The following is a 121,555-nucleotide window of genomic DNA, read 5'->3' as shown; positions in this document are numbered from 1 at the left end:
AATGTAGTGCTCCCTCAGTACTGCACTGAGGTGTCAGCCTAAATCATTCAAGTTGTCTTAACTCCTCGAACCAAATTCACAATCAATATCTGATAATAACTGAAATGTGAAATGAAGTTTTATTGAAGTGTTATTCGTTTCCCCATTTTGTGTATTATAGAGGGGCAGGGGTTTATTGTTTTAATTTCTGTTATCCTGCACTTGCCACTATAACCTTAAATAACTTTTTCTGTTGTAATGTCTTTAGAATGACTTCACAATAATCACAGTGTTTAGACAACCTTTTCTTTCACATTTTGAAATTTATGCTGAATAGAACTGATATTTTCAAAGAACAAAGAACAGTACAGCACAGGAACAGGCCATTCGGCCCTCCAAGCCTGCGCCGATCTTGATGTCTGTCTAACTAAAACCTTCTGCACTTCCGGGGACCGTATCCCTCTATTCCCATCCTATTCATGTATTTGTCAAGATGCCTCTTAAACGTCGTTATCGTACCTGCTTCCACCACCTTCCCCGGCAGCAAGTTCCAGGCACTCACCACCCTCTGTGTAAAGAACTTGCCTCGCACATCCCCTCTAAACTTTGCACCTCGCACCTTAAACCTATGTCCCCTAGTAACTGACTCTTCCACCCTGGGAAAAAGCTTCTGACTATCCACTCTGTCCATGCCACTCATAACTTTGTAAACCTCTATCATGTCGCCCCTCCACCTTGTCGTTCCAGTGAAAACAATCCGAGTTTATCCAACCTCTCCTCATAGCTAATGCCCTCCAAGCCAGGCAACATGCTGGTAAACCTCCTCTGTACCCTCTCCAAAGCCTCCACGTCCTTCTGGTAGTGTGGCGACCAGAATTGCAAGCAATATTCAGATCAATATTTAGATATCAGGTATTATCAAGTTTGTTAATCTATTTCATTCATGTAAGTATAGTCTTTGAAAGTATATCTGAATAACGTCAACACAAAGTGTCTGAAGTATAAATGTTACTGGTTTCTTGTCCACAAGTTACATGCAGCTTCCCGTCAATTAGTTACAGATGTCTGGGTCACATGAGATAGATTCTAACTAGTTAACAAATAGAGATTAAAATATGCCTCTTATTGTATAATGTATAAACAGGAATGTTGCTATCTTATACTATCTTTGAATAGTATTTAAATATCCATAACTGACTTCAATAATTTTATAGCTATGAATAGTCAGATCTGTACTGAACTAGTGACCTGGTAGGACACAGTCCCTTGGGTAACACATCACCTAAAATAAATATCGTCCGGGCAACAAGCTAAGAGAATTAAGAGCATGGATCTGAGCTTTAATAAGCTCCCAGACACAATTCCTTCATAATTATTTACAGCATCAGTGGGAACTCTGATTGATAGAGGTGTTGCCATGGAGAATGCACCAGTTAATGGTGACTGACAGTTAACTGCCGAGCTTTGTTTGAAATTTAAACCAGGCAGCTTGACTCTGATTGGTCAAGGCATTGCCCTGAGGAATGGACCAGTGAACCAGGGTCCATTTGCCAACCAATTAGCACTCTCTTCTCATCCAGTATCAATTTGTTCTTTCCCCTACATTGGTATTGTTGTGAGTTGTCCTGATGAGTGCAAGATGGAAAGCTTCGACAAAATGTCTATTTTCAGCAATACTCAAGTTCTGTACTACCAAACAACTATTAATTTATTAATGTTATGTTGATGACAACACAAATGATTTCATTACTTTTGTAATGCAGCACAGTTTTGGATTGGGATATAATTTGATATGCACCATGTGTTCTGCAACAAAAACAATATTTCAGGAAAAGTTTCATAATGCTTATATATCGATAACTCTCTTAAGTTTGTTCAATGAACTGAGTAGATGTTTGGATCTAGAACTTTTAAAACTGGTAACTGTTTGTTTCCAGAACTCTTTTAAACTGTGTAGATGTTTGGATCTAGAACTCTTTAACTGGGTAGATGTTTGAATTCATACTTTTTAAATTGCGTAGATGTTTGGATCTAGAACTCTTTTTATTAATGTTCTATTAAGCGACTCTTGGATAGGTACATGGATGATAGTAGAATGAAGGGTATGTAGGTAGTTTGATCTTAGAGTAGGTTAAAAGGTCGGCACAACATCGTGGGCCGAAGGGCCTGTACTGTGCTGTACTGTTCTATGTTCTATGTTCTTTAACTGGGTAGATGTTTGAATTTATACTCTTTAAACTGCGTAGTTGCTTGGATCCTGACCTGTTAAACCGGGTAGATGTTTAAAATGCTGGTTCTTACACAATGCTTACGGGATGCAAAGCAAAAATGAAAAAGGATGCAATGCCGTCCCTTTGCAAGTGTTTATCCAATTCCCTTTTGAAAGTTACTATTGAATCTGCTTCCACCGCCCTTTCAGGCAGTGCGTTCCAGATCACAACAACTCACTCTTCTGCCAATAATCTTAAATCTGTGTCCTCTTGTTACTGACCCTCCTGCTGGTAGAAACACTTTCTCCTTATTTGCTCTATCAAAACTTTTTTATATAGATTCCCCAATAACCATGTCACCGCTCCTCCCAACCCCATCCACTGTCCAGGAGACTACGTGGCTCTGGGTGGGGTAGGGAGTGTTTGTATTGTGACGCACAAAGCAAGACAGTCTTATGGGAGCGGATGGATGAACAAGTTGGTCTTTTGCCGTCTGTCATTTTGATCTGATTGTTATGTATTATGAAGCTTTGTTCCTGTTGTGTAATTCCCAGTTGACGTGTCTCCAAAGAGATGTCGAGTGCTACACACACGGGGGAAGACAGTCTCACAGCCATTAAGTTGGACCCCAAACTTTAGGGGGGATGTAAGGCCTTGGAGAGAGTGCAAGGAGATTTAGCAGAATGAAATCTGGGAGGAGGACCCTCAGTTTTGTGGAGAGACTGGAGAAGATTGTTCTGCTTAGAGCAGTGAAGGTTAAGAGAAGATTGAATAGAGGTGTTCAAAATCATGAATAGTTTTGATAGAGTAAATTAAGAAAAACTGTTTTCACTCACAGGAGGGTCAGTAACCAGAGGGCACAGATTTAAGAGAATTGGCAAAAGGACCAGAGGGGGAAGATGAGAATTTTTCTAACGCAGCGAGTTGTTGTGATCTGGAACGCGCTGCCTGAAAGGGCGGTGGAAGCAGATTCAATAGTAACTTTCAAAAGGGAATTGGATAAATACTTGAAGGAGAGAAAAATACAGGGCTATGGGGAAAGAGTAGAGGGCTGGGACTAACTGGATAGCTCCTTCAAAGAGCCAGCACAGGCACAATTGGCTGAATGGCCTCCTCCTGTGGTATATGTTCTTATAATTCTATGATTCTATGAAAATCAATTCACAAAATAAAGGGCTGAATTTTTCAAGCAGGGAAGGGGCCCCACGACGAGGAACAAAAGTGAGAGCCGACCCTGTGCCGGCAGGCGGCGAGATTATGGGGCGTCATTTTGCCGATGGTGGCCAGTTAAGATGGTCGGCGGTTTGGCAGCCTCAGCAGCACCATTGCTGGCAATGTAAGTTTTTTTCAGCAAGCTAGAGCAAGGAAGGCAGGCCCTGGCGATCGGGGGGTGTGTGTGGTGGAGTGGGGGTGGGGGGTGGGGAATGCTGCAGGGACATGTTCCAGCAGCAATGCCTTAGCTGTGGGGTCAGCCATTGCCGTCAGGGGAGCCCCTCCATGGGCAATGGAGTGGCCATTAAGGAGGGCCCCTCCCCCACCGCGGGAAGCCGTCAGGATTTACCTGGTCTCCAGATGTGGTAGCGGCCCCTCCTGATACTGGCAAAATGCTGGCAGGGATGGGAGGTGGCCCTTAATTGGGCATTTAATTGCCTCAATTGGCTGCCCAGTAGGTGGCTGCCATACTGTGGTTCACGCCGTGGCAGTGGGAAGACCTTGGACTCCCCTCCCGACGCCTTCCCCCGTCATATTACCATCCCTCCTGCCTCTCAGCCCACCTCCAAAAGGCTGGTAAATTCCAGCCCAGAATGTGGAAAAATTCCTCCCCGACCCCCTTTAGGCAATGAGTTCAGGAGACCACGTTACCTCAGATTAGATTATAAACCTTTACAGAACACTGGTTCGGTCTCAACTGGAGTATTGTGTCCAATTCTGGGCACCGCACTTTAGGAAGGACATGAAGGCTTTACAGAGGATGCGGAGAAGATTTACAAAAATGGTTCCAGGGACAAGGGACTTTTTTTTTTAACTCTTTGGGCATCACTGGCAAAGCCAGCACAGCAGTTAAGAGTCAACCACATTGCTGTGGGTCTGGAGTAACGTGTAGGCCAGACCAGGTAAGGATGGCAGATTTCCTTCCCTAAAGGATATTAGTGAACCAGGTGGGTTTTTATGACAACTGATGATCCGCCAAAGACTTGCAGGTGATCGGTAAATTGGCCATTGTAAATTGTCCCTAGTGTAGGTAGGTGGTAGGGAATATGGGATTACTGTAGGGTTAGTATAAATGGGTGGTTCTTGGTCGGCACAGACTCGGTGGGCCGAAGGGACTGTTTCAGTGCTGTATCTCTAAATAAAATAAAATAAAATAAAATAAATAAACCATTACTGAGACCAGCTTTCAATTCCATGTTGGCGTTTGAACCCGTGTTCCCAGGGCATTAGCCGGGGCCACTGGATTACTAGTCCAGTGACATTACTACAGCACCACCATCTCCCCTCCTTAGACAAGCGAAGGTTGAGAGGAAGTTTGATAGAGATGTTCAAAATCATGAAGGGTCTAGACAGGGTAGACAGAGAGAAACTGTTCCCATTGGCGGAAGGATCGAGAACCAGAGGACAATTATTTAAAATGATTCTGTGTTCCCTTAGTAAAGCCTTCATATCCTTCCTAAAGTGTGATGTGCAGAATTTGGACACAATACCTCATTTGAGGCCGAACCAGGCGACATGGGGAAAACCTTTTTACGAAGCGAGGGGCTACGATATGGAAGTGTGGTGGAGGCAGATTTAATCATGGCTTTCAAAAGGGAAATGGATAAGCAACTCAAGGAAACATTTTTACAGGGCTACAGGGAAAGGGCAGAGGAATGGGACTAGCTAAATTACTCTTGCGTAGAGCTAGCGCAGGCTTGGTGGGCCAAATGGCCTCCTTCTGTGCTGTAACCATTCTATAATTCTGTGATCCTATTGATAGTGAGTATCCACTTGTACGGGTCAAGTGAGAAACAGATCCTGCTCTCACTTGAAGGAATTCAGCTCTTCTCCAGATCTGTCCTTACATAACTAGCAAGCATTACCCCTACTCCTCCCTAACTTATACAGTGGAAATAACTGGTCCACTTAAACACAGTCTAGTTCCTTCATTATGCTATAAGCCTCACCTTTGAATTTCCTATGTTTGCTGTTACCCACTAAATCAGGGTGCCAACAATGGCTCAGTCAGTAGAACTCTTTGAGTCAGAAGGCTATGGGTTTAAGTCGTATTCCAGAGACTGGAGCTCAAAATCTAAGCTGACGGTCCAGTACAGTGCTGAGGGCATGCTGCACAGTTGGGAGTCCTGTCTTTCAGATAAGGCATTTAAACATCTGTCCTCTCAGGTGGATGTAAATCACTATTTCAAAGAACAGCAGAGAAATTCTCCCTGGTGTCCTGGATACTATTTATCCCTCAACCAACTTCACTAGTGCAGATTATCTGGTCATTATTTCATTGCTGTTTGTGGGATCTTGCTGTGTGCAAGTTGGCGGCCCTGTTTCCTACTTCACAACAGTGTCTAGACTTCAACAAGTATTTCCTTGGCTGTAAGGATCAAGAAAGGCGTCACATAACTGCATGTCTGTTTTTCTAGAGGCACCTCATTTGTATTAATAGTTAGTGCTAGGATTAGAAATCTCTCTAGCGGCAAAGCTGTTTGAATGCAGTGTAGCTGACATTGAACACTCTCAGCTTTCAGCAGTTTATTTCAACAATATGCTGGCAAAAGTTTCTCCGCAAAATGTGAAATTTTACAATTCATAGGATGAAACCATCAATTCGAACAAACCCATTGCATTTTGGATGCATCTGAACTTCACTAATCCACCTTGTCAACCTGAGAGCTTTCTACTGATCATTATCTGGTATCGCCAGAAAAAGCACCCTTCATTCCTGCGTCCTTTCAAATTACTGCCCCAGCTCTAACTTCCCTTTCCTCTCCAAAGCTCTTGAATGCGTTGTCGCCTCCCAAATCCATGCACGTCCTTCCTAGAACTCCATGTTTGATTGCCTTCAATCGGGTTGCTGTCCCTGTTAGAGTACTGAAATGGCTCTTGTCAAAGTCACCTATGACATCCTATGTGACTGTGACAAAAAGTAAACTATCCCTCCTAATCCTTCTCGACCTGACTGCAGCTTTTGACTCAGTTGACCACACCATCCTCCTCCAATGTGTCTTCTCCATTCCCCAGCTGGTTGCAACTGCACTCACCTGGTTCCATTCTTGTCTATATAATCGTAGCCACTGTATCACTTACAATGGCTTCTCTTCCTGCTCCGCACCGGTACCTCTGGTATCCCCCAAGGATCAATCCTTAGCCCCCTCCTATTTCTCACCTACCTGCTACCCCTTGTCAACATCATCTGAAAACACAGTTTCAGTTTCCACATGGATGCTGACTACACACAGCTCTCCCTCACCACTGGGCCTCTCGACCCTTCCACTGTCTCAAAATAGACTGTTTATTTGGCATCCAGTACTGGATGAGCAGAAATTTCCTCCAGCTAAATATGGGGAAAGAGCAAAGCCACTGTCTTTGTTCCTCACCACAAACTGTGTTCCCTAGACACCGACACCATCCTCTCCCTGGCAACTGTCTCAGGGTGAACCTTACTTTGCAACCTTGGTGTTATATTTGATCCTGAGCTGAGCTTCCGATCAATATCCTCTCCATCACCAAAAACTGCCTAGTTCCACCTCCATAACATCGCCCAACTCCACCTCTGCCTGGGATAAGATATGCTGAGGCTAATTAAATTGGGTCGATACTCTCTGGAGTTTAGAAGAAGGTCTGTTTGAAACATACAAGATTCTAAAGGAGCTTGACAGGGTAGGCACTGAGAGGTGTTTCCCTTGGTTGGAGAATCTGGGACATGGGAATCAAGGGATATGGGGAGCAATTGGAAAAGTGGAGTTGAGGCAGAAGATCATCTATTGAATGGTGGAGCAGGCGCGTGGGGCCGAATGGTCGACTCCTGCCCCTATTTCTGATGGTCTTATGCCTCAGCTCATCTGCTGCTGAAACCCTCATCCATTTTCAATATTTCACAAAAAATGTTCAATTGAAACCATTATTAATTCCACTAACTTAACAATTTGGCTTACTTCCAATATGGCTCCTGGGCTATAAGCTCCCTAGGAAGCTCCCTTGCTGTTCAACTCTATCCATGGCCATCTGCTCCCATTCTTAGTGTTTTCTCCCCCAATCTACCCTCTTAAATTGTTTAAACTCCCCTGGTTCCTTAATCAGTTCATTTTAGCCCTAACTACAAGCTAACAGCTAGTTTATGTTACCTGGGCCCACTGCCCTCCCCCAGCCATACCTGCTCTTTGTTTTCCTCATTGAGCACTAAATGGAATTGAACGTAATCCGGACGAAATTGCCAAGTACAGCTGGTGATACTTTGATCTCCGATCCTGCTGTCTTCGCCGTCCAGAGTGTCCGCGGCCACGGCGTGCGGTAAGTCCATTGTAAAGAAGAAGGAGCAGCAGGACCCTAGGGCAATAAGACTATCACAGAGGGGAAGCCTTGCGAAAAAGGTGCCCCGAACATGCAAGAAGCCACGAACGCCTCCTCAGCCGCAACTTCAAAGCGCCCGCAGGAGATGGCTCGGAGAGCATCTGCAGCGCACTGTCGCCGAATTCCTGCTGGTACCGGCGCCCAAGGATGTCGCTCACCTCCCGGAGGACGCGGATGAGCTTTCCCGGCGTCGATGGTGGGAACTGATGAAATGGTTTATTACCTGCACCCCCTTCCCCCCCCACTTCCCCTTCCCAGCTCACCCCCCCCGCACCCCCTCCCCTCCCCCCTCGCAACCCCTTCCCAGCTCCCCCCTCGCACCATCTTCCCCCTTCACCCCCTTCCCCTGCACCACCCCATACCCCCTTACAGCCCTCTTCCCAGCTCCCCCTCGCACCCCCTTCCCTCCACCTCTCCCCCTCGCACCCCCTCCTCCCACCGGCATCATCCTACACCTGTGTAGGGGCCCTAACAACCCCACTGCCTTGTGGGCGTCTCAGGAGAGACCAAGGCTAAGGGAGTAAACCCTAACAGAAAATCCGGAGTGGAACCCCGTAGGCGGTCATGTGTCACCTTTGGCATGTTTCCGGCAGTTCCTGCAGCCATACCGGTGCCAAACGTCGTGCTCTGCACTCCTTTGGACCCCACCAGAAAGGCCGAGAGGGGGGTTTTGACGCTTGGGCAACTCTCAACCTCCATTCATTCGCTCAGGCATGCGCCATGGAGAGGCCACTCCATAGTCGCTCCACAGCGACTGAAACAGCGCGGAAGGCAGCAGTTACGGGTTATAAGTCCAGCTCAATTGGCGTAGAGATTGGGCGCCACGGGTTGCCTTTGTCGGTGGGAGAGGTCATCGCACCTCACTGGACAGCTACCGCCCGCCTCAAACCAGGCAGCCCTCGGTCAATAAGGTTCTGTCCCACCACAGTCCACCTGCTTCAATGGGTGCTTGGAGCTCAAGGTCATTGCCCGAAAAGTGGACTGATACACCACAGCAAACAACACGAAAAAAGGAAAGAAGGTACCAGCCCTTCGCTTTGCAAGCTGGAACGTCAGAACTATGTGTCCTGGCCTGTCGAAAGACCTTACACAAATCAACGATTCTCGGAAGACCGCCATCATTAACAACATCATTGAGTAGACTCAATGTAGACATTGCATCACTTCAGGAGACACGCCTCCCTGCGAGTGGATCTCTAACAGAGCAAGACTACACCTTCTACTGGCAGGATAGGGATCCTGAAGAACTAAGACAGCATGGAGTGGGCTTCGCCATCAGAAACACTTTGCTCAGCATGATAGAGCCTCCCTCAAATGGCTCGGAATGCATAATGTCCATCCGACTGCTCACCGCCTCTGGTTCAGTACACCTACTCAGCATCTATGCTCCAACACTCTGCTCCCCACCTGAAGCTAAAGACCAGTTCTACGAAGAACTCCATAATATCATTAGTAGCATCCCCAAGACCGAACACCTGTTCCTGCTGGGGGACTTTAATGCCAGGGTTGGGGCCGACCATGACGCATGGCCCTCCTGCCTTGGGCGCTATGGCGTTGGAAGGATGAACGAGAATGGACAGAGACTGCTTGAGTTGTGTACCTATCATAACCTCTGCATCACCAACTCATTCTTTCACACTAAACCCTGTCACCAGGTTTCATGGAGACACCCAAGATCGCGTCGTTGGCACCAGCTGGACCTCATCGTCACAAGGCGAGCCTCCTTAAACAGTGTTCCAATCACACGCAGCTTCCACAGTGCGGACTGCGACACCGACCACTCCCTGGTGTGCAGCAAGGTTAGACTCAAACCAAAGAAGCTGCATCACTCCAAGCAGAGGGCCACCCACGCATCAACATGAGCAGAATTTCTCATCCACAGCTGTTACAAAAATTTCTAAAATCACTTGTAAAAGCCCTTTAAAACACTCCCACAGGGGATGCTGAGACCAAGTGGGCCCACATCAGAGACGCCATCTATGAGTCAGCTTTGACCACCTACAGCAAACGTGGGAAGAGGAATGCAGACTGGTTTCAATCTCATATTGAAGAGCTGGAACCTGTCATAGCCGCTAAGCGCATTGCACTGTTGAACTACAAGAAAGCCCCCAGCGAGTTAACATCCGTAGCACTTAAAGCAGCCAGAAGCACTGCACAAAGAACAGCCAGGCGCTGCGCAAATGACTACTGGCAACACCTATGCAGTCATATTCAGCTGGCCTCAGACACCGGAAACATCAGAGGAATGTATGATGGCATTAAGAGAGCTTTTGGGCCAACCATCAAGAAGATCGCCCCCCTCAAATCTAAATCAGAGGACACAATCACTGACCAACGCAAGCAAATGGACCACTGGGTTGAGCACTACCTAGAACTGTACTCCAGGGAGAATGTTGTCACTGAGACTGCCCTCAATGCAGCCCAGCCTCTACCAGTCATGGATGAGCTGGACGTACAGCCAACAAAATCGGAACTCAGTGATGCCATTGATTCTCTAGCCAGCGGAAAAGCCCCTGGGAAGGACAGCATTACAGAGTGCCAAGCCTGCTATAGTCTCAGCACTACATGAACTGCTTTGCCTGTGCTGGGACGAGGAAGCAGTACCTCAGGACATGCGCGATGCCAATATCATCACCCTCTATAAAAACAAAGGTGACCGCGGTGACTGCAACAACTACCGTGGAATCTCCCTGCTCAGCATAGTGGGGAAAGTCTTTGCTCGAGTCGCTTTAAACAGGCTCCAGAAGCTGGCCGAGCGTGTCTACCCTGAGGCACAATGTGGCTTTCGTGCAGAGAGATCGACTATTGACATGCTGTTCTCCCTTCGTCGGATACAGGAGAAATGCCGCAAACAACAGATGCCCCTCTACATTGCTTTCATTGATCTCACCAAAGCCTTTGACCTCGTCAGCAGACGTGGTCTCTTCAGACTACTCGAAAAGATCGGAAGTCCACCAAAGCTACTAAGTACCATCACTTCATTCCATGACAATATGAAAGGCACAATTCAACATGGTGGCTCCTCATCAGACCCCTTTCCTATCCTGAGTGGTGTGAAACAGGGCTGTGTTCTCGCATCCACACTGTTCGGGATTTTCTTCTCCCTGCTGCTCTCACATGCGTTCAACTCTTTAGAAGAAGGAATTTTCCTCCACACAAGATCAGGTGGCAGGTTGTTCAACCTTGCCCGCCTAAGAGCGAAGACAAAAGTACGGAAAGTCCTCATCAGGGAACTCCTCTTTGCTGATGATGCTGCTTTAACATCTCACACTGAAGAGTGTCTGCAGAGTCTCATCGACAGGTTTGCGGCTGCCTGCAACAAATTTGGCCTAACCATCAGCCTCAAGAAAATGAACATCATGGGACAGGATGTCAGAAATGCTCCATCCATCAATATCGGCGACCACGCTCTGGAAGTGGTTCAAGAGTTCACCTACCTAGGCTCAACTATCACCAGTAACCTGTCTCTAGATGCAGAAATCAACAAGCGCATGGGAAAGGCTTCCACTGCTATGTCCAGACTGGCCAAGAGAGTGTGGGAAAATGGCGCACTGACACGGAACACAAAAGTCCGAGTGTATTGGGCCTGTGTCCTCAGTACCTTGCTCTATGGCAGCGAGGCCTGGACAACGTATGCCAGCCAAGAGCGACGTCTCAATTCATTCCATCTTCTCTGCCTCCGGAGAATACTTGGCATCAAGTGGCAGGACCATATCTCCAACACAGAAGTCCTCGAGGCGGCCAACATCCCCAGCTTATACACACTACTGAGTCAGCGGCGCTTGAGATGTCTTGGCCATGTGAGCCGCATGGAAGATGGCAGGATCCCCAAAGACACATTGTACAGCGAGCTCGCCACTGGTATCAGACCCAACGGCCATACATGTCTCCGCTTTAAAGACGTCTGCAAACGCAAAATGAAGTCCTTTGACATTGATCACAAGTCGTGGGAGTCAGTTGCCAGCGTTCGCCAGAGCTGGCGGGCAGCCATAAATGCGGGGCTAAAGCGTGGCGGGTCGGAGAGACTTCGCAGTTGGCAGGAAAAAAGACAGAGGTGCAAGGGGAGAGCCAACTGTGTAACAGCCCCAACAAACAAATTTCTCTGCAGCACCTGTGGAAGAGCCTGTCACTCTAGAATTGGCCTTTATAGCCACTCCAGGCGCTGCTGCACACACCACTGACCACCTCCAGGCGCTTACCCATTGTCTCTCGAGACAAGGAGGCCAAAGAAGAAAAAAAAACAATTTAAAGTAAAAGAATAAACAGTCTTGTTATAGGAACAGGGGGAGGCAATTCAGCCCCTCTAGCCTGTTCTACCATGCAGTTAGTTCATTTCTGATGTGTATCTCAACTTCATCTACCCGCTTTGATTCTGTAACCCTCAATCCCCCGACCTCATAAAAAATCTCACTTTTTGAAATTTTCAATTGACCCCCAGCCTCAACAGCTTTTTGGGGGGAGAGTTCCAGATTTCCACTAACCGTGAAGAAGTGCTTCCTGTCATCACCCCTGAACCGCCTCGCTCTAATTTTAAGTTTGTCCCCCGTTGTTCTACTCTCCCACTACAGGAAATACTTTCTGTCTACCTACTCTTTCAAATTCTTTAATTACCTTAAATATCTCAATTAGATTACCCTTAATCTTCTATCAGAAAAATCATTGGAACTTTCGGAGAGGTGTTTGAACACCATGAACAATACGGTCGACTTACACTCTATTGGATTGCAAAGAGCTCGGGCAACTCTTAAAATTAGCTTTATATTCCTGTATTATCTGCATTCCTCCAGCAGGGGACAAGGTTTTACAGTAAGTGGTGTCACTTCAGCCTCCACAGATAGGAAAACCACAGCTGCCAGATCTCAACAAAACCTTTCCTTTTTACAGACACCACCAACAACAACTTGCATTTATATAGTGCCTTTAACAGAGTGAAACATCCTCCGGCGCTTCACAGGAGGTTTATCAAACAGACACTGAGCCACATAAGGAGATATTAGGGCAGATGATCAGAAGTAGGTTTTAAGGAGTTTCTTAAAGGAGGCAGAGAGGTTTAGGGTGGGAATTCCAGAGCTTAGGGACGAGGTAGCTGAAGGCATGGCTGCCAGTGGTGGAGAGATTAAAATCGGGAGGCTCAGGAGGCCAGAATTGGAGGAGTGCAGATATCTCGGAGGGTTGTAGGGCTAGAGGAGATTACAGAGATTGGGAGGGCGAAGCCAAGGAGGGATTTGAAAACAAGGATGAGAATTTTAAAATCAAATTGTTGTTTGATTGGGAGCCAATGTAGATCAGCGAGCACAGTGTTGATGGATATGGGACTTGGTATGAGTTATGACACAGGCAGCAGTGTTTTGGATGACCTCAAGTTTATGGAGGGTAGAGTATGGAGGCCAACCAGGAGTGCCTTGGAATAGTCAAGTCTAGAGGAATCAAAGGCATGGATGAGGGTTTCAGCAACAGATGAGCTGAGGCAGGATTAGTGATGGAACAGATATGTGGCTGGAATATGACACCCAGGTTGTGAACAATTTGCTTCAGCCTCAGACCATTGCCAGGGAGAGGGATGGAGTCAGCGGAGAGGGAACGGTGTTGGTGGCTTTGTCCTTCCCAATATTTAGTTCAAGGAAATTTCTGCTCATCTGGTACTGGATGTCAGGCAAGCGGTCTCATAATTTAGAGACTGTGAAGGGGTTGAGAGAGGTGGTGGTGAGGTAGAGCTGAGTGTTGTCAGCATACATATGAAAAGTAACGCTGTGCTTTCGGATGATGTTGCCGAGGGACAGCATGTAGATGAGAAATAGGAGGGACTAAGGTTAGATTCTTGGGGGACACCAGAGGTAACGGTGTGGGAGCTGGAAGAGACGACATTGGAAGTGATTATCTAGCTATGATTAGATAGATAGGAATGGAACCAGGCAGTCCCACCCAGCTGGACGACAGTGGAGATGTGTTGGAGGAGGTGGTCAACCGTGTCAAAGCATGCAGACAGGTCTAGAAGGACAATGAGGAAACGTTTACAATGGTCAGAGTCACATAGGATGTCTTTTGGTACTGTGGCAGGGGCAGAAACCTGATAGGAGGGTTTCAAACATGGAGTTCCAGGAAAGGTGGGAAAGGGTTTGGGAGCCAACAGGATTTTCAAGGTCTTTGGAGAGGAAAGGGAGGTTGGAGAGGGGGTGATAACAGCAGATTTAATGGAGAGAGGGACAGTACCTGAAGAGAGAGAAGCGTTAATAATATCGGCTAACATGGGGACCAGGAAGGGAAGTTGGGCGATCAGCAGTTTAGTGTGAATAGGGATGAAGGAGCAGGAGGTGGGTCTCATGGGCAAGATAAGCTCAGAGAGGGCATGAGGGGAGACTAGAGAGAAACTAAAGAAACAATGCCAGTTCTGGGCTAGGGCAAGGGAACGACAGAAGAAGTCACAATGATACAATGATAATGCAGTTATTGACTAATTACTTTCTATTATTGAGTCTGCAACAGACTCAGACATGAGGTGAGGAAAACCCCCAGTGGTGGAGAGCTTTGGGAACCATAGGTCCAATGTCACCTGTTCCTTCCCAGCATCACTTACAACTTTGCTGATGTCGCAAGCCTAGAACCTTCACTTGAGTTTCAACAGTATAAAAAACACTCATCCATTTCTTTCCAGATTACGCTAGGGTTTGCCAGGCCTCCAGGATTTCACCCTAAGGTCTCCAGGAATGAAAAGTGAATCTCACTGCTGTGAACAACTCAGGAGAAAAATCATCGGGTCCCTAAAATAAATAGAGGTTATTTTTACTATCATTAAACAAGTTTGTTTACTGGTTATAAAACTATTGGAGGTGGGAATAAAGCCTATTTGACTGACAGTCAAGATTCATCCAATTGGGTAACAAAAATTTTAGTTGCTTTCCAAATAGCATGGGAAGGCAGAGGGGTGCAAGGATGGACATGTTATGTGACCAATGGCAGGAGAACGGGGGCGGTCAGTTGCTGGAGAGAGGTCATGTGATGAAACCTCCTGGAATCTGTCCAACCAGGGCTGGCAACTGTGCCTACCTATCTCAGCTTGTTTTCAGCACTTGGCAATGCTGTGTAAGTGAATTGTAGTTACTTTCACTCTGTTCCCCAGCGAGTACTGTTCTGGGATGGAGGGAGTTTCCAGTAGAATGTTCTAGGTCAATATAGATTCAAGGATAGCTGCCATAAGTTACATCTCAAGGTCAATACTTGGAAAACAATACATTCTTAGTACTTAAAAGTTTGTAAACCTAGGCATGCGGTTTAGTCAAGTGCCTTATGTTATCTTTTAAACTATTCGCACAGTCCGGAGTAGAGGAGTTTAAAAGTAACCCGTGTGCAGGTTAACATATTATAGAGAGTGCAAAAATGGATATCAAAGCATTAGAGAAGATGCATGAGACCCAGAGGGCTGTGGATGCTCAGTCATTGAGTATATTCAAGGCTGAGATTGATAGATTCTTGGAAGCCAAGGGAATCAAGGGATATGGGGATAGGGTGGGAAAGTGTGAGGTAGAAGATTAGCCATGATCATATTGAATGGCGAAGCAGGCTTGGCTGACTCCAGCTCCTATTTCTTACATTAGTGAATACAAGAGATATCCATCTGGGTCAGTAGGATGTTGGATATAACCTTTGGGCATCAGTGAGACTTGAAGAACAACAAATTGGGGCATCACATCTCAGGAAAGATTATTGGGCCTTGGAACATAACAGCGGAAATTATTTGAATGATACTGGGCCTTAAAGGGCTAAGTTTTGAAGGCATGTTGCATAAACGTGGCTTATATTCGCTAGACCCACAACCTTCCGAGATATCTGCGCTCATCTAATTCTCTTGAGCATCCCCGATCCATTGGTAGCCGTGCCTTCAGTTGCCTAGGCCCTATACTCTGCAATTCACACCCTAAATCTCTCCGCCTCTCTACCTTGCTTTCCTCCTTTCACACGCTCCTTAAAACCTACCTCTTTGTCCAAGCTTTTAGTCATCTGCCCTAATATCTCCTTACGTGGCTCGGTGTCCAACGTTTTATAATGTTTCTGTGACACGTCTTGGAATGTTTTATTACATTAAAGTTGTTGATGTTGCGTTTAGAAGGTTGAGAGGTGATTTAATTGAGATGGTTTAAAATGATAAAGAAATTTGATAGTATAGGGAAGAATCATTTCCTCTGGTGACGGGATCATGAACAAGGGAACACAATCTTAAAATTAGGGCCAGGCCATTGACGACTGAAATCAGGAAGGGCTGTTTCACACAAAAAGTATTGGAACTTTCTCCCTCCCTCCCTCAAAAGGCTGCGGTTTCTGGGGTCAATTGAGATCTTCATGACTGGTATTGGTTGGTTTTATGAGGTAAGAATATCAAGGGATATGGAGCAAAGGTGAAGAAATGGAGTTGAAGTGCATTGAATAGCAAACAGGCTTGAGGGGCTAAATGGCATCCTCCTGTTCCTACGTTCCATTGGAGATAGAGGTGGGAGACAGTTTGAGGGCTCTCCGGTTCTTCCTTGAACAGAGGCCCAATCAGTCCCCATCCACCACCACACTCCTCCGCCTGGCTGAACTTGTTCTCACATTGAACAACTTCTCCTTCAACTCCACTCACTTCCTCCAAGTAAAAGGTGTTGCTATGGGTACTCGTATGGGTCCTAGTTATGCCGGTCTTTTTGTGGGATATGCCGAACATTCCTTGCTCCAGTCGTACTCAGTCCCCCTCTCCCAACTCTTTTTCCGGTACATTGATGACTGTGTCGGTGCCGTTTACTGCTCCCGCCCCGAACTGGAAAACTTTATCAACTTTGCTTCCAATTTCCACCCTTCTCTCACCTTTACATGGTCCATCTCCGACACTTCCCTTCCCTTCCTTGACTTCTCTGTCACCATCTCTGGGGATAGGCTGTCCACTATTATAAGCCCACCGACTCTCACAGCTACCTCGACTACACTTCTTCACACCCTGCCTCCTGTAAGGACTCCATTCCATTCTCCCAGTTTCTCTGTCTCCGACGCATCTGCTCTGATCATCCTACCTTCCACAACAACGCTTCTGATATATCTTCCTTTTTCCTCAACCTTGGATTCCCCCCCACTGTGGTTGACAGGGCCCCCAATCATGTCCGGCCCATTTCCCACACCTCTACCCTCACCCCTTCCACTCCCTCTCACAACTTCGACAGGGTTCCCCTTGTCCTCACTTTCCACCCCACCAGCCTCCAGATCCAAAGGATCATCCTCCACCATTTCTGCCACGTCTAGCGTGATGCTACTACCAAACACATCCTCCCCTCCCTTCCCCTGTCAGCATTCCGAAGGGATCCTTCCCTCCGCGACACCCTGGTCCACTCTGCTATTACCCCCACCACCTCGTCCCCTTCCCCCGACACCTTACCCTGCAATCGCAGGAGGTGTAATACCTGCCCATTTACCTCCTCTCTCCTCACTATCCCAGGCCCCAAACACTCCTTTCAGGTGAAGGAGTGATTTACTTGTACTTCTTTCAATGTAGTATACTGTATTCGCTGCTCACAATGTGGTCTCCTCTACACTGGGGAGACCAAACGCAGACTGGGTGACCACTTTGCGCGTTCAGTCCATAAGCATGACCCCGAGCTTCCTTTCGCTTGCCATTTCAACACCCCCCCCCCCACCCCGCCGCCCTGCTCTCATGCTGACATCTCTGTCCTGGGATTGCTGCAGTGTTCCAGTGAGCATCAACGCAAGTTCGAGGAACAGCATCTCATTTATCGATTAGGCACACTACAGCCTCCTCTTGCCCCATCCCTTTGCCCCCACTACCGAACCTGACCTATGGCCCTGTCCTGATCCCCATTCCCAACCAAATCCCCCTGGCTCCGATGTTGACCCTGACCCCTGGCTCTAACCCCCGATCTTGACCATAACCCCCAATCCCTGCCCCGACTCCCAGCCACTATCTACCGGTCCTGTCCTTAACCACCCCCCCCCCCCCCTATCCTGCCCCCATTCCTGACCCTGACCCCTGGTTCCAATGCTGCCCCTGACCCCTGACCCTGATCTTTGATCCCAGTCCTGATCACTAGCCCCAAACCCGGTGCTGACCCTTGGAGGGACAAGAGTGGGATGAATTAGATAGCTCCATATCGAAAAGCCAGCACAGGCACGATGGGCTGAATGGCTGTGTAATTTACCAGCTCCCAATGCCAAACTTCTATCTACATAGCTGGATGAATTCATGTTTGACTGATTGATATCAGCAAAATAAAACTTTCACAGTCAGAAGCCCAGTGTGTGTGTGTTTCATTTTTTTTCCCTGTCTCTCGTTCTCTGAATGGACGAGTTTGTTTAAACACACCCCGACCCTCCTCCAGGAGCTTTACACAAAACCCTGAGCTCCTTTAACGTGCCAAGTTCAAACCCAACTAAGCAAGCCTTCAGAAGGGAAAGTCGAAGGGGAGCCGTGAGTAAAATCTTTTGAAAGTTATAACCTCAGTTGTGCTCCTTATTTCTAAAACCAGGAGAACTTTCTAAAGTCCTCGAAAAGGAGACAGAACACAGATCTGAATTATAATCCTAGTTTTTAACATCGCATTCTTCCGGTTTGCTTTATGAATTTAGACCTTGATCTTTGCGGAGTGAAGCAGTGTTTAAATCCTGGGTTTGAACTGGAGCTGTTAAATTCTACACTGGGATCACTTTGATTGACACTCTTCTCACTGACAAAATTAACATTAAAATAATCCAGTCTCTGTAAAGTACCCGCTTCTGTATTTTGACCGGGTGTATTACTGGAGACGGCTTGCTGTGCTTTGTTTTTAAATAAATAAGTCTGGGAGGAAAGGGCTTCTGGATTGAAAGATAAATTAACACATACTACCAGTATAGAACATGCAGGAAGTGCCACAGTGAATTAGCTGCCAAACCTGTTTTCAAACAACTTTGGATAGCTCAGACTTCTTTTTAAAACATTCTTTGAGGAACAGTTGACAGCTCTGTTGCCTGAAAAGTAACTTTTTCAGGTCTTGGAGATTATTTCAGATCCCCAACTGTGACCCCCCCAAAACAGGAAAGGTCGTTCAAAATTGGCATCAGATACAAATGGGGAAAGAGGACAATTTGCTCATTCATTTGTAAAGAGAGACTTGCATTTATTTAGTGACCTCGGGACCTCCCAAAGCGCTTTACAGCCAATGAACAGCAGTCACTGTTGTAGGAAAGGCAGCAACGTCCAGCCTGACCCGACCTGAGTCCGAATGCTGGTCAGGTCTAGTTGGGTTCGGGTCGGGTACTTTGAGACAAAATATAAAAGCAAGCAAGTTATGGTGAGCCTTTATAAAACACTGGTTTGTTCTCATCTGGAATATTGTGCCCAGTTCTGGGCACCACATCTTAGAAAGGATGTGAAGGCATTGGAGACAGTGCAGAAAAGATTTAAGAGAATGATTCCAAGGATGAGAGACTTCAGTAATGAGGATTGATTGGTAAAGCTAGGGTTGGTCTTGGAGAAGAGAAGGTTGAGAGGAGATTTGAAAGAGGTATCCAAAATCATGACGGGTCTGGACAGAGTAGATAGAGAGAAACTGTTCCCATTGGCAGAAGGGTCGAGGACCAGAGGACACCAATTTAAGGTATTTGGCAAAATAACCAATGGCAAGAGGAGGAAAACATTTTTTATGCAGTGAGTGCTTAGCATCTGGAATGCACTGCTGGAGACTTTGGTGGAGGCAGATTCAATTGTGGCTTTCAAAAGGGAATTGGATAATTACCTGTAGAGAAAGAAGAAATGCAGGGCTAAAGGGAAGGGGACTAGCTTTTACAGAGAGCTAGCATGGACATGACAGGCTGAATGGTCTGCTCCTGTACTGTTACCATTCTATGCCTCTGCACTGGGGCTTGAATTCACAACCTTCTGACCCAGAGCTGAGTGTGCAACCAACTGATTCACAGCTGACATAAGGGTTCAGTTCCAACAGATGGGTCCTGCCTTATGACAGGAAAGCAGTCCTTGTTCCTTACAAGAACAGAGAGGGCTGGAGAGACTCAATGGGTCAGGCAGCACTTGTGGGGAGGTCAGATGTGGGAGGCAGGACGACGTAAACAATGGGGGGAAACGGCGAACAGTGAGTGAAGGAAAAGTATATAAATATACCAACAAGTCAAAGGAGACCGAGGATAGGTCTAAAAGGTCCCTTAGAAAACTTTTCTAAATGCTGGAGAAGATATTAAGTGCCTCATTTAATATTTATTGTGAAATAGAACTCATCTGTGGGCTATAGTCACCTGCATTCGTTGTGGTGTAGAAACACCCACTGTGCTGTTAGGAAGGGAATTCCAGGATTTTGACCCAGCGACAGTGATGGAACGGCGATATAGTTCCAAGTCAGGATGGTGTGTTGCTTGGAGGAGAACTTGCAGGTAGTGGTGTTCCCATGCATTTGCTGCCCTTGTCCTTCTAGGTGGTAGAGGTTGCAGGTTTGGAAGGTGCTGTCTAAGTAGCCTTTGTGCATTGCTGCAGTGCATCTTGTAGATGGTACACACTGCTGCCACTGTGTAATGGTGGTGGAGGGAGTGAATGTTTGTGGATGGGGTACAAATCAAGAAGTTGCTTTGTCTTGGATGGTGTCGAGCTTCTTGAGTGTTGTTGGAGCTACACCCATCCAGGCAAGTGGAGAATATTCCATCAGACGCCTGACTTGTGCCTTGTAGATGGTGGACGGGCATTGAGGAGTCAGGAGGTGAGTTAATCACCTCAGAATTCCTAGTCTCCTACCTGCTCTTGTAGCCATGGTATTTATATGGCTACTCCAGTTCAGTTTTTGGTCAATGGTGACCCCAGGATGTTGATGGTGGTGTATTTAGAGATGGTAATGCTGTTGAATGTCAAAGGGAGATGGTTAGATTCTCTTTTGATTGAGACAGTCATTGCCTGGCACTTGTGTGGTGCGAATAATTCTCAACTGAGAATCCATAACCCTGTGAGTGAAGAAATTTCACCTCATCTCAATCCTAAATGGCTGACTCCTTATCCTGAGACTGTGCCCCTTAGTTCTAGAATCTCCAGCCAGGGGAAACAGCCTCTCAGCATCTACCGTGTCAAGTACCTTAAGAATTTTATATGTTTCAATGATATCACCATTCAATATCAAAGACACTAAGCCACAGTTCCCAGAATTACAGGACTGTGTAATACAGTGAGCCAACATTTGAAACAAAATTTCTACCATTGATGCATCTGGGAAGCTATGAAATGTAATGTGTAGGTTGTTTAAATCAACACTCCAAATCATCCCGTTTTAACTGCAAAATCCTGACATCAAACAGCAGCCAAGGGAAAAAGTATTGTTCACAATATCCTGAGTTCAAATCCCACCACAGCAGTTTGAGAATTCAAATTCTGTTGAAAAGCAATCTGGAAATAACCTGGCATCAGTAAACATGACCAAGAAACTGTTAGATTAAAACACAACTGGATCACTAATGTCTCATCGGGGAAGGAAACCAGCTGTCCCTACCTGGGGCTGGGCTGATCTGTCTTGTGGTTTTTTTGTCGAGATTCATCCCAAGCAGCTCTGATACACAGGACTCAGTGCTGTACGGGCTGTTCCCAGGGACGCACACCGAGACAAACATCAACTGCTGCTGGAGGACCATCAATACGGTGAAAGACGCTCTTTGGTCTGCCTGAAACTTGCTGGTCTTCCAGCGCAAAGAGTTGTCCACGACCGAGTGTTGCAGACTGGCACATTCCAAGGTCCAGGACTACGTGCTGAGGGACGCACTAAAGCTTAGGGCAGCAGCAGCAAAGGCTCAAATGGGGAAAGACCACTGTGTAAGGTCCTCCCACCAAAGTGAACTGAGGGGCTGGACCCATGGGATACCCCTCGGGCTGTATACACCAAATATGATTTTGCTGTAAAATGTACAAGGCAGGTAAAATGGAATGGAAAGGTTGTGAGACAACTCACTCCTGTATCGAAGAAAACTGATTTCCTTTGCACTTTTTGGAATGTCAACTTGGTGCTGTTTTGAACTATTTTGTAATGCATTTTTTTACAGATTTTGGAGCTTGCTGTGTGCAAATTGGTTGCTGTGTTTCCTACATTACAGCAGTGACTAGATTTCAAAGGTGCTTCTCTGGTTGTGAAGTGTTTTGGGACGTTTGTGAAAGACGCTATGTAAATGCAACTCTTTCTTTTTATAATTGATTCCAGTCCCACACCAACTCTTAACTGCTCTTTGAAGTCCTCTGAGCAACTTACTTAGTTTTATTGCAGTTTTATTCTCAAGGGCACCTTGGGAAGGGCAACAAATTCCAGCCTTACCAGTGATGCTGAAAATTACTAAGATTAGAAGACAACCTTCACCAAGGAAGGAAGGATGTTAGGTTTTGTGAAAGCACTGTTCTATTTTTTGATACAACACAAGTTTGTTGTTGCATTTACACTGCCTGATGAAATCCTCTCACGCGTGACTGGTAAATGCATTGTTGCAGTGTGGAACTACACCCTGTTGATCAGGAACAGTCCTCAGCTTCTGTGCTGACTGAGCTGATCTACAGTCGAATTTAGCATCGATGGGTCGGATGCAACACAAATCAGCTGGGTTGCTTGCTCCTGAAGTGTCTGCATGTGTTGTTTAAGGACAAGATCAGGATTTAGTCTGGTGACCTATAAGCTGTCAGTTGTGGCTCAGTGGAGATTGCAATCATGGAACTAGGCAATAATGATGCATGGAATGGGCTGTTCATTTCTGTCATATTCCCTTTTTCTGAAGAGTGAGAGAAAGCACAGGATTACTATGGAGGGTGAGCTGTCCCAGCATTCATAGCAACAATGAAAACCCTCTATTGAAACTATAGGCTTGTGCACTCTCACCTCTAAGGCAGAGGGCTCTGGATTCAAAGTCCCACTCCAGAGACGTGAACATGTAATTCAGGCTGGCACTCCCAGTGCAGTACTGAGGGAATGGTGCACTGTCAGAGGTACGGTCTTTTGGTTAGGTGTTAAAGGGAGGCCCTGACTACCTTCTCAATTGGACGTAAAAGCGCCCAGGGTTAGTGTTTCACAGACGAGCAGGGGAATTCTCCCTGATGTCCTGGCTAATGTTTAACCCTCTATCAACATCAATAAAACAGATGATCTTGTTATTATCAGATCGTAAAAACGAAGCACCGCAGATGCTGGAAATCTGAAATAACACGGAAAATACCAGAAATATTCAGCAGATCAGGCATTATCACATTGCTGTTTGTGGGAGCTTGCTGTGCGCAAATTGGCTGCTGTGTTTACTACATTGCAGCAGTGACTACACTTCGAAAAGTACTGCATTGGTTGTAAAGCACTTTGGGAAGTCCTGAGGTTATGAAAGGTGCTATATAAATGCAGGTCTTTATTTCTATGGTTGGCATTTCAGTTGAGGCTTATACATGATGAATGAACGGATCAGGACTGTTGGAGTAAGGAACACGGGAGAGAAAATGTTGCATTTTTTGGGTAGGGGTCACCCAGATATTTTCAGGGGAGCAAGAAAACATTGAGGTGTTGACATGAATATGCCATGGCTCAGATCGTTTCGTCAAACATTTTTGGGGTAATTTACACCTTCGCCAAAGTTGGTAAAGGAGCAGTAGACGACCTGCGCATAAAACACCTCTCCCCATTTTCCTAAACTTTCAGTCCGTTAATGGAAATGAAAATCTGGCGGTGTGTATAAGGAGCAGTTGATCCGCTACTGCCGGTTTCCTGTCCTCAAAACCTACCTCCCACTATTTTTTTAATGCACCAGTTTCTTTTTCTCTCTCTCTTGTCTTCATGGCCAATCATCTAATCTCAGGGAGGGAGGGTTTGTGCCTGTCAGACTCTGCCAGATTCAATCAGAACCTTATGTGAGAGTTTGCAATCCCCAAATTGGGAAAACGTGACATATGGAATTTTATTTTTTTATTTTATTTAGAGATACAGCACTGAAACAGGCCCTTCGGCCCACCGAGTCTGTGCCGACCAAGAACCACCCGTTTATACTAACCCTACAGTAATCCCATATTCCCTACCACCTACCTACACTAGGGGCAATTTACAATGGCCAATTTACCTATCAACCTGCAAGTCTTTGGCAGTGGGAGGAAACCGGAGCACCCAGCGAAAACCCACGCGGTCACAGGGAGAACTTGCAAACTCCGCACAGGCAGTACCCAGAATCGAACCCGGGTCTCTGGAGCTGTGAGGCTGCGGTGCTAACCACTGCACCACTGTGCCGCCGATTGTTGTCGTTCATTTCTGCCAGACTCCCGTGTTCCCTTTCCCTGGGGAACGGTAGCATCATGGTTATGTTGCTGAACTAGTAACGCAGAAGCCCGGACTAATGCTCCGTAGACATGAGTTCACATCCCACCACGGCAGCTGGAGGAATTTAAATTTAAACAATTAATAAATCTACAACAAAATGTTAGTCTCATTAATAATGATCAAGAAACTACCAGATTTCTGTTAAAAACCCATCTGGTTCACTATTCAGGGGAGGAAATCTGCCGTCCTTAACCAGTCTGACCTACATATAATTCCAAATATTCGTGCCTGGCAATGGCCATCTCCAACAAGAGAGAATCTAACCATCTCCCCTTGACATTCAATGGCATTACCATCGCTGAATCCTCCACTGTCAGCATGCTGGGGGTTACCATTGATTAGAATCTGAACTGGAGTAGCCATATAAATACCGTGGCTACAAGAGCAGGTCAGAGGCTAGGAATCCTGCGGCGAGTAACTCACCTCCTGATCTCCCAAAGCCTGTCCACCATCTACAAGGCACAAGTCGGGAGTGTGATGGAATACTCTCCATTTGCCTGGATGGGTGCAGCTCCAACAACACTCAAGAAGCTCGACACCATCTAGGACAAAGCAACCCGCTTGATTAGCACCCCATCTACAAACATTCACTCCCTCCACCACCGACGCACAGTGGCAGCAGTGTGTACCATCTACAAGATGCACTGCAGCAACACACTGAGGCTCCTTTGACAGCACCTTCTGAGCCTGTAACCTCTACCAACTAGAAAGACAAGGGCAGCAGATGCATGGGAACACCATCACCTGCAAGTCCCCCTCCAAGTCACACACCATCCTTATTTGGAACTATATCGCCGTTCCTTCACTGTCGCTGGGTCAAAACCCTGGAACTCCCTTCCTAACAGCACTGTGGGTGTACCTACCCCACGTGAACTACAGCGGTTCAAGAAGGCAGCTCACCACCGCCTGCTCAAGAGCAATTATGGATGGGCAATAAATGCTGGCCTTGCCAGTGACACACACAACCCAATACCAGATTAAAAAAAAGACGGAGAGAATGCAAGACCTTGCTATGATGGATGAGCTAGCCCAACATTCTGAGATAGGCTCTCACTTCCATAGCCATTGTCAAAATTCTCATTGAAATGGAGGGGGGTGAAGAGAAAAATGAACAATTAAAATGGAAGTGAAAGAAAGAAAAGGAGAGAAAGAAGCAAGAAGGAGAAAAGGGAAGTGGAATTCATCAATTTCACTAGGATGATCCCTGCAGCCTACGTGGAACAAGTGGCCTTAATCTACGTTCATGTTTTTTTCAGATTCTCATCCTTATTTTTAAACACTCCATGGCTTCAGCCCTCCCTATTTCTTTAACCTGCTCCAGCTCTATAATCTTCTAAGATCTCTGTGCTCCTCCAATTCTGACCTCTTGCACACCCTTGATTTTCCACCACTGTTGGCTGTGCCTTCAGTTGCTGAGACTCTAAGCCCTGGAATTCCCTCCCTTAAACCTTTTCAGCTCCCTATCTCTTCCTCCACATTTAAGATGCTCCTTAAAACGTATCTCTTTGTCCAAGCTTTTGATCACCTTTCCTAATATCTGCTGCTTATATGACGCACTGTCAAATATTTTTTGATAATCATTCCTGTGAAGCACCTTGAGACGTTTCACTATGTCGAAGGCACTATATAAATGCAAGTTTTTGTTGTTGTTTGTTACGCCTTTGCTAAATGTCTCGAGATTGAAATTCATGCAGCAGGGGATTTGTCTAACGCTGATGCTTCTACGTTATATTCCACCCAAAGCAAGGAGGCGTGGTGTCACTGTGGCTTCACTTTGCACTTTCTCGAACCTTTGACTGTCAGACAACTGTAATCAAGGGATTGTTTGAGTTTCCTCCCATCCATTGTGTGAGGAGAGTTGTGTGTAATATTTCCATTGCTACCAAGAAAAGTATGGTAGTCATGCTAAACATTTACAATTAGCTACAATTAGCTGGTTTGGCCTCAGCTGGGGTATTGTGTCCAGTTCTTGGAACTACATATTAGGAGGGAGGCCAAGCACTTGGAGAGGGTGCAGAGAAGATTTACTGGAATGGGATGAGGGACTTCAGTTACACAGAGAAACCGGAGAACTTAGGATTGTTCTCTTTAGAACGGAGAAGGTTAAGAGGAGATTTGATGGAAGTGTTCAAAATTATAAAGGGTTTTCATAGAGTAATAAGGAAAAACTGTTGTCATTGGTGGGAGGGTGGGTAACCAGACAGGACAGATTTAAAATCATTGTCAAATGATCTAGAAGGTGATGAGAATTTTTTTTACACAGTTGTGATCGGGAACGCACTGCCTGAAAGGGCGGTGGAAGCAGATTCAGTAGTAACTTTCAAAAGGGAATTGGATAAATATTTGAAGTGGAAATATTTGCAGGGCTGTGGGGAAAAAGCAAGGTGGGGGGTGGGTGGGGGGGGGGGTGGGATTAATTCTATAGCTCTTTCAAAGGGCCAGCACAGGCAAATGGGCTGAATGGCTTCCTTTTGTGCTCTATGATGTTACTATTTAAAATTACTGGAGCACATTGTGTACCATTGATACGAGTAATTATTTTGCTAATTGCATCATTCTATCAGATCAGAACACCAAGCAAGTTATGAGTCCCTTCTCTTGACCTCTGCGGCTGTGTCAGATCTCCCACGACAGACACAATTGCAGTAATTTGCCCCTGCAGAATTCTTAAGGAAATACCCCAGGATCCACCTCAAAAGTTAAAAATAGCCTGCCAGCTGTGGGCTTAGAAAATAGCACTCCCGTTTCCAAGCCAACACTTTGTGGGTTCAAGCCCCTATTTCAGAGACCTGAGCACATAAGCCAGGCTGACACGCCTGTTGCAGTACTGTGGGAGTGCTGCACTGTCGGAGATGCCGTTGTTCAGATGTGACGTTAAGCCCATCTGCCCTCCCAGATGAATATAAAAGATCCCATGGCGCTATTTCGAAGAGGAGCAGGGGCCAGTGTCCTGGTCTCAACCAACGTCACTGTTTATCTGCTCATTATCACTTTGCTCTGTGTGGGATCTTGCTGTGCGCAAATCGCCTGCTGCATTTCCTACATTACAACAGTGACTACATTTCAAAAGTACTTCAATGGTTGCAGTTTGCTTTAAGATATCCTGAGGTCATTAAAGTTGTTATTCTTCCTCTTGCAAGTTCTTTCTTTCTGAAATGCTGGAGCTGTACAGATGAAAAGGGTTTCAGCTATGACCCGCAGCCTGGGCTAAGTTACCAGGCCCCAAATAGATTTTAAAATGAGCCTGAGGTAGGGGGAATAACAAAGTCCCAGTTGGTTCCCACTGCCTGTTTAGTGAGCCATGTTGAGGTATCAGAGGGCAGGGTCAGGCTCAGTTACAATAAACCTACACTCCGAAGGTGTATTTGCATGAGAAGGTCACCGGTCCATTGAAGAAAGAAAGAAGGACTTGCATTTATATAGCACCTTTCACAACCTCTGGTTGTCTAAAAGAGCTTCGCAGCCTATGAAGTGTAAGTCATTGTTGTAATGTAGGAAATGCAGCAGTCAATTTGCACACAGCAAGATCCCACAAACAAGCAATGTGATGATGACCAGGTAATCTGCTTTAGTGATGTTTGCTGAGGGATGAATATTGGCCAAGACACTGGGGAGAACTCCCCTACTCTTCCTCAAAATAGTGGCCATGGAATCTTTTTTATGTCCACCTGAGAGGGCGGATGGGGCCTTGATTTAATGTCTCATCTGAGAGACAGCACCTCCGATATTGCAGGGCTCCCTCAGTAATGCTACTGGCATGGTCAGCCTGGACTACCTGTGCAACCTTCCGACTCAGAGGCAAGAGTGATACCCATGGCAGCTGAGAGCAAGAGCAGAAACCGTGGCTGATGTTTCCCTTCCTTAGATCAAAGGTGCCAAAACCAATTCTGGACCTCAACACAGCTGATCACAGCCCCACCCCCCCAACCACAATCCCACCCCTGGCCATTCACTGAAGTGAACAGAGATCGGGCAGCTTGTATAACGGACAGCTAATCCATTAGTGTCTGTGTTTGCCCAGACGCGCAGGCTAAAATATACACCTTTGTCTCAGTACAAGTTTAGAGAAATAAAAATAAACTCTCCCAGTGTCAGAGTTGGCTGTGGAATTGAACAGTAGAAGTTTTACAAGCTAAGACATTTCTAACCATGTTTCATTAAAGTATCAGATTCATGCTCTGAGGGGTTAAAGACACTCCTGATAGCACTTAGACTAATGTAGACAATATGGCCACCATTAAAATACTTTGAATCAAACAGTCTCTCTTGCCAAATAAGCAGCGACGTGTCAGAGCATGTTTCTGGCATGAACAGGCAGGACAATTGTTTCATAAGAACATCACACAACATAGGGCACAAGTGGGATATCTAGGAGACAAACGATCACAAGGATTCGTGACCCAGAAATTACAAGCAATGTAATTTCACCAACTCAGGATGCCCCAAAGTACTTAACAGCCAATGAAGTACTTTTTAAATGTAGTCACTGTGGTAATGTAGGAAATACAGCTGTCAATTTGTGAACAGAAAGATCCCACAAACAGCAGCACGATAATGACCGGATAATCTGTGTATTAGTGATATTGGTTGAGGGATAAATATTGTCCGAGGACAACTCCCTGCTTTCCTTTGATATAGTGTCTGTGGGATCTTTTACTTTCACATGAGAGGGCCTCAGTTGAACATCTCTTCCAAAATACAGCATCTTCAACAGTGTAGCACTCCCTTAGTAATCATAGAATCATTGCAGCACAGAAGAAGGCCATTTGATCCATCGTGTCCGTGCTGGCTCTCCTAAGGAGAAATTCACGTACTGCCACTTCCCCGCCCTCTCCCCACATCCATCAACAATCTCCTTTTCAGATATTTAGAATATTTAGAAAATGTAGAAAAATTTAAGGTCGCTCCGCCCATCGTGTCTGTGCCAGCTGAAAAACGAACCACCCATCCTAATCCCATTTCCCAACACTTGATCTGTATCCCTGGATGTTACAGACTTCAGGTGCATATCCAGGCACCTTTTGAATGAGTTGAGAGTTTCTGCCTCTACTACCCTTGCAGGCACTCACCACCCTTTGGCTGAAAACATTTTTCCTCATTTCCCTTCTAATCCTTCTACCAATCACTTTAAATCTATGCCCCCTGTTCACTGACCTCTCTGCTAATGTAAATAGCCCCTTCACCTCCACTCTCTCCAGGCCCCTCATGATTTTGTACATCTCAATCAAATCTCCCCTCAGCCTCCTCTGTTCCAAGGAAAACAACCCCAGCCTATCCGATCTTTCCTCATAGCTGCCATTTGCCAGTCCTGGCAACATCCTCGTAAATCTCCTCTGTACCCTCTCTAGTGCAATTCCATCCTTTCTGTAATGAGGTGACCAGAACTGCACACAGTGTTCAAGTTGTGGCCTAACTAGCGTTTTATACAGTTCCAGCATAACCTCCCTGCTCTTATATTCTATACATCAGCTCATAAAGGAAAGGATTCCATATGCCTTCTTAACCACCTTCATCAACCTGTCCTGCTACCTTCAGAGATCCGTGGACATTCACTCCAAGGTCCCTCACTTCCTCTACACTTCTCAGTATCCTCTCGTCTATTGTGGTATTCCTTTGCCTTGTTTGACCTCCCATTTGTTAGAGTAAGCATTTGATTAGTCTATCCCCCTATAAATGTACTGCCCAGGAAGTGTCAGCCTAGATTTTTGTGTTCAAGTTTCTAGGTCCCTCTTGAGCCCAGAACCTTCTAGCTCAGAGACAGGAACGCTACACACTGACTGAGTCACAGTTGACTCCAATCCGTTGCAGTCATTTGCAAATAACAATGACATTGAGTCAAAATGTAATTATTCATAGTTTATTTAATAGAATGTTGTCTCCTTTCATTTTCTCTCCAATGTTCCCCAGTGTATTGGCTCAGTCAGTTCTTGAGGCTCCTGTAACCTCACCCAATAGCAATTCTCCATGCTGAGATTCGTCAAATCCCATCTGAGATTTGAAGGATGCCTCAAATGTGAAATAAAAGCCAACAATTATATAAAATACCGTTGAGCTCAGGGTTTGTGAACTGACTGAGCTATAAAGGAGACTGAGGGAGCCGCGATGTTACAACAACTTGCATTTATATAACTTCTTTAATGTAATGCAATGACCCAAAGCACATCACAGGAGCGTAATCAAAATTTGACCCCGCATAAGGTGATATTAGTTCAGGTGACCAAATGTTTGGTCAAAGCTGTGGTGTTTAAGGAGCACCTTATAAGAGGAGAGAGAGGTAAAGAGGTCATTGAGTCATTGAGTTTTACAGCACAGAAACAGGCCCTTCGGCCAAATGCGCCTGCGCCGACCATCAAGCACCTGTCCTAACCAATCCCATTTCCCTGCACATGGCCCATAGCCTTGTATGCTATGGCGTTTCAAGTGTTCATCTAAATACTTCTTGAACGTGAGTGTTCCTGCCTCTTCAGGCAGTGTGTTCCAGAGTCCAACCACCCTCTGGGTGAAAATAATTTCTCCTCAACTCCCCTCTCAACTTTCTGCCCCTTACCTTAAATCTATGCCCCCTAGTTATTGACCTCTCCACTAAGGGAAAAAGTTTCTTCCTATCTATCCTATCAATGCCCCTCATAATTTTGTATACCTCAATCAGGTCCCCCCCTCAGCCTTCTCCGCTCCAAGGAAAACAACCCCAGCCTATCCAGTCTGTCTTCATAGCTGAAATGCTCCAGCCCAGGCAACATCCTGGTGAATCTCCTTTGCACTCTCTCCATTGCAATCACATCCTTCCTATAGTGTGATGCCCAGAACTGTACACAGTACTCCAACTGTGGCCTAACTAACGTTTTATACAGCTCCATCATAACCTCCCTGCTCTTATATTCTATGCCTTGGCTAGTAAAGGCAAGTATCCCATATGCATACCTAACCACCTTATCTACCTGTGCTGCTGCCTTCAGTGATCTATGGACAAGCACCCCAAGGTCACTCTGAGCCTCTGTACTCCCTCGGGTCCTACCATCCATTGTATATTCAGGTAAAGAGGTTTTGGGAGGGAATTCCAGAGCTTAGAGGAGCTGAAAGCACAGCTGGCAATGGTGAAGCAATTAAAATCGGAGATGCAAAAGAGGCCAGGTTTGAAGGAGCGCAGAGATCTTGGAGGATTGTAGGCCTCTGGAAATTAGAAGGATAAGGGGCATTCGATCAAAATTTTCAAGATATTAAGGGGAACATAAGAACATAAGAAACATAAGAAATAGGAGCAGGAGTAGACCATTCAGTCCCTCAAGCCTGCTCCTTCATTCAATAAGATCATGGCTGATCTGTCCCAGGCCTCAACTCCTCTTTCGGGCCTGCTCCACATACCCCTCGACTCCCCGAGATTTCAAAAATCTACCTCTTTAAATACATTTCGTGACCTAACCTCCACAACTCTCTGAGGTGGAGAATTCCAGAGATTCACCACCCTCTGAGAGAAGAAATTCCTTCGCATCTCAGTTTTAAATGTGTGTCCCCTTATTCTGTAACTATGTCCCCTAGTTTGAGAATCCCCCGCCAGTGGAAACATATTCTCAACATCTACCCTATCGAGCCCCCTTAAAATCTTATATGTTTCAATCACCTCTCATTCTTCTAAACTCCAATGAATAAAGACCTAACCTGTTTAGCCATTCTTGATAAGTCAACCCCTTCATCTCAGGAATCAGCCTATGAACCTGATGAAGTCGATAGAGAGAAACTATTTCTGCTGCTTTGGGCGTCTAGAATTAGGGAACATAAACTAAAAATTAGAGCCTGGCCTTTCAGGGGTGAAATTAGTAAGCATTTCTACACACAAAGGGTGGTAGAAGTTTGGAACTCTCTTCCATATATGGCAGCTGATGCTCAATCAATTGTTAATTTTAGATCTGAGATTGATGGAATTTTGTTAACCAAAGGTATTAAGGGATATGGAGCAAAGGGTATATTGAGTTAGATCACAGATCAGCCATGATCTTATTGAATGACAGAATAGGTTCAAGAGCCTGAATGGCCTGCATCTGTTCCAATGTTCCTGTGTTCCTTATGTTTAAATGCTGAGTATGAGGGTAAACTATTTGGGGAAAAATAAATTGATGTTTACTGTATCCCTCTTTTGCAGGCTTGTATTTATAACCAACTTAATATCATGTTGCTACTGATTTCTGGCACTTTTAAGGCCGTTTTTGGACTCATGGCCTGTTATTTTAAAGCTCCTTCAAATCCTCTATTTTGCAGCCTAGTAATTTTACAAAGTTTTATACCAGTTCTGATGATGTTAACTTCATGGCCCCATTCCCGAAGAGTAATCACTGATGTAATGTATGAAAATTCAGCAACCAATTTGTGTGCATGAAGATCCCATAAACAGCAATGAGATAAATGACCGTTCATATTTTTCGGTGATGTTGGTTGAGGGATAAATATTGGCTCAGGCTACAGGGAGAACTCCCCTACTCTTCTTCAAAATAGTTATCATGAGATCTGAAAGGGCAGACAGAGCCTTGGGTTTAATGTGTCATCTGAAAGACAGCATTGCCAACAATGCAGCATTCCCTCAGTGAAAGCATTGGGAGTGCCAGTTTAGAGTAGTTGCCCAAGTCTAAAGTGGGGCTTGAACGGAGGTGAGAGTGCTACCCACTGAACCACAACTAGCTCTGCATGCAATCCTTTCAATGCTTCTGCTGTCTCAGATTATTTTGGGAACCTGCATTTTTCTTCTTCCAGAGTAAGTCATGTTCAACTCTATCTCCAGCTTTGGAAGTGTGGCTACTGGTAGGTGGGAACCGAACACCCCGCCGAACTGCCTGGCATCTCCTAGATTTCTTCTAAGCATCCCAGATAGGGGGATTCCCGCTGGGAAACCCGGTCCCAGTAATACTGTTGGAGACACGGAATAAGGAATTTACCATTGGCACAGAGGTTCAAGAGAAGCTAAGGAGGTAAAGGGTATCAAGGGTTATGGAAAAAAGGGAAAATAGAATTATGGTGCAGGTCAGCTGCGATCCTCTTGAATGGTGGAATAGACCTGAGGGGCTGAATGGCCTCCCAATGTTCCCAAGTGCCAACAGGAAGATACAGAGAAGAAGAAAAATGGTTTAGAGATGGTCATGCCAATGTTGGAGCAATGGAAATTGGAGACACGTAAGAGGCCAGAATTGGAGGAGTGCAGAGACAAATACAACCAAGTAGGAAAGGCAAGAGGACGTGAAGGGCAATGAGTCCTCATAGCAGAAGGAGAATCTTCCTTCACCAGTGTTCCTTGATGTCCCTGAAGTCTCTTCTTCAAGATCTCTAAACCTGGGTTGTACATCTTCTCCAGGCAACAGGCAACTTTCTTCCTCTGCTTTCTCACAAAACCCTGGGCCTTAGGCCAGGGATCAGCAACCTTTTTACCTGAAGAGCCTTTTTTTAAAAATTGCCTAAAATAAAAACTATTGGAAGCTGCAAGACAAAAATTTGACATTTCTAAACCAAATACTTGGCAATGCATAACTTGCATATATAATAAATAAAATACATGTATTGAACTAATGTATGAATAGAAAAAAGTTCGAAATTAAAATAGACCTAACTCTGAATTATCACATTTTTTGAATTTTTTAAGCTATAATTTTGTCAGTAAAGTCATTTTTAAAATAAACTATAACTTAAGATGCATAGAATTAAGACAATTTTTTTTGGCCATTGATTCTCGTGATAAAAAAGCTTCTAATAAATAGCACATTCACAATAATTTACTATCTCAGCTACATTAGAAACAATAATGATTGCAGCCATAAAGCCTGTTCCTTGAACCAAAGGCATTATCTATTACCATGATGTAGTGATAACCACTCAAACAGGTTTCTTTAGAGCACAATGATGTTTTTCATTAAAATAATCATTTGAAACCGTAAAGTGCAGCATAACGATTAGCTTTTTAACCCCACAATAAAAGCTCGGCTCTTACTTTCTTTGACTGAATTTTTTTCACCTTTATGCAATCCAACTGGAAAAGTTTGGGATGCGCAAATGATACATTAAACAGCCGCATGTGGCTGTGGTGCCGCAGGTTGCAGACCCCTCCCTTAGACTAATTCCTCAAAGCCCTTTTTGCCTCTTCCTTAGGCAGCTGGTTTCCCCAGTCCACTCACGTGGAGCTGATCTAAGATCGCTGTCTCGACGCAGCCGTGATGTTGTCTAACATGTGGGATCTGCTGCTGATTCTGATGCGGCCACTTTCACACAAAGCCTTTATTTACAGTTATCTGCTTCTGCATTCTCAGCAAGACCACACCAGGAGAGGTCGACATGACTTTTAGCCTTTCTGCTAAACAAATCCATATTTATTTCCCTTCCACTCTAGATTTGAGTTCCTCATTCCTTCCAGTTGTTGGATGTAAACATTCTGGAGTCATTAAAGAGGAAATTAGTGGCTATAGTTGTTTGAATCCTAAAAGAAACCTGACCTGAATGGCCTTCCGCATTAGTTATCTGAGTGAATCACACAGTTTGCATTTACACAGCGCCCTTAACATAGTAAAATGTCCCAAGGCGCTTCACAGCAGCATTATCAAACAAAATTTGACACCAAGCCACATAAAGAGATGAGCTTCCCCTTCAATGCACCTATACTATTCCCCTCAACGACTCCAAGCGATAACGAAACCTTCTTTTCAAGATCAGCTCCTCACCATGTCTTTCTACACTTTCAAAAATTAATGGCAGTACATGACAAGATCATAACATGGGTGTAGAGGAGATTTAGCAGAATGTTACCAGGTATGAGGAACTTCAGTTATGTCGGAAGACTGGAGATGCTGGGATTGTTCTCCTTAGAGCAGTGAAAGTTAAGAGGAGATTTGATGGAGTCAAAAGCTTGGTCAAAAAGGCAGGTTTTAAGGAATGCCTTAAAGGAGGGGAGAGAGTGAGCGGAGAGCTTTAGGGAGGGAATTCCAGAGCTAAGGGCCCAGGCAGCTGAAAGCATGGCGTCCAGTGATGGAGTGATTAAAATCAGGGATGGGCAAGAGGCCAGAATTAGGGGAGTGCAGAAATCTCAGTGGATTGTGGGGATGGAGGAGATTACAGAGATAGAGAGGGGCCAGGGCCATGGAGGGATTTGAAAACAAAGATGAACATTTTAAAATCTAGGTGTTATTGGACCAGGAGCACAGGGGCGATGGGTGAACTGGATGGTGAGTTAGGACATGGGCAGCAGAGTTTTGGATGAAATGAAGTCGATGTAGGTTGTAAGATGGGAGTCCTGCCAGGAGTGTATTGGAATAGTCAAGTCTAGCAGTAGCAAAGGCATGGATGAGGGTTTCTGCACCAGATGAGCTGAGTCAGGGCAGAGACAAAGAACAAATAACAAAGAACAGTACAGCGCAGGAACAGGCCATTCGGCCCTCCAAACCTGCGCCGATCCTGATGCCTGTCTAAACTAAAACCTTCTGCACTTCCGGGGACCGTATCCCTCTATTCCCATCCTATTCATGTATTTGTCAAGATGCCTCTTAAACGTTGCTATTGTAACTGCTTCCACCACCTCCCCCGGCAGCAAGTTCCAGGCACTCAAAATGTTGTTGTGGTGGATGTAGGTGCTGTTGGTGACAGTGTGGATACGTGACCTGGAAGCTTAACTCAGGGTCAAATATGACACCAGGGTTGAGAACGGACTGGGTCAGCCTCAGACAGTGGCCTGGGTTGGGGAAAGGAGGGAGTCAGTAGCGGATGGAGTTGGTGGCAGATGGAGTTAGTGGCTAGGGAAAGGAGTTGGTGAGGATCAAAGACAATTTCTTCAGTCTTCCCAATATTTAGTTGGAGCAAATTTCTGTTCATCTTTTCCCCCAAAATTATTTTTTTTCATTTACTCATAACCCAGCAATTCTTTTTTCTTTACAAGTATTTATCCAATTCCCTTTTGAAAGTTACTATTGAATCTGCTTCCACCGCCCTTTCAGGCAGCGCGTTCCAGATCACAACAACTCACTGTGTAAAAAAAAAAATTCTCCATCTCTCTCCATGATTTTTTTTTGCCAAATATAGTGAATCGGTATTCTTTAGTTACTGACCCTCCTACAAATGGAAATAGTTGCTCCTTCTCTAGTCTATTAAAATCCATCAGAATTTTGAACATCTCTATCAAATCTCCTCTGAACCTGTCTGCTCGTAGGAGAGCAATCCCACCTTCTCCAGTCCCTGCAGGTAACTGATAGTCTCAACCCTGCTACTGTTCTGCTAAAACTTCTCTACACACACTCCAAGATTTTGACATCTACCGCCATTAATTTCTCTAAGTGTAGAAAAATATGGTGAGGAGCTGAACTTGAAAAAAACTTGCACTGCCACAGGGGCTGGTCGCAGCGAATGCCATAGCTGCATTTTGGAAAGTTGGACAACCAAATCAGGGAGAAAGGAACAGGATAGATGGAGCAGGACGGGAGGAGGTCCATGTGGATCATTAACACCGGCATTGAGAAGTTGGACTGAATGGCCTCTTTCTCTGCTGCTGACTCAATGTAATGTTATATGTAATGATTAGTGGCTTAGCTAGCTGGAGTGCTTTGTGTACACATCTTTAGTTAGAAAAAAAATATTTTGCAAAATATAAATAGTGCAACCTCAGGAATTTTCCATTGGATGAAACTTGTTCCTTGTTAAAATTTCCTCCGCTGGCGCTCAGCAGAAATAACATTGAAACTGTTACAGCTTTGGTTTAATGAAATGTTCCCTTTACAAGAATTGTATAATTATATTGTAACAAATAGGAAGGGTTGGAAAAGATGAAATTCAAGGCTGACATCATGAACCTTAGGTATGAATTGAATGTTGTTTACCAGAGAATTATACATATTGAATTTAGAATATTTCTACGCACCACGATTTGAGTTACTTAAATATCCCATGTGAAGCCTAACTTGATATGTTCTGATGGAAATTCTATCTCATAATGTGATAAGCAACGACATTCAATGGCATTATTGTCGCTGAATCCCCCACTATCAACATCCTAGGGGTTACCATTGACCAGAAACTGAACTGGAGTAGCCATATAAATACTGTGGCTACAAGAGCAGGTAAGAGGCTAGGAATCCTGTGGTGAGTAACTCACCTCCTGACTCCCCAAAGCCTGTCCACCATCTACAAGGCAAAAGTCAGGAGTGTGATGGAATACTCTCCACTTGCCTGGATGGGTGCAGCTCCAACAGCACTCAAGAAGCTCGACACCATCCAGGACAAAGCAGTCCGCTTGATTGCACCCCATCTACAAACATTCACTCCCTCCACCACTGACGCACAGTGGCAGCAGTGTGTACCATCTACAAGATGCACTGCAGCAATGCACCAAGGCTCCTTTAGACAGCACTTTCCAAACCTGCGACCTCTACCAACTAGAAGGACAAGGGCAGCAAATGCATGGGAACACCACCACCTGCAAGTTCCCCTCCAAGTCACACACCATCCTGACTTGGAACTAGATTGCCGTTCCTCCACTGTCGCTGGGTCAAAATCCTGGAACTCCCTTCCTAACAGCACTGTGGGTGTACCTACCCCAAATGGACTGGAGTGGTTCAAGAAGGCAGCTCACCACCACCTTCTCGAGGGCAATTAGGGATGGGCAATAAATGCTGGCCCTGCCAGTGACACCCACATCCCATGAATGAATAAAAAAAAGAGTTCTGAGGTTATGACCATTGCATTGGGGTCCAGGTTGGTAAAGATTGTTTGGAGAGAAAGCTGCATTCCGATGCGAAGGAATAGTATCTGGATGGTGTGCCATTGAAATGTTTATCCACGTTACATTCCATCTTGGCAGCTCTATCTGGAACTCTGAGCAGCAGAAATCAACCTTGTACTCATCCTGAAGATACTACAGGATTTGTGGAACTAAACTATTGATGAAGAATTCTCAAGATGCTCAATAAGCCTACTCTGTCATTCAGTAATAGTATGGACCAAAAATAGAAAGTGCTGATAGGCCGGTTTATTCTTGAGGGTCAGCAATACTGATGCCACGTTGTTAATGATTTGCGCAGTGAAAAACACTGTCTCAACAAAAAACCAGGGCATTCCAATTGAGTGCCCGAAGTGGTGTTCTCTGTTCTTCAGTACATGCTGAAACAAGGCAGCCTTTGCAGTTGGGATCAGGTAAAAGTCCATGTATTGAGTTGAAAAACATGTGTTTAGTTGAGACCTGAATGTGATCTGCATGAGTCAACAAAACATCAAATTCTTAACTCTATATCCTTCCCACATCACTGGTGTAGAGCCTGTGATAGCTTCTGGAATGCTCATGTGCCAAGCACTACATAATAGTATCGATGTGGTATTACAGATAGGTGATGCTGGATATGATCATCTCTCAGATGGTATAAATATCCATGATCTGCACTGAGGCAGCAATTTGTTTAGGTGGTCAGGTTTTCTATAGGGCATTATCTGGGCTGTGCTGTGTATCAGAGCAGCTCCTTGGGATTATTTCCATGGGACCTCTACAAACAGGATGGTCTTCACCTGAACCAGAGGGGTACCAATATCCTGGGGGGGGGGAGATTTGCTAGTGCTCTTCGGGGGGGTTTAAACTAATTCAGCAGGGGAATGGGAACCTAAATTGTAGTGCCAGTGTACAGGATGTTGAGAGTAGTGAGGTCAGGGATAAGGTTACGAGGACGCAAGAGGGCACGAGCAAGCAAGAACCTGGTTTAAAGTGTGTCTACTTCAATGCCAGGAGCATCCGGACTAAGGTGGGTGAGCTTGCAGCATGGGTTGGTACCTGGGATCTCGATGTAGTGGCCATTTCGGAGACATGGGTAGAGCAGGGGCAGGAATGGATGTTGCAGGTTCCGGGATTTAGATGTTTCAGTAAGAACAGAGAAGATGGTAAAAGAGGGGGGGGGGTGTGGCATTGTTAATCAAGGAGAGTATTACAGCGACAGAAAGGACATTTGAGGACTCGTCTACTGAGGTAGTATGGGCCGAGGTTAGAAACAGGAGAGGTGAGGTCGCCCTGTTGGGAGTCTTTTATAGACCTCCGAATAGTTCCAGAGATGTAGAGGAAAGGATAGCGAAGATGATTCTTGACAGGGGCGAGAGTAACAGGGTAGTTGTTATGGGGGACTTTAACTTTCCAAATATTGACTGGAAATACTATAGTTAGAGTACTTTAGATGGGTCAGTTTTTGTCCAGTGTGTGCAGGAGGGTTTTCTGACACAGTATGTAGACAGGCCAACCAGGGGCGATGCCACATTGGATTTGGTACTAGGTAATGAACCCGGCCAGGTGTTAGATTTAGATGTAGGTGAGCACTTTGGTGATGGTGATCACAACTCGGTTAGGTTTACCTTCGCGATGGGCAGGGACAGGTATATACAGCAGGGCAAGAATTATAGCTGGGGGAAAGGAAATTATGATGCGATTAGGCAAGATTTAGGATGCGTAGGATGGGGAAGGAAACTGCAGGGGATGGGCACAATCGAAATGTGGAGCTTATTCAAGGAGCAGCTACTGCGTGTCCTTGATAAGTATGTACCTGTCAGGCAGGGAGGAAGTTGTCGAGCGAGGGAGCCGTGGTTTACTAAAGAAGTTGAAGCGCTTGTCAAGAGGAAGAAGGCGGCTTATGTTAGGATGAGACGTGAAGGCTCAGTTAGGGCGCTTGAGAGTTACAAGCTAGCCAGGAAGGATCTAAAGGGAGAGCTAAGAAGAGCAAGGAGAGGACACGAGAAGTCATTGGCGGATAGGATCAGGGAAAACCCTAAGGCTTTCTATAGGTATATCAGGAATAAAAGAATGACCAGAGTTAGATTAGGGCCAATCAAGGATAGTAGTGGGAAGTTGTGTGTGGAATCGGAGGAGATAGGGGAAGCGTTAAATGAATATTTTGCGTCAGTATTTACAGTAGAGAAAGAAAATGTTGTCGAGAATACTGAGATTCAGACTACTAGGCTAGATGGGATTGAGGTTCACAAGGAGGAGGTGTTAGCAATTTTGGAAAGTGTGAAAATAGATAAGTCCCCTGGGCCAGATGGGATTTATCCTAGGATTCTCTGGGAAGCTAGGGAAGAGATTGCAGAGCCTTTGTCCTTGATCTTTATGTCGTCATTGTCGACAGGAATAGTGCCGGAAGACTGGAGGATAGCAAATGTTGTCCCCTTGTTCAAGAAGGGGAGTAGAGACGGCCCTGGTAATTATAGACCTGTGAGCCTTACTTCGGTTGTGGGTAAAATGTTGGAAAAGGTTATAAGAGACAGGATTTATAATCATCTTGAAAAGAATAAGTTCATTAGCGATAGTCAGCACGGTTTTGTGAAGGGTAGGTCGTGCCTCACAAACCTTATTGAGTTTTTCGAGAAGGTGACCAAACAGGTGGATGAGGGTAAAGCAGTGGATGTGGTGTATATGGATTTCAGTAAGGCGTTTGATAAGGTTCCCCACGGTAGGCTATTGCAGAAAATACGGAAGTATGGGGTTGAAGGTGATTTAGAGCTTTGGATCAGAAATTGGCTAGCTGAAAGAAGACAGAGGGTGGTGGTTGATGGCAAATGTTCATCCTGGAGTTTAGTTACTAGGACAGGAATGTACCGCAAGGATCTGTTTTGGGGCCACTGCTGTTTGTCATTTTTATAAATGACCTGGAAGAGGGTGTAGAAGGGTGGGTTAGTAAATTTGCAGATGACACTAAGGTCGGTGGAGTTGTGGATAGTGCCGAAGGATGTTGTAGGGTACAGAGGGACATAGATAGGCTGCAGAGCTGGGCTGAGAGATGGCAAATGGAGTTTAATGTGGAAAAGTGTGAGGTGATTCACTTTGGAAGGAGTAACAGGAATGCAGAGTACTGGGCTAATGGGAAGATTCTTGGTAGTGTAGATGAGCAGAGAGATCTTGGTGTCCAGGTACATAAATCCCTGAAGGTTGCTACCCAGGTTAATAGGGCTGTTAAGAAGGCATATGGTGTGTTAGCTTTTATTAGTAGGGGGATCGAGTTTCGGAGCCACGAGGTCATGCTGCAGCTGTACAAAACTCTGGTGAGACTGCACCTGGAGTATTGCGTGCAGTTCTGGTCACCGCATTATAGGAAGGATGTGGAAGCTTTGGAAAGGGTGCAGAGGAGATTTACTAGGATGTTGCCTGGTATGGAGGGAAGGTCTTACGAGGAAAGGCTGAGGGATTTGAGGTTGTTTTCGTTGGAGAGGTGACTTAATAGAGACATATAAGATAATCAGAGGGTTAGATAGGGTGGATAGTGAGAGTCTTTTTCCTCGGATGGTGATGGTGATGGCTTTAAGTTGAGGGGTGATAGATATAGGACAGATGTCAGAGGTAGTTTCTTTACTCAGAGAGTAGTAGGGGCGTGGAACGCCCTGCCTGCAGCAGTAGTAGACTCGCCAACTTTAAGGGCACTTAAGTGGTCATTGGATAGACATATGGATGAAAATGGAATAGTGTAGGTCAGATGGTTTCACAGGTCGGCGCAACATCGAGGGCCGAAGGGCCTGTACTGCACTGTAATATTCTAATTCTAATTCTAATTCTAACATTTCCACTGTATCTTATCAAACACCTCCACATCCAGTACAACATGAACTAAATTGTATTAGATCTTAATACTCATGGAATGGGATTTAAATACATAAGATTTTTTATTCATTCTTCATGGGATGTGGACATCACTGGCCAGGCCAGCATTTATTGCCCATCCCTAATTGCCCTTCAGAAGATGGTGGTGAGCTGCCTTCCTGAACCGCTGCAGTCCATGTGGGGTAGATACACCCACAGTGCTGTTAGGAAGGGAGTTCCAGGATTTTGACCCAGCGACAGTGAAGGAATGGCGATATAGTTCCAAGTCAGGATGGTGTGTGGCTTGGAGGGGAATTTGCAGGTGGTGGTGCTCCCATGCACCTGCTGCCCTTGACCTTCTAGGTGGTAGAAATTGTGGGTCTGGAAGGAGCCTTACGAGTTGCTCGATGCTTCTTGTAGATGGTACACACTGCTACACTTTATGACTCCAATGCTGGTCTCCTATCCACTGAGCCATAGCTGACACTCCCAAGTGCTCGCCTGTCAGATATAGCGTAGTGTTGGCCATGGAGGTAAATCTTTCTCTACTCTGTCCCATCGAAAGCTCCAGGGTCAGGAAGCTTTGAGATTTCATGCAGAGTAAATCTTCATCTGCATTATATGTAAAAAGCAGATCATGCTTGACTAATCTAATTGAATTTTTTGATGAAGTAACAGAGAAGGTTAATGAAGGGAATGCGGTGGATGTTGTCTATATGTATTTTAAGGAAGTGTTTGATGAAGAACCACATAAAAGGCTGGTTAACAAAGTTGGGGCTCATAGATTAGGAGGATCAGTGTCCAATTGGAGTTTTAAAAAATGGCTTAAGGACAGAAAACAGCGAGTTGTGGTAAATGGTTGTTTTTCAGACTGGAGGATGGTAGCCAATGGTGTTCCCCAAGGTACAGTATGAGGACCACTGCTTTTTTTTTGCAATATATAAATGATTTGGATCTTGAAATACAGAGTAGTATTTCAAATTTTGCCAATGGTACCAAACCTGGACTGCAACAGAACATAGATAGGCTAGCAGAATGGGCAGACAAGTGGCAGATGGAATTTAATGCAGACAAGTGTGAGGTGATTCATTTTGGCAGAAGGAATAGGGTGAGGTAATAGAGACTTAATAGTGCAGTTCTAAAGAGTGTGCAGGAACAGAGGGACCTGGGGGTGCATTTGCATCGATCTTTGAAGGTGGCAGGACATATTGAGATAATAGTTAGCATATGGGATCTTGGGCTTCATAAATAAAGGCATTGAGTACAAAAGCAGGGAAGTTATGCTGAACCTTTATAAAGCTCTCGTTTGGTCCCAACTGGAGTATTGTGTCCAGTTCTGGTCACCACACTTTAGGAGGGATGTGAGGGTCCTTGAGAGGGTGCAGAGATTTACCAGAATGGTTCCAAGGATGGAGGATTTTAGTTACGAGGTTAGATTGAAAAAGCTGGATTTGTTCTCAGAACAAAGGAGATCGATGGGCGATTTAATAGAAGTTTTCAAGATTAAGACAGGCTTAGATAAGTTAGACAAGGAAAAACTGTTCCCAGTAACTGATGGTAGAAGGACTAGAGGACACAGATTGAAGGTTTTGGGCAAGAGATGCAGGGGGAAATGTGAGGAAGGACTTTTTTATGCAGCGAGTGGTAATAACCTGGAACTCACTGCCCACGAGGATGGTGGAAGCGAAGACAATGAATGATTTCAAAAGGAAATTGGGTGAGTACTTGAAGGAAAACAAACCTGCAGAGCTATGGGGATCGAGCGGGGGGAGTGGGACTAACTGGATTGCTCTGCAGAAATCCACCATGGACGTGATGGGCCAAGTGACCACCTTTTGTGCTGTAAATGACTCAATGATTCAATCAGTCAGCCTGGGCTCAAGTACCCAGTGGATCAGAGGGAGTCTGGTTTTAAGTAGACTGAGCAATGAATACAAAATTCTACCTATTGAGCATTTAGCTGCCTTAAGTAATGGTCGCTCTTTAATTGGTGGCTGCGTTATTTTTGGGTGAACATTATTTTGCAAGGATTGAGTATACTGGTATGGCGAACAAGTAAACTGTTAATTAAGGGGGTGAAAGGCATGGGTGAATGGGTGTGGTTTGATTGGTTGTTTGTAAATCGTATGTGTATTTGAATGAACTGGTTGTGTTGCCTGGGCTGTTGGGCTGGATTTAAGCAGAGTTTCTGAGTGAGAGCAGCGGGGTGGTGAGAAGCCAAGAGGAACGAGAGGCAACAGTGAGAGCGAGAGAGAGAGAGAGAGAGAGAGAGAGAGAGAGTTCAACCAGGACTGGAGTTTGGCACTGAGTGTGTCTGATAGCTACAAATTCAAACAGGTAAATGAGAATTAGTTTGAATGCCAAGTAAGAGTGGTTAGGCTTTGAGTGCACTACCTGATAGGGCGGTGGACACAGATTCAATAGGCACTTTCAAAAGGGAATTAGATAAATACTTGAAGGAGAAAAAACTGCAGGGATACGGTGAGAAGGCAGGGAAGTGGGACTAACCAGATTGCTGTTCGAAAGAGCTAGCATAGACTGGATGGGCTGAATGATCTCCTGTGCTGTACTATTGTAGCACAGCAGTTTGGAGTATTCGCACGGCAGGATCAGGAGTCGGCTTTGGGAATGTGTGCAGTTGAAAATGGGATGTTCAGGGAACGTTAACTATCTAGGAGGAGTGCATACAAATGTTGAAGAATTGTGATGCTGGAACAAAGGAATGCTGAGCTTTGGGACCTAGTTGGCTTCATAACATACATGGGGAGAACAGGTCTCGGGAAGACATGTTCTGGAAGATAACCATCCCTAATGGCAGGGCCCTGGGGTGGGACACCACGGGGACAGATGTGCGGGACAATTAATTGCAGGAGATTGGGGGTGGGGTGGTTGTAGGCAAGGGGTCAGTATCGATACTCCAATGCAATACAGAAGGAGTGCAGCACTGCTGGATGAGACGTTAAACCAAGGCCCTGACTGCCCTCTTATGTGGACGTAAAAGAAATCGCATGGCACTACTTTCAAGAAGAGCAAGGGGAGTTCTCCCCAGTTTCCTGGGGCCAATATTTATCCCTCAACCAACATCAGAAAAATAGATGATCTGGTCATTATCACATTGCTGTTTGTGGGAGCTTGCTGTGTGCAAATTGGCTGCTCCATTTCCTACATTACAACAGTGACTATTCTACAAAAGTACTATATTGGTGGTAAAGCACTTTGGGATGTCCGGAGATTTGAAAGGTGCTACATAAATGCAAGTCTTTCTTCCTTTTTTGCTAATTAAGTTCCACAGGTTGAGTGGAAAAAAAATCAGGTTCAACTTTAAGGGAGGGGTGAAAATACAAATAAATTCCCCGAGGCAGTCAATAATTGTGTCCTCACTCACCATGTGAACATGGGACCTAGCACAGGGCCAGTGTTTGGATTTGGTGTTTCGCAATCCACCAGAGCTGGAGAGTCATCCGAAAGCTGGTTAGTATTTCCGATCGGTTGATCACTCTGTTTTCAGGCTTTACTTGTTATCAAAGCGAAGACCAAAAAAATCAGCAAGACTTTGAGAGCAGTTCCACCAGGAGAGCCTACGACAATATCAACTGGGAAATTTGACTCCAAAATGGAACATTCAGAATAATACAGGGGCTTAAAAGGCTAAATTACAAAAAAAGGTTGCATAAACATGTCTTGTATTCCCTTGAGTATAGACAATTAATCTGATTGATGTGTTTAAGATGTTAAAACAAGTTGATATGATCGGAGTAGGCTATTTAGCCCCCTTAAGCCTGTTTTGTCATTCAGTGAGATCATAGCTGATCTGTGACCTAACTCCATATACCCACCTTTGCCCCATATCCCTTAATACCTTTTAACAGGACAGACACGGAGGAAGTAATTCCTCTGCTAGAGGAATCAAGAACTAGGGGATACCATTTTAAAATTAGAGTTCAGTCATTCAGGAGTGAAATGAGGAAGCACTTTTTCAATCAAAGGGGAGCGAAAATTTGGAATTCAATCTCCCAAAATAGTTTTGGATACCGGAACAATTGGATCATACAAGTCTGAGATGGATAGATTTTTGTTGGGTACAGGTTGTCCAGGGATACGGAGCAAAAGGTGAGAAAATGGGAGTTGTGCAGATCCGCCGTGATCTACTTGAATGAACGGATCAGGGTCAAGGGGCTGAATGGCCTCGTTATCTGCCCAACAACAGAATTGAAACTGCATAGATCTACGGCTATGTTACAAGATGAGTAAACGTGTGGGGCAATTTCACAGAGTCACGTTCCCGGAGCAGGACCTCAACCACTGGGAGTTAATGCCTGGAATTTGGGCGACACATCCCCCAATATTATCCATTCCATTTGGCTGGGAAATCCATTCCTGAATCCCTAATGTGCGCTTCAGCTGGATGAAGCTTTCCACTGGGAATGGGAATCCGTTAATTTGTTCTTGGGAGGTGAGCACTGCTGACAAGGCCAGCTTTCGTTGCCCATCCCTGATTGCCCTTGAGAAAGTGAGAAGCAGAAACTGATACAAAGCATGGACTACAGTGGATCAGTACAGAGGTTATAAGGAACTTATATAAAGGATAAGGAAGGTTTAGGATATCTGCAAAAGGCAGTTGAGGATAGCTTGTGGGGGTAGGCAGGGGGAGAAGCGGGAGCACCGAGAGATTAAGGTCGCTTAACATTCCCGATATGTTTTAGGTCGCATGTTGCCAGATGCTGTACTCTTGACAGCACAAGATAAAACATGATTTCTCAGGAAAGCCAGTAAATATTTTACAACAAGTGCTGCATGTGAAGCTGCCAAGTGACGCTGCGAGTTGTTGTTGTCAGCGGTGGCGTTGGTGCCCCAAGCCAAGCCGCCGGAGCTACTGGTCATTGTGGTAGTCCACGTGTGTTGCCATTTCCACCTTTCGCCAGCTAGACAAAGACAGGACAGAGTAGATAGAGAGAAACTGTTCCTGCTGGCAGAAGGGCTGAGAGCCAGAGGATACGGATTTAAAGTGAATGACAAAAGAACCAATAGCAACATGAAAAATCGTTTTTACGCAGCGAGTGGTTAGGATCTGGCCTGAGAGTATGGTGGAGGCAGATTAAATCATGGCTTTCAAAAGGAATTGAATCAGCACCTGAAGGGAAAATTTGCAGGGCGATGCGGAAAGGGTGGGGGAGTGGGACTAACTGAGTTACTCGTGCAGAAAGCCAGCACAGATGTGAAGGGCCAAATGGCCTCTTTCTTTGCTGTAACCATTCATTGATTCCTCCAAAAGGTGGCATCTCCTACAGTGCAGCTCTCCCTCGACATTGCACTGGGGAGCGTCAGCCTGGAATTTGTGCTCAGGTCTCTGGAGTGGGACTTGAACCTTTGACTTTTGGACTCAGAGGCAAGAGTGCAACCTGTTGAGGGTAGGTTGTCAGTTCAACTCTAGCTCAAAAACTAATGAACATGAAAACTAGGCTACCAATGTGCTGTAGAGTGCTGCATTGTTAGAGATACATTCCTTAAAATGAGATATTAGAGATATTAAAGACAAATACGTCTATTTAAATGGATGTTAATAGTTTCAATGTACAATTTAAAGAGCAGGAAGTTATCATTTTATCAACATATCTTCCTCAACCAACATCCTCAAATACAGATTAATGTGTCATTCATATTATTGTTATTTGAGGGTTTTGTTGCTATCTGTGTGCAGCATTACTGTCATTTTACCCTCAATAGCGTAAATAATACATCTCCATATTATTATACGGATTTGAGCGTTGAAACATGAGAGATGATATCAAGCAAAGTATAACAGCAGGGATGGGCAATAAAGATGCCCACGCACCGTGAATGAATCATAAAAAAAATATTTTATGCGGTGTGTTAGAATGCACTGCCTGAAAGCGAAATTGGAAATAGATTTGACAAAGGAAAATTTGCAGAGCTATGGAGAAAGCGTAGAGGGGAGTGGAACTAATTCGATAGTCCTTTCAAAGAGCCAGCACAGGCTCTCTGGGCCGAATGGCCTCCATCTGTGCTGCATTATTCTATGATGCTCTGATATTCTATGATACCTCAGGGCTGCTATCGCCTGTGAAAGTGTGCTGTGGCAGTGCTTTAGAGAGCAGAAGCACTGGGTAAGAAAAACCGAAATAAACTGGGGAATGTGAGCACTCAGTTAGTTTCTCACCCAGTGATGGAGTACTCTCCACCTGCCTGGATGAGTGCAGTTCCTGCAACACTCAAGACCATCCAGGATAAAGCAGCCTACTTGATTGGCACTCCATCCACCACTTTGCACATTCACTCCCTCCGCCGCTGGCCTACCATGGGCAGGATTTTATGGGCTCCCATGAGGCAGGGTTGGAGGTGGGGCCCATAGGGTCATCATGGGCGGAGGGGGCGGAGTGCCCGTCGTCAAGCGATTTTGCCAGGGGCAGGATAGACAGCCTTCCCGCCGACGCCAATTGAGGCCCTTCAATGCCTATTAACGCGGGGTGCCTCTCCCACGTTGGGAGGGTGCCTTGTAAAATGAGGTGCCCTCCCTGCAGGCTTGAAGGTGGCCCCTCCTTTGTGGGCATTCTGTGGCCCACGGAGGACACCCACTGGAAAAACCTACATCTCCATGGCTGCTCCTCCCCTTGGACTTCACGCCTACCCTGCCTCCCCTCTCACTTACCTGAGGTCTGGGTTTCCAGCACTGAACCTGAGTCCGAGGCTTCTGCAGTACCGGCAGTGGCCACTGCTCCCAGTGATGCTGCTGAGTTGCTGACCCTGTGATTGGCTCGCAGCTTTTGGAGGTGGGAGCCCCGTTTTAAAAGGGACGCAGGTCCCGATGCCAGGCACTTAGGCTTCAAAACACTGAGGATCGCCCCGGGTGGCACAACAAGGCCGAGCAGGGCTCCCCCTGCCTTTTTGGCCCATACCGGAAGCCCCGTCTCCTTCTCGAAATCCTGCCCCATGTCAGCATTGTATGCCATCTACAAGATGCGCTGCAGTAACGCACCAAGGCTCCTTAGGCAGCATCTTTCAAACCCGCGATTTCTACCACCTAGAAGGACAAGCGTAGCAGATGCACGGGAACACCACCACCTGCAAGGGCAATTAGGGATGGGCAATAAATGCTGGCCTAGCCAGCAAGGCTCACATTCCCCCGAACAAATAAAAAAAAAAGCTTTTTGTGAAACTGGACATGCAAATCCCTTTCACTCCTCTGCTGTTCCTAGTCTCTCCACATTTGGAAGCCAATAGTTTGAACTGAATGGTCCTAGAGGCGAATCACATTACTTAAGCAGAAGGAATAATTTACACTGTGGAACAAATCAGCTCTTGAAATTTGCAGATACATAGTTTACCATTCCATTGGCCTATATTTCTGGCAAATATTTTTTTATTTGCTCATGGAATGTGGGTGTCACTGGCTATGCCAGCATTTATTGCCCATCCCTAATTGCCCTTGAGAAGGTGGTGGTGAGCTGCCTTCTTGAACTGCTGCAGTCCATGTGGTGTAGGTACACCCACAGTGCTATTAGGGAGGGAGTTCCAGGATTTTGACCAAGCAACAGTGAAGGAATGGCGATATAGTTCCAAGTCAGGATGGTGTGTGACTTGGAAGGGAACTTGCAGGTGGTGGTGTTCCCATGCATCTGCTGCTCTTGTCCTTCTAGGTGGTAGAGGTCGCGGGTTTGGAAGGTGCTGTCGAAGGAGCCTTGGTGAGTTGCTGCGGTGCATCTTGTAGATAGTACACACTGCTGCCACTGTGTGTCGGTGTTGGAGGGAGTAAATGTTGAGGATGGTGGATGAGGTGTCAATCAAGCAGGCTGCTTTATCCTGGATGGTGTCGAGCTTCTTGAGTGTTGTTGGAGCTGCACCCATCCAGGCAAGTGGAGAGTATTTCATCACACTCCTGACTTGTGCCTTATAGATGGTGGAGAGGCTTTGAGGAGTCAAGAGGTGAGTTACTCACCGCAGAATTCCCAGCCTCTGACCTGCTCTTGTAGCCACAGTATTTATGTGGCTGGTCCAGTTCAGTTTCTGATCAATGGTAACCCTCAGGATGTTGACAATGAGGACCGGTACAAAGAGTTAATAAGGCTAATGGGATGTTGACCTTTATGTCAAGGGGGTTGGAATACAAAAGTGAGGAATTGATCCTGTAATTGTACAGAGCCCTGGTCATAACCCACCTGGAGCATTTCATTCAGCTCCAGGTATCACAGCTCAGAATGGCCTTGAATGGAGCACAGTGCAAATTCACCAGAATTAAATCAGAGCTTAAAGAGTTGAATTACAAGGACAGGTTGCATAAACTTGGCTCTTATTCTCCTGAGTTTTAAAAGTTGAGGGCTGATTTTAATCGAGGCGTTTAAGATGATAAAGGGATTTCATAGATAGATTAGAGATAAACTATTTCCTCTGGTGGGAGAGTCCAGAACAAGAAGACATTAACTTAAAAAGCACCGCAAGGCCATTTAGGAGTGAAGTCAGAAAGCACTGCTTCACAAAAATGCTAGTAAGAATCATAGAATCTTATAGCACAGAAGGAGGCCATTTGACCCATCGTTCCTGTGCCATCTCTTTGAAAGAGCTGTCCAATTAGTCCCCATTCTCTCACCACCGTGCCGTCCCCCCCCCATACCGCCCCATTCCACTCTTTCCCCATAGCACTGCAGATGTGTCCCATTCAAGTATTTATTCATTTTCCAATGTAAAACTCGCTCCCCCAAATAGCTGTGGATGTTGGGGATGGGGGGAGTGGGGGAGGGGTTGCCAATTAAAGCTTTGAGAATAATAGAGTTTTGCTAGTTAAGCATATCAATGGAATATGGAGAAAAGGCAGGCAAATGGAGTTAAGATGCAGATCCAGCCATGCCCTAATTGAGTAGCCGAGCACGTTTGAGAGGCTGAATGGCCAAATCCCATTCCTTTAACTTATGGCATGAATATGTCCTTCCTGCTCCAGCTGCAAGATTTCTGATAGAAACTAAACCTTAACCTAAATACTCACCAAGTATAACTTATTATGAGTGATAAGCTTTCATTTGGGTTCAACGTTGTCACTTAGTTGAATGTGTTTGTTTATCCAAAAAGATTTCAATAAATTACTTTCTCTGGCACTTGAGCTGATTCTTAATCTCACTTCTGCATTTTTTGACTGTCCCGACCCCAGTTACTGCTGAGTACAAGTCAACAACATAAGATTAAACATATGGCTCCAACTAGCAATGTTAACCCAAGGGGCCAGAGATATGGCTGATGTCGCAAATACTTTCTGCTCATTTGTTTTAGGTTTAAGACATTTTTGGATTATTGCATAGAATTAACAGATCAGAAGCCTACCATTCAGTCCATGCTGTATTTGTGCTCCACACAAGCTCCTCCAACCCCCCGTTCATCTCACTCCATCAAAATATCCTTCTATTCCTTTCTGTCTCATGTGCTTATCTAGCTTCCCCCCAAATGCATCGATGCTGTTCACCGCTTCATGTGGTAGTGAGTTCCACATTCTCACCACTCTCTGGTAAAGACATGGGATTTATTAGTGACTATTATGAGGGGACCTGTTTGCCTGCAACTAATGCTGCTGTAGCAATGCCAGAACTGCTAGACAGGGTGGAGTTGTGGAAACTTTATAATGCAACTGACCTGTGTTGCACCTGACCTAGGAACTCTTAGTGGGGTTTACTCTATCTCTAACCTGTCTTGGGAACATTTGATGGGACAGTGTAGAGGGAGCTTTACTCTCTATCTAACCCCATGTTGTACCTGTCCTGGGAGTGTTTGATGGTGACAGTGTAGAGGGAGCTTTACTCTGTATCTAACCCCATGTTGTACCTGTCCTGGGAGTGTTTGATGGGGACAGTGTAGAGGGAGCTTTACTCTGTATCTAACCCCGTGTTGTACCTGTCCTGGGAGTATTTGATGGGGACAGTGTAGAGGGAGCTTTACTCTGTATCTAACCCCGTACTGTACCTGTCCTGGGAGTGTTTGATGGGGACAGTGTAGAGGGAGCTTTACTCTGTATCTAACCCCGTGTTGTACCTGTCCTGGGAGTATTTGATGGTGACAGTGTAGAGGGAGCTTTACTCTGTATCTAACCCCGTGTTGTACCTGTCCTGGGAGTGTTTGATGGGGACAGTGTAGAGGGAGCTTTACTCTGTATCTAACCCCGTGTTGTACCTGTCCCGGGAGTGTTTGATGGGGACAGTGTAGAGGGAGCTTTACTCTGTATCTAACCCCATTTTTATCCTTTTTTTTTACTGTCACAGTTCTGGGAACATCTATCGACCTCTGTCTTGAATCCACAGCTCTCTGACCTTCTGCTCCTCTCTCCACAGATGCTGCCAGACATGCTGAGCACTTCCAGAATTTCTTGTTTTTATTTCAGATTTCCAGCATCTGCAGTATTTTGCTTTTATTCATGTTGCAACCATGTTTAAATTATGTATGAGAGTGTTACATGAGAAAGCAATGAGGAAGGCCGTTTTAAAAAATTCGTTCATGGGATGTGGGCGTCGCTGGGCAGGCCAGCATTTATTGCCCATCCCTAATTGCCCTCGAGAAGGTGGTGGTGAGCTGCCTTCTTGAACCGCTGCAGTCCATGTGGGGTAGATACACCCACAATGCTGTTAGGGAGGGAGTTCTAGGATTTTGACCCAGCAACAGTGAAGGAATGGCGATATAGTTCCAAGTCAGGATGGTGTGTGGCTCGGAGGGGAACTTGCAGGTGGTGGTGTTCCCATGTATCTGCTGCCCTTGTCCTTCTAGTTGGTAGAGGTCGCGGGTTTGGAAGGTGCTGTCGAAGGAGTCTTGGTGAGCCGCTGGTAGCTTTTGTTACAAAAAGATTGGAGTATAAGAGTAACAAAGTCTTACTGCAATTATACAGGGCAATAGTAAGACCACACCTGGAGTACTATGTGCAGTTTTGGTCTCCTTACCTAAACAAGGATATACCTGCTGTAGAGTGAGTACAACAAAGGTTCACTAGACTGATTTCTGGGATGAGGGGATTGGCCTATGAGGAGAGATTGAGCAGACTAGGTCTATATTCCCTGGAGTTTCGAAGAATGAGAGGTGATCTAACTGAAACATGTAAAATTCCTCAGGCGTTTGACAGGGTTAGATGCTGAGAAAATGTTTCCCCTGGCTGTGGATTATATAGAACACGGGGTCAGAGTCTCAGAGTAAGGGTCAGCCATTTAGGACTGGGATGATGGATTTCTTCACCCAGAGTGTTGTGAACCTTTTGAATTCTCTACTCCAGAGAGCTGTGGATTCAAGACAGAGGTTGACAGATGTTTGGGTACTAAGGGAATTCAGGGATATGAGGATAGTGCTGGAAGGTGGAGTTGGCTGGAAGATCAGCTATGATCTTATCGAATGGCGGAACAGGCTCGAAGGGCCAAATGGCTGACTCTTGCTCCTATTTCTTATGTTCTGATAGTCATAATAACTAGAATAACTATACGCCATTCATAAAATTTGTAAAAGTATATTCTAAAAGTTCAAATTTGACATGACTCTAAGTGCAGTACAGTTCAACTTCTTTCGACACGTGGCACTCTGAGGCGTCTCACTACACTTCAAATGACAGGTTATATTTACAAATATGCATTCACATTTCTTGTCAAACAGTTTCTCGTGCGTACAGCCCAAGGTGGTTTACACGGGTTTCATCCCTCGGTGCATTATGACAAGAGGGCCCAAGACCTTTCTGTGAACAGTGATTTTATTTCCCCAAAAATATCCTTTATTCATAAAATTTGCAACGAAAGAAACCCCCCAAAACTGTTCAAATTTGACATTTCGGAAAGTGCAATGGAGATCGGATCCCTTCGATACAGGACATGAGTTGCCTTACAGCTCTTACAGTTCCGTGAAAAGCGTTCCCTTAATGATTTGGTTTGGTATTTCTCTGCCTGGTGCTGTACGCTGCCACAAGACCAGGGACATTCAGCTCTCGCTCTGTGCCGTTAGGTTGCGGGCGGGGGGGGGGGGGGGGGGGGTGGTTAAATGGGGAAAAATTGCCTCCAGCTTGCCGAATTCTGGGTTTTACTGAGGCGAGGCTGGAGCAAGGGCAGGCAGCCAACTTGCTCCGAGGAGTCAGGTTGGTGTTTTAAATATGTTAATGAGGCTGGAAGCCTCCAATTTAATAAAAGCAAAATACTGCGGATGCTGGAAATCTGAAACAAAAACAAGAAATGCTGGAATCACTCAACAGGTCTGGCAGCATCTGTGGAAAGAGAAGCAGAGTTAACGTTTCGGGTCAGTGACCCTTCTTCAGAACTGACAAATATTAGAAAAGTCACAGATTATAAGCAAGTGAGGTGGGGGTGGGGCAAGAGATAACAAAGGAGAAGGTTAACCTGTTTTACAGGTTTAACCCAGGGCATGGAGGCTTCCTGCACAACTGTAGAGAAACAAGGACAGTTTCTAGGAAAAGGTAAATGTCTTCACACCACTCCTTATGGGCCAAGAGGAGCACAAGTGCTGGGAAAACACTCCCATTCCCACAGTTAAAACTGCCGGACTTCCAAGTTTCCCATCTGAATCCCACCCACATAACCCACCCCAATAAACATACTGATCAATGAGCTAGATAATTTGTTTCAGGAATAAATATTGGCGCGGACTCCTGGGGATAACTCCCATGTTCCTCTTCAACTAGTGCCATGGAATCTTTTTACATTCACCTGAGAGGTCAGACAGGGCTCAGTTTAATGTCTCATCCAAAAGACGACCCCTTCGACAGTGCAGCACTCCCTCAGTACTGACACTCTGACAGTGCCGTGCTCCCTCTGTACTGACCCTCAGACTGTGCTGCACTCCCTCAGTATGACGCACCGACAGTGTGGCGCTCCCTCAGTACTGACTCTCCGACAGGCAGCACTCCCAGTGCTAACCCTCTGACAGTGCAACACTCCCTCAGTACTGACCCTCTGGCAGTGCAGCGCTCCTTCAGTACTGACCCTCCAACAGTTCAGCGTCCCCTCAATACTGACCCTCCGACAATGCAGCGTTCCCTCAGTATTGACCCTCCAACAGTGCAGCGTTCCCTCAGTATTGACCCTCCAACAGTGCAGCATTCCCTCAATACTGACCCTCCGACAATGCAGCGTTCCCTCAGTATTGACCCTCCAACAGTGCAGCATTCCCTCAGTACTGACCCTCCGACAATGTAGCGTTCCCTCAGTACTAACCCTCCGACAGTGCAGCATTCCCTCAGTACTGACCCTCCGACAGTGCAGCACTCCCTCAGTACTGACCCTCCGACAATGACGTGCTCCCTCAGTACAGACCCTCTGGCAGTGTAGCGCTCCCTCAGTACTGCCCCTCCGACATTGCAGTGCCCCCTCTGTACTGACCCTCAGACTGTGCTGCGCTCCCTCAGTATGACACACCGACAGTGCAGTATTCCCTCAGTACTGACCCTCCGACCGTGCAGTGCTCCCTCAGTACTGACCCTCCGACAGTTCAGCGTCCCCTCAGTACTGACCCTCCGACATTGCAGTGCTCCCTCAGTACTGCCCCTCGAACAGTGCAGCATCCCCTCAGTACTGACCCTCCAAAAGTGCAGCTCTCCCTCAGCACTGACCCTCCAAAAGTGCAGTACTCCCTCAGTACTGACCCATTGACAGTGCAGCACTCCCTCAGTACTAATAAGGGGAGTGTCAGCCTGGATTGTATGTTGAAGTCTCTGGAGAGTATCTTCTGACTTGGAGGTGAGAGTGCTAACCATTGAACCACAGCTGACAAAGAATATGAGAAAATATGGCAAAATAAATTGAGGTAAATTATTCATTATCACAAAGCATTAACTGCCAGGCAACAGTTAAAAGTGGAACTGCTTGATGTTGCACAATAATAGTCTGACACTTTGGGCAGATTGCCAAGGACCAAGAAAAAAGTCATGTAGGACAGAGACTGCCGGAGAAACTGCGATTCGTGTTTCATACAATTGTCCCTTAACTTGATAAGCTTACTGCACCAATTGTATGTTTTTTATTAAAGCCAGTTCTCACCACATTTTGGAAATGTTTTCTCTGGCACTCAAACCTGGCGAGCTGCCAAAAAAACTTGCACAACCCCAGAGATAAGTGGCCGTGAACACAAACACAAGAACAGAAGAATTAGGAGTAGGAGTAGGCTCTGGGCCCGTTGAGCCTGCTCCATTTGATAAGATCGTGGTTGATCTAATTGTGGCCTAAATTCCATTTTCCTCCCTGCCCCCCATAACCCTTGACTCCCTTGTAGATCAAAAACCTGTCTAGCTCAGCCTTGAATATATTCAATGACCCAGCCTCCACTGCTCTCTGGGGAAGAGAATTCCAAAGATTAACAACCCTCTGAGAGAAGAAATTCCTCCTCATCTCCATCTTTAAATGGGAGACCCCTAACATTTAATCTGTGTCCCTGAGTTCTAGACTCCCCCACAAGGGGAAACATCCTCTCAGCATCCACCCTGTCAAGTCCCCTCAGGATCTTATATGTTTCAATAAGATGACTTCTTATCCTTCTAAATGCCCATGAATACAGACCCAGTCTTCCAAACCTTTTCTCATAAGATAACCCCTTCATCCCAGGATTCAGTCTAGCGAACCTTCTCTGAACTGCGTCCAATGCAATTATATCCTTTCTTAAGTAAGGAGACCAAAACTCCAGATGTGGTCTTACTAAGGCCCACTCCAACTATAGCAAGACTTCCCTATTTTTATAAATAATAAAAATGATGAAAGGTCACAGACCTGAAACGTTAACTCTGCTTCTCTCTCCACAGATGCTGCCATGTATTTCCAGAACGTTCTGTTTTTATTCCCTACTTTTATACTTGATTCTTCTTGCAATAAATGACAACATTCCATTTGCCTTCCGAATCACTTCCTGTATCTGCATACTAGCTTTTTGTGATTCATGTAACAGGACACCCAGATCCCAGTGTGCTGTAGAGTTTTGCAGTCTCTCTCACCATTCAGAACATATGCTGCTCTTTTAATCTTCCTGTCAAAGTGGACAAACTCACATTTTCCTATTATTATGCGCCATCTGCCAAATTTATGCCCGCTCACTTAACCTATCTAAATCCCTTTGTAGACTCTTTAAGCCCTCTTGGCAGCTTACTTCCCTACTTGTTTGTATGTCATCAGCAAATTCAGCAAAAATACATTCAGTCCCTTCATCCAAGTCATTGATATAGATTGTAAATAGTTGAGGCCCCAGCACTGATCCCTGTGGCACTCCACTAGTTACAGCTCGCCAACCTGAAAATGATCCATTTATTCCTACTCCCTGTTAGCTAACCAATCCTCTATCCATGCTAATATGTTACCCCCTACACGATGAGATCTTATTTTGTGTAGTAACCTTATCGAATGCCTTTTGGAAATCCAAGTATACCACACCTACAGATTCCCCTTTCTCCACCTTGCTTGTTGCTTCCGCAAAAAACTTTAATACGTTAGTCAAACATATTTCCCTTTCAAAAACCATGTCAACTCTGCCTGAATGCATTATGATTTTCTAAATGTCCTGCTATTACCTTCTTAAGGATGGATTCTAGCATTTTCCCAATGACAGATGATAGGCTAACAGGCCTATAATTTCCTGCTTTCTCTCTCCCTCTCTCCAGCCTCAAGCAGATGTCCTGAACCCTGGTACCAGGCAGGCAACACAGCCTTCTGGACTCTCGCTCTTTGCTGCAGAGAACTACATCTATCCCCTTGACTATACTGTCCCCTACTACCACGACATTCCTATTTATTCCCTCACTTGAATGGCTTCCAATATCACGGTGCCATGGTCAGTCTGCTCATCCATCCTGCAGCCCTCGTTCTCATCCATACAAGCTGCAAGAACCTTGAACCTTGTTGGACAATTGTACCTCCAATTCTACCTTCTCAATCCCCATACCTGCATCATTTGCAGTCACACCCTTCTGTCCACTAGCCACGGACCAAAGCAGAAGACCCTAACCCAAGGGATGTGATTGTCTTCTGGAACAAAGTGTCCAGGTAACTTTCCCTCCCCCCCACCCCAATGCACCACAGTGTCCGAAGCTCGGCCTCCAGCTCACTGACTTTGAGCCAAAGTTCCTGGAGCAGCAGACACTCAGTGCAGATGTGATTGCCGTGGATCACACCGGCTTCCAACAGCTCCCACATACTGCAGCTGCAACACATCACCTGCCCTGCCATCCAGCTTGTGTTTTAATTAACTAATTAAAAAAAAGGTGAAATGCAGAGGGATTGCCGCACTGTCGGAGGTGCCGTCTTCCAATGAGATACTAAACCCAGGCCCTTATCTGCCCTCTCATGTAAAGGAAGTAAAGGATCCCACGGCCCCGATTTCGAAAAGGACCAGCGGAGTTCTCCACGGTGTCTTGACCAATAGTTATCTCTGAACCAACATTGCTCAAGGAAAAAAAAAACAAATGATCTGTTCATTCGCACATTGTTGTTAGTGAGATTCTGCTGCCGCATTTCTCTACATTACTGCAGTGACCACGCTGTATTGGCTGGGAACTCTCGAGGTTGTGAAAGGCGCTATCGAAATGGGTCTTTTGCCTTCACCCAAGATCCACTTACATGCACCAGTCACTAGGTGGCGGTCTGGAACAGGAAATAGGGCTACCATATTTTTTCTAAGAGTGCCCTTTGACACCACTGTGTCAACCAATGAACTGGAGGAGGGTCAGGACTCCCACTGGCACTCGCAGCAAACAGTATATTTTACATCAATAAAAACAGAAAATGCTGGAGTTACTCAGACGGTCTGGCAGCATCTGTGGAGAGAGAAATAGAGTTAACGTTTCAAGTCTGTGACCTTTCATCAGAACCTTTCCATTGTGATGGATTGCAAGCTTCAGCTTCAACAGCTCACGGGTATCAACATCTCTCTGGATTCTTCATCCCCTTCCCTTCCCTCTGACCCCAGCCCTTCTTCAAATCTCACCCCTTGCCATTATTCACAATCTACTCTGACCTTCCCCTCTCTGACTCTGAAAGGCCTCAGCTTCATCCCCTTATGCCCCCACCTTAATGAATTTCGAGCTTGGTACAACGCTGAGCTCTTCTTCCATCGCCTTTGCCTCTGCATCCACTTCTTTGGCGAGGAATACTCCTCCCCACTCAGTGGACCCTTTCACCCGTCTCCAATATTCTCCCTCCACCTTGACCCCTCCCTCTGGCCTCTCTCGATCTTTTCATTGAGAACTGCTGGCATGACATCGGCCCTCTCAATTTCTCTGCTTCCCTCACTCACTCTAAGCCGCCCTCTGAACCTCCATTTTCTCAGGTCCAATCCTAATAGTTCTGATGAAAGGTCACAGACCTGAAACGTTCCTCTCTCTACAGATGCTGCCAGACCTGCTGTGTATTTCCAGCACTTTCGATTTTTACTTCGGATTTTAGGCATCTGCAGTATTTTGCTTTTGTATTATATTTTACAGCAAACTGTATTTAGTCAGCAAACAGAATCTATTTAAGCAGCACACTACAGCAAACAGTCTACAGAGTCTATTTAAAGGGGAACAGATAGTTTCTCCCTATCTACCTGATTTCCGCTAGGACTAGGGGACATAGTTTAAAAATTAAAGCCAGCCCTTTCAGGAGTGAAATTAGGAAACACTTCTACACACAAAGTGTGGTAGAAGTTTGGAACTTTCTTCTGCAAATGGCAATTGATGTTAGACCGAATGTTAATTTTAAATTTAAGATTGATAGGTTCTTGTTAACTAAAGGTATTAAGGAAAAGGCAGGTATATGGAGTTGGGCTGCATGTCAACCATAATCTCATTGAATGTGAAACAGGCTGAACACCAGAAATAGGAGCAGGAGTAGACCATTTGGCCCATCAAGCTTGCTCCATCATTCAAAATGAACATGACTGATCTTAGGATTCAATTCCACTTTCCCGCCCGCTCGTCATATCCCTTGATTCCCTGAGAGACCAAAAATCTGTCTATCCCAGTCTTAAATGTATTCAATGATGGAGCATCCACAACCCTCTGGGGTAGAGAATTCCAAAGATTCACAACTCTTTGAGTGAAGTCATTTCTCCTCATCTCAGTCCTAAATGATCGACCCCTTATCCTGAGACTGTGTCCCCGCGTTTTAGATTCTCTGAACAGTGGAAATAATCTCTCAGCGTTTACTCTCTACAGGCCCTTTGGAATCTGATATGTTTCATCCTTCTAAACTCCAGAGAATACAGGCCCAATTTGCTCAGCCTGTCATCAGAGGACATCCTGCTCATCCCAGGGACCAATCTAGTGAACCTTCGCTGTACTGCCTCCAGTGCAAGCATATCCTTTCTTAAATGTGGAGACCAAAACTGCACACAGTATTCCAGATGTGGTCTCACCAAAATCCTGTACAACTGTAGCAAGACTTCTTTATTCCTTTACTCCAATGCCCTTGCAATAAAGGCCAACACATCATTTGCCTTCCTAATTGCTTCCTGTTAACTTTCTGCATTCCTTGTACAAGCACGCCCAAGTCTCTTTGAAGATCAACACCAACAAGTTACACGCCTTTTAAAAATATTCTGCTTTTCTATTCTCACGACCAAAGTGAATAACTTCACACTTCCCTACATTATACTCCATTTGCCATCTTGTTGCCCACTCACTTAATCTGTCTCTATCTCTTTGCAGCCTCTCTGTGTCTTCTCTGCAGCTTACCTTTCCACCTATCTTTGTATCATCAGCAAATTTAGATACATTACTCTCTGTCTCTTTATCTAAGTCATTAATATAGATTGTAAATAGAAGGGGCTGAATGACTTCCTCCTGTTCCTACGTTCCAAAAAGAGTATGTGTGAGTGACCCGAAAGAGAACCCATGACCAATAAATGCAGCAACTTCTCACAATAAAGGTGGGTGATTTCTCCAGCTGAATGCAGTGAGCGGAGGATAGTTATATAACACAAAAGACAGAATTTGACCGAATGTGGCGTCAAGGAGCCATGGCAAAATTGAAGTCAATGGGAATCAGCAGGAATGCTCTCCACTGGTTGGAGTTATACCTAGCACAAAGGAAGATTGCTGCCTCTTTCCGCAGCTGAGGTGAATTAAGTCAACTTGGGCCGTGAGAGGTTGAATCAGAGGCCACCTGTAGTGTGTGACTCAGCATCAAACAGCATTGTGCATTTTTCTGGCTGCAACTTTAAGGAAATCATGAGTCTACAAACTGATTGACTGCGAGATGCCTGACAACCAGCAATTCCTTTTGATAATGAAACATACAAGAAGCTGAAACTTAGAAAATGCTGACAAATTTACAGCTATCTCCGCTTTATTGGGAGGGAAACTTAGTCTAACGTATTTCCCCCTTCAGGTCACTGAACATTATGTTCAGAACATAGGAACAAAAGGAGGCCATTCAGCCCCTCAAGCCTGTTCCGACGCTTAATTAGATCATGGCTGGTCTGTATCTTAACTCCATCTACCTGCCTGGGTTCCATATCCATCAAGACAGTTAACCAACAAAAATCTATCAATATAAAAGCAAAATACTGCAGATGCTGGAAATCTGAAACAAAAACAGAAAGTGCTGGAAATGCTCAGCAGGTCCGGCAGTGACTGTGGAGAGAGAAGCAGAGTTAACGTTTCAGGTCTGTGACCTTTCATCAGAGTTCTGATGATAGGTCATAGAGCTGTAATGTAAAATCTATCAATCTCAGATTTGACATTTTCAATTGACCCCCCCCACTCCCCCCCACTACCCCCAGCCTCCACAGCTTTTTGAGGGAAGAGAGTTGCAGGTTTCCACTTCCCTTTGTATGAAGAAGTGTTTCCTGACATCACCCCTGAATGGACTGTCTCGAATTTTAAGGTTCTGTCCCCTTGTTTTGGGTTCCCTCCCACCAGCGGGAATAGTTTCCTCCTATTTACCCTCTCAAATCATTTAATTGTCTTAAACATCTCAAGTTGATCACCCTTTAACGTATACTCAAGGGAATACAAGCCTTGTCCATGCAACCTGTCCTCATAATTGAACCCTTTAAGCCCCAGTATCATTCTGGTAAATCTGTGCTAGACCCCATTCAAAGCCAACATATTCTTCCTGAACTGCGGCGCACAGATTAAGCACTGTACAGCTATGTGTGTAAGGGCAATAATCCGAGACGCCTACAAGTTAATTAGTGCTTTATTCATTCAGTCATACAAAGGGATCATTATTCTACTCACAATACAAACAGTATATTTAAAAAAAAATATATATAAGCAGATAAAATCAATCTGATAGTGCACTGTTTTTCAATAACATGCAATTTAAAGGAATGATTTTTAAAAAAGAAACAATGGTGATTCATGCAGGGACCAAATATACTTTATTAATAGATCAAGGTGAAAGTTCAACACTCGAGTTCTGAGCAGCTGTAAGGTTCAAGAGCTGAGGCTAAAAAGTGACTGTTTATGTTCTGATTGGGAATAGGTGATTCTCTTCTGGGCATTATTTTAAACAAAGCGTGAATACATATTGAAGTGGTGATTTGATTGAGGTTTTATGATTTTGAAAGGAATTTCCACTGGTGGGGGTGTCTATAATGTAAGAGCCAGATCATTCAGGAGAGAAGTTAGGCAACACTTTTTCACACAAAGGGAACTCTCTCCCTCTAAACAGAAGATGCTCACCCAATTAATCATTTTAAATAAGAGATTGGTAGATTTTTGCTAAACAAGAACATAAAGGGATGGGCACTTATATGGGCTACAGGGATCGAGTGAGGGAGTGGGACTGACTGAATAGCTCTGAGGAGAGATGGCATGGACACGATGGGCCAAATGGCCTCCTTCTGTTCCGTAAATGACTCTATATGGAACCAAGGTAGGTGAATGAACTTATGATACCGATCAGCCATGATCTCATCTAACAGTGGACAGGAACATGCTCTATTTAAAATAAACTGATTTAAGAGAAGCTCCCTCACAAATTAGTAAGTTTGCAGATGACACCAAAATTGGTGGTATAGTGGACAGTGAAGAAGGTTGTCTAAGGTTACAACAGGATATAGATCAACAGGGAAAGTGGGCAAGGGAGTGGCAAATGGAATTTAACGCAGACAAGTGTGAAGTGATACATTTTGGGAAGTTAAACCAGGGCAGGACATATACAGTGAATGGCAGGGCCCTGGGGAGTGTTGTTGAGCAGAGAGACCTTGGAGTGCAAGTACATAGTTCCCTGAAAGTGGCAACACAGGTAGACAGGGTGGTGAAGGCATATGGCATGCTTGCCCTCATCGGCGAGGCATTGAGTACAAGAGTTGGGACGTCATCTTACAGTTGTACATAACGTCGGTTAGGCCGCATTTGGAGTACTGTGTGCAGTTCTGGTCACCGCACCACAGGAAAGATGTGATTAAGCTAGAGAGGGTGCAGAAAAGATTCACAGGGATGTTGCCTGGTTTGGAGGGCTTGAGTTATAAAGACAGATTGGATAGGATGGGTCTGTTTTCCCTGGAACGAAGGAGGCTGAGAGAGGACGTGATAGCGATGTACAAAATTATGAGGCACAGATAGGATAGATAGTCAGAATCTGTTTCCCATGGTAGGGGTGAGTAAAACTAGAGGGCATAGATTTAAGGTGAGAGGGAGGAGGTTTAAAGGGAATCAAAGGGGTAAATTTTTCACACAAAGTATAGTGGCTATCTGGAATGAGCTGCCAGAGGAGGTGGTGGAGGCAGGAACAGTAGCGACATTAAAGAGGCATCTGGACAGGTACTTGAATGAGCAAGGCATAGAGGGATATGGAATTAATGCAGGCAGGTGGGATTAGTGTAGATAGGCATTATGGTCGGCATGGATGCGGTGGGCCGAAGGGCCTGTTTCTATGCTGTACGACTATGACTCTAAATGGAGTGATTAATATTTGAAGTGGGCTCTGAGCAGGGTGATGCAGATATAAAAACACTGGAGTCATTTAAGAGGTAGGTGGATGTTCTCTATTTGCTGCAAGCTTTGGCTCATTTGGTAGCACTTCTACCTCTCGCTTAGAAGGTCATAGGTTCAACACTAGAGACTTGACCACACTATCCAAGCTGATAGCCCCAGTGCAGTACTGAGGGAGTGCAGCACTGTCAGAGGTGATGTCTTTTGGATGAGGTGTTAAACTGAGGCCCCATAAGCCCTCTCAGCTGGTGGACATTAAAGATCCCATGGCACTATTTCAAAGAAGAGCAGAAGAGTTCTCCCTAGTGTCCTGGGGCCAATATTGAGAGATGCTATGGAAATGCAAGTTCACACGCTCTCTCTCTCTCTCTCTCTCTCTCTCATACCCTTACACTTTCTGTCTTGCGTTTTATCGCTTTTGCACACACTCTAATGCACTCTCGCACGTGCTCCTCCTCTCTATTTATTTATTTTATATTATTTATTTTATTTAGAGATACAGCACTGAAACAGGCCCTTTGGCCCACCGAGTCTGTGCCGACCAACAACCACCCATTTATACTAATCCTACATTAACACCATATTCCCTACCACATCCCCACCATTCTCCTACCACCTACCTACACTAGGGCCAATTTACCTATCAACCCGCAAGTCTTTGGCTGTGGGAGGAAACCGGAGCAACCGGCGGAAACCCACGCAGTCACAGGGAGAACTTGCAAACTCTTACCATTAATAGTAATCAGGTAGGGCTGATTGTGTAAATGTTGAGGAGGAGCTATTTTAGGGTCGGCCCTGATGACCATAACAGCCTACTGATGTGCTGCTGTTTCCGATCCTACACATGAAAGAGCAGTTGCTTGAGCAGACCATACAGGCTGGTGTCTGGAATGATACCAAAACATCAGTGTGGATGGGGAAGGGAGAAATTGAAAGGGAAAACCCAGGTTGACTGAAGTGGAACAATGGCACAGTCAGAGACTCTTTCATGAGTTTAATTGGTAGAAAGATGTGGCAATGCTTATACAAAAAGAACAATACAACTGGGCTTGTATTCCCTTGACTACAGAAGATTAAGGGGTGGTCTAATTGAGGTGTTCAAGATGATTAAAAGAATTGATAGCATCAATGGAGAGAATTTCCTCTGGTTGGGAGAGTTCAGAACAAGGGGGCATGAGCTTAAAATTAGAGCCAGGCCGTTCAGGGATGATGTCAGGAAGCACTTCCTCATACAAAGTGGAGTGGAAATCTGGAACTCTCATCCAAAAAGTTGTACGTCTTGCGGTGAGGTGTCAATTGAAAATTTCAAACTGAGATTGATGGACTTTCGTTGGGTAAGGGTATTAATGGATATCGAACCAAGACGGGTAGATGAATTTGAGATACAAATCAGCCATGATCCCATTGAATGGGAGAAGTATCTTGAAGGGCTGAATGGTCCCGATCTGTTCCTATTCCTTTTATTTGAATTGTTGGATTAATGGAAGCAATATTTGAACCTTATCACTAGTTTTTTATGGTGGAACTGGATCTGAAATTTGTTGTGGTTGGACCTTGGTATTAGGTGCACTCAGAAAGACATTACAACAACCTTTGTTTTATATAGCACCTTTAACATGGGCAAAGACCCATGGTGATTGTAAGCAAATGTAATCACGGTACAAACTCAACTATGTTAACTGACATTGTATGTCTCTCTCTCTCTCTCGAAACAGTTACCTAACCGTGAAGATGGGGATAACCGGGCCTCCAACAGGTGCATCCAAATCCAACTGTGGTGAAGAAGAGCCCAGAAGGCGTACCATCAACCCGTTTCACAGTATAAAGGTGGGTGGGGGATTCGAAGGAGATCATTGCCTTACATTCCTTATTACAGCGAATACCGACCGCCCACTTGAGCTTAGTCTGAACTCTGCTGCCTGTATCCTAACTCGCACTGATTCCCATTCACCCCTGTACTCACTCTTACATTGCCTCCCAGTCCAGAAAAGCCTCAATTTTATAATTCTCATGCTTGCTTTCAATTCCCTCCGTGGCCACACTCCTCCCTATCTCTGTAACCTCCTCCAGCCCCACAACCCTCCGAGATCTCTGTGCTCCTCCAATTCTGGCCTCTGGCGTATCCCATAATTTTAATTGCTCTACCATTGGTGGCAGTGCCTTCAGCTGGCTGGGCCCTAAGCTCGGGAAGTCCCTCCCTAAACCTCTCCACCTCGCTCTCCTCCTTTAAGATGCTCCTTAAATGACCTTTTGGTCATTGGTCCGAATATCACTTTGTGGCTTCGTCTCAAATTTTGTTTGATTATGCCTTGGGATGCTTTACTATGTTAAGGCACTATATAAATGCACGTTGTTATGTGCTGAGTCAGGGTTACCAAGACATGACCATAAGACCATCTAACCCACCAGCCCTGGTACTCCAGCCCTGAAGTTCAGGCAACGCACTTGTGATTTTGCTCATATTTGTTATTTCTGTTTTTATGGTTTGTCCTGTTGAAATGTTATGGTTCATGAAGTTGGGAATGAGCTGCACTTACCACTTTGGCGGATAAATGCTAAATCGGAACACCAAACCTGTTAGTGTCAGCAACTTGAACAATCTGCAAATTGATGGGAATGTGGGTTTAAATTTACAGTCACTGAGCTTTGATGAGTTGGTGGAGTGATTAAAATCAGGGAGTAAGCAAGAGGGCAGAGTTGGAGGAACACTGAGATCTCGGAGGTTTGTGGGACCAGGAGGTTATGGACATACGAACAGACGAATTAGGAGCAGGAGTAGGCCACTCGGCCCCTCGAGCCTCCTCCACTATTCAATAAGTTCATGGCTGAACTGATTTCTCCACATTACCACCTACCCCCGATAACCTTCTACCCAGAGATAGGGAGGGGCTTAGCCATGGAGGGATTTGTAAATAAGCATGAGAATTTGAAAATTGATGCTTTGTTGGACTGGGTGCCAATGGAGGACCTCCTGCTGCAGTGCCAGTGGGAGATTGGTGAAAACCTTGAAGATGTGCTCCACAGGGCTGTTTTCTTTTAGCCACTGATGATGTTGCTTGAAGAATTCAGCTGATCTGCTGTCAGTCTAGCCCATCCATCTCCATGGTGTGTATCAGAGTGACCCTTGTGGATGTCAGGCCAGAATAACTACAGTGGACTCAACTGTTGACTAGCACAGTCCAGGTTCACACATGAAGGATGGTCTTCTGGAGTGAGGCACTGAAATATGGAGCCATACCTCAGCAGCACTTTGAGGACAGGAATGAAGATCAGTGCTCTGGGGCGGGGGGACGTGCAGGGTCGCCTACTGGTTAGATGCATTTCTCAAGGTGTCATCACATGATCCCTTCCTCCAACCACCCTGGTCACCTGATGCATCCATCCTCACAGTGCCCCATCCTCACCCTCCCACTATTGGTTGCCTGACATGCTCATCCTCGTGGTGCCCCTCCTTCCCATTGTCAATTGGAAAGCGAGCAGACTCTTTGTCACTGGATTGGAAGATTCGTGATTGTCAATCAAACCACCTTTTCTCCCCCGCATTAATAAACAAAAGTGTTCAAAGAAAATTCATGAAGAAATCTTTTTATTGTTACCCCAATGACTTTTTTCCTGAATGTTTTTGCTCGCAGCGGTGGCCGAGAGATACTTCTTCAATTTCTGGAGACTCCAGGGAATCCTGGAGGGGATTGACAACTCTAGGGATCAACAATGAATGGTCTTTTGGGTAATGGTCCTGGACAATGGAACATACCTCCAGGAGGGGAGGGGAGCAAATAGGGGTGGGAAGAATGGGGGAGAGGGAAACTTTCACAACTGGTTTCGACTCACACTGAACCTTTCATGTTCCTTTCTCCCTCAGTTTTTTGTGCTATGTCACGGACTCTTGCAGCTCTCCCAGCTCTTGGTATCTGGGTACCTGAAAAGCATCATTTCAACCATTGAGAAGCGGTTTGGCCTTTCCAGCCAGACCTCGGGGATGTTGTCCTCTCTGAATGAGGTAGGTGTGAAAGGATGCATAATGAAACCACAGGGGTATAAGAGCGTAGGAAAGAGCAGCTGGTGTCAGCTATTTGGCCCCTCGAACCTGTTCCACCATCCAATAAGATCATGGCTGATCATCCACCTCATCCCCACCTTCCCGTACTATCCCCAGATCCTTGATTCCCTTAAATGCCCAAACATCTACTGATCTCTGACTTGAATATACTCAACGACTGAGCATCCACAGCTCTCTGGGGTAGAGAATTCCAAAGATTCACAACCCTCTGAGTGAAGACATTTCTCCTCATCTCAGACCAAAATGGCTGACCCCTTATGCTGAGACAGTGACCCCGTGTTCTAGATTCCCCAGCCAGGGGGAAACAGCCTCTCAGCATCTAATCAATGAATACCAGCAATGCCCCCTCATAAGTGACAATGGACAATAGCCTTGGCTGTGCTTTCAATTCATCACACAAATTTCTCTGATAAATTCATTTTGGTACAAATCCCAATCATTATGTAAATTTGAACTTTCACTTGCTGTATTCTTTGGATTTTAATCAACCAATTTCCCCTGATGTGCCACCTTATTGTGCATTCTCAGCAATGTCAAGCAAGGAGGTTATGCAAAGCCTTTCTAAAACACTGGTTAGGCCTCAGCTGGAGTATTGTGTCCAGTTCTGGACAGCACACATTAGGATGGATTTCGAAGACTTTGAGAGGATGTAGAGGAGAAGTAATAGCAGGGCTATGGGGGAAAAGAGAAGGGAAGTGGGACGAATTGAATGGCTCTTTCAAAGGAGGGGTGATGCTAATTTTTCAGATTTTTTTCCCTCTTTATTGGCCCTGGGTCTTTCTAGTTAATTGCCACTCCTGAGAAATTACAGGGCTGTGGGAAGGTGCAGGAAGTGTCTAGTCAGGATGGTCCAGACAGCATGAGTGTTTGGGCAAGCTTGATTATGAATCATAGACTCTTATAGCACAGAAGGAGGCCATTTGGCCCCTCATGCCTGTTCTGGCTCTTTGAACGAGCTATCCAATTAGTTCCACTCCCCCCGCTCTTCCCCATAGCCCAGAAAATCTTTTTTTTCCCTTCAAGTATTTATGCAATTCCCTTTCGAAAGTTACTGCTTCCACCGCCCTTTCAGGCAGCGCATTCCAGATCAGAACTATCCTGCCTGTCATTTTTGGATGGTTCGTGTGATACTCGTCCTTCGCACAGATACCCTGGAGAGACATTTCTGCTCATGCTGTCATTTCAGATCGGAAGCACGGTGTTTATAGTGTTTGTCAGTTACTTTGGCAGTCGTGTTCATCGCCCTCGTCTAATTGGTTGCGGAGGTATTCTTGTCAGTGTCGCTGCATTCACAATGGCGCTGCCCCACTTCATTATGGGACGGTACACGTACGATCGGACCATTGAAAGTGAGTATTTCCTTTCTTGAAGCATATTTTAGGGAGGGGCTTTTAATGGCTTAACGGTTAATGGGCAGCTTTTTCCAGATTATTTTCTCACAAAAGGACTGATTGGACAGAAATAGATGGGACCAGAAAATCAAATGCAGGATTTAAGGGTAGCTTTTGAATTCGAAAATTGACAATGGTTGCCCTAGATTTTGGATGTCAATAGTGGGTGAAAATTTGGGCGGAATTTAGTGGGGCTGTCGACACTGGGTTGGGAGCAGGGTGGGTGCTGGAGAAATGGGAGGGAAGGCCGGGGGTGAGTGGGGGGGGGGGGGGGGGGTGGGTGGGGGGGAGGGGAGGGGGGTGGAATTCCCGTCGCCTTCCTGATCCCATGAAATTCTCTCAGGGACGTGGAATGTGGAGGATGGCCTTCCTGCCCAGAAGCCAATTGAGGCCTTTAAGTGGCCTCTTCCTTCCAGCAGTGGTGTGGCCCCCAGCCAGGTGGGGAGACTGCCAGGTAAACAGTGGGGCCTCACCATGGGCTCAGGGATTGGGGTGGCCCTCCTGATCGGGCATCCTGCGGCCCACAGAGGGCCCAACCCCGCCCCAACAGCAAGGGCTACCGCTGCAGAAACATACCCCCGCCCTCATCAGCGACTACCCCGTCACCACTTGCTTGGTTCCAGGGCAGCAGCCATGATGTTGGTCCTGGCCTGGGGCAGTCCCAGCAGTGGTGCTGCTAGGACTGAAGAGCTGCCGACCCCTCCGATTGGCCGGCAACTCTTGGAGGTGGGATCTCTGCCCTTAAAAGGAGCGGAGCCCCTACGCCAGGCAGTTAATTGCCTGATTGCCACAAAATTGGGTTGGGGCTCCTGGAATTGCCTGGGGTGGGGTTGCCTCCAGCCACTGCCACGCTGACAAAACTCAGCTCTTTGTGTGCAAGGTTTCTGTCAATATGAGCGTTGAGTGGACAAAGCAAGGAAGTGATGTTAAACCTTAAAAAAAAATACCTTAGCTTTGGATTGTGTCCAATTCTGACACCACAAATTAGGAAGAATGTCAAGATCTTGGAGAGGGTGCAGAGGAAATTTACCAGAATGATACCAGGGATGAGAGACTTCAGTTATGCGGACAGACTGGAGAAGCAGGGATTGTTCTCCTTAGAACAGAGAAGGTTAAGGGGAGATTTAATTGGGGTGTTGAAAATTGTTCCCACTGCCAGGAGGCTGAGTAACCAGAGAACAGTTTTAAAATAATTGGAAAACAAGCAGAGGGGGAGATGAGGAGAATTTTATTTTTCGCAGTGTGTTGTGATCTGGAATGCACTGCCAGAAAGGGAGGTGGAAGTAGATTCAATAGAACTTTTGAAAAGGGAATTTACTTGAAGAGAACAATTTTCAGGGCTATGGGGAAAGAGCAGGGGAGTGGAACTAATTGGATAGCTCTTTCAAAGAGCTGAATGGTCTCCTGCACTGTTTGAAAGCTCAATCATTGAGCATGTTCAAAACAGATATTGATAGATTTCTGGAGACAAATGACATTAAGGGATATGAAGGTAGCATGGGAAAGTGGCGTTGAGATAGATGATCAGCCATGATCTAATTGAATGGTGGAGCAGGCTCGACGGGATGAATGGCCTACTCCAGTCCCTATGTTCCTATGATTCTAAGCTCCTGTCAACAGTGCAAACTCAAATCTCTACCATTACTTGTGTGTATAATTTGATTTTAAAATTTTCATCTTTGTTTTCAAATCCTTTCAAGGCCTAGCCTGCTCCCTATCTCTGTAACTTCCTACAGCAATACTCCTCCTGAAATCTGCGCTTCGCTTGAGCATCCCCGATTTTAATCACTCCACAATTGGCAGCCGTGCCTTCAGCTACCGAGGCCCTAAGCTCTGGACTTCCCGCCCTAAACCTCACGACTTCTCTTTCCTTCATAAAACCTACCTCTTTGACCAAGCTTTTGGTCACCTGCCCTAATATCTCCACATGTGGTTCGGTGTCAAATTTTGTTTCAGAACGCTCCTGTGAAGCGCCTGGGGACATGTTAAAGGTGCTACATAATTACAAGTTGTTGTTGTTGTATTTAATTCAATAAAGTTATTGTTTCTTTTTTGCTTGCAGGTAGTGTTGGCAATGTCTCCGATATCTGCCACTTGTCAGACGAAGGCAAGAACCTAAACAATGAGAGTTGCAGCCTGGAGAAAATCGACAGTGATTATCAAATGCTTTCCCTGCTGATAGTTGGGCAGTTACTTTTGGGAATCGGTGGTGTTCCCATTCAACCTTTTGGGATATCATATGTTGATGATTTTGCCAGTGATAGGAACTCGCCTTTGTATCTTGGTACGTTAATTTCATACGAACATGCTAATTAGGAGCAGGAGTAGGCAACTTCGCCCCTCGAGCCTGCTCTGCCATTCAATAAGATTATAGCTGATCTGATTGTAACCTCAACTCCACATTCCCGCCTACCCCCAATAACCTTCCACCCCCTTGTTTATCAAGAATCTATCTACCTCTGCCTTAAAAATATTCAAAGACTCTGCTTCCACTGCCTTTTGAGGAAGAGAATTCCAAAGACTCACGACCCTCTGAGAAAAAATTTCCCCTCATTTCTGTCTTAAATGGGCGACCCCTTATTTTTAAACAGTGACTTCTAGTTCTCAATTCTCCCAGAAGGGGAAACATCCTTTCCACATCCACCCTGTCAAGACCCCTCAGGATCTTATATGTTTCAATCAAGTCGCCTCTTACTCTTCTAAACTCCAGCGGATACAAGCCTAGCCTGTCCAATCTTTCATCATAAGACAGCCTGCCCATTCCAGGTATTAGTCTAGTAAGCCTTCTCTGTACTGCCTCCAACACATTTACATCCTTCCTTAAATAAGGAGACCAATACTGTACACAGTACTCCAGATGTGGTCTCACCAATGCCCTGTATAACTGAAGCATAACCTCCCTACTTTTGTATTCAATTCCCCTCGCAATAAACAATAACATTCTATTAGCTTTCCTAATTACATGCTGTATCTGCATACTAACCTTTTGTGATTCATGCACTAGGGCACCCAGATCCCTCTGTATCTCAGAGCTCTGCAATCTCTCACCATTTAGATAATATGCTTCTTTTTTATTCTTCCTGCCAAAATGGACAATTTCACATTTTCCCACATTATACTCCATTTGCCAGATATTTGCCCACCCACTTAACCTATCTATATCCCTTTGTAGCCTCCTTATGTCCTCTTCACAAGTTACTTTTCCTACCTGTCTTTGTGTCATCAGCAAATTTAGCAACCATACCTTCGGTCCCTTCATCCAAGTCATTTATATAAATTGTAAAAAGTTGAGGCCCCAGCACAGATCCCTGTGGCACACCACTTGTTACATCTTGCCAACCAGAAAATGACCCATTTATGCCTACTCTCTGTTTCCTGTTAGCTAACCAATCTTCTATCCATGCCAATATGTTACCCCCTACACAATGAGCTTTTATTTTCCGCAATAACCTGTGATGTGGCACCTTATCAAATGCCTTCTAGAAATCTAAGTACAGTACATCCACCGGTTCCCCTTTACCCACAGCACATGTTACTTCTTCAAAGGATTTTACTCCTAACATGTGCTCATTGGTTGAGTATGTAGACATTTGGATCAAGAGTTCTCAGCTCTATTAAGAAAGAGCTTGCATTTATGTAGTGCCTTTCACAACTTCAGGATGTCCCAAAACACTTTAGAGCCAATTAAGCACTTTTCAAGGGGAGTCACTGTTGTAATGAGGCAACCAATTTGCACACAGAAAACGTCTACAAACAGCAAGGTGATAATGACCAGACAATCTGTTTCTGATCTTGGTCGAGGGATGAATATTGGCTTTTGGACACCAGGAAGAATTCCCCTGCTCTTCTTTGAAATAGGGCCTCTTGCATCCAGCTGAGAGAGCAGTCAGGGCCTTGGCTTAATGTCTAATCCAGCTCCCTCATTACTGCACTGGGAGTGTTGGCCTAGAATTTTTATGCTCAAGTCTCTGGAGTGAGGCTTGAACTCACAACCTCTGACTCGGCGACATGAGTGATACCCATTGAACCTTGGCTGATGCCTAACCTCGGCCTTGGTCTGAAAGAGTTGGAGATACTATAGGATAAATCAAGGTAGCAAAGAGGCAGACACCCAATTTAGGTTTTGAAAGTCTTTCTGTCTTCCACAGACTTTAAGGTCCAAGTTTGCCATCAGCCTACCATAACTCCTGACTTATCCCCTTTTATCTCTTCCTACATTCAGTCCTGGTGGTGTGTTGCACTGCAGAACCTTCCCCAGCATTAACATTTATCAACGTTTAAAGAAGAAAAATTCATCTGTCCACTTATTTTGTCAAAGGGTGCTGGGTTTCACTCCCTGATTGTTCTGTTTTCCCCTTTAGGGATTTTGTTTGCGGTTAGCGTTCTAGGTCCAGCGTTTGGCTTCATGTTGGGCTCCACCGTTCTCCGTTTCTACGTTGACATTGATAAACTATCAGCCGGTAAGTGTTTCAGTCAGAAGCTGATATTCCCCGCACAGTGGTGAATTTTTTATCAATGTAAAATGGGCAATGTCAGATTGAGCCCCACTTACTTCAATATCGGGGTGCAATCTCTAACCGTCACCCAACATCAGAGTTACCCCTCGCATACTGTTAATGATATAGGAACAGGATGAGACTGTTGAGCTCCTCAAGCCTGTTCCAGCCTTCAATTAGATCATGGCTGATCTGTATCTTCACTCTATGTAACCCACCTTGGCTCCGTAATCCTTAATGGCCTTGCCTAACTATCTATCAAACTCCAGTTTGGAAATTTTCAGTTGACCCTCAGGTCAATAGTTTTTGGGGAAGAGAGTTCCAGATTTCCACCATCCTTTGGGTGAAGAAGTGCTTCCTGCTATCACTCCTGAATGACCTGACTCTAATTTTAAGGTTATTCTCCCCTGTTCTGGACTCTCCCATCAGAAGAAAGAGTTTCTTTCTGTTTACCATGTTAACTCCTTTAAGTGCCCAATTGAGGACCACCTCCCGCCCCTGTGGGATTTTACCGGTATCAGGGAGGGTGCCACCGCTGTTTCGGGAGACCAGGAAAATTCTGATGCTCTCCCAGCGGGTTCCCGGGATTGGGAGCCTTCCTTAATGGTCACTCCCCGGCAGCAGTGTCTGCTCCCACAGCTAAGGCGCCACTACAGGAGCACGGCCCCTCACTCCTCCCCGCTGATCGCTGGGACCTGTCTTGCCCTGTCTTGCTGAAAAAACTTTGAGGGCACCTCAACATGGAGGCACCCTCCTCCTCGTCCTGCAGCCTCAGCAGTGGCCACCGCTAGCTGTTTTTAATTGGCCATCACCGGGAACCAATGCCAGGTCATGACAACTCGCTCTTCCGCCAATAATCTTAAATCTGTGTCCTCTTGTTACTGACCCTCCTGCTGGAAGAAACACTTTCTCCTTATTTGCTCTATCAAAACTTTTTTACATAGATTCCCCAATAACCATGTCACCGCTCCTCCCAACCCCATCCACTGTCCAGGAGACTACGTGGCTCTGGGTGGGGTAGGGAGTGTTTGTATTGTGACGCACAAAGCAAGACAGTCTTATGGGAGCGGATGGATGAACAAGTTGGTCTTTTGCCGTCTGTCATTTTGATCTGATTGTTATGCATTATGAAGCTTTGTTCCTGTTGTGTAATTCCCAGTTGACGTGTCTCCAAAGAGATGTCGAGTGCTACACACATGGGGGAAGACAGTCTCACAGCCATTAAGTTGGACCCCAAACTTTAGGAGGGATGTTGTTTATAACATTCACTGCCTGAAGTTAATCTTGAATTCCATCAGTGAACTGATCCAGAACGTGCATACATACTGTAATTCTTATTGGGTTCTTTTTGTTTTATTCATTCATGGGATGTGGGCGTCGCTGGCTCGGCCAGCATTTATTGCCCATCCCTAATTCCCCTTGAGAAGGTGGTGATGAGCTTCTGCCTTGAACCACTGCAGTCCATGTGAGGTAGGTACACCCACGGTGCTACATGGAATGGAAGGACTTGCAATTATCTAGTGCCTTTCATGACCTCGGGATGTCCCAAAGCAATTTGCAGCCATTGAAGTACTTTTAAAACATTGACGTAACAACAGCGACCTGGAGCATTAACTCTCTCCACAGATGCTGCCTGCCTGCTGAGTATTTTGAGCATATCTTATTCTCATTTTAGATTGGCAGCATCGCAGTATTTTGCTTTGGTTGAAGTGTCATCACTGTTATAATATAGGAAGTGCATTAGCCAATTTGTGCACAGCAATCTTCCAAAAATAGCAAAAAGATAGATGTTCAGATCGTCTAATTTAGGTGATGATTGAGGGATAAATACTTGCTCAGGACAGCAATAAGAACCCTCCTGCTCTTCGAAATACTGGCCATAAGGTCTTTGATGTTCTCCTGAGAGGGCAGATAAGGGCCTGGGTTTAACATCTCTTTGGAAAAACATCCTCTCCCAGAGATATGGCTTATACAAACCAGCCTATGACTCACAGCCAGGACCCCTCATTATGCATGAGCCCAGGGGTTGACTGGCTTCTCAAATGTGGAGGGATCAGGGGCAACTATTCCACCTAAAACTAACATCCATACATTTCCACAGGAGTCATTGATAGGGGAGTGACTCTGAGAGAAACACAAATCACTGCTTTGTCTGAGGAACACTGTGGTCCTCTACAATCACCCACATTTCGTGGGAACATAAGAAATAGGAGCTGGAGTTGGCCACTTGGTCCTTCGAGTCTGCTCTGCCACTCAACCGGACATGCCTGATCTACCTCAGGAGATGGTTGCGTAGTGGTAATGTCACTGAATTAGTAATGCAGAGGCCCAGGCTAATGCTCTGGGGACACGGGTTCAAATCGCACCATAGCAGCTGGTTAAATTTAAAATCAATTCATTAATAAAAATCTGAAATTGAAAGCTCATCTCAATAATGGTGCCATGAAACAATTATTCATTGTGGTAAAACACACCTGGTTCACTAATGTCCTTTCGTGAAGGAAATCTGCCGTCCTTACCTGGTCTGGCTTACATGTGACTCCAGAGCAATGCGGTTGATTCTTAACTGCCCTCTGAAATGGCCTAACAAGACACTCAGTTGTCAAGGGCAATTACAGATGTGCAACAAATGCTGGCCTTGCCAGTGATGTCCACATCCCATGAAAGAATAAAAAAGCCACCTTCCTGCACTATCCCCATATTTCTTAATTCCATTAGTACCCAAACATCTATCGACCTCTCACTTGAATATACTCAATGACTGAGTATCCACAGCTCCCTAGGGTAGAGAATTCCAAAGATACACAACCGATTGGGTGAAGAAATTTCTCTTCATCTCAGTCCTAAAGGATCCCTTATCCTGAGACTGTGACCCCGCGTTCTAGATTCTCCAACCAGGGGAAACATTTTCTCAGCATCTACCCTGTCAAGTGCCTGAAGAATTTTATACGGTTCCATTAGATCACCCCTCATTCTTCTAAACTCCAGGGAACATAGGCCTCATCAGTCTCTCTTCCTAGGAAAATCCCCTTGGCCCCAAGTCATATTAAGTAACTTGGCACAGCTCATGAATCAGATCCCAGGTTTTCATTTTAAAGTCCGTTTGATTCCAAACAGCTCTACATGATGGGCTGAATTTTAATCGCACACTGCGTGCCTCGGCGGCAGGCTTCCAACTCGGCGGCCTTCCGACACGGAAGGAATGCCGAGGAGCCCCCGCGATATTTGCGTGGGGGCTCATTTAAATAGTGGGTGCAGAGCGGCCGCCCCCGATGATGTGTAGGGGCGGCCGCCACATTCCCAGCAACGGCGTCCAGCGCCACTGCGCAGGCACCGCCGCCATTTTTAAAGGGCTTCAAGCCCTTCTGTAACATTTTAATATGTAAAGGTGCTGGTCTCTGGGATATCCCATCTCCCACTCCCCAATGGGTAAATCATGCATTAATTGCCCTCCACCGCCATGATAAAACTTTATTAGTATCACAAACTTTCTCCCCCGACATTTGTTCCCTTTGACCTTCAACCCCTTCCCACCATACCCAAAGCCAGTAATAAATGTCTTCCTCCACCTCTCACGCCCTGAAAATTTTATTCCTCACCAACCACCGGCAACGCCCCCCCCCCCCCACTCCTCCCTACCAGGTTTTCACCTCGGAACTCTGCGTGGAGTTCCGAAGGTGCGTGAAGGCCAAATGGAGGCCGTAAAATCGGCGTGGGAAGTCCGCCGTCTGCGGGCAAGTTTATTAGCATCTCATTTATGTTCATTTGAATATTCAGATGAAGGGCCCGCCGCTAGGCGGCGAGGGGGGGCTGCACCGAGGTCCCCCTGCCAGCGGTAATATGAGGCGAGCCCTTCTCGCCATCGCGGGTCGAGGCGGACTTCTCCCTGCAACATCTGTGATCCACAGCAATGGGGGGGGGTCGGTAAAATTCAGCCCGATGTATCTTCCAGCTGACCTGTGATGATGCCTTTTGTTTTTGGTGCTCTGGTTTCTTCTTTAGGATTTTACATGGCCTGATATTTATTTAGTTTTTTTTCCCCACTGTTACAGATGAGATTGATTTGAAGTTCGGAGACCCACGTTGGGTTGGGGCCTGGTGGCTGGGATTCCTCATGGCAGCCAGTTGTGTTGCATTGGTCTCTATTCCATACTTCTTCTTCCCAAGGGAGATGCCCAAGGAGGTAGGTCCATTGGCCAAGGCGGCAATGTGAAGAAATACGGAATAGGAGGAGGCCATTCAGCCCCTCAAGCCTGTTCCACCAGTTAACGGGATCATGGATAATCTGTACCTTGACACCATCTAGCCCACCTTGGATGGGGTTTTGCACTATTGGCTAGCAAAAATCTATTAATCTCTGATATAAAATGATTAATTTAGCGAGCATCTACTGCTTTTTGTGGGAGAGAATTCCAGACTTGCGCCACCGTTTGTGTGAAGACGTCTTTCCTAACTTCTCCTCCTCTGAATGGTCTGGCTCGGATTTTAAGGTATGTCCCCTTGTCCTAGACTCCCCACCACACCCCCCAAACCAGCGGAAAAAGTTTCTCTCTAACTACCCGATCAATTCCTTTCGAAATCTTAAATGCCTCAATCACCCCAACCTTTCACATTCCAGGACATACAAGCGCAGTTTATGTGATCGTTTCACATACCCGACCCTCAGAGACCCAGTAACCTTCTACATAACACAATAGCAAAATACTGCGGATGCTGGAAAACTGAAACAAAAATAGAAGGTGCTGGAAATACTCAGCAGGTCCGGCAGCATCTGTGGAGAGGGAAGCAGAGTTAACGTTTCAGGTCTGTGACCTTTCATCAGAACATTCTGTTGAATCTGCTCTGCACTCCTTTCCAAATCCAATATATTGCTTCTAAGGTATGGTGTCCAGAACTGTACACAGTACCAAAGAATGAGCTGTGTCAATGAGTGACATCTTGTGTTAATTTTTGAGTTGGTTACAGTGAGAGAGGTCACGGTTTTGGAATAGAACTCGGTGCCTCAGAAGGGGTCTGGATAGAGTGGATAGGAAGAACGTTTTCCTTCAGCAGAGAGGTAAATAACCAGGGGGCATAGATTTAAAGTAATTGGTGGAAGGATTAGGAGGGAATTGAGGAGTAATTTTTTCACCCAGAGAGTGGTGAGGGTCTGGAACTCACTGTCTGAAAGGGTGGTAGAGGCAGAAACCCTCATCACATTAAAAAAAAATACTTGGATATACATTTGAAGTGTCATAATCTACAGGTTATAGCCGAAGAGCTGGAGAGTGGGATTAAACTGGATAACTCTTTATCAGCCAGCATCGACACGATGGGCTAAATGGCCTCCTTCTGTGCTGTGAATCTTTCTGCCTCAAAGCAGCTCTCACAGTAAAACCACACTGTGACATGCCATGCTACTACGTCATTAGCTGTATTGGTATAGTTCTCCAATAAGGTCCCTGAACCCCAACCTCTGAAGTGTGCTCAGGAGATTTTTATAGATGTATATGAAAATAACATACAGGAAAGGCCCTATGCCTCATTCAGCACATCCCATGCTATGACAGTATAGATACTGTCCACCCATTTCTGGAGCCATGTGATCTCTAGTGAGAGTCGAGAAACCAGATTGAAACCCAGGACGATGAAGGGACGCAGATCTGGAAAGTTCTTCTCTCTGTACATGATTGAAACTAGTTTAGATGATCACTTTGGGGCTAATTTATATTACAGGCTACTTACCCCTTGTACGGGGTGATCCCTGCCTCAGTCTGAAGCAGGTGCAGCTCTCTCCTGACGCATATCAACGCTCGCCACTTAATCCTTCATTTCCCTCTGTGGAAGCTCAACCATTGGGTTACGCTTGAGCCAAACTCGGAAGCTGCTGCCAGTGTGCACGGATTGAGAGTTCACAGCGCCAGTCCTGGTGAACATTGCCAGCTCTGGGCCTACCCTACCCCACCCCCCTTCCCACTTCTGTTCCTGACTTCAGGGAGTCCCTGGAAGTTCAACCCTTTATGTCCTCCTCACAACTTGCTTTCCTACCAATCTTTGTATCTTAGCAAATTTGGCTACACAATACACTCTTCATCCAAAGTCATTAATATAGATTGTAAATAGTTGAGGCCCCATCACTGATCTCTGTGACACTCCACTAGTTACAGTTTGCCAACGTGAAAAAGCCCCATTTATCCCGACTCTCTGTTTCCCGTTAGTTAGCCAGTCCTCTGTCTGTGCTAACACATTACCCCCAACACCATGAGCTCTTATCTTGCATAGTAACCTTTTATGTAGCACTCTATCAAAATTATCTTTATGATTGCAACTTGTATCGTGAAGGGCTTTGAAGATCTGACGATTTTTGTACAATATCCAGCTGTTGTTTGTTCCAGCCAATTCTGCAGAAAATTTCTTGATAACCACAAGCACAGGAGCCCTTAGAAGCTCTGAACATTACCTCACATAGCACAGGTTCTCGAATAACTTGCATTTATATAGCGCATTTAATGCAGTAAAACATCCCAAGGCACTTCACAGGAACATTATCAAACAAAATTTGACACTGAGCCACAGAAGGAGATATTAGGACAGCTGATCAAAAGCTTGGTCAAAGAGATAGGGTTTAAGGAGCATCTTAAAGGAGGAGAGAGAGGTGGAAAGTTTTAGGGAGGGAATTCCAGAGGTTGGGGCCCAGGCAGCTGAAGGCACAGCCACCAGTGGCGAGGTAAGTTCTTTACACAGAGGGTGGTGAGTGCCTGGAACTTGCTGCCGGGGGAGGTGGTGGAAGCAGGTACGATAATGACGTTTAAGAGACATCTTGACAAATACATGAATAGGATGGGAATAGAGGGATACGGTCCCCGGAAGTGCAGAAGGTGTTAGTTTAGGCAGGCATCAAGATCGGCGCAGGCTTGGAGGGCCGAATGGCCTGTTCCTGTGCTGCACTGTTCTTTGTTCTTTGATTAAAATCAGGGATGCACAAGAGGCCAGAATTGGAGGAGCGCAGCGATCTGAGAGATGTGGGGCTGGAGGAGATTGCAGAGATAGGGAAGGATAAGGCCATGGAGGGATTTGAAATCAAGGATGAGAATTTTAAAATTGAGACTTTGCTTAATTTGGGCCAATGTAGGTCAGCGAGCACAGGGAGTGACGGGTGACGAGTGACGAGTGACGGGACTGAGAGAACACTTGGGACTCACCTTGTGCCTGAGAGAAGGCAGCTTCCCCATCTATATCCTCTGCAAGGCCTGGAAGAGAAATCTAGGAACAGCTTCTCACCATTGCTCCCACCCCACCTCCTGACTGGGTGGGGCATCCCCAGGTTCCTAAATGCTGGAGAAAGCTATGTCCAGCTGCTTGTTTCTCTGGGCCATTTGGGTATTGGGGGTCTCCTGGTTCTGGATGAATAAGGCGCTGGGTACCACTGCTTATCATGAATTGGGGTTGTGTTGGGGAGGGGATATGATGTTTCAAGACTACCCGCCCGCCCAGGCATTAGAGTCATAGAGTCATTTACAGCGTAGAAGGAGGCCATTTGGCCCATTGAGTCCATGCCAGCTCTCCACGGAGCAATCCAAGTATTTTGTAAGTTTCAATGCGATCATCTCTCATTCTTCAAAACTCTAGAGAATACAGGCCCAGTTTCCCCAATCTCTCTTCATAGTACAGTCCCACCATCCCGGGAACAAATCTGGTGAACTTTCGTTGCACTCCCTCTAAGGTAAAGGGACCAAAACTGCACACAGTACTCCAGGTGTGGTCTAACCAAGGTTCTATACAATTGAAGTAAGACTTCACTACTCCTGTACTCAAATCCTCTTGCAATAAAAACTAACATACCATTAGCCTTCTTAATTGCTTGCTGCACCTGCATGTTAGCTTTCAGTGACTTACTGACAAGACACCCAGGTGGTGATGTTCCCATGCGCCTGTGTTCTTCCAGATGGTTACAGTTTGGAAGATGCTGTTGAAGGAAATCAGTCCATATCAATGACCATTGCTGTAATTGATTGATTGTGATACTTATTCTCCATTTATCTTCCAGGAATCTGAGGATCCCGAGGGTGAAAACAAATCGGAAAAACAACTGAACAAATTAAAATCTAAACCAGAGGTTGCAACACAAGACCTCTCCCTGCTCCAGTTCATTAAGAGTACGTTTCTCAGCACCTCCCATTGGATATAACACTTTAGAATCTGACATTAAAGAAGGAGACCATTCGGCCCATCATTCCTGTGCTGGCTCTTTGAAAGAGCTTTCCAACTAGTCCTGCACCCTTCACAGGAGTGTCATATAGTGAAATTTGTCACTGAGCCACATAAGGAGATATTAGGACAGGTGACCGAAGGCTTGGTCAAACACATAAGTTTTAAGGAGTGACTGAAATGAGAAGAGAGTGGTGGAGAAGTTGAGGCAGGGATTTCCGAAGCTTAGGGCCCAGGCAATTGAAGGCAAGGCCACCAATTGATGGAGCGATTAAAATCAGGGATGGGCAAGAGGTCAGAATTGGAGGAGCACAGAGAGCTCAGAGGGTTAGAGGAGATTACAGGGAGTCAAACCCATGGAGGGATTTGGACATGAAGGTGAGAATTTCTAATTTGAGGTGTAGCTGCACCAGGAGGTGATGCAGGTCTTTGAGCACACACACTGCTGGAAGTGAAAGTCCTTTTTTATCAGACAATGCAAGGTTGTCTGTTTATTTTCCCAGCAAATCATTAGCGACAGCTTCAAACAAGATGTCACAAGCCCGAAAGAGCTGCCAAAGCGAGGAAGCCCCACCTGTGGGAAAACAAGTAACTACACAGGTTTCATACCTGAACCGGTTGATATACAAACAATTCCTTCACAGAGGATGAATTTGTAGAGTTGCAGAGAAAAAGCTGGAGAGTGGGCCTAAATTGGATAACTTTTGCAAAGGGCCAGCACAATTTTGATGGGCCAAATGACCTCCTGTGTTGCAAGATTCCTTGATACTATTCTACGGAGTCACAATGCTCCAGCCTAAAAGTCCTGTTTCTCTTACCCTCAGGTTTTCCTTTTATATTGCTGCGGACTTTAAGGAGCTCTGTTTACCTCCTAGTTGTGTTGGCGCAGGTGTGTATGTCAGCTCTGATGTCCGGATTAACCGTCTTCATCAGCAAGTTCCTGGAACAACAGTTCTCTGTGACTGCCTCGTTTGCAAATCTATTGATTGGTGAGAATGCCAGATAAAAAGTAGAATCTTTCTGATGCTCAGTTCCTTCCCTCAAGTTTCCTGTCATGTTCTTTGGCTTTCCAATGTTGACAAAGACTGGGAGGTGTGGCGTGACAGGGCAGATGGTTTGACAAACTCCAGGTGGCCGTCACTCTCCTCCACTCCAGCGCCTCACTCAAGTTTCATTGGTGATAATTAGGGATTGGAAATTCGTGCCAGCCTTGCCAGTGACACCCACGTCCCAAGAATAAATCTAAAAGGGATTATACTCGCTCCATGTCTATGTTTGGGAACCCTGGTAGATTTTCTCATCCATAGTGTCAACCTTGCCTCGGTAGGTCTCTATGTCAGAAGTTTGTGCGTTCAAGCCCCAGTCCAGAGACCTGAGCACAAAATCCAGCTGATACTCCCGGTGCAGTACTGAGGGATTGCTGCACCGTCGGAGGTGCCATCTTTCAAGACGTGACGTTACTCTCTACCCTCTCAGGGGGAGGTAAACGACCCCATTGTTGCTATTTCAATGAAGAGTGAGCAAGTTCTCCCCAGTGCTTGTCTAATAATTAGCTCACATGGCCAAAATAAATTATCTGGTCATTTATCTCATTGCTGTTTGTGGGAGCTTGCTGTGCATAAATTGGCGGTTCCCACATTATAGCAGTGACTACTATTAGGGCCGAAATGGAGCCTTCCAGTTGAGACAGGCACCGTTAATTCTGGCCCCAAAATTGGCCCAGATGAATGTTTACTCCTGTGCTATTATTTGTTTGTTGACTAGTCTGAATTAGTTTGATTGCTGTATTTTAACTGTTCCTTTTCTTCTGACTCAAGGGAGCGTACATGTCCCTGGAGCTGTGTTTGGAATCTTAATTGGCGGAGCCATTATGAGGAGATTTAATATAACCCTCAGGGGCTCGGCCATCATGTGTTTCCTGGCCATCTTTGTCTCCATTTGTACCACAACACCGCTCTTGTTCCTGGGCTGCTCAACACAGTTAGTTGCTGGAATAAACCACAACTACCATTCCTTGAATAGGTAATGCACATCCCACCTTGAGGTGTTCTTCCCTAAAGTTGTCTCCTGATATTTGATAATTAACGCCTGTCTCTAGTTCTGTGGACACAAGTCAGAAGTACGACCTCAATTCTCTTCACTTGCCTGGATGGCAGCAGCTCCACCAACACTCAAGAAACTCGACAACATCCAGGACAAAGCAGACCACTTGATTGGCACCCCATCCACAACCTTCAACATTCACTCCCTCCACCACTGACACAGTGTACTGTAGCATCTCGCCAAGGCTCCTTTAACGGCACCTTCCAAACCCACAACTTCCACTGCCTAGACGAACAAGTGTTGGGATGTTATGCATAGTGTAATCTGCAATTAGATGTCTCAGTGGGTAGCACTCTTGCTTCTGAGCCAGACGGTTGTAGGTTCAAGCCCCCCTCCAGCTATTTCAACAAAAAATCTCAACTGACACTCTCAGTGCCAGTACTGAGGGAGAGCTGCACTGTCAGTGGTGCGTCCTTTTCAGATGATACATTAAACCAAAGCACCATCCCTGCAAGTTCCCCTCTGAGTCACACAGCATCCTGACTTGGGCAGATATTGGCCATTCTTTCATCATTACTGGTTAAAATCCTGGAACTCCTGACCTAACTGTACCGTGAGAGCACCTTCATCTGCACCCTCACACTGGATTAAATTTAAAATCAGGGAGAGTTTCAAAGAACAAAGAGAACAAAGAAAAATTACAGCACAGGAACAGGCCCTTCGGCCCTCCAAGCCTACGCCGATCCAAATCCTCTATCTAAACCTGTCGCCTATTTTCTAAGGGTCTGTATCTCTTTACTTCCTGCCCATTCATGTATCTGTCTAGATACATCTTAAAAGACGCTATCGTGCCCGCGTCTACCACCTCCGCTGGCAAAGCGTTCCATGCACCCACCACCCTCTGCGTAAAGAAATTTCCACGCATATCCCCCCTAAACTTTTCCCCTTTCACTTTGAACTCGTGTCCCCTTGTAATTGAATCCCCCACTCTGGGAAAAAGCTTCTTGCTATCCACCCTGTCTATACCTCTCATGATTTTGTACACCTCAATCAGGTCCCCCCTCAACCTCCGCCTTTCTAATGAAAATAATCCTAATCAACTCAACCTCTCTTCATAGCTAGCACCCTCCATACCAGGCAACATCCTGGTGAACCTCCTCTGCACCCTCTCCAAAGCATCCACATCCTTTTGGTAATGTGGCGACCAGAACTGCACGCAGTATTCCAAATGTGGCCGAACCAAAGTCCTATACAACTGTAACATGACCTGCCAACTCTTGTACTCAATACCCCGTCCGATGAAGGAAAGCATGCCGTATGCCTTCTTGACCACTCTATTGACCTGCGTTGCCACCTTCAGGGAACAATGGACCTGAACACCCAAATCTCTCTGTACATCAATTTTCCCCAGGACTTTTCCATTTACTGTATACTCTTGAATTGGATCTTCCAAAATGCATCACCTCGCATTTGCCCTGATTGAACTCCATCTGCCATTTCTCTGCCCAACTCTCCAGTCTATCTATATTCTGTTGTATTCTCTGACAGTCCCCTTCAGTATCTGCTACTCCACCAATCTTAGTGTCGTCTGCAAACTTGCTAATCAGACCACCTATACTTTCCTCCAAATCATGCTAATCTGTACTCAGACAGTCTGCCAATGTCTAGGCTCACACATAGGGAATAGCTTAGTAGAATCATAGAAGGTTTAAGGCACAGGAAGAGGCCACATGGCCCATCGTGTCTGTGTGGCCAAAAAACGATCCACCTGTTCTAATCTCATCTTCCAGCATTTGGTCCGTAGCCCTGCAGATTACGGCACCTGAGGTGCATATCCAGACTCCTTTTAAATGAGTTGTGGGTCTCTGCCTCAACTACCCTTTCAGGCAGTGAGTTCCAGACTCCCACCACCCTCTGGGTGAAAATGTTTTCCTCATCTCCCCTCTAATTTTTCTACCAATCACTTTAAATCTATGCCCCCTCATCACTGACCTCTCTGCTAAGGTTAATAGACCCTTCACCTCCGCTCTATCCAGGCACCTCAAAATTTTGTACATTTTAATCATATCTACCCTCGGCCTTCTCTGTTCTAAGGTGAACAACCCCAGCCTATCCAATCTTTCCTCAAAGCTGCATTTTTCCAGTCCTGGCAACATCCTCATAAATCTCCTCTGTATCCTCTCTAGTGCAATTACATCCTTTCTGTAATGAGGTGACCAGAACTGCACACAGTACTCAAATTGTGGCCTAACCAATGAGTTATACAGTTCCAGCATAACCTTCCTGCTCTTATATTCTATACCTCAGCTAATAAAGGAAAGGATTCCATATGCCTTCTTAACCACCTTATCGACCTGTCCTGCTACCTTCTACCTGTGGACGTTCACTCCAAGGTCCCTCACTTCCTCTACACTTCTCCGTATTTTCCCATTAATCGTGTATTCCTTTGACTTGCTTGACCTCCCCAAATGCATTACCACACGCTTCTCCAGGTTGAAAGTCATTTGCTACTTTTCTGCCCATCTGACCAGACCATCAATATCTTCCTGCAGCCTACAGCTCTCTTCCTCGCTATCTACCACATGGCCAATCTTTGTGTTGTCTGCAAACTTCTTGATCATGCCAAAATCATTAATATATACTTCTCAGATCAGGTACTGAATATTGGCATTTATTTTTTTTATAAAAAAACAAATAATTCTCGGGATGGAGATGCTGCTACCAAGGCGAACATTTATCACGCATCCTTGATTGCCCTTGGGAAGGTTATGGTGAGCTGTCTCCTTGAACCGCTGCAGTCCATGTGGTGCAGGTACACGGACAGGGCTGTTAGGGAGGGAGTTCCAGGATTTTGACCCCGTGATAGAGAAGGAATATGGTTCCAAGTCAGGATGGTGTGTGGTTTGGAGTTGGTGGTGGGAGTTGAGATTGATTGTTCTGGCAGAGAAAGTTGGGGAGGGGTGGGGGGGGGGGGAGAAATTTATTGTGTGTCCAAATCCATGCTGGACTGGACCTGGGGCATTAATTACAAGGAAGTGTTCACCTTAATGAATCATCAAGAAAATGTTTACATGGAAGTGATGAATAATGATGTTATATTGTTTGAAAATAATTTTTCTCTTCACTTTCTAGCACATCTGGCATTGAACTAAGCTGCAATCAGGGGTGTTCCTGCAGGGATCAGGCCTATAATCCAGTCTGTGCTACTGATGGAATTGAATACCTCTCTCCATGCCATGCTGGCTGCAAGTCTGCCTCCTTCGATGCCCAAGGAAGAGTTGTGGTAAGTTGGATGAGAGAGGTTTAACGCACAAGGCCTGAACTGGGATACTGTGGCTAGTACAAGCTGCTTTTAGGTGTTAGCTGTGGTGCAGTGGGTAGCACTCTTGCCTCTCTATCAGCAGGTTGTAGGTTCAAACCCCCGCTCTAAATACTTTGTGCCCGTAATGTTGCAGGTGCTGTCCTTTTGGGTGGAATATTAAACCAAAGCCCTGCCTGCCCATAAGGGGTAATGAAAGGATCACATGGCACTATAGGCAGAAGAGAAAAGGAGGTCTCCCCGCTGTCATGGCCAATATTTATACCCCAATCCAACATCACCAAAGAACAGATTGTGTGGTCGTTATCACGTTGCTATTGGTGGGATCATTCCATGCACACTCACCTCCTGACTTCCCAAAGCCATCTACAAGGCACAAGGCACCTGCCTTGGATGGGTGCAGCTCCAACAACACTCAAGAAACTCGACACCATCCAGGACAAAGCAGCCCACTTGATTGGCACCCCAACCACAAACATTCACTCCCTCCACCACCGATGCACAGTGGCAGCAGTGTGTACCATCTACAAGATGCACTGCAGCAACTCACCAAGGTTCCTTCGACAGCACCTTCCAAACCTCTACCACCTAGAAGGACAAGGGTAGCAGATGCATGGGAACACCGCCACCTGCAAGTTCCCCTCCAAACCGCACACCATCCTGACTTGGAACTATATCGCCATTCCTTCACTGTCGCTGGGTCAAAATCCTGGAACTCCCTTCCTAACAGCACTGTGGGTGTACCTACCCTACATGGACTGCAACGGTTCAAGAAGGCAGCTCACCACCACCTTCTCAAGGGCAATTAGGGATGTGCAATAGATTCTGGCCTGGCCAGTGACGCCCACATCCCATGAATGAATAAAAAATAACCAGTTGCCCCACACATTTCCTACATTACAACAGTGACTATATTTCGAAAGAGCATTTAATTGTCTACAAAGTACTTTGAGATGTTGTGAAGAATGATATACAATTGCAATTTCTTCTATATCTTAATATTGTCCTGGTTTGTGTGGTTGCTGAGGTATAATGTATTAAATACTTTACGATCCAGTACTGAAGTGCCATTCTATATTCTATATTATGCGCTGAAATCTCAAAATGGCACTCAGACCCATGACCTTGGGTACAAGAGTGCTACCCACTGAGCCACTTGAGCACCAAATCTAGGTCCACATTCCAGTGCAGTACTGCGGGAGTGCAGCACTGTCAGTTGAGTTGTGAACCCGAGGTCTTGCCTGCCCTCTTGAGTGAGTGTAAAATGATACCATGGTCACTATTTCAAAGAAGAGCAGGGCAGTTCTCCCCTGAGGCCCAGCACAATGTTGATCCCTTAACCAACATCACCAAAATCCAGATTCTCTGGTTATTACCACATTAGTTTGTGGGAGCTTGCTGTGTACAAATCGGCTGCTCCATTTCCTACATTACAACAGTGACTACTAGAGCATGGCTACCCGACCCGATCCCGAAGGGACCCGACAACCTGGGTCAGGTTCGGGTCAGGTCGGGTCCCTCTTCCGGGTCAGGCTGGGTCGGACACAGTGACAGCCAGGACGTCAAGGCGGGAAACACTCCGCATTAGTCTGCAGTGAGCGATTCCATCCAAGGGAGAGCACAACCTCTTCAATAAAGTTGATTATATTCCGGTGGCTGGATCGGGTCGGGCGCGGGAAAAAATGAAAGGACTCGGGCCGGGTTGGGCTTGGGTCGGATGTGGTTCTGTCGGGCTCGGGTTGGGTTTCATTTGCAGATCCGAGCAGGCCTTTAGTGACTACGCTTCAAAAGTAATTAATTGGCTACGAAGCGCTTTGGGAGGTCCGGAGGTCATGAAAGGCGCTATGGAAATGCAAGTCTTTCTTTTTCTTCCTAGATAAAGCACTTCAGGGTCTACTATAGTACAAGTTAGATACACAGTAAAACTCTCACTCATGTCCCAACAATAGGGAATTCAGGAAAAGTAACAGCTTTACACATAGTGGTGAGAATGTGGAACTCTCTACCACAGGGAGTGGTTGTGGTGAATAGTATCGATACATTTAAGGGGAAACTGGATAAACACATGAGGGAGAAAGGAATAGAAGGATATGCTGAGGGGTTGAGCCGAACAGGGGCAGGAAGAGGTTTGTATGGAGCATAAACAATGGAATGTGGTGTTGCTTCAGTGAATGGCCTGTTTCTGTGCTGTAAAAAACCAAGCAAGCTTCTGTATGCCACAGAATTGATGTGCAGGTACGGGTGATATAGCATGGGTTGAAGGCAGGATAATGCTCACCCTAGACTGGCCGATCAGATCCGATTAAAATATGGTGTTCTTTTTTAAATTCATTCACAGGATGTGGCCATCTGGCAAGTTCAGCATTTATTGCCCGTCCCTAATTTCATAGAATGGTGACAGCACAGAAAGAGGCCATTCGGCCCGTCTCGTCCGTGCCAGTTCTCCGCAAGAGCAACTCACCTAGTCCCACTCCTCTGCCTTTTGCCCACGGCCCTGCAAACATTTCTCTTCAGACAGTAATCCAATTCTTTTCTGAAAGCCCTGATTGAATCTGCCTTCACGACACACCCAGACAGTGCATCCCAGATCCTAACCACTGATTGAATCTGCCTTCACGACACACCCAGACAGTGCATCCTAGATCCTAACTACTGATTGAATCTGCCTTCACGACACACCCAGGCAGTGCATCCTAGATCCTAACCACTGATTGAATCTGCCTTCACGACACACCCAGGCAGTGCATCCTAGATCCTAACCACTGATTGAATCTGCCTTCACGACACACCCAGGCAGTGCATCCTAGATCCTAACCACTGATTGAATCTGCCTTCACCACACACCCAGGCAGTGCATCCTAGATCCTAACCACTGATTGAATCTGCCTTCACGACACACCCAGGCAGTGCATCCTAGATCCTAACCACTGATTGAATCTGCCTTCACCACACACCCAGGCAGTGCATCCTAGATCCTAACCACTGATTGAATCTGCCTTCACGACACACCCAGGCAGTGCATCCTAGATCCTAACCACTGATTGAATCTGCCTTCACCACACACCCAGGCAGTGCATCCTAGATCCTAACCACTGATTGAATCTGCCTTCACCACACACCCAGGCAGTGCATCCTAGATCCTAACCACTGATTGAATCTGCCTTCACGACACACCCAGACAGTGCATCCTAGATCCTAACGACTGATTGAATCTGCCTTCACGACACACCCAGACAGTGCATCCTAGATCCTAACCACTGATTGAATCTGCCTTCACGACACACCCAGACAGTGCATCCTAGATCCTAACGACTGATTGAATCTGCCTTCACGACACACCCAGACAGTGCATCCTAGATCCTAACCACTGATTGAATCTGCCTTCACCACACACCCAGGCAGTGCATCCTAGATCCTAACCACTGATTGAATCTGCCTTCACCACACACCCAGACAGTGCACCCTAGAAAGTAACCACTGATTGAATCTGCCTTCTCGACACACCGAGACAGTGCATCCTAGATCCTAACCACTGATTGAATCTGCCTTCACCACACACCCAGGCAGTGCATCCTAGATCCTAACCACTGATTGAATCTGCCTTCACCACACACCCAGACAGTGCATCCTAGATCCTAACCACTGATTGAATCTGCCTTCACCACACACCCAGACAGTGCACCCTAGAAAGTAACCACTGATTGAATCTGCCTTCTCGACACACCGAGACAGTGCATCCTAGATCCTAACCACTGATTGAATCTGCCTTCACCACACACCCAGGCAGTGCATCCTAGATCCTAACCATTGATTGAATCTGCCTTCACCACACACCCAGGCAGTGCATCCTAGATCCTAACCACTGATTGAATCTGCCTTCACCACACACCCAGACAGTGCATCCTAGATCCTAACTACTGATTGAATCTGCCTTCACCACACACCCAGGCAGTGCATCCTAGATCCTAACCACTGATTGAATCTGCCTTCACGACACACCCAGACAGTGCACCCTAGATCCTAACCACTGATTGAATCTGCCTTCACCACACACCCAGACAGTGCATCCTAGATCCTAACCATTGATTGAATCTGCCTTCACGACACACCCAGGCAGTGCATCCTAGATCCTAACCATTGATTGAATCTGCCTTCACGACACACCCAGACAGTGCATCCTAGATCCTAACCACTGATTGAATCTGCCTTCACGACACACCCAGACAGTGCATCCTAGATCCTAACCACTGATTGAATCTGCCTTCACCACACACCCAGACAGTGCATCCTAGATCCTAACCACTGATTGAATCAGCCTTCACCACACACCCAGACAGTGCATCCTAGATCCTAACCACTGATTGAATCAGCCTTCACCACACACCCAGACAGTGCATCCTAGATCCTAACCATTGATTGAATCTGCCTTCACCACACACCCAGACAGTGCATCCTAGATCCTAACCATTGATTGAATCTGCCTTCACGACACACCCAGACAGTGCATCCTAGATCCTAACCACTGATTGAATCTGCCTTCACCACACACCCAGACAGTGCATCCTAGATCCTAACCACTGATTGAATCTGCCTTCACCACACACCCAGGCAGTGCATCCTAGATCCTAACCACTGATTGAATCTGCCTTCACCACACACCCAGACAGTGCATCCTAGATCCTAACCACTGATTGAATCTGCCTTCACCACACACCCAGACAGTGCATCCTAGATCCTAACCACTGATTGAATCTGCCTTCACCACACACCCAGGCAGTGCATCCTAGATCCGAACCACTGATTGAATCTGCCTTCACGACACACCCAGACAGTGCGCCCTAGATCCTAACCACTGATTGAATCTGCCTTCACCACACACCCAGACAGTGCATCCTAGATCCTAACCACTGATTGAATCTGCCTTCACCACACACCCAGGCAGTGCATCCTAGATCCTAACCACTGATTGAATCTGCCTTCACCACACACCCAGGCAGTGCATCCTAGATCCGAACCATTGATTGAATCTGCCTTCACCACACACCCAGGCAGTGCATCCTAGATCCTAACCATTGATTGAATCTGCCTTCACCACACACCCAGGCAGTGCATCCTAGATCCTAACCACTGATTGAATCTGCCTTCACCACACACCCAGGCAGTGCATCCTAGATCCTAACCACTGATTGAATCTGCCTTCACCACACACCCAGGCAGTGCATCCTAGATCCGAACCATTGATTGAATCTGCCTTCACGACACACCCAGGCAGTGCATCCTAGATCCTAACCACTGATTGAATCTGCCTTCACCACACACCCAGACAGTGCGCCCTAGATCCTAACCACTGATTGAATCTGCCTTCACGACACACCCAGGCAGTGCATCCTAGATCCTAACCACTGATTGAATCTGCCTTCACGACACACCCAGACAGTGCATCCTAGATCCTAACCACTGATTGAATCTGCCTTCACCACACACCCAGACAGTGCGCCCTAGATCCTAACCACTGATTGAATCTGCCTTCACCACACACCCAGACAGTGCATCCTAGATCCTAACCACTGATTGAATCTGCCTTCACCACACACCGAGACAGTGCGCCCTAGATCCTAACCACTCGCTGCGTAAGAAAGTTTTTCTTCGCGTTGCTGTTAATTCTTTTGCCAACCACCTTAAAGTGGTGTCTTCTGATTCTTGAGCCAGCGGGAACAGTGACTCCCCATCTACTCTGTCCAGACCCGTCTCTTGTGAACGTGACAGTGAGTTACCTTCTTGAATATAACTGATTGGCTTGTTCAACCATCGCTGTGGGTCTGGATTTACATATAGGCCAGACCAGGTAAAGGCAGCAGATTTCCCCTAAAGGGAGCAGATGGGTTTTTCCCACAATCTAGTAGTTCATTGGTCACTATTGTTGAGACTTGCTTTTAATTCCAGATTTATTTAATTAACTGAATTTAAATTCCCCAGCTGGCATGGTGGATTTGAACTCATGTTTCAGGCTCGTTAGGTCAGGCCTCTGGATTACTTATCCACTAACATAGCCACTATGCTACCACGCCCTATCAAAACAAGCATCTACTTTGCCACAAATCACCAGAGGCCTTTCCTGCAGTTTTCCTGTGTTCAGCAATTCGGTAGAAGCACCTTGGAATATTGCTGAAGTCCCTACTCATTATACCTATAAAGAGGTAGAGAGAAAACAGGGAATTATAGACCGGTTAGCCTGACATCAGTAGTGGGGAAAATGCTAGAGTCCATTGTAAAAGATGTAATAGCAGAGCACTTGAAAAACAATGACAGGATCGGACAAAGTCAACATGGATTTACAAAAGGGAAATCATGCTTGACAAATCTCTTGGAACTTTTTGAGGTTGTAGCTCGTGGAATAGATAAGGGAGAACCAGTGGATGTGGTGTATTTGGACTTTCAGAAGGCTTTCGATAAGGTCCCACATAAGAGATTAGCGTGCAAAATTAAGGCACATGGGATTGGGGGTAAGGTACTGACATGGATAGAGAACTGGTTGGCAGACAGGAAACAAAGAGTAGGAATAAACGGGTCTTTTTCCAAGTGGTAGGCAGTAACTAGTGGGGTACCGCAGGGGTCAGTGCTAGGACCCCAGCTATTCACAATATATATTAATGATATAGATGAGGGAATTAAATGTAATATATCCAAGTTTGCAGACGACACAACGCTGGGTGGGAGTGTGAGCTGTGAGGAGGATGCAGAGAAGCTCCAGTGTGATTTGGACAGTTTGAGTGAGTGGGCAAATGCATGGCAGATGCAGTATAATGTGGATAAATGTGAGGTTATCCACTTTGGTGACAAAAACAGAAAGGCAGATTATTATCTGAACGGTGATAGATTGGGAAAGGGGGGAGGTGCAGCGAGACCTGGGTGTCCTTGTGCACCAGTCGCTGAAAGTAAGCATGTAGGTGCAGCAGGCAGTTAAGAAGGCAAATGGTATGTTGGCCTTCATAGCGAGAGGATTCGAGTACAGGAGCAAGGATGTCTTGCTGCAATTATACAGGGCCTTGGTGAGACCACATCTGGAGTATTGTGTGCAGTTTTGGTCTCCTTATCTGAAGAAGGATGTTCTTGCTATGGAGGGAGTGCAGCGAAGGTTTACCAGAAGGATTGATATATTCAAGGCTGAGTTAGACAGATTTTTGATCTACAAGGCTGTCAAGGGGGTGCTGGCAGGAAAGTGGAATTAATGCCACAATCAGATTGGCTAGGATCTTATTGAATAGTGGACCGGGCTTGAGGGGCCGAATAGCCTACTCCTGCTCTTACTTCTTATGATCTTACTCACCTGAGAGGGCAGACAGCACCTCAGTTTAACGTCTCATCCAAAAGACAGCACCTCCACCAATGTAGCATTCCCTTACTACTGCACAGAGGGCTGATCTCAATTCTGGAGCTCCAGTATCTGAAGTGGGACTTGAACCCCCAAACTTCTACCTCAGAGAAGAGAGTGCTACCCGCAAAACTACTGAGCATGTGCCGAGATGTGAATTAGTGGGAAATGATGAAGTGGGTTTATTTTTACAAATTATGCCTGACTAAACAGAGAAATAAGCTCTGAAGTTTAATTTATTCAATACAGCTGCAACATGTAAAACAACAAAGATCATTCCTGTGAACAGGATAACAAGCTTTTCTGCTCAGCCTTTGCTCTGAATTTGACTAGCTCGATCTTAAGATGAATGAGGTATCTCTTAAAAGCTTTGGCTCCCTTCCATACCTTGCTGAACTCAACCCAAAGCCAAGAGTTTCCCTGTTCTGTTTGTTTCAGAGCTGCATAGGGAGTTTGAGGACAGCATCATGTTTGGGGTGGGAGAGGTTGGGAGTCTGGAGGTCGGAAGGGATGGGTCTGGACGTTGCAAGAGGGGGATCTGGAGATTGGAAGGGTAGTCTAGAGACTGAGAGGGGTGGGGAGTCTAGGGATTGGGAGGGATGGGTTTGGAAATTGGGAGGGGGAGTCTGGAGATTGGGAATGGAGTCTGGAGATTGGACGGGTGGGTTTGGAAATTGGGAGAGGGGGTCGGGAGATTAGGAGGCTCTGGAGATTGGGAGAGGGTGTCTGGAGATTGGGAGGGGAGTCTGGATTTTGGGAGGGGAGTCTGGATATTGGGAATGGGTTCTGGAAATTGATGTGGGGGGGGGGCACATCTGAAGTTGAGGGGTGTGGAGCAGAAGTATTCAGGCAGTGATCGGGGCTGAGGGAAGGGTCCGGCTGCAAAGAGGAGATGGGTACAGGAAGGGATGTATCCCAGTCCAAAGACAGAGAACTTTCCAAAGGCCCAGCATTGTTGGTTCACAAGCAAACCTGAAAAATTAATGTTAAACTCACCTGCTGGTTCTCCTCTGGTGCAGGATCCAGCTCCCAGCAGGTTTGACCTGCCAAGGTCACTGACACTGTCCCCTCTCCTCCCATCCCACCCGCCCTCTCATCCTTGGAGTCGAATTCCTGCTTATTTTCATTAGTTGTGTCAGTATAATCTAGGTGGGATAGGCTAAACCAACAAAACAGATTGAGGATTTTTAAACAGCGATCTTTCTCGCTGGTTCAAGCAAAGATTGGGTTTGAATCATGGCGGGAATATTTTATCATTAATGTCAATAGTCCTCATTGCCAAACCCAAACTGTGAATTCTGGCCCCAATCCCAACACCCTGCTATCTTGCTCCCAACTTTGTAAGAGGCTATTGAGAGTGTAACTCCTGATTGCCATCCTTATAAATAATTCCAGGCCACAAATACCTCTTTTTACTTAACTTCTAGAAGAGAATCAGGATAATGGGTTCAGTTAACTGCATACCTTCTGTGTTCTAACACTGTGTGGGTCAACTGTTTGGCTATTCAGCATAATAGTCCTTTACATACTTTCATCAAATCTGTTGGATCTTGTTCAGTTTGATCAGTTAGTTAACAAAGAGAGCCCAGTGAAAGCAAATGCAAAATCTATTGTCTATTTTGGCTCTTTATATCAGAAAATTCCTGGTCTCTGCCGAGTTAACTAATTTTAACAAAGAGCAGCAATAGAATTGACATTGAGGATCACAAACTAGACTTGCATTTATATAGCACCCTTCATGACGACAGGACATCCCAAAACGCTTGAGAGCCAATGAGGCACTTTTTGAAGTGTAATTAATCACTATTGCAATGTCTTAGTGATGTTGGTTGAGGGATAAATATTGACCAGACACCAGGTAGAACCTCCCCTGTTCTTCTTTGAAATAATCCCCCTGAGAGGGTAGACGGAGGCCTCGGATTAACATCTCATCTGAAAGACGGCACCTCCGACAGTGAAGCACTCCCTCGGTACTGCACTGGGAGTGTCAGCCTCGATTATGTGCAACACAAGATTCGGCAAACACTGCAGCAGTTCAAGAAGAACCTCATGGGCAACTCGGGATTGGGCAACAGATGGTGGTCTTGCCAGTGATACTCACATCCTGTGAATGAATGTTTTTTTTGAAAAACCTTCTGAGAATTTAACTTGCCTCTTTTTGTCTTTCCCCCCTCCAAAGAATTACAGCAACTGTAATTGTGTTTCTACTCAAGACTCCGTGAAACCTGGCACCTGTGGCAGTGGATGCTATCAACTCCTGCTGCCATTTATGTTCTTCCTAACCTTGTCTGGCTTTGTAGCCACACTTTCACAAACCCCTTCCTTCATGTTGGTCCTGAGGTATGATTATTTCTGTTATTTGTCTCTTTTACTGGGCGTCTTCTAAAGGATATCAAGAGAGCTCTGAATCGGTTGCCACTTTAAGGCACGTTCAAGTTTGATACTGCCTAGAAGTTGGATTTTTCATTACTAGTTTCCTCTCCTCTGCTACATTAGCAGTGTCTCCATGGGTAGCACTCTTGACTCTGAGTCAGAGGTTGTGGGGATGCTCAAGAGGCCAGAACTGGAGGAACGCAGATATATCAGTGGGTTGTAGGGCTGAAGGAGATTACGAAGATAGGGAGTTGCGAGGCCATGGAGGAATGTGGGAAAAAAAAAGGATGAGAATTTTAAAATCGAGGCATTACTTAATAGGGGTGGGGGGTGGTGGTGCCGCAATGTAGGTCAGACAGCACAGGGGTGGTAGGGGAACAGGACTTGGTGCGAGTTAGGACACGGGCAGCAGAGTTTTGGATGACCTCAAGTTTACAAAGGGTAGAATGGTGGAGTGCATTGGAATAGTCAAGTCTAGAGGTAACGAAGGCATGAATGAGGGTTTCAGCAGCAGATGAGCTGAGGCAGGTGCAGATTTGGACGATATTACAGTAGTAGAAATAGGTGGTCTCAGTGGAAGGTGCAGGTATGTTGCCATTTCAGTGTCAAGACAGCAAACAGCCTGGTATACTCTCAGACAGTTGCCAGGGAGAGGGATGGAGTTGAGGTTAAGGAATGGAGTTTGTGGTGGGGACTGAAGACAATGACTTCAGTCTTCCCAATATATAATTTGAGGAAATTTCTGCTTATCCAGTACTGGATGTTGGATAAGCAGTCTGATCATTTTTAGCAACTGCGGAGGGGTCGAGAGAGATAGTGCTGGGTGTTGCCACCATACATATGAAAACTGACGCTGCGTTTTCACAAAATGTCACCAAGGGGCAGCATGTAGATGAGAAATAGGAGGGGCCAAGGATAGATCCTTGGGGGACACGAGGTATCGGTGCGGGAGCAGGAAGAGAAGCTATTGCAAGTGCTGATACAAAGATATACTGAAAGGTTGAGATGAGGTAGACGGAATGGGAGAAGACAGGTGTGGCCAGCACAGACTAGTTGGACTGAATGGCCTGATTCTCTGCTGTATATTCTGTATAATTCTATGAATGAACTCGCTACTTGTAGAACAAACTTGTAAAGTCGTCCTGGCTTTGTACTTCCCCTTAAAGCTTTCTTATTTGCCATTTTAAAAAAATATATATACTTGACATTTAATTTGTAACTGTAATTGTATTTGTCGACCGCAGGTCAGTGAAGCCTGAAGATAAATCTTTGGCGATAGGGATTCAGTTCATGCTATTCCGTGTTCTGGGTAAGTACACGGTCAACTTGATGTAACTCCCAGATAGTGTGTTAAAGCTCTCTTCCCCCACCCCCCCCCCCCCCCCCACCACCCACTCGCAGACCAGTCCAAACCAATGTGCACTGCTAAACTCTTCATTGAACTGAATTCACGAAATGCTGGACACAAAGAAAAGACACAAGGTCTGTTTGGCTCATCTTCCACCATCCTGGAAATCACATGGTATATTGGTAATGAAATCATTGACTCATTCACCCAGGCCATTGAACATGAAATTAAAAAGCACTTGTTCACACCAAGAGTACCGAAAATATGGTCAGAACATAAGAAATAGGAACAGGAGTATGCCTTTTGGCCCCTCAAACCTGCTTTGTCAGTCAATACGATCATGGCTGATATTCTGCATCAACTGCACTTTCCCGCTTGATCCCCATTTCCCTTGATTCCTTTAGGTTCCAAAAATCTATCGATCTCAGTCTTGAATATACTCAACAACTGAGCATCCACAGCCCTCTGGGGTAGAGAATTCCAAAATTCACAACCCTCTGAGTGAAGTAATTTCTCCTCTTCTCAGTCTGAAATGGTTGACCCCTTACCCTGAGACTGTGACCCCTTGTTCAAAACACTCCCGCCAGGGGAAGCAACCTCTCAGCACCTATCCTAACTTGTTCCCTTGAAAGGCCCAACCATCAAAATTGATCACTCCGCACACTGCCCACCCAATGTTCGCAGAAAAACTAAAGTTGGAGCTAATACCTATTTAGATGCAGAGTTGAGGAGAATTTTTTTCTCTCGGAGGGTTGTGCGACTTTGGAACTCTCGGCCTCAGAAGGTGGTGGAGGCGGGGTCGTTGAATATTTTTAAGGTGGAGGTAGATGGATCCTTGCTAGGCAAGGGAATCAAGGGTTAGCGGGGGAAGATGGGAGTGTGGAATTCGAAACGCAAACAGATCAGCCATGATCTTATTGAATGGCAGAGCAGACGCCAGGGGCCGAATGCTCCTGCGTCTGCTCCTAATTCGTATGTTCGTATGTTCAGGGTCCTGTCACTAAGTCATCAAACACTGCCAACCAAGAACGTCAGAGGTGAGATATAGAATAGAGCTTGCTTGACAGGACACAACCAAACCTGAAAGAGCAGTGTGCTCTTTGAGTGAGTTTGACAATCTTCAATGCATTTTCCTATTGGTGCCTTTAAAGTGTTGGATTGTTGGCATCTTGTTAATATAGCGTCTCAAAGAACAACCTCTGTGGAACTCGCTGCCACAAGGATTCGTTCAGGTGTCTAGTATAGACATGTTTCATGAGAAGTGAGATAATCACATTAGGGAATACAGAATAGAAGGATACTTTGATGGCGACAGATGAAGAAGGGTGGGAGGAGGTTCTCGTGGAGCATTTACACCGGCAAGGATCAGTTGGGCTGAATGTCCTGTTTCTGTGCTGTAAATGCCTGCCTTTTTATGTTTTATAATTCTTAATACTTTCTTAGGAACTTAGGAACAGGAGTAGGCCATTCAGCCCCTTGAGCCTGTTCTGTCATTCAATTGGGCCATGGCTGATCCGTATCTTAATTCCATTTTCCTGTCTTTGCTCCATATCCCTTGATACCCCTTACCCAACAAAAATCTATCAATCTCAGTCTCGAAAGTTCTAATCAACGCCCACCCTCCCCCCACCCCACCCCCAGCGTCCACAACCTTTTAGGGGAGAGAGTTCCAGATTTCCACTAACCTTTGTGTGAAGAAGTGCTTCCTGTTTTTACTTTTAGACAGACTAGCTCTAATTTTGAGGTTATTTCTCCTTTTCCTGGATTCCCCCCCCCCCCCCCCACCCCATAACCCCCCGCCACAGCAAGTAGTTTCTCTGTAGCCATTTCGGAATCAGACCTTGAGCAGTTCATCCCTTCAACCTTCGAAACTCAAGGAATGTTAAATGAAGCAGAAATGTTGGAGTTCCGCTTCTTTATCTTTTGGGAGACAAACAATACAACTGGAGTTCATGGCATGGTCTGGAGGTCCACTTGGTGCAACAAGCTCACTTTCTATAGAGGCTGTGGAAGGAGATTAAATGGATGGGGAGAGGGTGGGGAGAAATGTGTACATGGGCTGTGGGAGGAACACGATTGTAGGACTTAATTGCCCTTTCATGACCAAAGTTCTATGTTCTTTATCAAGAACTTTTGCAGAGTGTTGTGAGTCACACCTAAGATGCTCATATTCTGATGTTCTTTCCTAGCCTGGTTGCCTGGACCAGTCCTTTATGGAGGTACAATTGACACCACATGTATCCGATGGGAAAAGAAGTGTAACAAAAAGGCAGCTTGCAGATATTATAACCTGGACCTCTTCCGAACCAGGTATGTTTGCTTCTATTCATTAACCTTTCATTGAAAAGATACACGTTGGTGATCCTCAGAGGATGATTACGGGATTGTACTTCAAATGTGGGTCCCCATCCATTGCACCTCCCATTTCACCATAGGCGTCGGGGTGATTTACATTATTTCTGTCCATATATGAGCAAGTATATGGTAATGATATGTAAATAAAGGAAATACATTTTTTTTATTCTTGCCCATCCCTTATGGCCCTAATTGTCACGTGGACTACTTTTCATTGCTTGCAACATTGGATTCCTGACACCTGCTCATTGCTGGTGTTTAGTACAGACATTCAAACATACAAATTAGGAGCAGGCAAAGGCCATTCGGCCCCTCGAGCCTACTCTGCCATTTGATAAGATCATGGCTGATCTATTGTGGTCTCAACTCTACTTTCCTGTCTACCTGTTAAAACCTTTGACTCCCTTGTCTATCAAGAATCTATCTAACTCAACCTTAAAAATATTCAATGAGCCTGCCTCCACTGCTCTCCGCGGAAGACTCTCAGAGAAAATATTTCTCCCAATCTCCATCTTAAATGGGAGACCCCCTTACTTTTAAACTATGTCTCCAGGTTCTCTCCCATCTCTCTCAGCCTCCACCCTGTCAAGTCCCCTCAGGATATGTTTCAATAAGATCACCTCTCATTCTGCTAAAACTACAATGGGTACAGGCCCAACCGGTCCAACCTTTCCTCATACGATAACCCCTTCATCCCAGGAATCAGTCGCGTGAACCTTCTCTGAACTGCTTCTAATGCAATTATATCCTTTCTTAAGTAAGGAGACCAAAACTGTACACAATACTCCAGATGTGGTCTCACCAACGCCCTGCACAAGTGTAGCAAAATTTCCTTACTTTTATATTCAGTATTACAATGACTTAACAGAATATTCAGTCTCATGGCTCAGCGTCAAAAAGAGAGGAAGAAAGCGTGGAAGGCAAACAAAGAGGGAGGAAAAGATTGAATTGCGAGTGGATGACTGAAAAAGAGACAATTTTTATTTTTTATCTGTGAGCAAGACCAAAGGGTAATTAGTGAATGCCTTATAATAATATTAATGATATTATTTTGCTTTGTGTCTTCTCTTCTCACTCAGATACATTGGGCTGCAGATGCTGTTTCAGTGTGGAGGTTTTCTTCTCTTCCTGATGGCTTATTACTTCCTAGTGAAAGACTTAACAAGAAGGGAGCGGCCAGGTGGAGTGACAATGAAGGCTCCAAAACATGCCGGGGATGGGAAAGAGAGAAAAACACTGATGGAGGAAGGGAATGGGACTAAAGCCCAGGCTGAATTGAAAGTGTGAGAGATGTGTGTTCGGTGGGGAAGGGGTGGGTGGAATCTATATATATGTAAACTGTGACAACAACACAGGACAGGAGCGAGGTGAGTGGCAATGCTGTACTAATGATGGCAATCTTTAGCAAACTCATCCTTTTCTGTTCATTTTCATTCCTGTGTACACTGCTGTTTCTCCGAGAAGCCTCTCGGATTGTCTTGGATACTTTCTTTTTCTCTCTCCATTGTGAAGGTGTCCTTGTGAAGAGGTGTACAAGTCTGTGAAAGGAACATTCGTTTTAACTTTAAATACTGTGAGAGGGCCCCTTGATGCTCGTAGAATCCCAAGAGATGGGGCCTCCTCTAATTTCTGTGTGCAGTTACCGTGCCGCAGTTTTCCCCACTTGCTCATTCTCTGCTCCTGTCCCGAGCCCTCCAATCTCGGAGCAGACTTTAGGTGGGACAAGGCAACTCAATAGAACTCACATCAAACTAAAAGACTCTAGGCCGTGAATTAAAAAGCCTAGAAATTAGCATTGTTTAGTGGGTGAAAACTATCACGATCGTGTGACCTTTCATTTATTTTAAGGCAATGATAAGCCTTTCCGTCACTTATAGTTTCCCCCACCCCCAGATGATGTGACACCCGGGTCGGGTGACCCTGATGATGCTACTTCCAGGTCAGTATTTCTGACAAATGTCATTTTCTCCTGCAAAGTTCGAACTTCCAGGAGCTCAGTGCCTTGTTGCTGCTTTTAAGGATCAGTGAGATCTTTGTGAGGATCTGTCACTATCACAAGAACGCTGGGTGAGTGGTGTCTGATTACATCTCCCACTTCCCTGTGTTGACTGTCTAGTTAGACACAGATATGGCAGCATAGTAGTTATATTACTGGACTAGTAATCCAGAGGCCTGATCTGGAAACATGAGCTCAAATCCCACCAGAGCAGCTGGAGATTTAAATTCAGTTAGTTTAAAAGAAGCAACTATCAGTAATAGTGACCATGAAACTCCTGGATCGGTGATGAATCCATCTGGTTCACTAATGTCCTTTAAGGTAGGAAATCTGCTGTTCTTACCCAGTCTGCCTTATACATGACACAGGACCCACAGCAATGTGGTTGACTCTTAACTGTCCTCAATTGTATTCAAGAAGATGGCTCACTGCTACCCTTTCAAGGGCAATTAGGGAAGGGCAATAAATGCTGGCCTAGCCAGCGATGCCCATAATCTTGTGAATGAATAAAAAAGCATTAGTAGACATGAGGTTGTCTTTAGACGCTGCCTTATTTTAAATGGAAGGAACTTAGCACGGCATTGTAATCAGGAATAAGACAAAACCCGAGAGTATTCAATGTAGCCCTCAATGTAAGTATTCATGTGTACATAACTATCTGCTAATGATCTACCTCTCTGTGGGTATATACGTGTATGTATCTGTGCTTTTATACAAGTTATTCAAAGTAGCGTTTAGTGCTCTGCTATCTTACATGAATTGGTTAACCGTTGAAACAAACCACCTATATTTGGTATTTTACTGTAATTTAGGGAGGATGTTATATGAGTAGAATTACATGGAATATTCAGCACAGAAATAGGCCATTCGGCCCAACTGCTCCACACGAGCCTCATCCACACCCTCTCTGTCTCGCCCATTGATGTGTCATTCTAATCCTGCTTCCTCTTGGAGAGGGTGCGGAGGAGATTGACTAGAATGGTCCCACGGATGAGGGACTTCGGTTATGAGGAGAGACTGGAGAAGCTGGGATTGTTCTCCTTAGAGCAGAGACGGTTAAGAGGAGATTTAGTAGAGGTGATCACAGTCATGAATGGTTTTGATAGAGTAAGTAAGGAGAAACTGTTTCCACTGGTCAGTGACCAGAGGACACAGATTTAAGGCAATTGGCAAAAGAACCAGAGGGGAGGTGGGGAGAAACATTTTACACAGTGAGTCATCGTGATCTGGACGGTGGAAGCAGATTCAATAGTAACTTTCAAAAGAGAATTGGATAAAGCCGTGAAGTGGAAAGATTTGCAGGGCTGTGCGAAAAGAATGGGGGAAGTCTGCCTAATTGAATTGCTTTATCAAAGAGCTAGCAGGGGCATGATGGGCCAAATGGCCTCCTTCTGTGCTGTAAGATTCTGTGATTTTGACAAAAGTTTGTGGCCACTTTAAAAATAAATGGGATTAAAGGCTCTGCTAAAATAGTCACCAGAGGGTAGGAGAATATCCTACCTTGCCATTTGGTGCAAGAACATGAGCCGCAGAATTGGACGCAAGATCTTTGTGGCACACTGCCCGTTCTTTTATAATTGGTGGGAGATCGGAATGAGGCTTGAGCTCCAGCAAAAGAAGGAACGTCTCCTATTCCCCCACCTTGGCTTCGGAATTCATTAATCAATTAATCAAAAATGGCGTGAGCTGCCATTTCTACCCCAGCACCTGTCCAAAAAAAATAGTCAAAAAACACCACAGAAAACGTTGGAAAAACACAGCGGGCATTGTGAGCATCCAAAAGCTGGATTCGATGCCTTAGATGTAGAAGCACACAAAAGCACTAATCTGTCCTCTTTTCTTGTCGGGAAAGGGTATCTAATGATGCGGAGCTAAAGGTTGGTAAACGGAGTTGAGATATGGATCAGCTATGATCTAATTGAAGGGTGGAACAGGCTGGTGGGTGAATGGCCCCCTGTTGCCAATGTTCCTCTCCGAGACTGAGTGACCTGCAATTCCAGCATCATCTACTGTCAAAGTTTCCATTTATTTGTGTTTATTCAGTCTCTCTAGCTATATTCATCCATGTGTATAGAGGTATATCAAAAAGGGGCAAGAAGATTGATAGCTGTTTGATAATACACATCACAGAGATACCTGGTCATCAGTACAGGGGGCACAATGTGAAGCTGTGCCCACCTTGCCCATTTTATCCTTCTTGTGCCATTGAAGCGCTGGGGATATAATGGAACCATTGGGGTATAAATCCATCTTGGGCAGTAACCACCCAATTTTGTCTTTCCAATGAAGCCAATGATGAAGAAAGTTGGATCGAGCACAAATGAGGCTTTACCGATTCGCTATTATTCTTTGTCTCTCTCTTTATGTGATGTAAAGCGATTTGTGCTTCGCCTTTTCAAAATTCTCTCCCATTCCCTTGCTCCTGACTCTTGCTTGGGGTACTGCTGTACAGGTGCTGACAGTCCAATCACCTACAAGGCCGGACAATGAGCACCCGAAAGCTGGTTGACTGACACTCTGTGTGATGGAAGAGTCCTAACTTGTCCTCCCCTGAGACAACCCCACACATGCACTTTTCAGTAGAGGACAGTGGATAATGTCGTCTATCGGGAAAAATGCCTGATTGTTCTTTTGGGGAACGATGGGTGACACTGTGCAGCTGCTTCAGATGATGTCACTTCCGGGTCATAACATGATAAAAATGTCCCAAGGCACTTTGCAGGATTGTTATAAAACTAACACAGGTGATGTCCAGTTACACTTCCCACTTCCCTGCGATGTCTGGACACCCGGACACTAGTGGAAAGAAGTTTGCCAATAAAAGCAATTTTATTGTTTTCCCACTCTACCTTGACGATACTGAGGCCCATTGCAGTGTCCCAACTGCTTACTAGAATAACTCACCAAGCCGTACATCCATCCACTGAAGAATCAGGGTACTTTTTGGCTTCAACTTTCAATAACAACAAGATGCATTGATGAAGCGCCCTTCAGCCTGGAAAAATGTCCCAGTGCGCTTCACAGGAGCATTACCGAACAACTTTTGAGACCGAGTCACCTAAGGAACTTGGTCAAAAAGGTAGCTTTTAAGGAGTGTCTTAAAGGAGGAGAGAGAGAGTTTTAGGGAGGGAATTTTTAAGACCTTGGCAGCTGAAGGCAAGGCCGCCAATGGTGGAGGAATTGAAATCAGGGATGAGCAGCGGCCAGAATTGGTGGCTCAGGGAGATCTCAGGGGCTGGAGGAGGTTACAGAGATGGGGAAGAGTGAGGCCATGGAGGGATTTGAAAACAAGGATGAGAAATTTAAACTCGAGGCGTCGCCAGACCGAGTGTCAATGGAGGTGAGTGAGCACAGGGGTGATGGGTGAAGGGATTTGGCGCCAGTTCAACTGATATCTAATCTTGGTGAGCTGTTGCTGCCCACTGTATCACACCAGAATGTTTCTACATGATTTAATGATATTTTAATACTGTGATTTTGGTGGAATTGATCAAGACTTGTATGGCTTTGTAAATAGTGAACCCAGTGAGAGGCTCCATTTCATTGAGGGGGCCTAGTGAATGGAACATGATGATGTGTAGACTTTAACAAAATATTAATTCATATTTTACAGCAACTTAATTCACATGAACTTTTACTTACAAATATATTTTTGCACATTTATCCCGCAACTGTGAAGTTTGAAACATTTACTCATGTTGAATTTCATCGTTATGAGTTGAAATCGGGTTTGAGATCTTTCAAAGAATTTCCATTTATACATTTCGATCCTGAATGACCTGGCTTTAATTTTAAGATTATGTCCCCTTGGTTCTTGATTCCCCTACCAGAGGAAATAATTGCTCTCTATCTATCCTATTGAGTCTTGTAATCATGTTAGCTCCTCTTCGAAAGAAACCGTAGATTTAGTTAGATCAACACTGCTAACCAAATTAATAATTGAAAATCGTTAGAAAGATTGATGGATTTTTGCTATTAAGGGTTTTGGAACAAAGGAGGGTACATGGAGTTAAGGTACAGATCAGCCATCAATTGAGTGGCAGAACAGGCTCCAGGGGCTGACTGACCTAATCCTGTCCCTGTGTTCCTAATCCTCGATTTTCTACAAGTCAAGTTCATGTAACCAATCTTTGTAATTTAACCCTTTCACCTGCGGTATCATTCCGGTGAGTGTGCACTGGACTTCTGCACCCCCCCCCCCCACCCCCACCCCCCACCCAAAGCCAATGCGTACTGCCTGACGTGCAGTGACCCACAACCAGACGAGGTAGTCCAATGGGTTTGACCAAGGCTCTGTACAACTGTATCCTAACTTCCTTCCCTTTGTATCGTCTTAAAGAGGCTACCTCTGACAAGCCAGCACTCCTTCAGCACTGCGTGATAGTACCAGCCTGGCTTTAGAATGAGGCATAAACCCACAACATCTGGCTCAAGTTTGCGTGTGCTACCAACTGGGTCAACTTCGTAACATGTTAACAGCCTCATAGGGGGCACAGTAGCATATTGGTTATGTTACTGGGCTAGTAATCTAGAGACCTGGACTAATGATCTTGAGTTATGAGTTCAAATCCCACCATGGCAGCTGGGAAATTTGAACTCAGTTAGTGAAATAAAAATCTATTATCAGTAATGGTGACCTTGAAACTACTGGATTGTTGTCAAATGTCATCTGGTTCAGCAATGCCCTTTAGGGAAGCAAATCAGCCATCCTTACCTGGTCTGGCCTGCAGGTGACCCACAGCCATGTGGTTGACTCTGAAATGGCCTAGCAAACCATTCAGTTGTGTTCAAGAGGTGACTCACAACCACCTTCTCAAGGATGGGCGATAATATGCCCGCCTTACCAGTGATAGCCACACCCTGTGAATGAATAACAAAAGTAACATTTTTGCTAAGTCATTTGTATGAATGCATCAGATGTAATTAAAGTAACAATTGAAAGCATTTCATAAAAACATGTATTTGTTATTCACATAGATCAAATGAATCGATTTCAACTCATTTAAAGAAAAATACTAACATTTATGTTGTGATAGATAGCACTCTTGCCTCTGAGTCAGAAGGTTCAAGTCCCACTCCAGAGACTTGAGCATAAAACTTTGGCTGACGATCCCAGTGTCAGTACTGAGGGAGTGCTGCACAGTTGGAGGAGCCATCTTTCAGATGAGGCATCAAACCGCAGCCCCGTCTGCCCTCTCAGGTGGGTAGAAAAGATCCCACAGCACTATTTAAAGGAAAAGCAGAGGAATTCTCCCAGGTGTCCTGGGGACAATATTTATCCCTCAAGCAACATCACAAAAATAGATTATCTGGTCATGACCACATTGCTGTTTGTGGGATCTTGCTGTGCACAAGTTGGCTGCTGTCTTTCTTACATTACATTTCTAACATTACAACAGTGAGTACACTTCAAAAATAATACATTGGCTGTAAAGTGCTTTGGGACTTACTGAGGTTGTGAAAGGCGCTTTAGAAATGAAAGTCTTTTTTCTTCGTTCAAGATTCCACCTTGATCTGCGGCAAAGTTAGTTCCACGCCAATGAAAGTGGAAATACCACTTCACTGCCACGCTAAAATTAGACACAAACACACCCACTAACTCATCCTCACCGTCAGCTGCAATGCCAGTCTATTGCTGGGATTAAATCAATATTTTACAACAACAACTTGCATTTACATAGCACCTTTAACACAGCCAAATGTCCCAAGGTCCTTCACAGGAGTGGTATCAGAGAAAGTTTGACACTGAGTCACATAAACCAGATATTAGGACATGTTCGGCCAAAGTGATAGGTTTTTAGGCATGCCATACAGGTGGAGAGGGAGAGAGAGAGAGAGAGAGAGAGAGAGAGTGGTTGGTGATGGAAATTCAAATGGATTGGGTTGGTGTAAATGTCTTAGACATGGAGAGGAAGGTTTCTCTGTTATTGTGCAAGTCCTGTCCGGGTTTGGCGCTGATATCAGTTTCAAAACACACTTCAAAGTGTAACAGATCATTTTCCCTCCAGAAAATGATATTAACTGCAACTGGTTGAGGCACAAGATAAACAAAATGAGCAATAATGCGTGAAGTATATGATTGACTGCTTGTATCTTGCAGAGAGCCTGCACAGACACGATGGGCTAAAAGGCCTCCTTCTGTGCTGTAACTGTTCTAGGATTCTATTCTATGATAATTTGTGGGTTACCAGTCAAATTGAGAAAATAACATCTGCTTCATCAAGCCTTGTGGGTAGTTCACATCATGCCTGGGTTTCACAATCTTTAAAGAAAGACTTCCCTTTAAAAACCTCAGAATGCCCCAAAGCTCTTTTAAACCAATTTTTGAAGTGTGGTCACTGTTGAAACATGTCAGATAATTTACACACACAAACAGTAATGTGATAATGACCAGATCATCAGTTAGTTGTGGGATAATATTGGCCAGGACGCCGGGGAGAACTCCAGTGCTTTTCTCCGAAATAGTAGCCGTGGGAGCTTTTGCACCTCCCTAACAGGTCAGCTGGAGGCCGTGGTTTAACGCCTCATCTGAAAGACGGCACCTCCGACAGTGCGGCACTCCCTCAGATTTTGTGCTCAAACCACTGGACTGGGACTCGAACCCACGAACCTCTCATCAAAGGCGGGTGAGCCGCTCACTGTTATGAGCTTTGTGTGTTCCCGCCATGATGGTCAAGCAGACGGTGACCTACAGATCTCAACGCAGACAAGATCCCAGCACAACAAAATAATCACTATGGTGAAATCGTATAAAATGTGAATGGTAGATTATATAATTTAAATCCAATTGTATCTGTGAACTGTAAACAATATGATTAACTACTTATGTACAATGACATTTATATACTGAATAAATAATTACCATTTTGTTTGAACAATATGCTGTTTGTGTGTCTTTTTTTAACTTCTAGCACTTTATTATCCAAGTGAGAATGCGATAAGTCTTACAAGTCTCCGAAAACAGGGGAAATTTGTGGAGTCATTGGGGGAAAAGCAGGAGAACAAATGGAATGTATGCATACATCAGTGACGCGAGGAGAGAAGGGCAGTAAGTTCAAGTGGGAGCTGAAAAATAAAATGTGAGAACATTATTTTGTTGGTTCTGACACAGCACAGAAGGAGGTCATTCAGCTCATTGTGCCAGTGTTGGGTCTTCGAAAGAGCTATTCGATTAATCCCACTCCCCTGCTTTTCCCCCAGAGTCCTGTAAATGTTTTCCTTTTCAAGTATTTATTCAATTTCCTTTTGAAAGTTACTGTTGAATCTGCTTCCACCGCCCTTTCAGGCAGCGCGTTCCAGATCACAACAACTCACTGCGCTAAAAAATAATTCACCTCATCTCCTCTTTTGCTATTCATCTTAAATCTGTGTCCTCTGATTACTGACCCTCCTGCCACTGGAAACAGTTTCTCCTTATTTACTCTATCAAAATCGTTTGTGATTTTGAACACTTCTATTAAATCTCCCGTTAACCTTCTCTGCTCTAAGGAGAAAAAGCCCAGCTTCTCCAGATTGTCTACATAACTGAAGTCCCTCATCCCTGGTATCATTCCAGTAAATGTCCAGCCAGTAGAAACACTTCCTCCTGACTTACTTGAAGATATCTCTGATCTCATTGAGCATGTAGGAAGGTAATTTGCTCTGTAGACCCTCAGTGACACTAATTGTGCAATCTGATTAAACGAACCAATTGATCACTGGGGATTCAGTAGCATTTTTTTTATTTGTTCATGGGATGTGAGCATTGCTGACATGGCCAGCATTTGTTGCCCATTTCTGATTACCCTTGAGAAGGTGAAGGTGAGCTGCCTTCTTGAACCACTGCAGTCCATGTGGGGTAGGTACACCCGCAGTGCTGTTAGGAAGGGAGTTCCAGGATTTTGACCCAGTGACAGTGAAAGAACGGCGATATAGTTCCAAATCAGGATGGTGTGTGGCTCGGAGGGGAACTTGCAGGTGGTGGTCTTCCCATGCATCTGCTGCCCTTGTCCTTCTAGTTGGTAGAGGTTGCAGGTTTGGAAGGTGCTAGCGAAGGAGCCTTGCCAAGTTGCTGCAGTGCATCTTGTAGATGGTACACACTGCTGCCACTGTGCGCTGGTGGTGGAGGGAGTGAATGTTTAAGGTGGTAGATGGGGTGCCAATTAAGCGGGCTGCTTTGTCCTGGATGGTGTTGAGCTTCTTGAGTGTTGCTGGAGCTGCACCCATCCAGGCAAGTGGAGAGTATTCCATCACACTCCTGACTTGTGCCTTGTAGATGGTGGACAGGCACTGGAGAGACAGGAGATGGATTATTTGTGTCGCGAACATGTGCTATGCCAAATGATGATTTCTTTTAATCCATCAGCTGGAAACCTGAATTAAAGTTTTAAAAAGTTGACTGCTAGCAGCTAAAATGGCAACCGAAATTTGCACCAAAACTATATTTTAATACATCAAGGTGGAGTTGAATTGTCTGGCCTGTCCCTTCCAGAACAATGACTTGGGGAATTTAGATTGAATCACCTGGCCAGTCCCTATTAACAAGACATTAAAGGCAATCGCTTTGGACATTAAACTGGTGGAGATGAACCACCCAAAGGCAAGCACTTGATCAATGGGACCCTGATTGACAGAATGAAATTTCGAGACATGAACTAATTAAGTTGCAAGAGGAGGTGCACTCTGAGCCATCATGCAACAGGCCCACCATCTGTGTGTTTTAAGCTGTTTTTTTCTCTCTCTGCAGTGACAAGCACTAGACACTGATCAGAGAAGACCCAAGTGGGTTTCTCTCTCTCTCTCCAGTCCACCTTACAAGTTTCAAACCCTGCCTGCTGGCCATAGCCACCTAAGTCCATCATTGCAGCAGGCAGAGACTCCATGAAGGAACTCATCTGCATCACTGTTTCCAAGAGGACCACTGAACCTGCTGGCCACATCTACAAGCCGGAAGCATCAGGACCACCGAGGTCGGCTGGAAGCCAACCGAGTCAACAAACTCCACAGCCTGTATACCCCTTTTTATTGCTCCAGACTCTGATCTGACCAATCTATCCTTCCCCACTCTGTAAACTATTTGTATGGGTGTGTGAACCTCGAGTGTGTGTGTGCGTGTGTGTGTAAGTTGGAGTGTAGTTTATTACGTTACTCAGATCGGTTAAATTCAAGAAAATCTGGAATAAAAAGCTAGTAGCAGTAATGGCGACCATGAAATCCATCTGGTTCACTAATGTCCTTTCGGGAAGGAAATCTGCCATTCTTACTCGGTCTGGATAACATGCGACTCCAGATCCAACGGGGTTGACTCTTAACTGCTCTTTGAAATGGCTCAGCAAGTTACGCAGTTGCATTCAAGCAGGCGGCCTCACCAACATCTTCTCGAGGGCAATTAGGGATGGGGCAATGACTGCTGGCCTTGCCAGTGACACCCACATCAATTACTCTGCCCCAAGTAGGAAAAGTAATTTAGTTGGAAATTAGTTTCTGAAAACATCAATGAGCCTGGATTTGTATTACTAAGTAAACCTGAAATTTGACACAAGCCCACACATGTCTCCTTCCCGCCTTGTTTATTCCCCCCTCTGGGTGTTTATTATTTCACAATCATTCACATGTTCGTCAGACAGGCAATCATTTAAAGTAAAAATAAAAATATCTCTCAGGAAAGGATGAATAGGCAGGGTCTCTTATCCCTTGAAAACAGAAAGCTGAGTGGTGATCTCATAGAGGAAATTAGGAAAGATTTTGATCGGGTGGATACAGTGAGAATGTTTCCACTTGTGCGGAAGAACATAACCAGAGGCCATCAATATCAGATAGTCACCAAGAAATTCAATCGGGAATTCAGAAGAAACTTCTTTACGCAGAGAGTACTGAGAATGTGGAACACGCTACCACTACTAGACGAAGAGAAATTTGCAGGACTACAGGGGAACAGCGGTGGTGGGGGAGAGCGCGGAATGGGACTAATTGGACAGATCTTACGAAGAGCTGTGGAACAGGCACAAAGGGCTTCATGAGGCCATGAAGAGATTTGAAAACAGGAATGACCATTTTAAAATGACAGAATTGGACTTTGGCCACACCTATTCGTGTATTGCTGTTTTGCAAACATTAATCATTGGAATAATTGACTGACTCTGGCTCATGAAATTCAAGGAAGATGGAACAAATTGTGATGCACTGACACTGGTTGGTCATAGATTACTCATTGCTCTTGGCATCTAGACAACTTGTCCAACTGTCCTTCGGGCATCACCCACATCCTGAGAATGAACTTTAAAAAGGTGAGACCTCAATGAACTTCAGTTCTGCACACATGCCTCTGCTCCTCTGATTACTACCAATGTAACAAAGTGCTGCCTTCCTAACAGCACTGTGGGTCTACCTACCCCAAATGGACTGCAGCGGTTCAAGAAGGCAGCTCACCACCACCTTCTCAAGGGCAATTAGGGATGGGCAATAAATGCTGGCCTGGCCAGCGACGCCCACATGCCACGAATGAATAAAGAAAAAACATTTACTGGGTCAGTCCAAACCTTTAGTTTTTTAGTTTTTTAGTTTTAGAGATACAGCACTGAAACAGGCCCTTCGGCCCACCGAGTCTGTGCCGACCATCAACCACCCATTTATACTAATCCTACACTAATCCCATATTCCTACCAAACATCCCCACCTGTCCCTAGTCAGTGAATAAGTTTAGGTTGATGGACAGAGTTTGACTCCGTGAACTAATACGCTCAATGGTGTTGTTACAACATGGACCCGCCCATCTGACCCCAAAAGAAACAGTTTAAAAAGAAATTACTTTTGACCTCAGGCTGTCTTCACCTGGCAGGAAAGGCACACTGATTTCCCTGCTCTGGTCACCGGTTAAAATAGCAGTCGGGAATGGATGACCCATCAGGGTCTTAACTGCGTATTTAATGGAGGACCCACCTGATTCAGACGATGTCATTGGCGCCTGATTTATGCAGTGCCCTTAAATGTCAACTTTTGTTTGATAATCTTAGGAAACGTAGGAACTTCGGGCTGGATTTTAAGAGCCAGTCGCCGATCCCGCTGGTGAGCTCAAAAAGTGGTGGCCTGCCCGCATGGGCCTCACGCCAAAGAGTCGGCGTGATCTGAAACACAATGGCACATTTAAATAGCCGGGGTGGTGCGCCTCCAATCTCATGGAGGGGGGGGGGGGGGGTGGGCGAGCTCTCCGTTCCCAGCAATGGCATCAGCTGCCTGTAAGCAGGCACCATTTTTAAAAGGCAGCCAGCCCTGCCGCCCAATTTAAATTTTTAAAGACAGAACCCCCAAAATTAAATAAATAAATTTCTAATGCCGCTTTCCCACCCCCCCCCACATAACAATTACATTAACCATTTGCCCTTACCCCCCCCAAAACACTTACCATTAACATCTGACATTTAACCTCACACCCCCCCCAACCACAAACTTCACAAAGTTTAAAGGTCAACCCTTCCCACCATCCCCTACAGCCACTATATTTATTTGACCCCATCCATCCCCCACTCCCGCACTGAAAATCCCACCTCCTCCCCAACAGTATGGTACTGCCTTTCCTCAGATGGAGATTTGAAGGCGCAGAGTGTCAGTTGCTGTATAAACCTGCTATATAATCAATTCTGTGAAGAGCCTTGCAACAGTTTATTGCATTAGAGGTGCTATATAAATGTAAGTTGCTATATAAATGTAAGTTGTTGTTAACATAGTAAAAGCGGAGTAAGGCGCTTCAAAAAAATGAGATGAAATTTGACACTGAGGTACATAAGGAGATATTAGCACAGGCGACCAAAAGCTTGGTCAAAGAGGAAGGTTTTAAGGAGCCTCTTAAAGGCTGAAAAAGAGGCGGAGAGGTTTAAGGAGGGAATTCCAGAGCTTGGGGCCCAGGCAGCTGAAGGTACGGCCGCCAATAGTGGAGCGATTAAAATCGGGGATGCAGAAGGGGTCAGAATAGGAGGAGAGCAGAGATCTCGGAGGGTTGTAGGGCGGGAGGAGATTACAGAGATAGGGAGGGATTTGGAAACAAAGATGAGAATTTAGAATTTGAGGAATTGCTGGGCTTGGAGCCAATGTAGCTGAGCGAGCACAGGGCTGATGGGGGAACAGGACTTGGTGCAAGTTAGAACACAGGCAGCAGAGTTTCAGGTGAGCTCAAGTTTATGGAAGGTGGAAGGTGGGAGGCCGCTCAAGTCTAGAGGGAACAAAGGCATGGATGATGGTTTAGCAGCAGATGACCTGAGGCAGAGACAGAGTGGGGCAATGTTATGGAGGTGGAAATGTGCAGTCTTAATGATGGCAGAGATAGGTGGTCAAATATGACACCAAGGTTGCGAATGGACTGGTTCAGCTTCAGACAGTGACCAGGGAGAGGGATGGAGTCGATGGTGAACGAACGGAATTTGTGACACGGACTGCAGACAATAACTTCGGTCTTCCCAATATTTAGTTGGAGGAAGTTTCTGCTCATCCAAGGCTAGATGTTGGACAAGCAGTGTGACATATCAAAGACAGGGGAGGGGTCGAGAGTAGTGCTGGTAAGTTAGAGCTGGCTTTGTTAGCATACATGTGGAACCTGATGCCATGTTTTCAGATGATGTCACCGAGTGGCAGCATGTAGATGAGAAATATGAGAGGGTCAAGGATAGATCCTTGGGGAACTCCAGAGGTAACAATGCAGAATTAGGAAGAGAATCTATTGCAGGCGATTCTTTGGCTACGATTAGATAGATAAGAATGGAACCAGGCGAGTGCAGTCCCACCAGCGAGATGACAGTGGAGAGGTATTGGAGGAGGATGATGTGGTCAACCATGTCAAAGGCTGCAGAAAGGTCGAGATGACAAGAAGGGACAGTTTACCTTTCTCACAGTCACGTAGGCTGTCATTTGTGACTTTGATAAAAGCTGTTTCGGTACTGTGGGAGGGGCAAAAACCTGATTGGAGGAATTCAAACATTGAGTTTCAGGAAAGATGTGCATGGATTTGGGAGGTGGCAACATGTTTTGGAGAGGGAAGGGATGTTGGAGGTGAGAACATGGTAAGGACGGAGGGATCAAGAGTGGGTTTTTTGAGGAGAGGGTTGATGACAGCAGATTTGGGGATAGTACCTGAGGAGAGGGAACTGTTAACAGTAACAGCTAACCTTGGGACCAGAAAGGGAAATTGGATGGTTAGCATTTTGGTGGGATCGCACTGTATAGGGCTAATTTTTAAATTGGCTATATGATCATTAAAAGGGCCTAATAGCCAGAAAACGAGGTCAGTAAACTGAAACATCCTGTCACTTGGAATTACATTGAATTTACAGCACAGAAACAGGCCATTCGGCCCAACTGAACTATGCTGGTGTTTATGCTCCACATGGCTCCTGCCCACCCCTTTTCATCTCACTCTGACATCTCCTAATATTCCTTTCTCCCTCGTGTTTATCAAATTCTCCTTAGGGGGAGATGGTGACGTAGTGGTAATGTCACTAGCCTAATAATTTAGAGGCCCAGGCTAATGCCCGGGGGGACATGGGTTTAATTCCCACCACGGCAGCTGGCAGAATTTAAATTCAATGAATTAATGAAAAAAAAATCTGGCATTGAAAGCTAGTCTCAGTAATGGTGCCATGAAACTATCATTGACTGTTGTAAAAACCCATCTGGTTCATTAATGTCCTTTAGGGAAGGTTCCATCGTTACCCGGTCTGGCCTACATGTGACTCCAGACCCACAGCAATGTGGTTGACTCTTAACTGCCCTCTGAAATGGCCGAGCAGTTGTCAAGGGCAATTAGGGATGGGCAACAAATGCTGGCCTTGCCAGTGACACCCACATCCCATGAAAGCATTAAAAAAATGCATCTACACTACTCTCCTCAACCACTTGCTGTGATAGCAAGTCCCACATTCTCATCATTCTCTGGGAAACGAAAGTTTCTCCTGAATTCCGTGGTGGATTTATTAACACCTATCGTTTTGGTCTACCACCCCAAGTGGAAACATTTTCTCTGCGTCTACCCTATCGAACCCCATTATAATTTAACAGATCTCTGTTTAGTTCTCCCCCTCAAGCCTTCACTTTTACAGAGAAAAGAGACGCAACTTGTTTAGTCTTTTCTGATAGTTATGACCTCTCAGTTTTGGTATCGACCTTGTAAATATGTTTTCTTTTGCATCTTCTCCAGTGCCTTCATGTTCTTTTTATAATTTGGAGACCAGAACTGTTCACAGTATTCCAAGTATGGTCTAGCCAAGGTTTGATAGTTGAGCATAACTGCTCTGTTTTTCAATTTTGTGCCAGCATTTCAGCCTTTGCTGTTTTTTTAAAGGAACCAGTTGCTGGGGATACTGGGCAGAGCATATGGCTGGCTTTACTGGTGATGGAGTCACAGGGGTTCCCAGGTAAAGGTAAGGGTTAACCTATTTTCTGGGGGACCCAGGAGGAGCTGGTGTTCTCTGCAGGCTCAGCAAAACTAATCTGGGCCTCCCCACGATCTTGAGCAAACACAAACATCCCCGCTCCCCACCCCCCCTCCCCCCCACCGTCCTCTCTTGATGCCAGCCCACCCGATATTGCCCTCCCATTGAAGCAACTGAAAATGGGGAAACTTGTAAAACTGGTCACTGCTTTGCTATTCCCCCTCCCTTTACCACCTTCTCAGTGCCCACAGAACTGGGATAGTCATAGACATGTTGGGCCAAATGTCCTCTTACTATGCTGCAGATGCTGTGCAAGTCAGAAAATGGTCAGTAAAAGCCAAGCAGATAGCTGTTAAGTCTCACCTGTGGGTAGCACTTTCTCTCTTCCACTTGAAGGTTGTTCATTCAAGTCCCGCTCTAGAGACTTGAGCACAAAATTCTAGGCTGATGCTACAGTGCAGTACAGAGGGAGTGCTGCACTGTTGGAGGTACTGCCCCCCAGCATGGGATATTAAACTGAGACCCTTGAAGAAGGGCAGCAGAGATCTCCCTGTTGTCTTTGCCAACATTTATCTCTCAATCAGTATTCACGAAAGCAGGTCATCTGCTCATTATTACATTTCTGATGAAAGGTCACAGATTTGAAACATTAACTCTGTTTCTCTCTCCACAGAGGCTGTCAGACCTGCTGAGTATTTCCAGCACTTTTTTGTTTTTATTTTCACACTGCTGTTTGTGGGAGCTTGCTGTGCGCACATTGGCTGTCGTGTTTCTGACATTGCAGCAGTGACGACACTTCAAAAAGTACTTCATCGGTTGTAAAGCAATTTGGGTTGTCTGACTAGGATGTGAAAGGCGCTACATAAATGCAAGTCTTTTTGTTTTTCTTTTAGCAGCAGGCCAGGAACCTATCCTACAAGTTCTGACAATCAATTGTAGTGCACAGCAAAAAGCAATTAAGAAAATAGATTCACTGAATTGTATGCTGCAATTCTTTGTAGCTTCTGCATAATAATACAGCATGAGTGATAATGAGACTGCTGGGATAGTAGTTTAGGATGTTTTTACTTCAAAGTAGAGCACCATTACTGGGAAATGTTGAGACTAATTTCCGGAAATGTGCACATCTGGATTCTTGCCATGTATGCGTGCAGCAAATGACAGATGGAAAATGTAATGATCAGGGACTCCGTAGAGCAGGAACATGAAGTCTTGGATACTTGAAAGGAAGGAAAAATTTTAGACCTATGGCAGAAGAGCAGGGGGGAGTGGGATTATAGCAGAGGTGACCAAGAGCTAAACCAGCGAGGTGAGTTTTAAAGCAGGCTCTTTAAATAGGATGGATCTGTGGAGTAAATTCTAGAATGTTAACCCCAGGTATCTCAAGGATGGCAACAATAGATGGGGTGAAAAGCAAAGGAAGAATGCATGAGCTTGGAGTCCAAGGAGGGAAAAGTTCAGAGTGGGGTTGAGCGCTGGAGAAGGTTTCAAAGATAGGAGGGGTGAGGTAATGGATGGATTTAAATATGAGGAACTTTAAATTTGAGTCATTGAGAGATGAAGGTGAGTGAGGTAGTGTGTGAGCGGGGCTTGGTGTGTGATCGGATACCCGCAGCTAAGATGTAGATGAACTGAAGTTCGCACAGGGTGCAGGATGGGAGCTCAGTCAGAGAGCACTGAGATTGTGAAATCTGAAGCTGACAAAGACGTGGCCTAGGGTTGCAGTGGAAGCTGGGCTGAGGCAGAGGTGGAGGGAGGGGGGGGGGCAACGTTCAGAGTTGGAAGTAGACAGTCTTTGGGAGGGAGAGGATATGGGGTCAGCAGCTGAGCTTGGGGTCAAAGAGGATGTTGAAGTTGTGAACTGTGTTGTTCAGCTTGAGTTGGTGGTCAGGAGAGAGGATGAAGTCAGTGGTCCCTCCAAGACCTTTGAGACATTTTTCTACATTAAAGGCACTATATAAATGCACGTTGTTGTTGTGCTGCTGAGCAGACATCAAGGACACCTGTCTGAATCCAGCAGGATCCTCATTAAATATGTTGATGGCCTGATCAGGGAAGCCTGTCAGATGAAGACAGCCCTAACCTTTCCTTTTTTAGGGCCAGGTGGGGCAGGTCCATTCCTCTGGAATCCACAGGGTTAGCTTAGGGCTCGCAGGCCTCCCTTACCCCATTCCCCCATTGCAAAACCCATCCTACAACCTTCTCCCCATGACCTAGCTGAATATTGGGAGAATTCCTTCAATTTTGGGTGGCAGAATCCTCCTTCCTGACATTCCACTTTGGCCTGATGACCGCTGTACCCATTGGTCTTTATGGGGGCAACTCGCCCGGAGTATGTAGCTAGGGTGGTGGGAAAGGGAGACTGCATGGGTCTCACGCTGTTGAGTTCGGGGATGGGGAGAGGGGGGAGTAGCCTGCATTTGGTTTCAGCTGCACCTCCCCCACCCCATCTACCCAATTTCTGCTTTGAGATTAGATTAGAGATACAGCACTGAAACAGGCCCTTCGGCCCACCGAGTCTGTGCCGAACATCAACCACCCATTTATACTAATCCTACACTAATCCCATATTCCTACCAAACATCCCCACCTGTCCCTATATTTCCCTACCACCTACCTATACTAGTGACAATTTATAATGGCCAATTTACCTACCAACCTGCAAGTCTTTTGGCTTGTGGGAGGAAACCGGAGCACCCGGAGAAAACCCACGCAGACACAGGGAGAACTTGCAAACTCCACACAGGCAGTACCCGGAATCGAACCCGGGTCCCTGGAGCTGTGAGGCTGCGGTGCTAACCACTGCGCCACTGTGCCGCCTGTAGTTAAAATCAGGCCTGCAGAGACCAATGGGCAAACAGAATCTCCCCCAAATGCCTGGTGGGCAGGTGTCACTCATTCCTGAGTGGAAAAAGCATTCTTGCCTCTCATGGTTTTGGGTTCAAATCCCACTCCAGGCAATTCAGTGCAATGTCAAGGGAGTGCTGCACTGTTGGAGGTACCGTCTTTTGTACAAGAATGTAAACCGTCTGCCTTCTCAGGTGGATGTAAAGGACCCGATGGCCATATTTTGATAAAGGAGAGGTGAGTGCTCCCCCGTTTCCCAGCTAATGTTTATCCCTCACACAACGTCATTAAAAACAAACAAATGAACTGGTCATTTGTCACATTGCTGCGTGTGGGAGCTTGCTTGGCTGCTAAATCTCCTGCACAGCAATACTTCAAAACAAGAAAACAACTTTCATCCCAAGCAATGTCTGGATGGATCTGACATGCTTCACTGTGCATTGTGACCTGTATTTCTCTTTCTTCATTCTCGAGATATGTGAGTCACTGACAAGGTCAGCCTGAGTTGCCCCGAGAAGGTGCTAGTGGGGCTTCGAGACAAAATTGCAGTGTTTTGATGCAACTGAGTGACTTGCTGTGCAACTTGAGAGGGCCGTTAAGAGTTAACCATGTATGTCCCCTGACTGGAGTCACACATCGGGCCAGACTGGACAAGGATAGCAGGTTTCCTTCCCTAAAGGTGGGTTGTGACAATAACCCGACAGCTTCATGCCGCCAATTATTTTATTTACTGAATTCAAATTTGCATTCGGCCAGGATTGGATTTGAGCTTGCCCAGTAATGTAACCACAACACCTGTGCACTTCATAATCCAGTGATTGAGCAGTTACCAAAGATAGAGATTGGCTCTTTGTGATCTGTGGGGCTCAATACAGACACTGAGCACTGAACTTAACAATGAATCCAGTGGGTGGATTGAGGCAGCCCTGGCTTGAGTCAGCTCTGACTCTGTGACTCTTGCCCTTGAGTCAAAGGTTATAGGTTTGAGTCACCATTCCACGAACTGAGCACAAAAATTAAGGAAGGGTCACTGACCCGAAACGTTAACTCTGCTTCTCTTTTCACAGATGCTGCCAGACCTGCTGAGTGGTTCCAGCATTTCTTGTTTTTATTTCACAAAAATTAAGGCTGCCTGTCCAGTGTGGTGCTGAGAGAGTGTCTTTTCAGCTGAGATGTTAAGCTGAGGCCCTGTCTGCCTTCTCAGGTGGATATAAAAGATCCCATGACACTATTTTGAAGAGTTGTCCCCGGTGTCCTGCCCAATATTTATCCCTCAATCAACATCACCAAGAACAGATGATCTGGTCATTATTACGCGGCTGTTTGTGGGAGCTTGCTGTGCGCAAATTAACTGCTGTGTTTCCTACATTGCAACAGGGACTACACTTCAAAAGCACTTCTTTGGCTGTAAAGTAGCTTGAGATGTCTTCAGGATGTGAAAGGCAGTATATAAATGCAATTTTTTTCTTTCCGCATGCCACATAGCTTTACATTCAGCCCGACAACAGTTTATGATTGCAAAGGAGCTAAAGTGCAGTCAGCATTGTGAGCAGTCTGAGTTCTTAAAGAAACTCACAGCAGCTATGAGCCTCATTCCTCTCTCGACCACCCCCCCCCACTACTCAGCGTTTAATTTCCTTCCTGTTCGGACTTTGCCACCATTTCCAAGTGCCTTTGATTCAAGTCAGTAAAATAGAAAGTGCTTGGGTCAGCATTGTTGGATGTTTTTGCAATACGTCTCGAGGTGTTTGTTCTAAAAATTGGAATAAAATCAAGCCATTGTGAGATCGCTTTGCAGGTCCTGATGCTTTACACGCCCTCCCTCTGTTGTGTACAATGGTAAAAACTGTGCCAAATCAGCTAGCTTGCTTAAA

General features: G+C 45.5%; 1 protein-coding gene across 1 annotated transcript; it reads left to right on the top strand.

Annotated features, from left to right (window-relative positions):
* Positions 1-18,111: 18,111 nt before the first annotated feature.
* On the top strand, positions 18,112-109,316 carry LOC137371109 (solute carrier organic anion transporter family member 2B1-like). The gene is made up of 15 exons (XM_068033052.1): positions 18,112-18,189; positions 65,214-65,325; positions 67,361-67,498; positions 68,745-68,907; positions 71,012-71,233; positions 73,311-73,409; positions 77,498-77,628; positions 81,472-81,580; positions 82,457-82,621; positions 83,450-83,654; positions 86,808-86,958; positions 96,546-96,706; positions 97,984-98,048; positions 100,277-100,397; positions 101,522-109,316. Exons 2-15 carry the CDS (start codon positions 65,230-65,232, stop codon positions 101,727-101,729), a joined length of 2,034 nt encoding a protein of 677 aa, XP_067889153.1. The 5' UTR covers positions 18,112-18,189; positions 65,214-65,229; the 3' UTR covers positions 101,730-109,316.
* Positions 109,317-121,555: the final 12,239 nt, after the last annotated feature.

This window comes from Heterodontus francisci, chromosome 6 (assembly GCF_036365525.1).
Source record: "Heterodontus francisci isolate sHetFra1 chromosome 6, sHetFra1.hap1, whole genome shotgun sequence".
NCBI lineage: Eukaryota > Metazoa > Chordata > Chondrichthyes > Heterodontiformes > Heterodontidae > Heterodontus > Heterodontus francisci.
Note: the sequence above shows the minus strand (reverse complement) of the source record. Positions and strands in the feature narration are given on the sequence as shown.

Bases quoted from the DNA above. Each gene is read 5' to 3' on its own strand.
- LOC137371109 (XM_068033052.1), top strand. From the start codon at position 65,230: ATGGGGATAACCGGGCCTCCAACAGGTGCATCCAAATCCAACTGTGGT. The intron at 81,581-82,456 runs GTACGTTTCTCA...TCTTACCCTCAG, and splicing joins CCTGCTCCAGTTCATTAAGA to GTTTTCCTTTTATATTGCTG. The intron at 86,959-96,545 runs GTAAGTTGGATG...CCCCCTCCAAAG, and splicing joins ATGCCCAAGGAAGAGTTGTG to AATTACAGCAACTGTAATTG.